At 41.7% G+C, this 144179-nt stretch overlaps 4 protein-coding genes across 7 annotated transcripts; 2 read left to right on the plus strand and 2 right to left on the minus strand.

Annotated features, from left to right (window-relative positions):
* Nucleotides 1-10792: 10792 nt before the first annotated feature.
* Nucleotides 10793-40774, minus strand: lmo4a (LIM domain only 4a). The gene is made up of 5 exons (XM_070988358.1): nt 40467-40774; nt 30147-30394; nt 20235-20331; nt 19948-20106; nt 10793-15331 (listed from the first exon to the last, which is right to left on the minus strand). Exons 2-5 carry the CDS (start codon nt 30386-30388, stop codon nt 15323-15325), a joined length of 507 nt encoding a protein of 168 aa, XP_070844459.1. The 5' UTR covers nt 30389-30394; nt 40467-40774; the 3' UTR covers nt 10793-15322.
* ndor1 (NADPH dependent diflavin oxidoreductase 1) lies at nt 18402-85344 on the plus strand. Of its 3 annotated transcripts, none has more exons than XM_070988355.1 (15): nt 18402-18416; nt 72893-73067; nt 73249-73326; nt 74334-74431; nt 74521-74619; nt 77149-77250; nt 77343-77546; nt 78204-78331; nt 79362-79573; nt 79952-80059; nt 80232-80346; nt 81746-81889; nt 81983-82101; nt 82759-82853; nt 83933-85344. In XM_070988355.1, the coding sequence occupies exons 2-15, from the start codon at nt 72933-72935 to the stop codon at nt 84075-84077; spliced, it is 1782 nt and encodes a 593-aa protein (XP_070844456.1). In that variant the 5' UTR covers nt 18402-18416; nt 72893-72932; the 3' UTR covers nt 84078-85344. The 3 variants fall into 3 exon arrangements, with proteins under 3 accessions (XP_070844456.1, XP_070844454.1, XP_070844455.1); XM_070988353.1 differs by lacking the exon at nt 18402-18416 and adding an exon at nt 72149-72258 and having other exon boundaries at nt 72875-73067; XM_070988354.1 differs by lacking the exon at nt 18402-18416 and adding an exon at nt 72154-72258.
* Nucleotides 43268-70485, plus strand: lrsam1 (leucine rich repeat and sterile alpha motif containing 1). The gene is made up of 25 exons (XM_070988934.1): nt 43268-43588; nt 46302-46624; nt 47117-47173; nt 48173-48217; nt 48495-48572; nt 48817-48885; nt 48979-49063; nt 49570-49691; nt 49784-49874; nt 50838-50947; nt 51085-51114; nt 52371-52493; nt 57040-57179; nt 57333-57377; nt 58322-58392; nt 58735-58834; nt 61124-61211; nt 61322-61396; nt 64064-64144; nt 64452-64547; nt 64822-64920; nt 65001-65132; nt 66189-66255; nt 66453-66655; nt 68635-70485. Exons 2-25 carry the CDS (start codon nt 46553-46555, stop codon nt 68755-68757), a joined length of 2202 nt encoding a protein of 733 aa, XP_070845035.1. The 5' UTR covers nt 43268-43588; nt 46302-46552; the 3' UTR covers nt 68758-70485.
* Nucleotides 85345-86486: 1142 nt separating the features above from the next.
* On the minus strand, nt 86487-90849 carry ntmt1 (N-terminal Xaa-Pro-Lys N-methyltransferase 1). Of its 2 annotated transcripts, XM_070989835.1 has the most exons (4): nt 90741-90849; nt 88430-88589; nt 87699-87951; nt 86487-87589 (listed from the first exon to the last, which is right to left on the minus strand). In XM_070989835.1, exons 2-4 carry the CDS (start codon nt 88586-88588, stop codon nt 87333-87335), a joined length of 669 nt encoding a protein of 222 aa, XP_070845936.1. In that variant the 5' UTR covers nt 88589; nt 90741-90849; the 3' UTR covers nt 86487-87332. The 2 variants fall into 2 exon arrangements, with proteins under 2 accessions (XP_070845936.1, XP_070845935.1); XM_070989834.1 differs by lacking the exon at nt 90741-90849 and having other exon boundaries at nt 88430-88680.
* Nucleotides 90850-144179: the final 53330 nt, after the last annotated feature.

Genomic DNA, 144179 nt, shown 5'->3' on the forward strand with positions numbered 1-144179 from the left:
CTTTCTTACCCAGACCCAAATATTCACTATGCCTCTCACCTCTATTGTTACTCATTTATGTATTTGTTGTTCTTGTTGGCCGAGTGATGAGGCTGAACCATACCGTAAATGTGCTGTTACACCAAATCGATGAGCTTAAGAGACTAAAAAGTCCCACAGAGTGGCAAAAAGTGACCACTTCCACTTCCACAAGTGGTTTTCTTTACAGTCATGAAAAGTATTAATTAATGTGGACTTCAGTTTTTTTTTCTCTCTTTAAACAAATGCATTGATTTCCTCTTGGTGATCAAAGAAAGTCATGTTCCAAAATGACGGCAAATAAGCAAAATGCTTGCAAAACACTGATCACTGTGATTTGAAGTGCCCCTCCTGTATGCCTGTAAGTTTTCTTGAGGTGAAACAGGGCACAGGTCTGTGTCAGTGATTAAAGTACAGCATGTGCCAGTGGAATTCCATATGTGTAGCTTTTTGTGTGTGAGCCACTGCGTGAGCCGAGTGCCGTGTTGCAAATTGCATCTGTTCCTAATTACAGAGTGCTAATGAAAGCCTGTACTCCTGGTGGGCCTACTGAGGACTAGGCTGGCATCTCGCCTGTGCCACTCAGAGAAGGGAAGAGAGTGATGACACACACAGTCATAAACAAAATGAAATGCAAACAGTACATACTGAAGACTGATACAGACTGTGGTGACGGGCAGCAGCTGATCGTGGGATCATGGAAAGACTCTGCACACTGCAGTCCTCTGGTTGTCATTGCACAGCTTGACTTCATCATCCCAGGCTGCTGGCATGTCTCCATTAAAACTCCAAAATAGATTAGTCTTTAGAGTGAGGCTGACACAGCCATACAGATTTCAGGCTGTGTAGAATTTTTTTTACACTACCTCTATATTAAAAGCGAGCCCCCAAGGCTTTTATTTTGAAGCACATAGTGGAATTTATTCCCCATTAATTGCAACAACTGATAACTCTTGATTCCATTTTAAACCCTTTTCTAGATTGAAATTTATGATGTTTTTTGAGGGCACATTGCAAGGTAAAAGCAGCAGACATGTAAAAGTCTTCATTGCTGCTTTGTGAGGGTGTATCATAATGCTAACATGTTCTCAATGACAATGAATGAATTAACGCTGATGTTTAACAGGTAAACATACCATGTTCACCATCGCTTTGGTCAGGGGTTCTTTAACGTTTTACTCAAAAGTCTGCCTCCTGTTTTTCTTCAAGGTCAGAGGTCTGGAATGATTGGCAATAACAACATATTTAATCAATTAATTACATCTCCTGTGATTGGACAAGCATGAAACTGAGACAGGCAAGGCTAAGACAGATCCAGTCCACATTTATTTCTGACTCAGACATATTCCTACAGCTACATTTACTTACATTTACTGAGAAAAGGAGACACATTGTGCATCTGTGATTTAGGAGCTGATAGCAAATTCTCTTCTGTCTGTATATCTGTGAACTCTGCAGCAACAACACACAGCACTCTGTCCAGCAGTTAACGTCACCATAACAACGACGTAAAGGATACCGAAATAAGTCACATTAAACCACATCACATCATCTGGGGACAGGACCACTGTGAACGAGTTCCAGCTACACTGAAGATTCAACATCACCAACATCAATCAATAGAAAATTTATTTCAAAATAGAAAATGTTACAGACTTTCAAATCAACAATATAATTTATTTAGGCCTAATTACCCTATTATTGTTTAATAATTTCACTTTCTGACAAAATGAATTTCTAATTAATTTTAATTATACAATTACATTTAGTCATATTTATTTATATAATTTCTATAATATCATTTCATTTCTATTAACCTATATTAGTGTGAACAGACTCCAAAAAACAGAAATTCCATAATGATAACTAGATACTTAACTAGAAAATGCTCTCCACCAAAGAGGCAGCTCAATACAAAACCCACAGTTCAACTACCAAGAAATTTTGTCTTATCTCAGTTTGACTCTCAATACAACAGTTGGCCAACAAAAGTAAACCTGAGTGACGACAAGCTTAGTGATTCAACAACTCGGGTTACTTCCTGTCGTCCGGTCAGTGTGCTGCTGCCAGCCTGGGACCCATGTCATTTGATGGTGGGTCCACGAAGTAGAGAGGATGGAGTTGGAGACTAATCAGATTCTGTAGAACAGGTGAACAATGAATTACTGACTTTTTGGCTCAATGATAATAATAATAATACATTTTATTTAAAAGCGCCTTTCTAGACACTCAAGGACACTTTACAAAGATAAAACAAGTACAGTGAAACAACAACTAGAGCTATACACAGATAAGAGCTAAAAATTGTCAGTGCAATCAGAGAGAGTATGCTTTCTTGAACAGGTGGGTTTTGAGTCTGGATTTGAAGTGAGGAAGAGAGTCGATGTTACAGATGTCCGGTGGCAAAGAGTTCCAGAGTTGGGGAGCAGAGCAGCTGAAAGCTCGGGGGGGGCTGACAAAGTGGATGTGGAGGGATGATGGAGAGGTGGATGAATGTAAACACGTATTTCACTTTGCATTGTACTCATTTTCTGTCTTGCATATGTCTTCAACAAAGAAAATAATAAACATTCACATCTTTTACATGAGACCTGGGACCTGAGTAAAGACGACCTAAGTAAAATTATTGACTGATTGTCAGTCTTTATTTTCACATATCCTAAAAGAAAGGAGTTGGGATCTAGCAGATATTAAAGATATTCTGATGACAATCACAACATCAGTGGTGGAAAGTTTCTCAACATGAACAATATACCAACTACCCTGAGTGCCTCCATGTTTAGTTATGTTTTCGTTGGGTTAAGTGGAAGACATTTTGGTGTCAGCTCGGAGTGATTCAGGATTGATGTATGGCTAAACTTTAGGGGTATGAATCTTAGATTTCTTTTGATGGTGTGCTAATCTTATCTGAGTTGAGTCTTGATTCAATAAATAGAAAAGGGGCATTGCTTTCAGCCTCTTACTCCATGTGCTCCAAACCATTCATTTATGTTTTTTGTCCACTGAAATGCAATATGAACATGAGCTTAATGAGGTCACTGTCTGACAGAGAGAAAGGGAGAGGTGTGTGTGAGAGTACGTAGCTTTATGTATTAAAGAAATAATGGCAGAATTTTCAGCCATTTAGTTATTTGAACTGTTAATACATTTATTTATCTATTTGAACAATCCTAGATTAATGTTTAGCCTTCTCTGCTCGCTTGCTGTAGCTTTCACACACTCAATCTCAACATGTGGTTCGGTTACAGTTGATTCAGTGCTGTGTGTGGATCTGCTTTTTTGTGGTCTATTAACATAGCAAAGGGAAACCATAATGCTATCAATAACATACAGAAATCCATGTGGAATCTGTAGATGGGTTCAGTCACAGAAAAATGGTGATTCCCTGCATCTCAAATCCTCCAGCAACACACAAAGTACACGTGCAAGTATATGAATGATGTTATGTCTAAACTCGTTGCTAAAAGGGAATTATGGAAGCATTTTAACATTTGTCTTACCACAGATGAAGTAAACATAAACTGGTAAGAATGATGCACAGTAAGGTGGAAACAGATCAGCACATCAGTGATTCACTACTGCAAAATTTCAGCTTTTGTTGAAGCAGAAATGACTCTATTCATTGTCTGCCTATTTTTCTCTTCCTTCCTATTATTACAGAATTGTGAGCACTATCTAGAAGGTTTGCTTTGCTTTAGAGGTGGGGTGTAAAACTCAAGCAGGGACCCTCAATGTTGCTAATTCATTTACAGATTTAATTAGATGGATGGAGCCCTTGCCGTTATTAAAACAGAGAGGGAGAGAATGTTGCCAGCACTACAGGACTTTTTAATTACAACTCCACATCCCCGCTTGCTGACGTCTGGGGAACCAGTTAATTAAAATCCTCATTATTTTACTTTTAATTAGTTCCCCCCTCTTTTGTTTCCTTGTGCCATATGGCAATGTTCCGTGGTCAAATCAACTTAATTGAGCTAATTAAGTTGATCAGTTTAATTATTCAAAGTATTCTGATTGGATGAAATTACCGTACTACCCCATCCCCCTCTTCTCACAAAAAAAGCCCTGCTTCAGACTCCTCCAGTTCACAGCATATCCATGTCATATCATTGTAACTGATCGGTGGTGTGGCTCTAATCTTTTATCAAATCATCAGCAATATCAACACCATTTTCAAACCAGAACCAAAGCTCATGAAATCCAGCACCTTCCATTATGTTTTGAACTTCAGAATGGGAGGGCGTGAAGGCAACTTTAATAGTAATATTAGGCCCATTTCAGGAACCCGACCACCCAATTGCAGATCTCATGTCTGAGGACATCAAGTCTGACAGCCAATGGGATGGTCCTCAGAAGTGAGATGCATCACTATATTTAAAAATGTTAACATACTTTTTCCTCATAGGACTTTATATACCATAATGTTGGTAGTCAGGTAACAGCTATGAGCCAATCCTGATGTGTTTATAGAAATGTCCGGCAAAATTAGCTTAAAAATCACAACATTAAACAGGTGAAGTGCATGTGATGTCAGCTTGGGAAACTATATTTGTTAGTCCAGGACAATAAAACCATGTAAAATTGCACGGTTAAAGCAGATTTCTTACACAGAAGTGTCAGTACTGTTACCTTCTAATTCTGGAGCGGAAAGAAGTTAAAAGCACAGCAAAAGTAAACCTAGTTGCCTTTATACTTCTGTGGCAGGTATTTCATTGCAGTCAGTGGTAAATACAATACATGCAGTAGACCAATGAAAGCTCACTGCAGGATGTAAACAGACATAATATGGAGTTTACATGGATGTAGCATCGTGTGTTACGTGGATCATGGGTCTTTCTCAGAACTGTCAGCTTTGGCGCCATTGAACCTTCCTAAATTTACCACTATATTGGATGTTTGAGGGCCACCTTTGTGTAACTTGTAAACTTTAATTAGAACTTCAAAAGTGTGACTTATCATTGACACAGCTGCACAGCTATAACAAAGAAAAGAGGAAGCTCAATTCAAACAACAACCTCAGGTCCTATTTATTCGTATTTATCAGTGAATCATTTGTTGACACCTTTGATATTTAACATCACAAGCTGATTCATGAACACAACTTGCATCACTGATAAAGTGTCTGCAAACAACTGCAGACTGCTGGAGACTGTAAAGGCAGAAATGACTCTAATAAAGGTACCATCACTTTACAATATTTACATCATCAAGGACAACAGCCAACTCACTGCTGTCATCTGGAAGATACTACCAGAACATTAACACACGTACCAGCTGCTTTAAAGTCTTATATCCCCCCACTGGCTGTCAGGCTGATTAATACCATACCATACTAACAGCATTCCCTGCCAGAACCAGGAGAGGCACCGGAACAGGAGCCAGGCAATGGAACCAGGCTCAGCAGCCTCACAGTGAGCACGGCCACAGCAGGACCAAACGCAGCCTCCGAGACAACAGTCACCAGTTTAATGACAAGAAAAATAGCACTGTGGTGGTTTTCTAGCCGTGTTTGGTTCTTGGCACTCTGGGGCTGGTCCTGCTGTAACCCTTGCTCAGGCCTCTGGAGGTGAGCACTGGCTGACCATGACCTCCCTCTTGCTCCTTTTATGCCGCGTCTCCCCTGTTCCCACCTTAACCTGTCGTGTCTTCATTGTCCCTGGACTGACAGTCCTGGTCATAGGTGCTGTAAATCACCTCAGTTCATTCCCCTCTACCTCCTGAAAAAGTAGCTGGAAAGCATATTACAATAGCAACTTGCAACTTTGAGTTGTCACATCATTATTGCAGCGTAACTGCATATTAAATATGGTGATTTTAATATTCCTTACTTTTGTCTTCTGCTTTGATGTTTGAAGATGCAACATAAAAGGTAGCTAGTGTAGGCTAAATGTGGCAATGAACTGTTATTAAATAGGCACAATAAATAGAACACTGAAATGAGAAATGTAGCATCATTGGCCCTTCCTTCCCACTTTGGGAACCATGGGTCTGCAGCCATGCTAGCTGCTATGTGAGGCTGGACTTCAGGAGTGCTTTGAGTTAAATGCTAATGTTAGCATGCTGACATGCTCACAGTGACAATGGTAGCATGCTGATGTTTAGGAAGTACAATGTTTACCATGGTCACCAACTGAGTATATGGTGTTAGCATGCTAAAATGTGGTATTTAGCACTATACAAAAAGTAATTAAAGCACAGATTAGGTTGGTGTGAATCTGTTTTGCAGGTATTTAGTCATAAACCAAAATTTCTCTCCAGATTTGACCTGATGATGGTGCTCGATAGAGGAGTCAGGTGATTTTTCACTCAAAGCTAAATTTAATGGCAATCCATCCAACAGTTGTTGAGACATTGCAGTCTGGACCATGGAGGTGGACCAGCTGATCAACCAAAGGACAGGCACCGTTATCCCTGGATCCATGCTGCTAGTGTTACTAAAAATACAATTTAGTTGGATGAATGTGACATCTCTCACTGCTGAGCTATATTCACCAACAGAACTGCTGCTGACTGCAGGTTTGCATTCATTACACCAGTCGAAACTCTGTGTACACAAGATGTAGAAAAGGCTCAGGAGGACAGCAGTTTTCACTGATGGAGGAAACAGCACATCTGGCACCAACACTCTCGCCACTCTTTCCTAATGCTCAGTCACACACACAGTCTGTCTGCAGCCTTGAGTACAGTGTGAAGTTGCAGGCACAAAAAGTGTTAGAGGGCAGGTCTTAAGAATAAAGTTGCCACTGAGTGAGTATCTTAAAATGCTCTATCACATCAAGCATTCCTATGTTGATTGGTCTTGTCTACCATCAGATCAATTGGATCAATGGTCTTCCACCCTATTTTCATGTCATGTATTACTTTATCATTACATTTTACCAGTGTGCGAGTTTGCTTGCAAGCATAATTTGTTTTGTAGCCCAAGGCCTCTTTAACCCCTTTAAGAAAAGCACGCACAGTATTATTGTCTTGATTTATCCCTTTATGCATGTATCCTCATCACCTCATGGTGAAGCAGGGGATACTGAATGTAAGACCATAGATCATAACAAAGAGAATGAATGAATAAATGAATGAACAAACGATGTCCTCAGAAACTCATTACCACACTGTACACTTTGTGAAACTGCCTCAGTGCCAGTAACTAACGGGAAATTCCATGAGGTCAGTCTGAATCACCTGAAAAGTGCTCCTGGGATTTTTGGGAAATGTGTGTTAAAGGCATACAGTTAACCAAAGAGGCCATTCAAAAAGCTGTGCCACATCACACTGTTAACTGTCTGTAGTGTGCCCGGATTTCTAACATCTGAGGTGTGAAAGAGGCGTGATGGAGTTTCAGTTACAACTTTTTTTGGATTTTGTACATTCAGACATCTATTAAATCACAATGTGATGTATGAAATAAATGTGACATTTAGCTAAAGGATCTGGTGAGGTTTGAGTCTATGGGCCAGATCTGGGCTGAGCTTTAAGCTTGTGCCACAGTCCACTGAAAGGAAACTATGTTCACTTCAAAATACTTCACAAATCTGTTGATGGTGGAGCAGCAGCTTATTTGCTTTGTAACTGAATGTCTTTCACTCAGATCCACAATGTGCACCATGTCCAACACTGCATCTCAAAGAAAACTTCAGGCCTGGCTGCAGCCCTCATGGACAGCCCTCCATCTCACAGAAAATATAACAATCTGGATTGATTCTTTGAATTTCTTTAACCAATCAGACTCACTGGTTCTCTTCCACATTACAGCATGTGTGCAGTTGATAATAGTACTAATAAAATGTCTTTTTACATTTTTAGTGGTGTTGTTCATGTTTTGATGAGGAAGTGACCATAACCATTATCACAAATACTGACATCATGCAATCGAGTAGGGCCACTGCTCAAGTGAAACAATCAGAAAATCTGATTTAGTTGAAATATTCCAGAACATTAATGATATAATAATATGTAATATTACAAGATATATTTAATATTTCTATAGAGAGTCATGGTATTTTGATACTTTTGTTTCAATAATCAGTCATAGTAAAAAGGTGAAAGCTGTCTTTCAGTTTTTTTTTTTATCATATCAAGACTTTGTTCTCATAAAGATGATGACTTTAGTGTTACAAATATGACTTTTATTTGTAAAATCACAACTTTACTTCTTATCTTAATCATCATTAAATATTTAGCGTTTTTGCTCCAAAGAGAGAAACAGTGTCTTCCTGTGGCTCTAACACCCAGTTGTGCATAGCCTGTTGAGTTAGTAGTAGCCCACATTCATTGAGTCAGACTGGCGGTCTGATATTTACACAGATGTAACCAATTTCAGAATTTCCATATTTCTGTGGATTGTTTCCATCTGTTTTTAAATGTCATACATGTCTTATCCCTGTGTGCCCATTTAAAACAAGCTCTACATACATGTGAAAACAGCCATACCTTAACCTGAAGAAAGGGAGAGCAACTGAAGCTGGAGCTGGGGTCATTGTCTGATTGTTGGTCTGGGCGGTGGTGTGGACTCATAACACCACTGCACTTTATAAAAAAGGACAGAGCAGACTCTACCTGCTCAGGAGGCTGAGGTCTTTTGGGGTGCAGGGGGCACTCCTGAAGACCTTCTATGACTCTGTTGTGGCCTCTGCCTTGTTCTATGGTGTAGTCTGCTGGGGGAGCAGCATCACAGCAGCTGACAGGAAGAGGCTGGACAAACTCATCAAGAAGGCCAGCTCTGTCCTGGGATGTCCTCTGGAACAGGTGGAGGAGGTGGGGGAAAGGAGGATGACAGCCAAGCTGTCCTCCATGACAGACAATGACTTCCACCCCCTCCAACACACACTCACTGCACTGAGGAGCTCCATCAGTGACAGGGCAATAATCTGTGCAATATTTCAGTGCATAAAAGCCTGTATTCTGTGCAATATTTTTTTCTGTAAACTGTGCAATATTTTAGGTTTGTAAATACTATTCCCGGTACACCCTTTTGTATATACTTTGTGTTAACTGCATGCACTTTGTCTTTTAATATTCTATTCTGTTATTGATGCTGCTGTGAAATTCGGAATTTCCCCTCGAGGGACGAATAAAGGAATATTGAATTGAATTGAATTGAATTGGTCACACATCTTTATATATTCATCACATTCATGTACAGTTCAAAAATACTTCATTGGTATTACTTTTAGAGCAGAACTTGATTCTCTAGTAGTGGAGTAATACAGGCAGCTTTGTTGATTTCACACAGTTGTGACAAAGGCAGTTTGAAATGCTCAGTGTTGATAGGAAATCAATTATTTGCTGCATGTCTGTGATCATGACAAGCATAAGACAGATTCATTAACGCATGCAAATGACTTTAAGTGCAATTATCTCCAAATCTTGATAAGCAAAGAGGGGGGTCTCCCAATCTCCCTCCATGGTGTTTCATGTTTCAATGCGACATTCAAACCAATCAAGCCTCATCTGCATATCATTAATTAGCCTGATGAATTCAAGAACCAATTAGCAAGACTGCAAAAACACAAGATGAGGAGAATGAAAGTTTTCAGAGGGTATGACTTACAACTGGCCTCATACGTACATACATAGACAACACCACACATGAAGCATGTTTCACGTACTGCATATGTCAATATGTGTGAGCACATCAAGTTTATGTTTGGAATTATAATTCTGTTTATCTCAGTCTGCTTCAGTTACACTAAGATATAATTTCAGTTTTCCAGATTGTCTTCTCATCATTTTATGGATACAAATTAATGACTGATTCATTTGACCAAAGGGTCCTATAAGTATGAAGACATAGTCATAGTTTGGATAAATCTATCATTTGAATGATGAACAATAGATGCTGTACACTTGCTAAACTGGATGAGCTGCAGGGAGAAATGCACTTGGATAAAGTTAACGCTCTTCAGTGGAGTCTGGATTGCCAACAAGGAGCTTTTACTAGACCACATTCTGACAGAGGCAGTGTCATGCAGTTTTGTGATGAGTGAGCTAATAACTAAGAAGCTGAAGGACAATTTGTGAAAAGTGCCTTTCTGCTGCTTTGGAGATGCTAACACCGGATCAAGTAAAATTGTTCCAAAGTGTGTGTTTGATTTGGTCTTCATGGTGGACATTAACTAGTACCTCTCAGAGCTGAACCTCAAGCTCCAGCCAGCTTCTCAGCTCTCTGCTTTCAAATGTCAAATCACTTGAAGTGACATTAAAGTTGTGGCAAGTGCACCTGGAAAGATGTAACACTGTGTATTTCCCTACTGAGCGAGAACAAAAGCTGCTATGACATCTGAATATGCTGATGAGTGTGAAAACTCCTTCAGGCATTTGGTGAGAGGTTTCAGGACATGAAAAGTAAATAGAAGGAACTGAACATATTCACATGTGCCTATCTACAACACAAAGGCAACAATGAGCTCAAGGCTAGGTACAAAAATCTTCCTTTGCACCTTTGAACTGTACTTTCCCATTCTAAGGACACATGCACTAAAGTTTGCATCTGTTTGAGACAACCTGCTATTGTGAGCAGTTCTTTTCAAAACTGACTCTTGCAAAGACTCAGTTTCACTCAAGACTGACTGACCCCTGGAAGACCAGCTGTGAGTAGCTTCATGATCATCACTATCATCTGACATGATGTATGTGTTCAATAATTTAATATGGCCCTCAAAGGATGTGTAAAAATTGAAACAGGACTTGATAAGAAAAATGTCCCTCACCCCTGTACTAGAAGTAAGTGGGATATGTGTGAATTGAGCCTTTAATTGAGTTGAACACAAAGTGAAAGTGTTTGCAAAGTGTATTTTATTCATTATTTACTCCACAATCTGGTAGCGATCTGAAGCAAGAGAACAAAACAAAAGCATTAAAGTCGATTCAGAGGAAACTTGGTGGGACTCAGGTTCAGAGTCATGACTGAAAAACCAGAGGAATGTGTTCACTCGGCATCATTATGAAAGAGCACGCTGAAACACTACCATTAAAAGCCCCATTGTTACTCTGAATGTGAAGCTAATTGGTCTAACCCTGTGAGAAGAGCTGCTGGGTTCTCCAGGCCCGTTAATTTGAAGAGTCACAGCTGGCTACTCATGTGTGCCTCTACCCGTCCTGCGTGCTTCATTTCAGCCTTTAATTCTGCTCTGCAGAAAGCCACACCAACAATATGGAAAAAGAGTGATCCTAAAATTAGCGTGAAGGCTTTCCATGCCAAATGTACATATAAAAAAGCTCATTTAAAGACACATTTCATGCCAAAAGGCAATCATGACAAACCAGATTAGAGACCTTGGAAAGATCAGAGACAAGCGGACATGTTAAAATGTCAAGTTAAATGTTTTGAATTGAATGGACAGAGAATGGAAGAATATGAATCTTTCTGGTTGTAAACAATGCACATTCTGACTTGTATTTTGCTTTCCCCTCAGACAGCTATGGAGTGCACTAACTGCTGGCTGCCTGGTGCCCACAGGAAAAAGCTCCCTCTCTTTTAATTAGACCAGCTCACCAGATTAGGCCTCATTAGGCTGAAACACTGGAGTGCAGCTAAAGCCCATGCAGGCCTCCAGCGCATCCCACTTTAATTGCTTCTGTAATGGTCTCAGCTCAGGCCTTTGAAATCCCACTCCTGTGGGTAATCAGCCATGTTTTCTGAGAACTGCAAGCATTTCTTGCTTTTTACTCAGTCTGCAGTGGCAAACTGTAATTCATTACTACACGCTTACTGTATCTTAAGTCAAATCATCCTCAACACAATCACACACTCATCACATGTGAGACACAGCTGAATGGCAAAATTATTATTAGTTCTTCTGAGAGGACTTATTCTCCTTCCATACACAGTTTAGAGAGATAGAAATGTAAGACTTGACTGAAAAAACAGCACATACTGCTACACAGAAAACAAGATTAATACACTGTAGCACACAACATAACAGGTATTAGCACACTTTCCAAATCTTCATTCACTCATTCATAAACTATGAACACAGCTGTTTACAATGTAAAAACTTGCGCTGTATTAAACATTTAGAATGTACAGTACACATCACTGCTGCTAAATTGCTTGTAGAATAATCTTTCCAAACACAATTACAAACAATGTATGGACCCTAAAAGTATTCATGATGTCTGAACTACCATCAACAGCTGAAGAATAGAAGGTACATCATGATGAAGCATTAAGAAGAGCCATTCATATGGCAGGATAACATTGATCTTCTTGGCCCTGTCGCATTGTAGTTGCATTCCTACCAAAGTCAGCAATCACTGTGTGTATCTCCGTCATTGTGTAGAAATGTTTACAAATGCAGATTGGCTTAGTCACTGGAATCACAGGCTTTTAGGGGAATACTATATAAAACAATTAAATACAAAGAAGAACCCCCACATTTGCAAAATCTAAAAACGGTTCCATTTTATCAAACAGATATTTAGAAACAATAAAGTCTGACTTATATACTGTAGATTGTAAGTATCATCACTGCATTAAAGGACTGTGCTGGTGGTTTTGCCCGCAATAGCACATTAACTAACAAGACTAAAAACTTTTCCCCTAACCCTAGGAGAGATAACCCTAGGTTCAAAGTTTGTTTTTGATACTGAACAGTTGTAGTTAAGTTGATGTAAATATGGATGTGGCTGCCATGCCAACATGCTCACAATGGTCATGTCTTATTTTCTTAGCTCTGGCCATCACCTCCATTGGTTGTGATAAAATTATACTCATCTCAATCATCCTCATCATACCCTAGGTCTCAGAAAGCAGTTATATCTGCAGTCAGATAATCAGATCAGGTTCTAAACAAGCTAAAAGTTATTCAAATGATCTAGAACAGTTTGGCTAAAAATGTAACCACTGGCATTTATTTTCTCTTAAAAGTTTGGCTGAGCTGGAGATTTGTTTACAGCCTGTCTGTCATCTGACAGCTCACATTTCCTGTCTTGCTGGACCTATTTTTAGCGATGTCACTGTGTCGTGAGATCAGGCAGTTACTTTAGTGAGTACAATGGGGTGGGTAGTAACGCATTTCAAGTCATGCATGAGTAAAAAAAACAGTTGTTCTAAAGGAGCAACCTGTACCTGTTTTTTTAACCTGCACTTCTACTTTTTCTAACCTCCACAAGCAAAATGTGTGATACATACTGTAGACGAAAATGTAGTTTGTTGGCTAGCTAACATTAGCCATGTTAATTTTTCATGTGTAACATTAATCTTTGAGGTTATGATAATGACACTGACTTGCAGCTGGTGGTCTGTTGGGCTTTAAATTGCTGTGCTTCACAGAGAAGTTACCCGGTGTAGCTGCTTTGACAACTTCAACATTAATGTGTAACTTGTACTGAGTAATTTATTAACCAGTTTTTTTTTTGTTTTTTTTTGTTTTTTTTCACCTTTACTTGAGTAGGTTTCTTAAATGGCAATTTTCACTTTTACCTGACTTTAAGTTTTCAGTATTCTACCAACCACTGGTTAGTACAACTGATAGAGCCTATGGCCAAAGCTACAAAAATGAAAGGTTGTAATAAACCATACTTTTAATATGCTCTTTAATATGCTAATGTTAAGCAATTAATGTCTACCATGTTCACCATTTTAGTTTGAGTTACGCAGACTCACATTTGCTGACATGCTACTGACTGCAGTACTAAGGCAAAGTACAGCTGAGGCTGATGGGCCATTAGTTTTGTAAGTATTTGGTTATGAACCAAAGTGAATTTAACATTTACGTATGGAATGTTCATGTTGATTTGAAATGAAAGATACCAAATTATTGATATGGATGAATTATCTACTGCATGCAAGTTTCATCTTACTCGGTTGAGCTTCTTACTGTTCTGAAGTAAAGTGAAAAACCTAATGCTGTCTAAATGCCATGAAAAAAAAACAAAAAACATTGAGATGGGTGTAATTACCTGTTGCCTACTGTGGGGTTAGAGCTCATGTGGTAGATTCTGCATAATGTACATTTCCACAGCATGAATTCCATATCAAAACAGAACCATGCTATGCTAACCACTCTGGGACGGCTGTGGCTCAGGAGGTAGAGATGTCGTCCAATTATCAAAGGGTCAGTGGTTTGATCTCTGGCCTTGGCAGTCACGTCACGTCAGCAAGATACTGCGCCCCAAATTGCTCCGGATGCTGTCCCACTGGTGTGCAAGTGTGTATTAATGGATAATGCTTGTAATGTGCAGGTAGCCTAGCCATCGTATAAAAGCGTGTGTGAAAGGGTGAATGCAGACTTGTGCTGTAAAAGCGCTTTGAGTGGTCATCTACTGGAAAAACACTATATAAATACACTCCATTTACTCTGCACTCTAGGTCTCTCTTTGTTTGTTTGGGGAATAAGGAAAATGGATTACTACTGAATTTATCCAGGACATGCAAAGATGGAGGAAGTGCTGAGTTTATATTAACTGGGGACAGGGAAATTAGAAATAAGGGCCTGTCTCTGATAAAGGCATCTCATTGAGGTAAATTAAAAACCCCACGACTACTTGAGAATTTATGGTGCACAATGTATGGCGTTTGTAGTTAATGGGCTAAAACAGAAGAAAAAAAACATGGTATGATCCTTTATTACTGCAATGTAGCCTGAGATATCAGTTTTATACAAAACTTGGGAGAATTCAAGCAATATCTGCCTATGGTAGGAATGCTACCACCAGAGGGTGAATATCACCCCCCCCCAACACACTGGTTAACATACCAGACACTAACATGATGAATATTTCATAGAGAATCACACACAGAAATAGTATAAGTATCAATATAGATATTTTCTTGTTCAGCTGTCTCTCGAAATCTGGAAGGAAACATCCAGCTGATGCAGCAGATATCATGACTCAGGAGATCCATACATTTTTCTTTAAACCACACACAATGTGTGGTCAGTGTAATTTTGGAAACATATTTAATCTCCTGCAGGAATCACATTGCTGTCAGTGTCCCCACCTTCAATACCCACTGTAACTCGCTGGCTGGGTAAAGGTAGGAGATGATTCCACTGGAATCACACAAATGGGATAATTTCATGACAGTTTTCCATTTCCCCCATCAGCCATGCCAATTCTTATGAGAAATATTGCCATAGTTAATAACAGACAACAGTCTACTGTATATATAAATTCCAACCATCCTCAGCATCCTCAACCCTCCAACAGACCACTGGATATGTAGCACTAATGACGAGTGACAGTCCATCAAAAAGAGGGCGGTCAACCATTGGCAGGATTTACAGATAGAGGAGCAGGGTGAAGAGCAGACAGAGGAGAAAGGTGGAGGAGAAGGCACACATTTGGTTTTCCATCTTCTTCCTCAGCAGACCTGTAAACAATGGAGAGAAGAGGTTGTAAATGTTACTAAGATATTTGTATTTTTTGGCTAAATAGTACATACCACAATATTGATGTAGGATTCCAGTGAATAATTTTCAGTGGGAAACCTGCTGTCTTCACAATTTTTACAGAGAAAAAAACAAAACCAATACCAGTGAACTTGCACTTAAAACATGGATGTTGCTGCAAAGAAGCTACAAATTGTCAAATGTGGATGCTTCTCACATATCTTCAAACAGGCAGCAAAGAAGATCTATATAATCACCACAGTGCCAATGTGGGTACCCAAGCTCAGTGTCACCAATTCAATGTCTGACCAAATGTGAAATATGGTCACAATCTCCCCCCTCTGTTATGGTATTATGAGTTATGATATTGAATAATGGCCAGAAAAGTGTTTTTGCACATTATGTCAGAGAGAGGTTGACCTTTGGAATATAAACTGTCATCACTTAATTTTATCATATGCAACATTTGTATGAAATGTTGTCCTAATTAGTGTAAGAATTCTTGAGTTGAGCCAAAAATGTATTGTGTGGTTATGGTCAAAAATCTGTTTTGTGAGGTGACTGACTTTTGCCTTTCTATCTATGCATGGATAGATGGACAATCTGAAATCATAATGCTTCAGCCATAGCTGTTGTTGGGGGGAGGCATAAAAGCAAAGGGGAAAACAAGAAAATTTAAAATAAAGTTTTTACACTTTTACATGCGTAGGTAGAAACGTTTGTGAATTGATTTGAAAAACAACAAAATGTAGTGGAAAATAAAATTTGATGGACATGCAGCATCTGACTTAAACTGCATGCTGAAGAGATAAAAAAAATAGCAGCAGATGAAAACATCAGATTTGTGTGAAGTGATGAAGAGTCTTCACATCTTCTTCAGTCTATTGCTCCTGACCTCCTTCTTTTCTGCACCAACTCATCAATACGTCTTTAACAACTGCTTGCTTTCCAAACTCTTAAGGCAGCAAAAGTGAACCCTCTTTAAAATAAACCCACAATCACACAAAGAATTACAGACCTGTCTCTCTTCTGAAGGTTCTTTCCAAAGCACTTGAGCATGCTGTCTTTACCCAACTCTCTTCATATCTCCACCACAACAACCTTTTTGACTCTCACCAGTCTGGACTCAAGGCAGGCCTCTCGGTGGAAACTGCCCTCTAAAGAGGAACTGAAGACTGCTACAGCTGCCTCCCTCTCCTCTGCCATCGTCCTGCTGAACCTTTTGCAGCCTTTGGCACAGTAAACCAACGGATCCTCCCTCCACCCTCCAAGAACTGGGAATCTCAGGCTCTGCATTCTTCCTATTCACATCCTACCTCAAGGACTACGCTTACAGGTTAACTTAAGGAGGCAATTTATGAACCTTGCAAATTTGGACACTTCCTCTTTTCTCTGTACAGCAAATCACTGGGCTCTGTTATTCACTCACATTGATTTTCCTATGACAGTTATGCAGATGACACACAACTAATTTGGTCTTTTCTGCAGTCTGACACCCAGGTGGCAGGATGAATCTGTGTGCCCGGCTCTCTTGTTTCTCCACTGAGAACTCTGTGGTGTCAGTGGCTTGGACGGCCAGGAATCTGGTTGTGACACTGGATAACCAGCTGTCCTTCGCTGCCAACATCACTGTGGCAACCCACACCTACAGATTCATGTTCCACAGCATCAGGAGGATGCATCTGTTCCTCACTAAGATGGTGACTCAGGTTTTGGTCCATGTTCTTATTATTTCAAGTTTAGACTACTGCAACTTCCTTCTGGCTGGTCTGCCTACATGTGCCATCTGACTAGTCTGACTGGTCTTCAACCTACCGAAGTTTCCACACTTCACCGCTCGTCAATAACTGAATCTGATTCAACTAAGTGGTACTTGCCTACCATGCTGTGAATGTCTCAGGCCTATGTTAAATCCAGGACATGGTTAAACCATACAGTACACCCCAGCTTCCAATATGTCACTATGAGGGGGCCTAGGTGCTGTTCAACAAAATCACAATTGTTTGCGTTCCTGGCTCAGGACAGCAGAAACCCACTTCTTGCAGTGTAGACAGAAAACTCTCAATTTAGACTGCATCTTGGCCCGTGAGAATAAATACATTTAAATAAAATAAATAATGAAACAAATATAACTTGATCAATTTTTAGTATTCGCGTGATTCTTGCAATTTTGGGATTGTATCTCCATGGCTGAATGCTCTTATTGCAGCTCAGTTTTGACTGCAGTGTTAGCTAAAAAATGCTATAACATATGAAACAAACAGAAATGTCATATTTCTATCATAATCTCAGTGTGCCCTATTCATAAGATTCACATAATAGTAGTATATAGAAATGTGCATTAATTCACATTTTCTTTTGCAGATTTGTAGGAAATGCAGTGCAAATGTGATGACTGTGGTCTCGAGCTACTGTGTTTTTTCTCCTTTTTTTTGTTGTCAATGTCTGATACTGTGTTTTCTTTTTCCACTCCCACTCAGCAGGTTGGAGCGGGAGAGAGGCAGGCCGATCTACTCGGGGAGCATCCTCATGAGTCACACCTGCACCTCATCAGCTAATCTACTAGGCTTCTTAAGCCACCGCATGCTCCACTCCTGTGCTGATTCTCTTGGAATCTAGTAGTGCGCGGCTCGCCTAGTAGATTGCTCGTCTCTCGTCTCGCTCCTCCTGTGTGTTTGTTCACTGATCGCTGGTTTAGTCACTGTGAGGTTTTTCAGAGTTGCCCTTGGTTTTTGTATATTTGTAGATTGCATCCCAGTTTCCTGGTGAGTCTTGGGTTTTCTTTATTTTGCTACTTTTGTTCATCACGAAGTTTTGATCAGTTTTGTTGTTGCCTTTTCCCCCCTCAGTGGTGATTTTCAGTTTGTTTTGCTTGAAAGCATTTTCCCTGGCTCAGGTGATTTTTGTTTGTACTTTGATTAATAAATCTTGTTTGTTTTTTCATCTCTGCAACTGGGTCCTGGCCTTCCTTTGCTACCTACCTTGACAGCAAATTTGGGCTGATTTAATCAAAATGTCCAGTCCACCACAGTTCTATGAATTCTGACCGACTGACAAAGACAGTATGTATGATTTCCACCTTTTCTAGTGGTCAAGAAAAATTGAACAAACTCTTTATTTTGGACAAGAACTGACCTGTGCTTTTATTGCCTTGGTAGGGGGTGTGTTGAGATTAGCCTGAATTAACAGTGGGGACATACAGGAGGCGGAGGCGAAGTGATGTGATTGGTAAATTCTCAAGAGAGTAGTACCTTGGCTGTTTCTCTCTAAAAATATAAAGCTTTTTATTTGATTCTGCATAGATAAGCAAGGTGTCACTTCTTCCTCAACAATGAAGTTAAGAGCTTTGTGCCACAGTGCACTCTGTATGAACACTGATTAACATGGGCAGTGAAAGGAAGCGGGTGGTGCTTTGTGGCACTTCCACATCCTGTGTGTCCCTGGCATAAGTCTAATTTTTGAAAAAATTAAGTTATTAAGTTTGAACAAATGAGGACTAAAATGTAATGTGTTCAAATTAATTAATGCACAACCGTAGTCTAATCCTTAACTAATAATATGTTGTAGAGTTAATGTTTTGTTCATTTGTGGTACCTCATCTGCCTGATGAGAAACAAGAGGTGACTTCAGATTTGTTTCTGCGGTAATGTTACAGTGAGGCAGTTGCATTTTTAAAAAAGCAATCTGGCTCACCAAATCCACCGTTTTTCAGGTGTCAAAATGCCTCCAAACACGACTTCTTAGGTGGTGCAGTGTCATGATTATCTGTCCGCAAGCCTCTGTCCTTATTGCACCTTAGTTTCCAACACCTAAGATCTATGCTTTGACAGATGCTAGGGCTGACACTCACTTGAAAGATATAGAGAAATAAGAAGACTCTTTAATGTTACATACAACCACAGTCCAATGTAGTGAAATTTGTTCTTTGCATCACTGAGGAGTAGTGGGAAGCCACTGTGGCTTGGGTGAAGGCATTGACAGGAGAATTGACCTAATGTTTTGATGGTAGGGGAAACCAGAGGAAACTGACGCAAGCACAACGAGAGCATGCAAACTCCGCACTGGGCGGTGACAGTGCTCACCACTGGGCCACCGAGCGCTGTACAAACTCTTCTGGCCTGTCAGACCTTGAGTGCTGAACAACATTTAAGTTAAAATACAACAATCTTTTTTCTTTGATTAATATTTTATGGATTAATTTGAGTGTCTAATGGACTGTTTTATATCAAATTATTAGATCTATGTTTTGTAAACCTTGAAAATGTAAATCCCAAGATATGGATGCACTCATTGATGTAATGCTGACTTGATTTATCTTACTAATTTACTCATTAGTTAATGACAGTTTTTCTGATTTGTAATATTTCCTTGTAATATGTCTGAGGTTCAGTGCATTAATATATACAACATGTATTCACCCTGTGTATAGAAAAAATCATCCATTCATTATCTGTGACTGAAGTGTTCAATAAGCAACAAGCACCATCTTCAGTTTTTTTCCCCTCATGTCCTTCTTAACTTCCTCCAAGTAGCCAAATTTGCTGAAGTGCCACGCTATGCCCTGTAGCATTATGATCAGTATCACATGGCCTCTCACCTTCTGGTCAGACATCATGCTGCTGGCCTGCAGTGGAGTTGGATGTCCACTGAGGAGACCTGCTCCCGGCCGGTCATGTTCACAGAAGATGGTCCCATTGATGTAGTGAAATCGGTCGCCAGGAACCAGGCGGTTCCTGCAGGTCGCACAGGTAAAGCACTAGGGGAAAAAAGAGAGCAACAAAGGCAACTGTAATTATTATGAAGTTAATATCAAGATGAGCTCACTGATAACAGCATGACGATGTGGCAATGTGAGTGCTGTGGCAATTAAATAATCACACTCACCTTAAGGTGGTAAACGTTGCCTTGTGCTCGCATCACCATCTCACTAGCAGGTATAGACTGTCCACATGCACTGCAGGCTCCACTGTGTCCAAACAGCCTGTAAATGAATCCATGGGGGCAAGTCTGTTATAAACATAACATGGCCTCACAACTCCAAATGTACAACTTTGGTGTCTAATGTTTTTGACAGGTACTAAACATTTCAAGACCATCTGACTCATTTTGTGTGAGGATGTCACCACTATCACCCTCATCAAATCCCCAAACTCCAATGGAAACAATGTCCTCAGCCATATTTTTGTGAAACTTCGACTGGAACGTGCTGAGTATATGGATAGACAGCAGAGTAGTGGAATGTGTGGCAGAAGGGAACACTTTAAACCATTGAGATCTATTGTGACTGACAGGGATTCAAACAGATCTGCTGTTCTTTCTAAAGGAGCAAATTACAAAATTATACAGCCATCTGTCGAGCCTGGAAAGTAAGTAGTTCATCAAAAGATAGAATTTAGGTGGTGTTAAATTGCTAATTTAGATTTGGAAAACTGTTCCTGGAACCAGACACCCATTTGTTACTTTATAAAATGACTCTTTATTCAAACAAGTAACCAAACTGCATTTTTTTTCCAGAACTCTGTGATCTTGATGAGACACAGGTTTGGCTACCTCATATTAACCTAGCTGACTTTCCCACAGTAGCATCTGGTCTTCTTGGTAAATATAGTTGCTTTTGTCAACGAAAATTATGACTAAATACTGTCGTCAACGAACCTTTATCACATGACGAAAACGAGAGGAGACGCAACGTAAATGCTGGTCATGTGACGATAACTACAATTACATACATAATGCAATATCGTTGACGAATAAAAACGAGACTAAATGTGGTTTACAAAATAAAAACTCTGCTAAAATGTTTCTTCATTTTCGTTGACTAAAATGAAACGAGACGAAATGTTCTAACATTATTTCGTTTGTTTAGTTGCGTCGTTTTTAGTATTTTGCAGTATTTATGTTTCCTGTGTCTCACTTCAGGGGCTGCATCAGGTCGCACTGCGCAGTCGCAGGCGACGTCACGGCATTAGTTCCCACTCGCGGCGTTATTTAGAAGATGCAGCTGCGGTAGGTTAACGTTAACGACAGACAGCTGACACAGAGAACCGGACCGATGGCCGGCCAGCCGGCTCTGGTTGGTAAAATAAATATGTTGTGAATTCAAATCAGAGCGTCTTCGTGTGTGGAATGGATGTATTCTTGAGTCTATAAGGTAACAATATAATAATAAGACAACCTTGTTTGAATTGTGAAATGAGTTTGACTAAAAGAAAATTTTGGTTTCGTCTATACTACTAGATACTATATTGACTGGGTTAAACAGAACTGCATTACTAAAAAGAGACTACAATTTTCATTGACTAAAACTAGACTAAAATGTCATCAGTTTTCATCAACTAAAACTAGACGAAAATAGTCACCAATAATTCTGACTGAAATAAGACTAAAATGCTCTGACTTTTAGTCGACTGAAACTTGACTAGACTAAAAAGAGTATGAACGTGACTAAAATTAATAAAAACTAAAATGACAGCTTGACACAAAGACTAGACTAAGACTAAAATTAAAACAGGCTCCCAAAAACAACACTATTGGTACACCAGGGTTAAGATGTGTCAGTACTTACCACATGGTAAGTTAGACAAAGACACTATCCCTAATTGGCTAAAGAACATAATAAAAAGGCCATGCAAGGGTTTAATATCCAATGATATTAAGAAAAAATAAGATAATCCATTATTAACCCCACAGAGTGGAAATCTGCAGTTTTACAGCAGCAAAGGGGACAGACACAATAGCAAGAAGTATCAGAAAAAAAGCAAGAAATAATAAATAAGTAAACAATATAATAAGTAAAGCAGAGTAAACACACAGTTCAGACCAGACTTTGATCCAAGAAAGACCAAGAAACAGATGTGGCATTAGTGCGGGTGTTATGCTAATGTAACAGGTCCATGTAACAGGTCCAGGAAGTACATAGTCTGAGTGTAGTATGAAGATAGCAGCTTTATGATTCGTTACTGTGATTATTGCTGTTAGGTTAACTCAAGCAGCAACCACTGGGGCTGAAAAATGAAGCACCAAAAGCTGCAGTTCCTCAAATGGCGACTTCGGGTTGGCTCCAAAAGTGAGTCAATCCCCATGGACCACTTTTTTAAAAACACTAAACTTTACAGCAGAAACAAATACACTTACAGCTTTGAACAAAAAAAATGGTTGAGACCTCTGCCGCTACTTTCTCCATCCATGACAACTGTACAGGGTGCACATTTTTATGTAACTCATTTATTTAGATTATACTGAGGCCAGATGTAAGATGTCAAGGTCAGGCGATTTCTTCAGCAGGACTGCTCACCACGTTCTCTCATGACCTGACAGCGACAGTTGGTGGAGATAATGCAGCTCTACTGCATCTGTTGTTCTCATTTGGAACCTTGAATGCTCCATTTTGAAAAAGTTAATTTTACTGTTTTGAGTCTTTTGTTTTTAAACTCAAGTCTTGTCTCATGCGAAGTAGCTGTTTTTGTATGCAAGTTCCATATTAAAGAAAATAATTCAAAGTGCTGAAGCACAGTTCAGCATGGTTATTTAAACCTCTTAATTCATTTACAGAACAATTAGTATACCATGATATACAGCGTTACTGTGATATAAAATTACATATACTTTAATAGAAGATTCTGGCCAGTCATTATTCAAGTGTGCAACACTGAAATGACCACAGACCCTGCTGAGCCTCATCGTCCTGTAATAATAGTTAAATCTCATTAGACATATCTGCCGAAACGGAAATGTCCAGCCATTCAAAATACCTGTCCCTGACCACAGAATAAGTACATTCAGCTATAATGTGTTACAGTATTTTTATCACTATTGGACAAATTTACAAATCGGCGAAGGAATTCACAGCCATGTTGACAATACAATAGCTGTTAGGCAAACGGAGCAGGCATGAATGCTTCAATCTTGCCTTTAATCATCATGACAGTGGAAAAGGAATGCTCACACAGGCAGTGAAGGCATCAAAGGGAAAATTTCATTGCACAAATATTAGGCATAACCTTCAGTGCCTTTTGATGTGCTGTAAGAACCTGACATATGGTCAGCTTTTACTTCGTGGCCCAATTCATCTATGTTCCATTTCTATGGCACAAGGCACACACGCAGCTGGCAATGTTGTGAGAGCTCTATGTCTACCTGTGCATCAGCCTTTCTAACTTGCATCATGTCCTGAACTACTGTTCAGGAGAGTTCAAGATGGAGGAGAGGAGATCCATTTTTTGGTATGCATATTTACTGCTGCCAAATGTGAAGACATTCCCTCAAGCTGTTCCCGAGATATCATGTTCACAAGAATGGGACACAGGTTGCAGTCACTTTGAACTTTGACCACCAAAATCTAATCAGTTCATCCTTGAGCCTAAGTGGAAGTTTGTGCTAAATTCCTAAAGAAATTCCCTCAAGGTGTTCCTGAGAATGGGACATATGTATAGATGGATGGACAGAAATTATGCATCCGGCTGGGCTGTCATCAGCAGAGAGACACAAACAGTCTTTTTGATGTTGAAAGACATCAACAACTGGAAAACTATTAGGCTGTAAGAGTGCCCTAATCATTATATTTTGGAGTGCTTTGAGGGCCAATACAAAAATTCATTTCAAAACTAAAGCTAAAGGATGGATCGATACCGACTTCAAACTGAGAACCTACAAGTTGCCTGTTGAATTTAGTGTTATTAAGAGACAGTCAAGAGAACTGTGTGAACATTAAGCCTCATTTGAAGCCAATTAAATAACCAGAGTAATAGGTTGGGTGTGGGAAACCGTTTTTTCATGTTGCCTTTTGTGTTCTCTTGCATAGCCAGGCTGAATGTTATCTCCACACTTCATACTGCTACACAAGATCAGCTGGTTTTATTGTCACAGTTAAGTGTGAGGCCTGCGTGTTTGTTGCTGCTGTAGGTAAATGTACTTGATAGACATGCCCCACAGTACACTGATTATTGTTTGTCTATATTATACTTTGAGTTTTTCCGCCAAATAAATGCTGTTGACAAGCCTAATCCTACCTAACTCTAAGAATGAATCACATTACTCCTACTAATTAACCTATATTTTGAGGCAGTTTACTCATTCCAAAACACATGCAGACCTATACATCATTCTATTTGGAGCTAATAAACAGATCTGGGTTTTTTTTTAGATATCTTTCTTAATAGAGTGACAGGTATAACCATGTTTTGACTGGAGTATCCTTTTTGTTTTTGTAATGCCGTTATACAATGTCATCAACATAAAAAACATCCACATATCTTAAAAATAGATATATAAATTGTAGGTCATTCCCACTGTCTTGCTGGGTTAAATGTGGTGCAGCTACATTTACTGAGTGTTGTGAAAGCCTGTCATAGTTCATGTCTAAGGGATTTGTCAGTTACCTTCACTGCTGTATGCTATGGTTAATGTGCTGCCATAGAAATCTCAGCCATGTGGATTTGTGGCACTTTGAGGTTGTGGGCATTATTTACAGGCCTTCAAATTTTATTTGAATCTAACAGAAACACCCCCAACATTCTGGCATCTGAACCTTAGTCAGAAAAGTCAAAATAAAAATTAAAAAAAAACTGGTGATGTTTAACTCTTAAGACATTTGGTGCATTTTCTGATACGCAGCACATCAATTCTGAATCAAAACTCCTGAAGCTTTTAGCAATGTTCCCAAACAAAAGCACATTTAACAAACATTGATACACATAAAAACCTCTCCGAAGAAGTCAACTCTGTGCACTTTGAATGTGGCAGCACACAGCAGCAGTCAGTGCTCCTCCATCAGAGGCTGCAGGCATGTCAGCACCTGAACTGCAGAAGTTTTAATAGGAAGCCTCTGTCATCATTACAGCCTCTTGTGAAACTGATGCCCTGTGACATTTACTTGACTAGTTTGGGAGCTCTCTCTCCCCTCTTTCAATGACTGCACAGAGTAATGAATTTTTTATCTTAATCCAAACAGTGATTTAATGAACACGCATGAGAGGATTCCTGTTCTCCTTAATTAACCCCCCCACCCCCACCCCCCAAACACACAGACACACACCTCTACAGGCTCAGTTACAGCTCATCCTGCTTTACTGCCATGAAGAGTGAGAATCTGAGGACCTGACCTGAACCATGTCTTAGGTCAGCAACTAACTTAGACAGAATACACACGTGTAATGGGTTTTCATCATGCCATACAGTGCTACATTGTTGTCCAGGAAGCAGCTGTGTTGGCCACTGAGGTGGTCTCAGAATTAGAGGGACCAACTGACTTCCACTGTAAGCCATTTTATGTTAATTTACAAGTGCATTGCTGCCAAAAAAACTCAATAAATGCCAAGTGGCAGCTCAACAGTAGTAAGTCCTAGCCTGACACAACTAACACACACATGCAGAAAAAAACTGCCACAATAAACAATTACATCTTATTCAAAATACAAAGGTCTACTAAAGCAGCAATCCACACTACCCTTTGATGATAATTGAGCAAATGAAAGTAAGAGCAGTTGAACAGGAAATTGAGAATAAACCCTGATTCAGAAGTGAGCCGGCCATTCAACGTACACAGTGTAGCAGAGAGTTCAGCTAATTTAAATCAGAGGTTTTCTAGCTGGTTTGGGGCTGGATAAGGAACACCTGTCAGGCCTCTGTGTGCGCTTAAAGCAAGTTGGAAGCAGTGGATCAGTAAAAACTTCAGTCCAGTTTTTTGCTTTACAACCATACTTCAAACATGTTTGCAGCTCATTTTTGATTGTGTGGATTTATACTTTGTGGCTGTAATTTATTTCTATAACAGTGCCTACAATGATGTGTGATGGCATCAAATCTTTAAGTTATTATGGCCAAAGAATTCAAATATATAAACTATTTATCCTGAAATACTGAATTTCAGTAAAATGACACCATTATCTTTGTCTTGGACTATCAAAGTGTACAGTGAACCATATCCAACGGTGAACTATAAACAAACTGCCAACAGTTAAAAAGATTTTTGAAAGTGCACATTACTTAATGGCCATGAACTGGGGCACAGATATACTGGGCCTGCGGTAGCCACCAACATCGCACACCCCTCTGAACATTACCCCTGCCCTACTATGCACAAAAAGTACAGGTATCATTCATGATGCTTTTTTAATGGATAAAGAAGGCATGTAACAGGTTGGTCTAGGACCCAAGTGCAGTACTACCAGAACACAGAAGTCACAAGAGTACAGAGTACCATCATTCCACACTGATTTTGAGTCCATTGACAAGTGAGATTTTGTCGCACTTTTTTGTATGATTTTTTTTCCCCCATCGTTTCTAGTTAGGCTATTCTTTTTACATTTTACATCGTTTTGTAATTTTTCATTAATTTACATTAGAAGTTCAGCTCAATAGCTACCAGGTCATGTGACCAAAGGACTCAAAATCAGTGTGGGATTATGGCACTCCACTGGCTGCATGAGATACACCTCTTGGTTTTACATTTTACACCTTTTATAATTTTTTATTAATTTTTCATATGGAAATATTAGCATTTTAGCTCAATAGCTCCCAGGTCATTTGACCAATTGACTCAAAATCAGTGTGGGATGATAGTACTCCACTGGCTGCATGAGATACACCTCTTGGTTTTACATTTTAAATCTCCAAATAATTCTTATTAATTTTTTACATGGAGTGCCTTAGGAGCGAATGTCTGTCGAATATCCAACTTAAAACTAACTTCACTGCGGTGGGCGGCTCCTGGTTTATCAATGAACAACACTGATTGATTATAGCCAATAAGTTTAACAGTACTACACGCTAACATGTCCTTGTTTGTTTGCAGTCGCCTCTCCCTCAGCGCTCGTGCTCTCACTACACTATGGTGCAGCAACTTAAGTACTGGTGTTAAATGATCGTCTTTTTGCCTGTCACTCGTAAAGTCCAGGGATATGAGCCAGGCAGAGAGCACACGTCGAGGAGATTATTCTCAGTGTGTTTTCTTTTCAATCAATAAATTTACCGTCGCGTCTACAACTCACGTGCGTAATGAAGTCTTTATTGTTTGCATTTACAGTTGCGAAGTGCCTCATTCTTATTTATGTCATACGACATACAGTATAAGCACATGAGTTTACATCTAGCCTACTGTTCTGAGATTCAGAATATGCCTTTATTACTCTAAATATATATAAATAAATAGAATAATAAATAAGGAACTATAGGTGAAAAACTCTGGGAACCCCTGAAAGTTTAATCTTTATTTACTCATTATGCTGTTTTATGTAAAAATTTAATCTGAAAAGTAACTACTAAGGCTATCAAATGTAGTGAGCCAAGGTTCCTGCCACCATCTTTATTGGTTTGCTCTTAATCATTAAGGGAAAGGGAAAGGAATCATTAATCATCACTTTTTATTTTAAAATAATTACACTTAAAGGCATTTCAATTAAGATTTTGTGTTTGTGTTATCTTACAAAAACTTAAGATCTTTTTTTTTTTTTTCAGTGTACACAAAACAAACAAACAGTATACTGTATTCATTCTAGTCCCAGGTGTGTTAATCTAAATTTTAACACCAAAATTTTCATTTTTACTGCAAACGAATATCGGTTCTAAATATCGGCTATCAGTTTGGCTTGATTATTAATAATCGGTATTGGCCCCCAAAAATCCATATCGGTCGATCTCTATTATGCGGGCAAGTTTTGTGGTGAGTGAGCTAATAGCTAAGAATCTGAAACCTCATTCAGAAGGAGAATTTGTGGAGTGCCTTGTTGCTGCTGTGCTATCACTGGATAAAGTAAAACTGTTCCAAAGTGTCGGTGTGATTTGGTCTTCATGGTGGACATGAACCTCAAGCTCCAGCCAGCTTCTCAGCTCTCTGCTTTCACATGTGAAAACTGAAAGTAAAATTAAAGCTGTGGCAGTTCTTACTTTACGCCATATTTCCCAAAACAGGGGAAATTACCATCTAAAACTGAAGGGGAAGTTTCACAGAGACCACTTTATCCAACACAGAGGAGCAGCAAATGATTAAATGATTGAACTAAAGTGTCCACGCTTCCATCCTTTAAAACAATATTGCTGTCAACCACCATAGAGAAACTGACAGCTGTAGCCTTATTTATGAAACAAACGCACCTCATATGGCAGAAAGGCTGAGACTCCAATGGAAAGCAAATGTCAAAAATAAAATACATGTGGTGACTGACACATAAATCCTTATGGCCAACATATTCAATGTCTATGCCATGTGTAAAAACAAAGTCCAGAGTGTGCGCATCCATGTGTGTAGAGCCAGTTACATGTTGCTTAGAATCAAAGGATTGAGATTGGGAAATTCAGAGGCAATATTACATGTAATGTCATCATTATGAAGATTACAGTTTCCAACCTTTAGGAACTAGTCCAGCTTTATAATAAATGACAAAACATTCTGTGAAGTCTGATAAAAAGGAGACGACTGGGCCCAGTCATTGCTAAATTAAAGGGAAATAGATAGAGTTAGGTAGAAATTGTTGGCTCTTCTGTTGCCATCAGTATGTTTGAAATGGTAAAATTGGTATATCACCACACCTCTAGTGTGTGCTTGCAGAAGGACAACCAAAGAGCTGACAAAAAAACAGGAAAAATCATTTTGATTTACGTGTGCAAAGACAAAGTCAATAAGTGCATCACTGAATATGATGTTCATATGAATTCTCAAGAACATTCAAATGAGTTAAATACCATAATGAAGTGTCCATAACAAAACTGAGCTGGCCCTCTGGCTCCTCTGATCACATGAGTTTGAAGCTCAACCTCAGGCTGGTCACAAATACAACACGAACCCACATCTACAACCTACATTACGACCTGTACTGTGGAGGAACGCAGCAGCATTTTGACATGCACCTGAATAAACATCTGTATTGCTAATCATTTAACTTGTGGGCTAAATGTGACATTTCTCCAAACACAGACCTCTCATGACTATGCAGTGCATCTTGTTGCAGATGGTGGTGTAATCTGAGTGTACAGTATGAGCTTTATTTCATGAGAGGTCCTGAAAAGCCACTGTATTATTACTGGCCTGATATACAAAGTCTGCTGTGTCTTAGCTCCTCCTCAGCAGGCCTCAAGCTGTGGCTTTCCACATCCAGCCCTGTGTTTGCCCCAGAGACGTGGAAACCCACAAAATGCCCATCTGTGTTACACCAATCCACCTCATAGACACTAAATGGCACACTGTCTACAAACACAAAACACAGGCACAAGCTGGCATGCTTGTGTTTACCATGACCATCTTTAACATGAGCTTCATTGTTTGCATTCACTTTGGAATCATTCTCAGTATGATGAATCTCTCACCCTTACGTCTTCTCTTTGAGCTGCTTTTGATTTTAATGAAACGTAAGCGTTCTGTGTGATGAACAGTTATCCATGCATGTATTTCAGACCTTTGGTACGTCAGTATGACAATTTCATTGCCATAATCAGTGATGTTTATCATGAATGTATTCGCTGTCTTCAATATTTGAGAAAACAAATTCAAATCAGTGTTACATTTAATTCAGAAAAGTGAATGAATTGATTGTTTTGATTAGGAAGCTGACAGAAAATAAATCAACAAATAATTTGCTAAATGATTCAGCTAAAATGGCCTCGCAGTACCTTGTTCCATCTTCTCAATTGTGAGGATTTACTGCTTTTGTTTGTCTTATGGGACAGTAAACTGAATATCTTTGCGTTTTGGACTGTTGGCTGGAGAAAACAAGCAATTAGAAGACGTCAGCTTGGACGTGATGGATGTGATGGACATGCTCCATCATTTCATAGGCCCTGTCTATAAAGATGACAGGGGCTCACCTGATGTAGTCGTTCTTGCAGAGGATCATGCCTCCTTTACTGTAGCAGGTGCTGCTGTACTCCCCCAGCTGAGCGTGGCAGCAGGAGCACTTGAGGCATCGTGTGTGCCAGTACCGCTCCATGGAGAAGAGCAGGAAGCGGTCTGCGATTCGACCGCCACATCCGGCACATGACCTGCCCGCTGCCCCCCCACCGCCACCCATCACTGCCACTGTGGGTGCCTCCACCCTGCTGTTCACCATAGCAACCTGAACACAGGACAAGAGGTAGAGGAGAGAGGATAAACAATTAAGGCAGGACAGTGGAAAAGTAAAGAAAATCATTTAGTGGGAACACTTACGAAGGGTCTCGTCTCAAAACTAACAGTGGGAGGTGAAGGACAGTGAGCGAGGCGGGACTTTTTTTCTTATCTCTGATACTCTCAGCAAACTCTACTATTCAACAGGACTGATTCTTCAGCTGAGCTATGAGCATGAGCCACACTCTTCATCTTTCTGTGTGGAAAAAATGATGCTTTCACATGACACATAATGAACAAAGGCATAAAAACATAAGTCTTAAACATAAGAAAAAACATAAAGGAGTTCAGTATGATGCAGCTGCTCTACAGGTACACTGGAAACATATTTCTCATCATTGTAGGTCACATGTATTGAAGAAACAAAAAGTAAAGTTGAGTATCATTATTAGATGACACATTTAAACACTGAGGTCACCCACCTCATCAGCCTGAAGACTCCAAGTGGAATCAAATTTTACAGATTCAGGTATAGCCCTAATAAATGAATTAAGCCCACAATGAATTCAAACTTCATCTTATTCTCCATATATCACTCCGATGCTGTACAGTTACTCTACTAGGAATGTAAAGAGAGGTATAAGAGACAGGAGGAACACAGCCCTGTACTCCCAAATGTGGCTCTTGGCACCAGATCAGATCGATTGGTTTTGGAAATTCCTGGTGAAAACTTGGGGCTATTTACTTGTGGGGTTATGGGAATGTGAGACCCCAACAGGAAGCACGCACGCACGCACGCACGCACGCACGCACGCACGCACGCACGCACACACACACACACACACACACACACACACTTCCATCAGAGAGTGCTGTTTTACACCAAACAAACAAGTTGAAAATTCTGTCCTAACTCCTATTTTAACTTGATAATACTTCCCAAGAGGACGCTCTTTGAAGCTGTGCAGCATTTAGCCCTTCACCAAATGTTATGTCTGCTCTATGACAGGACGCAGAGGCCCACACTCCCTGGAAATGTAGCTGATTTGATTCAGCTGCACGGTTATTCATCTTCTCTCTCAAACGTCATGGAAACAAAATCCAAACATTGTAAAATGGTTTCAAAGTACATGCTCATGAATACAGTTACTGTATCTGTTGGGGGACACAGTGTTACTCATGCCGTCAGGCAGTGTTCACTGTATTCCTGCTTTCTTCATTTTCCCACTTCAAACCTGAACTGATTTCATGCATAGCTGTGAATAATATTGCTTTTGAATCACACAGAGCACAATCATGGCAGTGTGTGCTGCTCAGCAATGAGTCAGCAACACTGCCTCTTCAGCCGCTTCCATGATTTATAATTAGCGCCAACAACAACATAAAATAATTGCAGGGCTAGATTTCATTTTCCAAATGAGCAACAGCAGCACAATTTGTCCTTGAGAGCATCTAATTTCAGCAAGGGCAAGTTTAGCTTTACGACTCGCCTTCTCACAAGATTATTTGAGATTGCAGCAGCTGGTCGTCTGTAGTAAAGCAGCCTGCCCTTAGTACCTTCATTCTGTCGGGCAGACACCTGGCTCTAATCAGCCACAGGAACATCGTGTAAAGAAAACCAAGTCAGCCTCATGCACCGCGACCAAACCTTCCTATTAGTGACGGCTTTTTCATGAATGAGCTGATCTTTTGAATGTTCTGAAAAAGTGAGTCTAGCTATACAATTCACAAATTAAACATTCAAATTAAACCACTTAAATCCTGATGTTCCCTTCATTGGCCTTAAATTTTTAATTAAGTAATTATTTCAAATGACTTTTTAGAGGCTGAAATCACTTTAAGGTGTTCCTAATATTCTGCCCCTTACCAACTTTTACAGTGCATATATCAAGTCGACAAAAACTAAAGGTCCTGATTTTGATCATATTGGAACATGTTTTCTTGGAACATGAGACATCTGGTTATTCATATCACGTGTATCCAAGTCTCTGGTCCATCGCTGCCCATATGTTTCATATATGGTGTATAAATTTAGGGCAGTTACCTCAGCAGTTAAAGATGAACGCAGTTTAGTTGATTTACTGGAGAATTTACTCCTAAACTTGACCTGCTTTATCTTATGTTCAGCAGTGATGGAGGACAGGAGTGACTGAAATACCCTGTGCTCTACTGGTGTCAGACTTTCACTTTTAGTTCACTTTATTGATTAAAATCCATTCAACAATTTATTGAAAGATTTAAAAAATCCATTTATCATCACATTTTTGTTTTCTTGACTACTTACTTACGTATCACAGTACATATTATCAGAGTACTACAGCCATTTGGGTTTCTAAAACCAGGAAGAGGACTTGATCTGCTTGTAGGAAATGAGTTGATTCAGTAACGTTTAGTGAACTCTGTGTTCAAATAAACCTGTGCGATCATGTCAGAATGTTAGAATTACTCTCAGCGTAGGAACTGATCTGTTTTTCAGAAAGTTACTCAAAAAGAAGCACGTCGTCTTGGCAAGCTATTCCATCATTTTATATGATGATATGAAAGAATAGAAAAGGAGAGCACTGGCATCACAACAGTACTCATTATCAGCACATTCCCTGAGCTGATCAAAATCAGTCCAGGAGAGAGAGCGTTAAATCAGTACAACCCTGATGGACTGAGAGGGAAGAGAACTTAGCTTTATGTATCAGTGACAGACAGCTGGACTTCCACTTATTCTGTCTTTTGGCACTACTAAACAATTCTAAATGCACTGACAAGATGCTGGAACAAGTCCACCTAAACTGCACTGGGTCTGCATGTGTGAGGCCATGCAGGTTTGCAATGTGAAAAGGAAGGAACTGTGACACAAGGCCTTCCTGGGGATCACAACTAAAGCCTTTAGGAGGGCAGCTCAGACATTAGTAACAGAAACTGGCCACAGCCAACACTTCACAGACGAAGTGATCTCAATAGGAATGAACAAGCAGACACAAAGGAACTTTCGCCATGCTTACCACAAACCTTCAAATCTACAACTGCCATTAATTTTGCTTTATCATACGAGTCCATGGCTGGTAAAACATGAATGACTCTTCAGCATCTGTGCTAGAATAATCACTCAGTTTACTTTAAGGAATAGTTCAGTATTTTTAGAAATCTGATCCTCTCATCTAACTCTCAGCAAGAAAGCAATAAGTATATTTCCAAAAAGATCTAACTACTCCTTTAACTGATAGGTGCACTGTATTTATGAATAGTACACACAGTCTACAAACAGAGCGGGCTGAGAAGCTGGTGCAGGGAGCTCCTATCTGAAATGTTACTGTGACAGTTACTGCCAGCGTTCATAAACACACAACCAAAGAGACTGTCCCTAAATACATACTAACACTATAGCTTTATATCTTTATATAATTACATACATGATGTGAGAGATCACATCAGTCTGTATGTTAAGATTCACTTAACACTATACTAGTGTCAGAGCACTTGACTGTTGCAACTCGAGGACTGAATTTATCTGACTGAACTGATTCATATGGCTGAAGTCATCACAAAGCTCAACCTCTGACTTTACTCGGCCATCAGCAGTGTGACAACTGAATTGTAAGCAATAAATGGGACTGGTTAACTACATTTATGCTGTCTTATGTCACCCTGTGCCTCAATAGACTTGCTGTTTTTCCCATTTATTTCATGTCTTCAGTGCCAGATTCCTTTGGGCAGCACAACACCAGCCGTGAAATCAATTAGCAGGCTGAGTCTGCACAATACAACAGCTCCAACCCCTGTGAAATAGACCGAGAGCAATTTCTAGATGGATCAAACAGCTCATGCACCAACGTGATGACTTCTTCTACCTTGCAGATCGTCTCTCCTTTCCTCATGCCCTTGGACTTATCACTAGCATCTCTGTAAATACAAACACTTCCTCTGGATGTTGCAGCTGGTAGAAGCCGTCTGGCTGTGCCATGCTTACACATATAATGAGATGTTAAAGGAAGATACAGCAGTCAAGGTTCAACAAAAGAGTAGAAGAAGCCTTGGTTAATGAATCCTTAAATCCATCAAGAGTAACAGTGAAACCTCAAACATTTCCTTAATCTTGGTACATGTTAAATATTCTTGGCCACATGTGGAACTAAAGGCAGAGCAGCAGCCAATGTAATCATCACGCTAACACCTGTGTTAATTCAAGAGGTTTTGATCTGCCAAATAGCTCTCTAATACAATTTTTATCTAATTAAAATGCAAATCCTGCATTCACGTTGTCTCTTTAACTGCACAGGATGGAAAAAATGCAGAAATAAATCTTCGTATAGATGCATGTTAGGCCCTTTGTTCATCATTACTTATGTCTGCATGTGCAGCATTGTTCCCTCTGTGCTGGAATCGAGCAGCTGTTTGATGCTAATGATTGTACTTATGCTCCAGCGTGGAACAAAGCTAATTCATCCTCTCTGCAAACATAAAAACAAAACCTCCATATATGGACTGTGGTTAAAAAGAGAAACAAACTCATTCTCTGTGAGCCGAGCTTTAACGTAGCCTCAGTGAGCAACACTTCACTGATGTAAGGTGAGATTTTAATCCTGATAATCATCTGTTTTCAGTGGTAAAATGTTCTACAAGCAAACAGACCTTTCTCACAAAGGCATTTTGACAGTGACAGTAAGGAAATCACAGGTTTGCATAATGAAATGAATGATGTCTGAATTCTATTTAGCTACTTCATCGGGGTCCTGGTACGTCTCATGGCGACTCTCTGTCACACCGTCACGACCCACAGCGACAATAGAACACCTTTTCTTACGATAACAAGTCAAAATGTCTGCTGTCAGAAATAAGTATTCTCAAACTTTACTTTCACTCAGTAATTTAGCCTTCCCTCTTCTAGAATACAGCTGTCTGCAGACTTTTTGACAAAAATGTTGAATTTTCAGAGTAAAACTGATGTTCTGTTGTGACTAAAGTGTTGCACGTACGTAAGGTTCATCAGGTACTTGTACAATGCAGATTAGAGAAGTTGGGATGCTGCGTAAAACATAAATAAAACAGAATATGATAACTTGTAAATCCTTTTTGACATATACTGAAGTGAAAACAGCACAAAGACAGTATATTTAATGTTCGACCTCATCAGCTTCATTGATTTTTGTAAATATTTGCCTATTCTGAATTTGATGTAGCCACAACAGACTGGGAAAGTTGTGAAATGCTCCAAAAACACCTGTTTGGATCATCCCACAGGTAAACAGGGTCATTGGTAACAGGTGACAGTATTGTGATTGGGTATGAAAGGAGCATCATGGAAAGGCTCAGTCGCTCAAGGACGGAGCGAGCTTCACCACTTTGTGAACACATGATCAGAAAACCCTTGTTGGTAAACACAGTTTGCAAATGACAGCATTCAGTTTTTACTCATGTTGTACACAGCATCCCAACTTTTACTGGACTTGAGTATTTCCACATGTCCATCTACTCCACTGTCAAATACAGCTCTCCCTTATTGGCGATACATAATGCACTTCAAATCAACCAGCTGCAACTTTAAAATGCTACTTACACATTAAGACATCAGCAATAATAAATCAATAATAACAAATAAAATAACAAAACATTATGAAAGGGGCATTGTTCTGACACTTTGAGATTCTGCTGATAATACAGACTGCTGTCTTTGTTTACTTTCTTTCATGAGACCAAATGTTCGTCTCATGACCCTTTGTGATGGGGCAGCATCCAACATTTATTTTCCAAAGCTCACTTCCTTTCAGCAGTAATTGGTTGGGGCAGTGCAGGTGAGAACATGAGCAGGATTTGAACTTCTCTTTCAAACTCTCTTTTTCATTCTTCACTCAGCTACTTCTGTCGCTTCTTGTCTGAAAAAACAAGTTCAACGCTATGAAGGCCTTGTGCAGTTCAGCCCACCTTTGACGGCAGCCATTCAGGACACTTTTGCTCTTACGCAAAAGTGGTCAAAGTCAACTTCTACTCTGCTGCACTAAAATATCAGTTTTGATAGTCTAGGATCAAGTCTAGGATTTAAGCAACAAATATTGATGGCAAAGTAAAATCTGGATAAATGAATAAGACCCATTTTATTCAGTTAGGATGGAATAAACAGTTCTGTGACTTCCTGTACAGAGTGGAGATGAAAACTGATCTGACCGTAGCTTTAAGTCCCTCACACATATCCAGCAATTTGACATTTTCTAATCCCCACTGTTCTGTCTTATATTAGATATGATATAGATTATATTTGTAACCTCCCCAAGCAAAACAAAGGCCAGTGAATAAGCAACTACTTGTGTTCTGGTAATAAACTGACTGATGAAGCGGTCCATAAAAACAGAAGCTAATGAGGAGAAACAGTTCCACTGCAGTCTGGACACACTGATGAACTGCATGCAGGTTCAGGCTGACAGAGCCAATAATGGCTCATTTTCCTCAAAACGAATACATTGTCCCTCCCATACTGTAAGCTCTCACACTGGAGTATCTATTGTAATGCATTCGTGGACTCCATGACAACAATAACAATGTTAATTGGTATAAAGATGCAAAGGTTTAAAAGTATAATATGTTATCTCTTTCCATTAACAAGCCTTAGTCTGGAAAAAGGCTTATTGGATTAGAGGTTGTGGCGTGCCACGGCACTGTGTAACTCCGCTTCTCTCCACTTTTTGTGTGAGTGATCCTGTAGAATTGCTCTATTTAATAATTGATTGTGCTGAGTAAATAATTACGCTCTAGGCATGCAGGGGTTTGCATCCATTTTCCAGGATGATGAGTGAATTTTATATATGTATTTAGATTAGGACTAAAAAGCTTAATTGATCAGTCCACAAAAAATTTATGTGCCACAATTTTGACAATAATTTTAAGTTATTTATCAAGTTAAATGGCCAAACATTCTCTGATTACAGTCAAATGTGAGGATTTGCTCATTTTTATTATATCTGTATAAACAAAATATCTTCTAGTTTTGGACTGCTGGTCAGACAAGTCAAGCATTTTCATTCATTTTCACCTTTTTCTCACCATAACTGGTTGGTGTCTTCAGATGGACACAGAGGATCAAAAGAAAGTATGTGTTAAAATGTGTTCTAAGTCCCCACTGATCACTCTTACCAGTCATCAGACACTGCTCCACTATGTTTCCCTCATATTTAGGATGGAATTTACACAAGATTTGGTGACAATTTACAGCATGATTTACAGCCCATTACATGATGTAAACACGATGGAGAACTTATTAGGCCAGTCCTTTCCTTCATTTCTACGCACAACACAAACACACACTTAACGTTATTGTCATTCAGTAAACAACGAGCGTACGCTGAACGAACCTGTGGTGTTAACAGTGGTGCAGAAATGCTCACTTAGAGTTCAGTAGTCTGATGACCTGAGGGAAAAAAGCTGTTACAGAACCTGGTGGTCCTGCACTGAATGCTGCAGAACCTCTTTCCAGAGGCCAGCAGGAAGAACAGACCACACACACACACACACACACACACACACACACACACACACACACACACACACACACACACACACACACACACACACACACACACACACACACACACACACACACACACACACACACACACACACACACACACACACACACACACACACACACACACAGTGGTCATCTGAGCTATAATTAATAAATAACCTCAGCTCTAACGAGTCTGAGGAAAGCTACTAAGTAAGCATGATGGAAGGCTCAGCGACGCCGCAGTCTCCAGTACTACCGAGAGTAATGGTCGGACTGGGGCAGATTCAGTTTCCTTCTCTTGAGAAAGACACAGTGTTTCATTAAAACTGCTTTCTTTTTAATTAACACCAAGGGCAGGAGCTCCTGTTGCAGTGTTCTCTTGCAGAAGCCTGCTACAGTTGCAAAGGATTTATAGATATGTCCTTTCAGTGAGGTAGACTCAGGCATGCAAGCTGCATGAACAGGAAAAGTTCTTCACACCTTCAAAAGCAACAACGGAAATCTACATGAACAGAGTCAAAATAAAAAGAGAGGAACAACTTATTTCACTATATTCTCATTTAAATTTCCTTCTCCTAGCCTTCTGCTACGACTACTACTACTACTACTAATAATAATAATAAGAATAATAACAACAATGCAGGAGTCACACATACGATGCAGTGTCCCTGCCAGCAGCAGTCGTACTGTGAACCCTATACTGTAGGTTGTTTGCAGTCAAATTCAGATAGAGGGCCGGAAGTGAAAACTGCTATGGATGAGATGAAGAAAAGTTCTTACTGGGCTAGTTTAGATGAAATTATGAGAGAAAAGTATGAACAGAAAATCAGAACATATGTTGGACGTGACCCTTATAAGAGGAGCGATTTTTCAACTAAACTGAAGGTTTTGCTGCTACTGAGGCAGCAGATGTAACAACTACCTGCTCATTCATGTTCTAAATTATGCTCTAGGCTTTAGCCTACTATCTGCTGGTTAACCAAAATATTATACAAAATATAAAATACATTCATTCCAGTAATACTGTATAATCAAGCTTTGTTTGAGAGCCTGCAGTCCTTTGGTTCGGTGCAGTCGTGCTGGCCACATGCGGGCTGCCCACATAATGGGAGAATACACTGCAAGGAGAGGGTTATCATTTTACTGAATTCCTAAGCAATGGGATGTTAGCAAATTATCTGCCCATTTGATGGAAGAGTGTGCTGCTGAATGCAGAGCATGTTTCCAATTAATTAAATGCACATACTTTAAACAAAACACACCATAAGACGGAGTACTGTTGAGTTCACATTTCGTGCCAGCAGCTGCCAATGATAACCGTGCTGTCCTGACAGTCTTGTGGTCTTCATCATTAAAGTCACCTGTTAAAATCCAGCTTGGCGCAGAGGCAAATACATCTCCTGTTTCCACCCATCTGTTGTAAATACTTGTGGTTTTAAAGTTGACATTCCATATCCTGTGCTGCTTAGCAAATTCCAAACTGAAATTCCCAATGTTCCGTGACAAATATAAAGTTGATTGAAGTTGAATTTCTTTTATTATTGTTTGTTTCTGGTAAAACTGTTTGTGCAGTCTGAGAAAACTATCACCTTACTGTATGACTGAGACCTTGCTTTGTGCTGAACTGTGCATCCTGACACTCTAATATTATTATGTGTGTTACAACTGTTTGTGTGGTACAAATGATGTCAGTGTCCAATGTCCTATAATCGTGTTTTTGGTATGTTATGTGTACATCCAGAGCTTTAATGTTATGTAACAGGCCTTCAAAGAAAGTTCTGTTATTGTTAATGGAGCCTTAATATATTTTCCCATTCCAGGTACAAACGATCATATATTTTTGGAATATATGATCATGTTTTTCAAATCCTCAATGAGATTTCTTTTGTGACTCCACATACTAGTACTACTACAAATAATAATAATAATAATAATAATAATAATAATAATAATAATAATAATAATAATAATAATAATACTTTTCTGCCACAGCCGCTCAAATTGCGGTGAGCTGTAAGCTAGAAACACTCTTCCCAATAAGTCGGCCAGATGGTGGCGCTGTAATTAAGGCACAAATGATGAATTTTGGAAAGGCCATGCCCCTCACACCATAAGTCAGACTGACTTGAAATTCGACGAAGAAACCCATTTCAATACGCTTTACGAAAACAAACAAAAAAAAAGCCTCTTGGACCAAAAAGTCTGCCATAATGGATTTTCCACCATTTTTATTTTCAAAGACAGTAAAATGAACAGAGCTCGTAGGATTTCACGTACCAACACTATCGGTGTAGCGCATCGTAGCGTTGCTGCTGTTTGAATCAGAGCAAAATAGCCTAAACAAATGACTAACCTTAAAGCTGAAACGCAGACCTGAAGAGGGGCGCTGCAGGGTGGCGGCATTTCCCGACTTCCTAATGAGTTCGCTCAAAGTACAAATTGGCCGTAATATCATGTAAAACTATGGGCGTCAGTGTCCGCGGAGCAGCTAACGGCATGAAATGTAAATGTCCGACTTTCCAAACATATATAAGAAGTGGAAAAGACTAGAAGACGGCGATCTGTGTGTTTGAGTGACATGTGTTCAGCTCACCTTACTGCTGCGGACTCGGACGTCGTTGATGAAGGCTTCTCTCGCCTTTACTTTACGCACAATAACGTGCCCGATGAAACTTCTCAGGGGCTTTAAACTCCACCCGCCGGTTCGTCTGTGTGCTCAAAACCTCAGCCGTGTTAGCAAACTCCTCTTTTCCCATTTACCAAGCTTTCTGGCTGTGGACGGACACCAATCGCTGACTGGCAGCCAATCACTTGTGTGAGCGGTCCTTGAACGTCTCCGGGCGTCCTTCCTGTACGCGCTGTGCTCCTGCGACCGCAGAGCAGACGCTTCCTCAGTCATTTAAACGCGCTTCTAACTCCGTCCTCCTCTGACGGAGGGGAGGTGTGGCTCCTGGCTCATGTCTGGACTGAGGGCTGCTGCTCTTCAGAGGGAAGTGTTCAAATAAGATGTTCAAAATAAGACCCCATCATCCTCCTGCAGCACCAGCAGTGATTTGTTTCTCTGCTGTTAGAGCTGCAAAGAACTCTAATCATTACAGTCTATGTAGCTACTGCTCTGCACTGTGCACTGCGTGATTCATGCAATATCTAGTGCAATATTAATTTTTTTTACATTCCTGTCTCTTGTAACAAGTCTATGCATTTACATGTTTTTCTTTTATCCACTACTACATATTGTTTAAACAATGTGCAGTACTGAAAAACACTCTATTTTCTTGTATAGAGTGTAAATGTACAGAGTTTTTTTTTTTGTTGTTGTTTGTTTGTTTTAATTTTGTATTTTATTCCTTTCAATGTCTTTTTATGCTTCTGATACTACTGGTGCTGCCTGTAACACCCAAATTTCCCCTATGGAGGATCAATAATAGTGCTATCTTATCACCAGCGGTGGAAGCTGTGACAAAGAAAATGCACATGCTAGAAAAGCTCAATAAACATTCAGAAATACAAATCACTGGTGGTGGAAGAAGTATTCAGGTGCTTTTAGCAACAGGAGCAATACAACAGTTCTATTTGGGAAAAAGTATATGAATATTACCAGCGAAACTACAAAAAAGTAAACAATACACATTATGCTGAGTGGCCCCTTTCTGTTACAATAAGGTCAGAGAAGATAATAAAAGATTGTGTATATATATATATATATATATATGTGTGTGTGTGTGTGTGTGTGTGTGTGTGTGTGTGTGTGTGTGTGTTATGTGCACAAAATAATCATTTGTGTACAAGGTGAACATGTGCAATAAGATATAATAATTTTCGTTGGGGAAGAAGTCACAGCTTTCTTCTTTTTAGAACATGGCGACCTCACATAAGTCCCATGCACATCCCCAACCTCAGCAAATCTAGTCAGCCTCGTAACTGAAAACACCTGTGTGGTTGCATCATATTTTAGTTCATTATATGTTTTGTATATGAAATCAAAGGTAGTAATTACTCAAAAAAAGTAGTGAATATATTTACATCTGAAATGAAGTGAATTAGAAGTTTGAAGTAGCATGAAATGGCAGTACTAAAGAATAGTACACATTCCCCATGTGCAGTAAGTAAGTACTCCCCACCAACATATAGTAAATATAAAGCCACCATGACATTGGAACTCAAGACCATCCTTAGAATGGTCTTGAGTTCAACTTCAGTTCACTGCAAGTATAAATGGGAACGCTTGTGTGATGCCATGATGTCTAGATTAAAGTTCAAATTTACGACAAGCTGTCTGTTGATAAACCTCTGCCTTGCCTCTGAGGATACACTAGTGTTTTCAGGGTTGCAGTGCTGTGAGACTTTCCTAACCAAAGGAGGCTCATGGGAAAATTATTCTAACCACAATGTCTGTTTCATGTCAATGCTTTTATTTATTTATTCATTAATTTATTTTGCAGTCCACTCTGTGTGCCTCTTGTGGTCTGACTAAGTCTGAACTACAGTCATACATCACACCTGCAGAGGTCTGTAATAAGCACAGCAGAGTTTTTACTGTCTGGAATAGTGCAGCTCAGGGATCTGGAGTCTCAGAGGTTTTTTAATAGTCTTATTAACCACAATAGGCTTATATGAGAAGACACAGGGGAATCAGTGTGTTTACTCTGTGGGCAGGAATAATAAAGGTGAAAATGAGTGGGTTATTTGCTCCATCTACAAACAGCTGAGGTGGCTATTAAACATTAAGATTTGATGTGCCTTAATATCACATCCAAACACATTTGCCTGTATTAGTTCACTTAGCTATAAAAGGTGGAGGTTACTCACTTTAATTCTTAATTTAACTCACTGGAGCCTAGTTAGTTTGGAGGAAAAAAAATCTTATCCTGAACGCTGCAATTCCAAATGTGTAGAGGCTGACCTCTGGTGGACAAACTGCTAACATGCAAGGTTGACGGTCAAAATAACAAAAACAAACAAAAAACACCGATGACGCATTTACTATAATGCAGCTGATGTGGTCTCAACTCCAAAAAAGTATTCTTGGCCACCCTGTACCAGGTGGTTCATGTGCCTGTGGCCAGTTATCTGGGGTATCCACAGTGAACGCAGCCTCCCCATTCATCACAACCAGTATCAAATCGCATAATCTTTTCCAGAAAACATCGTTTATATTTGTAAAGTAGAATCCATGGAAGCAATAAAATAAAGCGTTAAGCCTTTTTTTTAAGACAACAATATGTGTACTGTATATGTAACTATGTACAGTTTCACTTACAGCATAAGTTCAATGTTAAACTGACACCTTTAAGTGGTGATACTACACACTCCTTCCTACAGAGGGCGATGTGCATTTTATGGATCTTTACAATCTGCTGACTAAGAGAAGAAGAGAAGATGAAGTTATTTATTATGATTTCATTAAGCAGCTTTCACATGAGGAGAGGAATCAGCTGGACAGGGCCCATACAATTAAAACCATATTAACGCTATTTATCAATAAACACATAAATATCTCTGTATTCATCTTATTGCCATGCACTACGAAAGTACCAAGAATATACTTTAGATTTCCGTCATGATTTTGACGACTGACTCTGCCAATGACGAACTAGCGTCAAATGTTAACGTTCAACGTTAGCAAACATCGGAAGTCCCCCTTTAATTTTTTCAGCTAACATTCACGTGACCCAGGAGAGTGACGAGACGTGGAAACATATCAACACACGTCGCGTGAGTATGAAACCTAGTGTTAGTTAAACTAAACACCGTCTTCTTACAGTTTGTGGATTATTGTTTACATGCTGTTTTTGTTGGCTCTAATCTAGTCAGAGTATCAAGGTGTGGGGAAGCTAACGTTATCAACATTAATGGTGAAAGTGCAAGCTAGGCGTGAGGGAGCTAACCAGCTACGTACTGCGATGTAATCACATTATTAGTATATGTGTCTTCACAGCGGTCATTATGTGGCGCAGAGTGCCCCTAGGTTGATCACAGTCAAGCAATATTTGTGCTAGTTACGCCCCACAACCATGTAACGCTAACGTTAGGTACATTACGTCACTTACAGCAAATTTGCCCACAGAGCCCATCTCACTTAGACAGCTAGATACTGACATAAAATGCACTTAGCGTAAAGTATCTTTAACAAATGGAGTAGAATAGTTCGGTCTCTCAAGAGACGTTGTTAGCTACAAATGTCACTGAAAATGTGATAAATCTAAAGTATAACTTAAAAGATGAAAGAAGGAGTACCTGAATTGTGTTTAAGAAAACTAACGTCAAATAATATATGACGTTAGGAAATATTATTTCCTTCTTCTCTTAACCTGTCGAAAAGAAAAGAAAGCCTTTCCATTATCGTGATGTTGTCCGCCCCCTTGCCTCCATACTTCCTGGTCCTGGGTGTGTTACTGTTCATCTTTATTCCATTTTACTCACTCTAATTTTCTAAATCCACATGGACTGATTGTCTGCTGCCGGATGCCATCTCTGGTAGTAGTGAGACATAAAATCTAGGTGCCCAGATAGGACAAAGGAATGGGTCATGAGCACGGTAGACTAACTGCAGTTTGAACGTGGTAGGCACACATTGGGAGTCATGGTTGTTTCTGCTTTTCACTGTCAAGTTAATTTCTTGCAGAATCAACACTATCACTATCTATCGGTCGATATCGATAATTATTTTTATTTTTTATGACCTATTTAAACTAAGGACTAGGAGAAAAATACATTCAATTTAAACATTTTTATTTTAACTTTAACCTTCCTCTGATTTTAATCCCCTCAGCTATCAAGGCAGAAAGGAAATGTCAACACAACCATGGAAAACACTCAAATAATAAATGTAAATGAAAGAGTAAAAATGTAAACAGAGAGAAACCTGAGAACTTTTTTTCTGCAGGTTTAGTGCAGAAAGTTCACAAGCTGATTCACCTTCTGTGAATAAAATGTTTTCAGATATGTGCAGTGTTTTGGAAACATAGCAGAAACTGAGGTAGACTTGACATCTGTAACATACAAACAAACAAACAAACATGATAGACAGCACAGTAACACTGACTGAACTATAAAACCAGCCTAGACATATGAACATCTTTAGTCACTCCTCTCACTCTAAACATACATGAACTATTCAATTATATTTTTATTGCAAGTGTGTTTTTAAAAAAAAAAAAAAAAAAAAGTACGTGTAAGAGATGTTTATAACCTGGCTTCTCCACAGTGCTCAGTGAAGCATGTCTTTAGCTATATGATATGCTGCTGCCTCTGTTACCTTTTCGTGCCTTTTAGATGATTTGTCATCAGGCACTGAAGCAGATACCTCTGCATGGTGGTCTGCTGCTTGTGCGGTGGTGCTGCGGTTGGCGGACGTTGGCGAATACGGCTGCGCTCCAAAGAGTGAACGCGGCTAAGGTGGTTAAACAAGTTTGTGGTATTATCGGTCTTAGTGGGGACGAAAGTGTTGCATAAGTTACAGACCACATTGGTCTGACTACAGTCCGACTGATAAAATCCAAAAAACTCCATACTAGTGAGCTGACTTTTCCTGTTTTATAGACAATTTCTTTGCTCGCTGCAGCGCTCACTTTCTATTTCTCATCTCACTCCTCGCGGAGCAACAAACACGAGACAACGAGATGGCGCAACCGAACTTATTGAACATGTTATATGATTGGCGTGTTAGCATGTCTCTCTCACTGATTAGCGATTACTCCCTACGTTGCTCAGTTACCTGAGAGCGAGTGTCTTTGTTCATGCAACCAACCTCGCTTCGCAACTTCAGGTTTCTTCCCACGAAGAAAAAAAAAAAATCGAATGTTTTATCGAACGCATTTTTTATTGATATTGATGACGTGTCTATCGTGAGACATATCGCTATCGTTTTATCGGCCCAGCCCTAATTTCTATTACCGCTTTTTTCAGCCAGGCAGGTTGAAACATACTGAAATGTCAATCAAACGAGAGCTCAGATCAGAAAGCAGGGAGCTTACTGAAGGATGAAAGAGTGAACAACACAGTTTGCCTTTGGAAAGCCATGCAGATCCCTGCATCTTCTCATCATCAGTTTAGTTAGTGTCACTAACTACAGTGTATGGCATTTGTTGTGTGAAATAGCCCCTCTGCTGTTTTTCCTGCATGTTAATATTTGCATTCAGCTGTTTTGGAGGCGATGGAAATGGATTTTTAGAATTTCGTTTTTATACCACATTTATGATTGAGTTATGATTTATGATTGAACATGTAACTGCAAAAAACTGCACACCAAAAAATTCACTGTAACAGTGTTTTAAGGTAATATGTTGCTCTGAGTCTGATTGATTAAATCAGCTTTAGCCTGCATAATTTCCAAATTTAATTGTAGTTATGAGTCGTCATATTGCATTTTGGCGGTTTTGTGCGTCGTCTGATTAGTCCTTAATGTTACAATTCTCTTAACTTTCAGTGTCATCAGTGTTTTCCAAACGGTCCATTGGTTGTCTGGAGCAGCTCTCATTGAAGTGAAGAGGGCAGTAAAGAAGTCCAGCATAGAGAGAGAGAGAGAAAGAGAGAGAGAGAGAGAGAGAGAGAGAGGAAAGAGAGAGAGAGAAAGAGAGAGAGAGAGAGAGAGAGAAAGAGAGAGAGAAAGAGAGAGAGAGAGAGAGAGAGAGAGAAAGAGAAAGAGAAAGAGAAAGAGAGAGAGAGGCAGGACTCAGAATGCCTCTGTTCTTCAGAAAGAGGAAACCCAGTGAGGACTCACAGAAGAGACTGGAACATCAGCTGTGCCGGGTAAGAAGAGTGTGTTTATGTCACAGAGTTCATCAGCTAACTGCAGTCACCAGCTCACAGCTTTAGAAGACCCTGATGCTGGTCTGAGGGTTGCATCAACAACCTGCATGATATGCATGATAATGCTCGAGCAACCTGCAACCATTACATAAGATAAGATGAGATAAGATAAGATAAGATAAGATAAGATAAGATAAGATAAGATAAGATAAGATATACCTTTATTAGTCCCAAAGTGGGGAAATTTCAGGTATTACAGCAGCAAAAGTGGATAGCAAACATAGAGGGCATCAGTAAAAAGGACATTAAATATCAAACTAAACAATATAAACAAGGAATAATGAAATCTGAACAAACAGTACTGATATTGCACATTGATATGAATATGAACCATCAGTACTGAGAAGTTTATTTGTTAACATAATGTGCTATTGCTGTCTAAAAGAAGGAATATGTTTTCTATCCAAATAACTGCTGTTCCTTGTTCTTCAGTCTAAGGAGGTAGGTGCCGATGATATCCTGGACATCTCAGCCTGTGAGCTCTCAGAGGTGAGTATATTACTGTTGACAGGAGTGAGACAAGCTTCACTGATGACTTGTCGTGATAGTGTCTTGTCAACCTTTTGAAAGCCACTGTGCTATTAACTTAAAGGACAAGTTCAATATTTGGGGATTTTATTTTTAGCCCTTTTCCATTTTCCCATCTCTGTCTTTCTTAGAGGGAGATAAGTGGATGGATATTAATCTCATGTCTGTGTTAAGTACGGAGTTAGAATCATGATGTGGTTAGCCTAGCCTAGCATGAAGACTGGAAGAAGAGGGAAATGGCTACTCTGGCTCTGTACAAACTACAGAATTACTCACGTTTAGGATTAATGTCAGCTGTAAATCAGAACTTAACAGTTATTTATTAAGATCCTACGATTTGCTTCTACCCCTGTGTGTGTGCTGTGAGTGCATGGGAACACCTGAAGGTAACCTGTATGTAATCGAGCTTCTCATGTCTGGAATATTACAGTTGGATAATAAGATTGTTGTTCACCTGTCTGTAGCTAACTGTACAGCCAGTGCCGCTCAGACTGCTACAGAAAATTCATACAGCAGCTGTGCAAGAAACAGGTTACTAAACACGTGTTTGTGTTTTCACAGCAGACATTTTGAATTGTCATTGTAGAAAAGCACGGGTGTTACAAATAGCATTAATGATGCTCAGTTCCATTTAGGTGTCCCAGTAAGTCATGACAATATGACAGTGAGTCTGCATGAACAGTACCAGGACCCTAAACTGATGCAACTAAATGGAATTCAGCCATCTTTCATTCAGTTAGCCATTCTTACTTGCTTTCGCTCTGTTATACTGTCAGACTGAAAGCGACTTGGTTCACGCTCTTGTGTATAGATGCTGACTTGCAGGTTTGAACAGTTGTTTAACCTCCATTTAATGCATTATAGTTCCACCTTCAGAAGCAGCTCTTTGTATCAATATTGTATTAATTAGTGTGTGTCAAGTTCTGAAGACGATGACATGTATGTTGTGTTCTGCCACAGGTTCCCCCAAGTGCCTTTTCCATTTGCAAGGTGCTACAGAAGAAGGTAAGAATGCAAAATGGAGATAAAGAGTTTCAGGAACATACCTTTTTACCTTATATCTGCTTATTTCTGCTCCGTGTTTAAATGTATAGGCAGGTGCAGGCATCCAGGTTCTTTAAGATAAAGTAATTACCTAATTTCTATTATATTTATGTATTAAATACTTTCCAACCAATGCTTATAGAACTCTCCTGTGTCAGTATGTGTGTGTGTGCGGGCGTGCGTCTGCCCTTGGTTGAACAGTCAGCGGTCAGACATGTCCTCTGTTGCTCTCCTCCAGGTCCTTATCCTCCATAACAATGAGCTGCGGTCATTGCTTCCCAGAGGAAGTGACATCAGCACTCTTGCCTCTTTAAAGGTAACATTAACTTAATACAAGCACCATAGGAAGTCTGAGTGGCTGTTAAAACATACAATACAATGATATATGATTTGGCCGTTTTGAACATTTGTGAAGATGATGGTGGCAAGTTTGCTCTTGGTTTCAGTTCTCTTTCCACTGCTAATATCCAACCCAACTGTTAGATTTGCTGTTTTAGCAAAATTTACTACTTCATCTCTAACAAAGGAAAGACTGTGATTGAGTCTGTCTACTGCCAAAGGTTTTGGATCTGCATGAGAACAAGCTCACCTTCCTCCCAGAGGACATTGGGAAGCTGGCGTCACTGCAGGTAAAGCCAGTCTAATCTTGAATCCTGTTACACAGGAAATGAATGAATGAATGCTGCTCACCATCCATGAGTGTCCATTTTGTGTCTCGTCAGATTCTGAATATGGAGAAGAACCGTTTAAAGACCCTGCCAGAGTCCATCGGGGATCTGAGGCTCCTGCAGACACTCAATTTGAAGGGTATGACTCTAACAGCTTTGTGCTTACTCCCATCAGTGAGAGGACATGTACAAGTCAAATTGTGACATTGTGGAGTTCACTAGATTTCACCACTTGTGCACAGGGTGTTGAATTGAAGTTACTCTTTTTTTCTCCTCGACAGCAGAATTAGCTTGGACTAAAAAGTGTGAAAGAAAACCAGTAGAGGAATTTGGGACAGGGATTTTATTTATTTATTTTTTCATGAAAGTCTTATGAATATTTTGGTGTTGCACTGAGATTTTGTGTTTGTGTTGTTCTTGTTGGATTGAGTTTGCCAGGTTTTGCATGCAGGTTTTAAATTATTAAAATTTTTGAAAGAAAAAGAAAAACTACGAACAAAACCAAACCAAACCTAACTGACTGATCTTAAATGCCAAGAGGGAGACTTGGCTGGAACCATTAAATCAATAATAAAATACAGACAGTCAAGCTGGCTCAAAATGACAATGCTTACGTTTCTCCCCTGTCGTTTTGTATCTGTGTAGGTAACTGTCTCAGTGAGCTGCCTGCGTCTGTTGGTTCTTTGAGCAGCCTGCGCACCCTGGACCTGAGTGACAACAACATCGTCCAGCTACCCAAAACTCTGGCCTACATCCGCACACTTGAGGTGTGTGTCTTGGGATTCAAACTTAAAGGAATACAGAAAACCCTTTGATATGATTTTATGCAAACCCTGTGTGTGTATGTGTGCTGTGACAGAGCTTTACACTTGATGCTGCCATGATGTCCTTCCCACCTGTGTCTGTGTGTACAGAGGGCACAGAGAGCATCCAGCGCTTCCTATGCTCTGGTGAGGGTTTGCTTTATGGTACACACTGCTTATGCACAAACACACACAAACACACACAATGAGCATATGCCAAACAAACGTGTGGTGTTAACAGTGGTGCAGAAATGCTCACTTAGAGTTCAGTAGTCTGATGACCTGAGGGAAAAAAGCTGTTACAGAACCTGGTGGTCCTGCACTGAATGCTGCAGAACCTCTCTCCAGAGGCCAGCAGGGAGAACAGACCATGGTGGGGGTGTGAGGATGTACATAGCCATAACCCTTGCCCTTACCTTAACTTAAACTTAAACTTAACCTTAACCTTACCCTAACCTAAACCCAAGTCTTCATCCAAAAATGTAATAATTTCCATCATACACCCACAAATTCTCCACATTGTCAACAAAATGGAATCAGCTTTTTCAGATTGAGTGTAAATGGACTGTATTTGTATCACACTCTTCTAGTCTAAAGACCCCTCAAAACACTTTTACAACTCAAGTTTGCATTCACCCATTCGCACACACATTCGTACTGCCTTAACAAGTGTTATCCACTCACACACTGATGGCACAGCATCTGGGGCAGTTTCAGTATCTTGCCCAAGGATACTTCGGCATGTAGACTGCTGAGGCCAGGATTGAACCACCAACCTTCTGGTGGCTGAGCCACAGCGGCCTTGTATCCAACAAAGATTAGGTTTTGATAGTGCTGTGGTGACAGTGAAGTTCTGTAGCACAACTAGCACAACACTAAAGGTGCATCAAGTCGAGGCTTCTAACAGGTTCCAAACTTTGTCCAACAGACGTTGCCTTGATCGATGGTGATTTAAGACTTGGTTAATCCCTGCTGGTGCAACTCATCAGGAGTTCTGAAATGTTATTACTACAGAGGGGCATGCAGTCCTTCAGTGGAAATGAAGGTTAAAAGGTGGAATGTGTCACTGCATTAGACTATATAAAAGAATATTGTTGGATTGGTTTTCAGAGCTTGGAGAGGAGTACTGCCCGCCATCCCAGTATCTCCTGCCGGTGCTGGAGAGTGACTGTGGCGGTCAGAACTCTGACTGTTTGGATGGATTGGAGGAGGCCTGGCAGGTACAGTAGGTGACACACTAACACACACAACCCTGTACAGGAGTAGAATGCCTGTAGTGCTGTTTATTTATTAATTGCTGCTTACACTGGATTAACTGGATGTCTCATTCAGTCTTTCCTCACACTTTCTGTTGCAGAACAAATTCAGTGACTACGAGAGGAGAAAGGTGAGCGACACGATCACTGTCAGATTCAGCCTGGCTCTAAAGGCTCACACATTTCATTTTCACATAGCCACAGGTTTTAATTAGTCTCCTGCACATCATCAGCTTTGGTCATGGCCCACCCTGTAGACTTCAGGGACAGCTTAGTATAGTGCCCTTTCTTCAGCACTGTCTCTTTGGGGAATAGGTTTTGCAGTACCTTATTTTATTTGTTATTATTTTTATTTTTAAACTTACAGTTCATAGAGAAACAGACAGTCTGAGGCCTAAGTCAGCTCTTAGTGTAGAACAAAGTCACTGAAACAGCTACATCGTAAGAGTTGCATCAGCACCATGGACAGCACTACACATCAAACAAACAAGACTATGATGGCAAGTATCTCAGGAACCATTTTATTCTACTCTCTCACATATCTTTATCTACATTTATTCATACTGGCAAACATACACTGAAAAAGACCACCTACAAGCTGGAAGACATTTCAGGAAACTGCCTACCTACTTACTAAATTTCAGTGGCTTAGACTGGGACTAATAAAACTGCAGCAGGCATTTCTCAGATGAATGGAATCTTCTCAGTAAACTGTCTTTCCACTGTTTTGTTATTTCTTGATCAGGTCCTTCTCAAACGCAAGTTAAATGAAATGAGCTTTCCGGGGATGTGACATGCTTCTGTGGTGCACAGTGAACACAATTGAAAAAAATCCTTCTCACAGCCATTTAAACTGTAAACTTAAAATTCAGTGATGTATGAGCCCTCAACTTAAGCCAGGGTCTCTTTTGGTATCGTGCACTGGCAAAATTGTGTTTCTTCCCTGAGAAGAGCCGAACTGGAAAACTATCCAAGAGGATCTATTTGGGTTCATTGACCTCAAAGTCATCTGGAATTTAAGTCATCCCCTTAATTCTCCAAGATGAGGCTTGGGTCAAGGGCTGTTAACAGATGCAGAGCTGTTAGCTGCTGGTGGCAAAAGCCACAAATAGTAATTGATGCTAATTTTAGTTGCTGTCCTAAAGGTGGCTTTTCATTGAAGATTCTAATTGTGTTTGTCAGTCCATCACATTAATGGTTGCCTTAGCATAATGTTGTTGAGCTCAGTCATACCTTTAAAAGCATTTTACAGCTTTCCCATTAAGGATACATTCATATTCACTGCTCAGAGGTTAGTGACACTGTGTGAATGTGGAGATGTGGTGTGAAACTACACATAGTGTGGTACGAGTATGAAGATGCTCTGACTTGTCCCTCTGTCCTTCAGGAGCAGAAGCAGCAGCAGAAGCTGGCCTTTGAGCGGCACCTGGTGGAGAAGCAAAATGAGCAGACCCAGCTCATACTCTTGAACGCCTCACGCAAGGAAAACATGCTCAACTCAGTCCGACAGGTACACAACATGTTCACTCACACCAGTGTTGGACAGATGCACATCTTTATCAACTCTTTGATGGAGCTGTGTCTTCGTATGTCGTCATCTCAACAACTCCCAACTCACTGTTGTGGTTTTGAAACTCAACTGTGAACTGTGTTGTCTTTCAAGATATCAACAGTGAGCTGAGGGGGCATTTGGGGATTTGGTGGCATATGTGGCCCTTTAACAAAATTAGAAATTGAGCATTAAGACCTTACACAGTTAATTGATTGATGTGGCTATAGTACATCTTTTCACTGTATTTTATTGTACAGTTTTCATGCTAGATTGATCTAATCTTACCTAATGTGATTGTTTTGTATGTGAAATATAAATGTTCATTTGAAGTTAGCCTAGCACAACATTCTGGCTTCAAATTGCTTATTTTTCTGTCAAGCGGTAAAAAAAAAGACTCAATGTTGAATATACAGACAGGTGACAAATTAAAGGTTAACCTTGTTATTCATGACACTGGTGGCTGTTAAGTGAACTGCAGTCAGCTCATGCTCACACTCCGTGGGCTCGAGGGAACATCCTCCGGGCTACCAGCTAAAACAGTTACTGACATACTCGAGACTGAATCCTGAAATGAACAATGAATGCTGGAAAATAAATTCCAATCATATTTAGAATAACTTAACTCTCTTTAATATTCTATACTTTATTTGGATCATTGGCTCCATGATACTAACTGGCTTGCTTTTTGCAAATTACTTTATCTGCAAACATTATGAAGCAACCACTGCCAGCTCCATGCAGCATAGCTAAGTTACACCTAGCTTGGCTTAGGTTACACTTAGCTAGTTGGCTGCATGGAAAGCAGTCATTAGTTATACACCTTTGCTTTGTACTTTTCCATAATTTATTGTTGGCTTAAGTCAACTTGGTACCATTTGCCATAATATTTAAGTGCCAATGGGGGAACTGTTGTATATCTGTGTGATTTAGACCTGCTCTGCTGTGTCCTGAATCAACTTTTGTGGGGATTTGGCGGTATCTAAATAAAACTGAAATGAAAATTGAATAAATATAATGGGTCATAATAGCTGGTGAAGGCTAACTAGCTAACATTTTCAGTTCAATTCAGTTCAGTTTTATTTTGATAAAACCAAATCACAACAGAAGTTGTCTCATGGCACTTTCCATGTAGAGCTGGTACAGACCATATTCTACATCCACTTATAATATTTTGCTAGCAGTAATGTTATTAAGCACGCTAAGGTAAGCTAGCTAGCTGTAACTACACTGCACTACATGGATCTGGCATTGGTTGTTTGTCAATGTTAGCTAATTAAGTAATTTGCAGTAGAAAAGGGAACCAATTTACCAGCCAATTTACATATTTTACCTATAGAGGAAAAACCAGAATAAATGAGTGGAGAAACATAACAAATTCAGATGCCTCCACATGGGTGCGCTGCGTGGTATAATTAAGCAGTTAACGTCTGGTCATGCTCTGTGGCATGTATACAAATGCTGAGCAGCCCCAGTTGTTTCTAATTTTGTATCAAGATGACAAGAGGTGGCTAAGTGACATTGAAAGAGGGTTCGACTGCGCACAGATGATGCCCATGATGCTTGTGCATTAGTGTGACGTGTAAGGAAAAACGGAAGAGCAGCTCTTCAACCATCAGGTGACTGAGAATGACAACACAGGAGGTAATCAGGCTGTGTCAGCAAGAACAGTCAATAACATAGACATTTTCTAGTTACATTACACAGATTAATACACATGTTAGAGTTCAGTGGTGCAGAGACCATATGGACTGGCTGACAGTTGTGGAAAAAAGGGATATGGTCAGATGAGTCATCCTTGACTATAGAGAATGTGAAGATACATCACACTGTGTTGCTTTCTGGGATGAGAACACCATCTTGTGAGGAACAGGCTTTATAACATGTGCCTGCTGTGGTGCTAGCTGTTTACCTTGTGCTTTGATTGACTGAAACATTGGTTAAACTGGTTAACTTTGATGGAGGAAGGAAGGTTCCCTTCTGGGAGGAACGGAATGCCAAGCAACCGTTTTTGGACAAAGTAAGCACAATAAACAATGTAGATGCATATTTGGCAGTCCAAGACTCCATTACAGACCGAGATGCACTCCCTCCAATCAGATCCCAGTCATTGTTAACTATCCCATTTTTGGACTGGTCCCTGAAAACTCATGAACAGTTTTGTTGCGGCTAGGTGCAAGATCTGCAAATTCACAGGCTGGGCTAGCTGCGAGAGCACAGTCATACTTGCAAAGGTAAGGTGACACTCCTCTTTTTGGCCCAGTTAGTAGACCAAACAAAATGCAAAATTTCCAAATTATTCAGGTCTGGGGTTATTTTATTGAGTCATTGACTGTAGTTTTGAGCTTTTGGTATGTCACAACACTAGTTACACAGAGCAGATCTTCTATGTAATCACTTTGTTCTTCAATAATTGATTGAACACATTTTTTTGTTATCATTATAACTTTGGTTACTGATCAGTCTTTCCAACTACGTAAGCAAGTTACTGTACGAGATCAGTAAATCCTTCAGTTATGTTCCCGTGGTAAAGAGCGGGATAAAGTCTATTACAGGCAGGTTGCTGCCTCATTTTGATGTCACTGGTCTGACGAATGTGTAGTCAGGATAACACACAGGGGCAGAGGCTACAGTGCTCAGAGGCTACTGTCAGTTGCTTCTTTTTATCAGAATTAATTGCTTGACTATTGTTTTAGATTGTCTGGTGATTCATACCGTACAGTCCACCCCCACATCCTGGTAATTACTGTAAAGTATATATTATTGAATACTACATGCACATGCTAACACATTGCGTCTGTCACTTTAGCTCCTCACAACAAATACTTCCCACTTCACTGGGCTCTGTGGGTCACTTCTCACAAGTATGGCTGTAAAAACAAACATAAAACAGAGTATGTGTAGAGAGTTTAGGCATGAGTACTAATCTAACATTATGTGACAGAGACATTTAAATACTGTTATCAGAATGTATCTGAGAAAAACCACAGCAGGGTCAGCATAAACAAAATGATGTCAGTTATCCAAAATTTAAGTTGAAGTGATGTCAGCTGAACATTTGCTATTCCCAGCAAGTAGTAAATGCATGTGTGGCATACAGCCAGAAATGGTAGGCCTGCTCTGCCCCTACAGTGAGGGGTTGTTCTGAGTGATCATCTTTATCCTTTGATGAAACATGTCTATGCAGATGGGAGTGGTCTCCTCCAGGATGACAGTGCCTCAATCCATAGGGCACGAGGGCTCACTGAACAGTTTGCAGAGTATGAAAATGATCATATGCTATAGCTTTCATTACCACAAGATCTCAACCCAATTGAACACCTTTAGGAGATTTTGGACTGACAGCGCTCTCCACCACGTTGTTGAAATACCAAATGAGAAGAATGGTGTTCCGTTCCTCCAGCAGAATTCCAGAGAGTAGTAGAGTCAATGCCTGGTGCCACATTGTATCACAGCACCTTACTAGGTGGACACTATATGTTGTTTTTCCTTTAGTTTGTCACCTGTCTGTACAGATCGAGTCAATTTTATTTACATTGTCCAAAATCAAAGATTTGCCTCAAAGGGCTTTACAAACAGTACAACATATGACAGCCTTTATTTTTAGGCCCTCGATTCAGTCATCAAATCCAACTTGGAAGTTCATGCTGAAGATGTAGATCACAAATATATAGTTGATTTTTAAAAGAGACTAAATAACCTCCAGCTTTAGCAAATGTTACTCAACATGTGGAGTGCTTGTTGGGAACTTCTCTTTGACTGTTGAAAGTTGGATTGGATGCAATGGTTTAATATACATTTGCACTATAGTGAGTATTTGCAGCAGCAGGAGGGACTATGTGGCATTGAGTCAAAATAATCTATAGTGTCTGTCTGTCTGTCTGTCTGTTCATGGTAATGAAGGAACATGTCTCCCAGTGCTGCCGTGTGTTTTACTGATATGTTTTAATAGTTTTTGGACAACACTGGAGCTTTATGGCACAGAGAATAAGATATATTTGGCTGTGATACACACTCTCAATACTTGTTAGTAGGATACATTCATCATTGGTTTTAATTTTTCATGGAATATGTTTCCAGAATATCACCAGACCTGTCCTTTGAACAGTCAAATGACAGCTGAACTACTTGTTTCAGCACTTGTACATTGCTGTTATAATGTGCCTGGGGGACTGTTTTAAGTGTAGTGCTGCCTTTCATGGAATGTTTATTTGCATTGGTTAGAGCTCTCTGCCTTTACAGTCTGCGTGTGTGTATGAGCAGCCTTTATGTCACTGATTTCAGTCCATCTGAGTCCCATGTGGATGATATTCTGATTGACCAACCAAGTGTATGGTAGAATGACATTCTGAGTAACTTCATTTCTGGTGGCTGAAATTTTGCAACCCAGAGATGTCAGTACAGCTTGGGAGTTTGTTCTTTTTTCTTTGTGTTTTGAAACCTTTTCCTCTGTTTGTCTTACGTTGATTTCAGCTACATTCATGTGTATAAACTGTCTGATGTTTAGGAGCAGGAGCGCCTGGAGCAGGGGGTCAGCCAGCAGCAGAGGGCTCAGGAGGCTGAGAGGCTGCTGGTGCTGGAGAAAGTCCGACAAGCTGAAAACAACATCAGCAGTCGCATCGGCAATATGCTGATGGATAAAAACAGGTAGAACCAGTAGGAACTGGCAATGTAGCGTACCGCTTGTTTTGTCATGAAGCGTCGGTGTGTGTTGATCTGTCACATTATGGATGTTTTATGCATAAAGTGTCCACAGATGAGTCTCTGTTAACTACAGTATATTTATTTCAATCTCTTCAGGCAGAAAAAAAGTGCAGAGTTTCTTCAAGCCATGGAGGAAGATCGGTGAGTGGACAGACGACTGGTCCATAGCATCCAGATCTGTTACAGCCAAGAGTTATGAGGCACTCCAGCACATGGAAGCACTCACCTAATTGTCCACTTACCAGACTGAGCCTATTTATAGAGCACTTTCCAAGTAAGATGCACAGTGCTTTCCAAGGGAAGGCAAATAAGAACACAATGACAAGCCATAGGCGGTCTTCAGAACTTGTAAAACTATACAACATAGAGAGTAAAACTCTGGCACAGCATATAGCGTGGAAAAGAAATTCAAAAAATGAATTATGTATTAAGAAAATCCATTCTGTAAAATTGAGCGCTTTGAAAAAGTGGTGTTGGTTGGTGATTATACTGTGGCTTAACTCAACACCCCAACCGTGCCACAGCTTTAGGTGTAACATCATTATTTAACGTTATGTCAAAGTGTCCTTCTAGAAATATCTCATTCTAGTTTCATCTAGTTTCAGAGTCCTAACATTTAGTTCAACTGAAGCTAATATGATCCTCTACAGCTAAAGATCTAGTATCTCAAGATGTAACACTAGAATCTGGAAGAGCTAAAAGACCAAAACAGTATTGAGTAAGTGAATTTTCTATTGGATGGATTGGCATGAAATCTGATTTAGACATTCGTATCTTCTACAGCATGAATTATACTAACTTACGCTGTCGTTTAATTTGTATGTTATGTTGATATGTTCAAATGCTACACTTAACTGTGTTAAAAACATTTGTTGTCTGTACTTCAGTGTCATTCACACAATTTATAGATTAATTACAAAAATGCATTTATTAGATTAGAATTAATATAAACTGAATTTATATTCCAATTTACACATTATTCCTGATCATATGTTTGCATTTTACCAGAATTTTTTGCTGTCTGGCCCTGTGCTGACTGTACTCTGCTTACAGGCCATGACTATAAAAATGTTGTTCCTCTTCAGGATCCGTATGGAACATTTGGCTGCCATCACACAGGAAGAAGCCAATTCACTGAGGAAGAAGGAGGTGGCAGGTAAGCACTTTGGCTGATACATAGTGTTCCGTTTGTAGCGTCATGGCTGGAGTGCCCCTGTTTTTCATAAACCATTAATTGAGATTTGACTTCATTTTGTCATTGTACATTTAATAAAACCCGGCAAAACACTGATTTAAATATGTCAAAGTATTTCAATCAATTTACTTATAAACGAAACAGAAGAAATCTTAGCGTAAACCTTAAGGGGAATTGTTTTATCAGTGTAAAGGTTTCTCCCCCCTTTTCCATTATTGTTCAAAAAGTGTTTTGAGCAGTTTGCCATTCATTCCTTCACAACACATTTTTTTCCTCTCCTCCCTCTCCCTGTGTGTGTTTTAGCGGCCATGCAGAAGATGCTGTCAGATAGCTGTGCTATGAGCCTCCTGCAGGAGGCCAGTGACTTTCGCAGACGGAGCCTGGTGTCCGAGGCCTACAGAAGGTTCAGCATGCACACACACAAATACACCAGACTCCAGATCTGAGCAGATGGTTGCTAACATTGCAAACTGGTGTACTGTGCCTTGCAAAAGTATTTACCCCCCTTGGCTTTTTACCTATTTTGTTACATTACAACCAGTCCTTTAAATGTTTTTTAATCTGAATTTTATGTTATGGATCTGCACAAAATAGTCTAAGTTGGTGAAGTGAAATGAGGAAAAAAATATATATATGTAAGAAAAGATTTTTAAAAAATAAAAAAATGAAAATTGGTATGAGGCTGCACGGTGGAGCAGCAGGTAGTGCGCGTGCCTCACAGCAAGAAGGTTGCCGGTTCGATCCCCGGGTCAGGCGGGGCCTTTCTGTGTGAAGTTTGCATGTTCTTCCCGTGCATGCGTGGGTTCTCTCCGGGTACTCCGGCTTCCTCCCACAGACCAAAAACATGCTCCGTAGGTGTGAGTGTGAGTGTGAATGGTTGTTTGTCCTTACATGTGGCCCTGCAATCGGCTGGCGACCGGTTCAGGGTGTACCCCGCCTCTCGCCCATTGTAGCTGGGATAGGCTCCAGCCCCCCGCAACCCCGAAAGGGATAGGCGGTATAGATAATGGATGGATGGATGGAAAATTGGTATGTGCATATATATTCACCCCCTTTGCTAGGATGCCCCTAAAAAGTTCAGGTGCAACCAGTTACCTTCAGAAGTCACATAATTAGTGAAATGAAGTGCACCCATGTGTAATCTAAGTGTCACATGATGTGTCAGTGTAAACACACCTTTTCTGAAAGGCCCAGAGGCTGCAACACCACTAAGCAAGAGACATCACACCATGAAGACCAAGGCGCTCTCCAAACAAGTCAGGGACAAAGTTGTTGAGAAGTACAAGTCAGAGTTGGTTTATTAAAAAACATCCAAATCTTTGATGACTACCGGGGCACCATCAAATCTATCACCTTCAAACGGAAAGAACATGCCACCACAACAAACCTGCCAAGAGAGGGCTGTCCACCAAAACTCACAGACCAGGCAAGGAGGGCATTAATCAGAGAGGCAGCACAGACCAAAGGTAACCCTGAAGGAGCTGCAGAGTTCCACAGCAGAGAGTGGAGTTATCTGTGCATAGCACCACAATAAGCTGTACACTCCATAGAACTGGGCTTTATGGAAGACTGGCCAGAAAAAAGCCATTACTTAGTGTTAAAAATAAGGAGGCATGTTTTGAGTTTGCCAAAAGGCATGTGGGCGACTCCCCAAATGTATTGAGGGAGGTGCTCTGGTCAGATGAGACTAAAATTGAACTTTTCAGCCACCAAGGAAAACACTATGTGTGCCGCAAACCCAACACATCCAGTCACCCCAAGAACACCACCCCCACAGTGAAACATGGTGGTGGCAGCATCATGCTGTGGAGATGTTTTCAGCAGCAGGGGCTGGGGAACTGGTCCGAGTCAAGGGAAAGATGGATGGTGCTAAATACAGGGATGTTCTTGAGCAAAACCTGTTTCAGGCTGCCTGTGATTTGAGACTGGGATGGAGGTTCACCTTCCAGCAGGACAATGACCCGAAGCATACTGCTAAAGCAGGGGTGGGCAAACTGTTCCACAAAGGGCCGCTGTGGCTGCAGGTCCTCCTTTCAACCAAGCAGCAGCACACCAGACTTGACTCATTCAATCAACTGATCTCACTCTTCAGGCAGCTGATTGGTCAAACTGTGAGCTCTTGATTGGTTGGAAAGAAAACCTGCAGCCACAGCGGCCCTTTGTGGAACAGTTTGCCCACCCCTGTGCTAAAGCAACACTCGAGTGGTTTAAGGGGAAACATTTAAATGTGTTGGAATGGCCTAGTCAAAGTCCAGACCTCAGTCCAATTGAGAGTCTGTGGTCAGACTTGAAGATTGCTGTTCACAAGCAATAACCATCCAACGTGAAGGAGCTGGAGCAGTTTTGCCTTGAGGAATGGGCAAAATCCCTGTGGCACGATGTGGCTAGAGACTTATCCAAAGCGACTTGCAGCTGTAATAGTTGTGCATGCTAAACTTTTCTGTCATTTTGCCCTTTTTGTTGTTTGCTTCACAATAAAAAAATCACATCTTCAAAGTTGCAGGCATGTTCTGTAAATGAAACGATTCAAACCCTCAAACAATCCATTTTAATTCCAGGTTGTGAGGCAACAAACATGAAAATGCCAAGGGGGTGAATACTTTTGCAAGCCACTGTAGATCTAACAAATCAAAGCTTTAAGAAACATGTTGTAAACTTGGCATGCCATTTTTCTTCCCTTGTCTTATGACAGTATGGAGAGTTTGGACAGGAAGTTTGATAAGATGCTGTCCCTTCAAGTTTTGGACAAATCTAAAGCCATTGCTCACATCTTACAGGAGGTATGTGGTGCCTGTGTAAAGCTTGGAGGAGAAATGTAACTCAGTATGACTCAAAGTCAATCACAGCTTTTCAACAGCCATGTGAGCTGTCCTCTGATTGTTCTCTGCAGGAAGAGATGCAGAAAGCAGCGTTCCAGGCCCTGCAGCTGCAGAAAGATGCTGTACACGGTTATATCCGCAACCAGGTGTGTGTGTGTGTGTGTGTGTGTGTGTGTGTGTGTGTGTGTGTGTGTGTGTGTGTGTGTGTGTGTGTGTGTGTGTGTGTGTGTGTGTGTGTGTGTGTGTGTGTGTGTGTGTGTGTGTGTGTGTGTGTGTGTGTGTGTGTGTGAGTGTGAGACAGAAGGTGTCGTCACATGAAAAGCGGTGCAGTAGAGGATGTAGTTCCATGTTTTTGTTCAGTCCAAGGCTCAACAAGCTCTCATAGTTTACAAGTATCCCTGTTTAGCATTTTGTTGTTTGTTCAAATATTTTTTTAGATTATACTCTGTTTTTCAAAAAACAAAATCATGCTTAAATTATCTGGAGGTGTGGCTCAAGCTAAAGTAGCGTTCCTGGAAGATTACAAAGAGAAGTTAGTTAGTTAAAATAAAATCGAGCATCACCAGAGCCATACTCATCTCTTATTGCTCTTCACAGGGATAAATTGTGCCTTTCATTCCTCAGTTTAATCTGCTTTTTAACAGGCCTCATTATGGCTGACCAGAGGCCCTAAAAGTGGAAGCTAGTTAGTGCAGCTTGCTAATATCAGCACTGGTTCTCACTGGACTACCTTCAAGCATGTTGTTTCAAGACGTGCCCGGTCATTGACAGCTCCTGCAAAGAGCTGTTTGTCTTGCTTTGGAAAAGGTGTGGTCTAGCTAGTGTTAGCTGTGTCTCTGTCATTGGTCTAGTTGTGGTGATGGTAAATGATCAGATTGTCAGAACACACAGAGTCAAGTCGTCCTGTGAACTCCGCAGTTCATCTGTTACCCGATGATTTCAATCATCACACAGACCAGCGCACAGGGAGCTGAAATCACACAGGAAGGAAGAGCTAACATTTCCCCTTCAGCCTGTTAACCTGCTTTTAGGCTGTTGATTTTAAAGTGAAATAAGTAACTGTTTTTATTAGAAATTGGTTGTCATCCTTTTCGTAATAATGTTGGTATACCAAAAAACTAGCGACAGTGGCAAACCTTTGGGCACCCCGGTCCAAACTTCTGTTACTCTGAATAGTTTAGTGTAGAAGATGGACTGATCTCCACAAGTCATAAAGTGAAAGATGAAACATTCTCTTTTTTTTTAAGTAAGATACGTTTATTATTTTTGTTTTGTACCATTTTAGAGGTAAAAAAAAAAGGAAAAGCACTATCCAAACATTTGGGCACCCCAAGAGATTTGAACTCTCAGATAACTTTAACTAAGATCTCTGACCGTAATTAGCTTGATAGGGCTGTGGCTTGATCACAGTCATCATTTGGAGGTCAGCTGATGTCAATTTCAAAGCTTTCTAATTCCTGTGACTCCTCAAACTTTGTCCCAACAATCAACAGCCACGGTCTCCGCTGAACTGCTGCCTAGCACTGTGAAAATTCAAATAATGGACTCTCACAAAGCATGAGAAGGCCATAAGAAGACAGCGAAGCATTTTCATATAGCTGTTTATGCCGTCTGTAATGTAATTAAGAAATGGCAATTAACAGGAACAGTGGAGGTCAAGTTGAGGTCTGGAAGACCAAGGAAAACTTACAAGAGAACTGCTTATAGGATTACAAAAGACCTTCAGGAAGATTTAGCAGACTATGGATGGAAACTGGAACTTGACTGATTGGCAGAGACACACAGCTGTGAGGCGATAATTCTATTTTTCAGTTTCATCATTGTACACAGAGCAACAGGATAACAGCATGGCATTCTGTACATGTTTATGGAGTCTTTACTTGAAGTGACCAAACTGAAAAACTAACTGATGGAAAGAGGTCATGGATACCGAAAGCAGCGCCACGCTGAGCTACACAACACTGGTACCACCTCCTGTACTCTTCAGTATGATTGACTGTTCAGCTGACAGCGATCAGGCAGGAGAGGCACTCCATGGTGCACTAGGATACTACTCTGAACGCTGACTGGATGGGTACTTTTCATTTCTCTGACTGACTGACATGTTCACATCACAGGTGATGAATAAGAACATTAAAATGGTCTTTCGGATAAAACATGAGTCATGTAGGCTGGTATAGCAGTTACTGCTACCAGGTGAAGTTACAGTATGTGGTTGTACCACTGCACACCGCCTGCCCTGCATCAGGCATGCAAAGTTTGCTGAGTTTGAGTTGGTAGAGACCAAAAACAGAGCTAAATAACATAAACACAACTTCAAATGAATGATAGTGCTGCTCTGTGTCTGCTGGATGTTTAGATAAGTAACTGTTAAACCTATCAACTTAAAAGGTGATATATGTCAGTGTTGTGTACAGATTGTTTTGCTGCCCCCAAGTGGCCAAAGAATTCTGTTAATGTAGGTGTAAGAACATCACTTAAGTTTTTTATTTGGAGATGGTGGTTAGAAACTTGCTTTTATCGCTGGCAGTCAGGAAAGATAAAATTATGCTGATAGAGCTGAAAGTAAATACTCTGGACACTGTGCATTATTGCCATTTTCCCCATTTTGTTTTTTTTCACCTGTAGCCCACTAATAGCTAATTCATTTTTACTCATCCTCATTAAGTAAATTATTCTGACTTGTTGGAAACCCTGTGTACCGTTACTCACAGACAGAAAATCATTTCACCAATGATTTCATCCTGACTTTGCATTAAACAGCATGTCCCTTCTCCCTGCTCGCTTCATGTTTGCTTCTCCACTGTCCCCAGATCAAGCTCATAGAGAGTGAATTAAAGCAGCTGACTAAACTGGAGATTAAAAGACGCAATCTGGATGCTGAGAACCTGCAGGTGGGTGTCACCGCCTTCTTTCTTTGCCTTCCCACATTGACTTGCTTTTTTTCTTCTTCCTGTTGATCATGATATTATTTCTTTTGGCTACTGTCATGTCATTTCTCCATGTCAGCACTTTATAACTGTTCTCACTGAGATTCAAGAAAATAATCAGAAGAAAGGGGATATTAAACATGATTACTACTGAGTGGTAACAACAGTCATACATTAATCATGTGAGAGCCTTTTGAAAGTTTTTGCTGGTGAGTGTGTATTGTCACTCTACTTCAGGAGATGGTGTACGTCTGTATATGTGTGTGTGCAGGAAGTTCTGGTGGATCAGCGCACGGCACTCAGTGATTTGTTGCAGCAGCTGCTGAAGCAGAGAGACCAGAGAGAGAAAGAGCTGCAGCAGGTTCTGGTGAGGAAAAGTGTCTTGAGCCAGGCCTCTATTGGCACCACGTCTCCTCTCTTATATACAATGACTCATGCTTTCCCCTCTTACATGTGATCAAAATGTTGCTGTTCTGGAGGCAGTGATTGCTCACCTTTGCCCTCTGTCCAGTCATTTACACACACACAAACACACACACACACACACACACACACACACACACACACACACACACACACACACACACACACACACACACACACACACACACACACACACTCTCACACTTTGTGTTTTCCAGGCGGAGATGGAGCTGAAGTCTGAGTCCAACCAGCGGAACTACTGGATGATCCAGTACCAGAGACTGTTGGATGCCAAGCCCTTGTCACTGCGCATGCAGGTACAGAAAAGAGCAGGGAGGACACAAAGAAACATCTGGAAAGCAAATTGTGCTGTTCTTACACTGCAGTTGTGTTGCAGGAAGCAGGCCTGGAGAAAGAGTTAGTCAACCTGTTGTGCAAACTGTCAGCTCAGCACTACCTGCCCATCCTAGCTCATCATCGAGTGACATCAGAGGCCCTTCATCACATGAGCTCTTCTGACCTCAAGAAGGTCTGTCTGCAACATGATTACTAACCTATATCTATCCGCTGCCACTTTGACATTGAACATCTTTGATGACCTACTGCACTATGACAGCCAGTTTAAACGTCAGCTGTCTCACCACACCTGTACAGAAGTCGCTGCACCGGTACCATTGACTTGCAGCCTGGAGAACTGCATACCCTCCATTATAATCAAAATAATAATAATAATAATAAATTTTATTTGTAATGCACCCTATATCCAGGCAAACTCAAGGTGCTACAGTGTAAAATTTAGCAAGTTTAAGATCAATAGCACGAAAACGGATGCATGGGCACTTATTCATGATGAGGTGTCAAAATCCAGAGATACATTTTCTCCTGTCCATCATGACATTGTTTAAACTTAGCCTGTAAGTCAGACTGAGTTGCCATTTTATGTTCAGTTCAATTAGTCTGACATTGTGTGCATGTTGGCCCTTTTCTGTTTTGTTATGTTGATTATCAGTCAGTAACAGTGACACATGTATCCTGAAACCACAATGAGCGAGCCTCTCTTTCCAATCCAAAATAATTTCCAAGAAATTTTAAAAACAGCTATATTTAACACTATCATACCAATGGATCAAATGACTACTTGAATTTGAAAGGGGTCACTTGTAGTGATGAACCCACGGAGAATTTTCCTCATTCTCTGCAGTTCCTTTCAGTTCTACGGAGCTTCAGAGCATCTTTCAGCTTTACCATTTTGGCTCACTCTCACTGCTTCCAGCGCCACTGAAGCAGCTAAAGAGTTTGACATTTTTCTCAGGAGTGGGTAGTGACCAATAACAGAGCTAAAAGAAGAGTGCATTCATCAGGTGGACACTAACCTGACTCCAAATGAATTCTAGTGTTGCTCTGTATTTTCTGGATGTGTAAATGGGAAACTGATCAATGACATGTTTGCCCTGTCAGCTGAGAAGGTGATGTCATTGCTCTGTTTACAGCTTGTTGTGCTGCCCCATGTGGCCAATAATGTAATGCAGGTTTAACTGCTAATGATTGTGCAGAATAATCAGCATTATTCATTTCTTTTTTTCAGCTTGGCATTACTGAAGTGGGAATCCAGAAAGCTCTTCTGAACTGGGCTCGTGAACACCGCCCTGAAGGTATATTACACGCATCTTACATTTCTACATATATTCCACAGTTAAGCTCTATGTACTTCAACAAATTGCACGTTTTGCAATCTGGATCCTGATGTGATGTGTCAAAGCAAAAAAAAAAAAAAGAGCATTGAAACTCGTTGGAAGGCAGTGAAAAACCAACCTGTTTGCTGTCCACTGATTTTCTCCTCTTCTACCAGGAGCTTGTAAGGCTGTCCAGCAGGATGAGGAGGCAGAAGTTATCCCCACAGCTCCATCTCTGTCCTCCTCTCCACTGCTTCCCAACACCTCCACCTTCCAGATCAGCCCACCTCTCACTCCAGGGACACCTGTCACCCCTTCAGCCCCCAGCCCTGTGGAGGGACCAGGGAGCTCAGAGTGTGTGGTCTGCATGGAGACTGGGGTAAGAAAAACCATCATCAGAACAAGAAAATAATATCTTTAGTCTGAGTAATAATTAATACTGCACTAGTTGTTTCATACTGTTATATTACTATTGGTATTAAGCTAGTTAGCCAGACATGCTAACAGTCGTAACTCACTTTAGTACTGTGAGAGACTGAGGCCAAGATTATGTGTGAGGTGGGACAGGAGCATGCTGCCATTCTTGACAATGCTTGTGGTTCCACCAGAAGCACCACAGCGCGTTTCAGAAGCGACTCATAAGAGAAAACACCTGCAGCGTCTCTGCTATATATTTGGGCTGGAGCCCAGCTGTCTTGCAAGGTCACGTCAATGTTTGTTTTGCCGTTTTTAAAATCATGTGATTAAATATATTACAACAGGGTTATTTTACTATTTTATCTTAGATTTTATACTGTTACTGTGGCATAGAATGAAATATACTGTGATAGAAAACGTAGGTCACATCGCCCTCCCCTCGTGTCTGATTACAGTTTGCCTTAAGTATCTGAGTAAAACCTGAACTCAGAGAGGTAATACAAATGCAGCAGCAGTCAAAAGTTTTCATGACTTTTATTGAAGATGATTTACTTAGATTTATATACACATGTATTCATCGATTTATGATATTATTTATTTTATATATAGTTTCATCCATCAAAAGGAGTCTGCCCTTTGATTGGTCGTTGAACTTGACTCTATTGCTAATTCAAGATGGCAGCATCCGGTGTGGATCTCAAGAGAACTTGCTACACTGGTAGATATGTTGGTTGTAGTTGAACAGACGGTGGCAAATGCCAAATGTATTTGGCATGTATTCACAGTCCTTTCAGAAATAGCACAGAAACATAGGCTGCAGAGTGACAGGGTGGAGCAGTAGTGCTGGTTGTCATAGCCGTTCCTCTTTTAATTTCCTGGCTGGCATAATTGAAAATTACATGCTGAAAATCCAAAGATGTTTGTGGTGTTTGAGCGTACCATTAATAGATGAATGGAGCAGAGCAGCATCAGGTCAGGGCTGAGTGGCTGACCTGGGCAATGTTCCTGCATGAACAGCCTGAGTGTCAGAGGCTTGGAGAACGTGCTCTGTTCTTATGCCAGATCTTGACTCCGTCGTGCAACAGTTCATTCCATTCTTTGACCGCAAGGGAATACACATGAACAGCAATGACACTGAGGAATGAAATCCTCTCCCTTAAAAAAAACAACAAAGCAGTGAGAAATGTGCCATCATAATTCGCTTTATGGGCAGAGAGCAGAAAACAGTGCTGCTTAGGCAGGGGGAAAGCTGACAGGCACCACATCTATGTCAGTGAACACCTGACCAAGAAAAATGCACACATTGTGAAATTGCATGTTTCCAGAGGAAACAGAAGAGGATCTAGCCGGCGTGGAAGTAAATTGCAGTGTGTTCATTAAAGTAAATGGCTCTCCAGAGGAGGCAAAAGTGCTGGTCATGACTATTTTACTTTGTTTACACAAAGTAAAATATGTTTGTAATATCTTTGTTTTTTTTTCTTATGTCCAGACTTTGGACTGTTGCTGTATTTTTAGATTCAGTGTGACTTTCATTTTTTCATCTTTTTGCCTTCTTTCAGTTTTCTTCAGTATCAAAGTAAAACTTCTCATTCATAGTAAATGTCTGAAATCTCCATTTACAGCTAACCATAGAGTAAGCTAATGAGTGTCCATTATATAGGGAGTGGTGAATGAATGAACAAGAGAGTGATTTCATACACAGAAGCAGACTCCATGGCAACATTGTACCTCCTGTTTGCTTCCTCCAGTGTTGCATTTGTCTCAGGTTTGTCTGAGGGGAGCCCACAGTGTCAGACTCTGGAGCCCCTGTGTTAGAGAAAACACAGTGTTCATCCTTACACTTTTGCTTTTGTGTTTTTAATTCATGAAATGTTAAACTTTAGCACACATGTACACACTTGTCTGGATGACTGAATGTATCTTGTCTTTCTGTTTCCCCAGTCCGAGGTAGTCTTCCTGCCCTGTGGTCATGTATGCTGTTGTCAAGTCTGCAGCGACGCTCTGCAGAACTGCCCTCTTTGTCGTAGCATCATATCCCAGCGCATACGCCTCTACTACAGCTAGAGCCAACTGCAACACTGTGCTACAGTAGTCCCTCTCCAGCTGCAGCTCTCTTTATGTATGCATGATGAAAAGGGGCTGTGAGCTATGTATGGAAAAGCTTTTACCTGAGTTTTCAAATAGCTGAGCCACTTTCCTGTATTAACCATGCAGTACTATGTGTTGTATATGCAGAAACAAGTTTGAATAGAACTATTTTTAATGGTGTTGTGTTTTTGGTTGTCACTGCTGTCCAAGCATGTAGTAATTTGTTCCTTTTAAATTCTAGAATTTTTAATATACACATTAAGAGCGGATCACACCATTCACTGGTTGAAAACAGACTGTTCTTTGCCTTATTATACCTTCTCAATTGATGGGTGCCTTTTTCTGGAACTGTCTTTGTTTTTGTTTTAACATTACTTTGTTGTTGTCAACCAAAGTAACACCTGTCAAACATCTGTATAAGTTAACTAATACATTATCTATTGATTGTTACTGCTTTTTGTTGTCTTTGCTGGTTGCCATTGTAACACTAATGCAACCTCATGTTGTTGCTCTTCAATCCATTACACAACTTGTCTTGTCCTCACTGAGTCCTCCAGGTCCCTCTGTTCCTGTTGGAATCATTTATCTAGTGTTCTGTTACTAGAACAATAATAGTATATCATGCTATTGTACTTGACCCCAGGTTTTCTGTGGGGTAGTCTGAAACCCAAAAATATGTAGAAATATGCATCATGTAAGCATATTTGAAATAATGAAGAGCTAAATTTTTATGTCAAGTTTAAGTTGCGAGCACTACTCGTCATGTAAAACTGTTGTACATTTTCTTTGGCTCTAGAGAGAAAATCACTCTGATTGTGTCATCAGGGTTATCTCAGCTCGAGCTTGGAGGCAGTAGATTTCAATAGAAATCCAGCATTACAAAGTGGGAGCATGGAAACTGAAAGATAAGGAAGGGTATTTACCTGACTGGCAGGATCTAATGAAGGATGCTATTGAGCTGCATTGTGGGAAATGTAGGATCCAGTGTTCTTGGAGCTTGACCCATATTAAAGACTGAAAGTCAGGATTGCTCAGCCTCTGCTGCTTAATTTAGTTTATTCTTATGTCTCATCCATTCTACCTGTATAAAAGTGCAATACTAAATTGGTGAATTGCTCCTTTAAACCAGATTCCAACAGATAATACAGCAGGATCCACCTTTTGACCTTGTCGTGCCAGTTTTTTTTCCAAACAAAGTTACAATAAATCAAATGTCCACAATCCATTTGCGGTACAGTCAAGCTGGGCCTTTTATGGGCTCCTGGAGGTCTGTGGTCCCTGGCCAGTTGTATGCTTACTTAGGTGGTAATCAAGCCTTGTACCTTATTTTAGTTTCTTTTCCACTTGTCCCTGGCATATCTTTTAATTCCACTCTTATTTGTCGTACTGTATATGTTGCACATGTATGAACTACCAACACATCACCTGTCTGTAGCCATCACTAACACTATTGTACTCTTTCAAGTGCTCTTAACTTTGACTTCTCAGCATGTTTCAGGAAATAAATGTAGTGTGTAAGAGATTCCACCTCTATATAAAGGAGACATTTCATGTCAACAGACACTGTGGTATAAAGTAAATGTGTGTCATTTTCCTGCTCTCACCCTGTGGTCAATGTAGCTTTGTGTTGCTGAGGAGATGCACTGCTCTGCAAGCAGCAACAACTGAAAATGAACTGAAATACAGTTTACAGGCAGAGCGTTACTGTGTCTCCTGTCATACTTGCTGTTGGTCTTGTAACCAGCCTATTTGGATGCAGCTGGTTCATTTACCGCTGAAAGTTCTGAATAGGAATACATATTACATACATAAGTGTAACATTTGTAGGACTGTTGGTGACAGCATACTGTCGTAATGACATCTTTTCTAATAATAGTAGAAATATGTAATAAAAACACTCATGGAAGAAGTGTTTAGATCCTAAAGTAAAAGCAGCAATATTACAATGTAAAGTATTCTATTACAAGTGAAAGTCAAACATTCTAAATCCTCAGTAGAAGTACAGAAGTGTTATCAGAAAACAGCACTACAGTATATTTTAAAGTATAAAAAGTACTGGAAGATATATATATATATATATATATACACATTATTATAAACAGCATGACATTATTAGATTGTTAACCCTGATGCATTTTTTACTCTTGTTGCTGGTTTTGGTGGAGCTAGTTTACAATATTTACTCTATGACAGGCAGTTTGGTAAAGTGGTTTGAGTCGTAGGGTCCCAAGATAAATATGAGGAGTCACAAACATTCACACTCACACCTAGGGGCAATTTTACCGCCACCAATTAACCTAATGAGCATGTTTTTGGTCTGTGGGAGGAAGCGCATGCACGGGAAGAACATGCAAGCGCCAGAAAGGCCTGACCCGGGAATTGAACCAGCGACCTTGTTGCTGTGAGGCACGCACACTACCTGCTGTGCCACCGTGCAGCCCCACAGCCAGATATATTATAGGTAATTTGATCAATTTGTAGTACACTCAAGACTGTCCTGCAACAGTGCAGCCATGGGAATGACTGCCAAGAAATCAATTCATCTTAATGCATTTCATGTTTCGTTCATGTGTTCATTCATATAAATAAAATCTATATTTTTGTTTAGTATATTATGGGTATGTAACATGACAATACAGTGGAATCTAATATTACTTGTCAAATGTTTATAAATAAATAATTTTGTCACAATTTCAATAACTGATAATGACAGGGGAACAATTGTTTTCAAACTGTTGCAGTGTTTTAACAAGGTAAGGGGCAGTGGATGTGCTTGTGAACATGAAGAGGACAGTGGATTTGATTGTGCAACTTAAGGACTTTATACACTTTTATTCAGAAACAAAATATGGGCTGGGTCCAAGCACATCCCCCTTTCATGCAAAGCATTAAAAACGCCTCAGCATGGATGAGGTGTTGTACCCCACTTCTTTAGCACACTTCACCTTGGATTAAAAGAAAAGACCGTGAAAAATACAGTGCATTGCATAACAAACATAAAACACATGTAATAATGTTACTGAAAGTGTACTTATTTTATTGGGAGAGATCAGATCAAAATGTTCTCACACGGGGAAAGCTTTCTCTTTCTCACAGGCTCCATCAGAAAAAGCAGCAGTCTAACAAAATGCTCTATGTCACACACAAACCAACAAATCGCCGACACTAAACCACTGAGTGTGAGCGGATCCGTTGCGGTATACTGTATGTTCAGAAATCGCGCCGACACTCGAACCAATTCCTGAACCAGCGAGGCTTCGAACGTCATCAGTGACGTCACTCGCCCGAAACGACACGAGCGCATCGATTCACTAAACACTTCCGGGATTTCTCGACACGCTCCGAAGCGTCAGCACGGTACGACCCATCACTACCGTAAAGTGTGACGCGTATGTTTTGCAGTGAGGAGATGTTTCCTCTGGAGTTATTTGTCCATTTTGTTAGCTTTGAAGGTTATTGTTGACAAAGACAGCAGCGGCAAGTAGCTTTCCTTCCTTTGTATTTGGCGATATGTGTGATTTATAGAGAAAACTGAAAAGGAACAAAAATATTTGACCATATTTTCTAACCGGTTAACCATTCCTGCTAGCAGGAGCTAGCCATGGTCATGTAGTTAGAACAGAGTTGTGATGTAATTGACTACTGTCAATTTTATTGTCTAGACACTTTTATTGTCTGCCTGAAGAAAAACATTTTGATGAAGTTAAAGCGATTGCTGCGTAAAAGACGGACACGTCACAAAGAAATAATAAAGTACTATGCTTATATTGAGCATATTAAAAATAGATTGATAACACCTGATTCACTTAACAGCACACTACACTGTCTGAAGTGACCACATGCAGAGAAACATCCATTCCAATAACATGATGAACGTATTACAACAGTTTTTTTTGTCAACTGTTATAATTGATTAGTGAAGCCTTGGTGCTGTAGTACTGCATCACTACATGCACACCAGAACTCTTGTCAGTATTCTTTCAATTGTTAGAAGTGAATCCCTCTTCAAACTTTATGTGTTATGCTTCATTTGTGTATTATTTATTTTTCACGAGTCCACCACAATTTAAACAGAGCATTTTGTGACTTTCAGTTCAATTCAAACCTTTAGAGTGACTGGAGTGGACTGCTGACTGCTTCTCTCAGTCATAATGTCAAAGCCCAGCCTTCGTGTCCTGTATGGGAGCCAGACTGGTTCGGCCCAGGACACGGCCCAGAGAATAGCGAGGCAGGCGAGGAGGAAGCAGCTGCAGGTCCAGGTGCTGCCCCTGGATGCTTACACAGTGGTGAGTAGTATACCAAGGACGGGGGATTATTATGGCTCCGACCATTTCTCGTTGCATCACCAGGTTTGGGGATTGAACTCAGTTACCTGCAGCCTTTACCCGTCTCCACACTTGTTTGGGTTTTTTTTAAAGCCTCCATGGAAGCATTGTGCCCTAATGTGTATTTCCTCTCATCAAACAGACCAACTTGATCTCAGAGTCTCTAGTTGTTTTTGTGTGCTCCACCACTGGCCAAGGGGACCCTCCAGATAATATGAAGGTAATGAAAACAACAACAAAAAGACATGGTAAGAGGAACAGGAGTTAAATGTTGAGGCAACCTTTTGAACCTGTTACTTTGCTGGTGTGGAAATCATATGTGCTTTGTGTCTTGTGATGTTACATCCGTGATTGCTGAAACAAGCTGTTTTTTATACAGTGGCTGACAAGGGCAAACGCGCCGCAAACAGCAAAACGCTGCAAACACAGGAATGATGCAAAGCCATAAACACACAAACACATAAAACAAATGCAACAGAAAAACGCTGCAAGAGAAAAATGCTGCAATCACAGAAACGAAGCAGAAGCAAAAACTTACAAACACACAAAACAAATACGAAAGAAAAACGCTGCAAATATCAAAACACACACAACTCCAAAACAACTGCAAGAGACAAACGCTGCAGATTCACTCCACACAACGGAAGTGCACCAGGCCACTAGGGGGACTCGACCTGAGGGATGGGCCGGTCCTGTAGGACCAGACCATAGAGATATAAAGAGTAGACTCAGCATCGACCGCTACTGCCTATCGGCGCTGACGAGCCATTGGGCTGTCATCTTGGACCAGTCACCCGCTCCACTCAGTGCTGTCTGGCAGGCGCAAAGAAGTGTCAGCGCATTTAATCCATCGTAACTCTCTGAATACTAAACTGATTTTCACGTGTGTTTTTTTGCTGCAAACGTCACACATGTAGCTATGATACAGGACAAATGGTTTGGGTGTATTTTGATATTCATTTGGGATTAACAGTAATAGAATATTCTGATGTAGCCAAGACTGTAAACACACACACACACACACACACACACACACACACACACACACACACACACACAGTGTGTGGAACTCTGAATCTCAGGAACTCTGAATCTGAATCTGAAGACTGAGATCAGTTAATGAAATGAGTCAAGTCTGGTGTGCTGCTGCCCTTTGTGGAATAGTTTTGACATGTGCCGTAAATGAATAAATGTTCACTTGCATGTTTCTGTGTACTTTCTTCAAAGAACTTCTGGAGGTTTGTCTTTAAGAAGTCTTTGCCTGTTGGTTCCTTGAGTCGACTGGACTGTGCCATTCTGGGCCTTGGGGACTCCTCCTATCCAAAGTCAGTGTTTTTCAGGTTTACAGTTCTCACAGTACACGATCTGAGTGACTCGCAGTCTTAATAAAAGCATCCACCACTTTCACCCGTAGGTTCAATTATGTGGCAAAGAAGCTTCATAGGCGCCTTCTGCAGCTGGGTGCCAGCATGCTGTTGCCTGTCGGGCTGGCAGATGACCAGCATGACCTGGGGTAAGAAACACTATGTCTGAAGGAGCTGGTGAATCAGGGGTTACCTCATTAACTGGGGAGGAAAAATAAAGAATTAAGAATGCAGAATGTTTTTTTATTCTAGGTATTTTATCATGTGTTTCTGCAGCATTTGAATGGAATTGTACACATCAGACAGAAGTTTACACACATTTTGTCTGCAGTTGTACCTGTTCACTGTGTTTTTCATGCATTTTGGTAAAAGTTAATATACAGTAATACATGAAAGAGAATGCTTATAATAATAATAATAATCCTAATATCATACAATATTGATACAAGTGATACCAGTTTTAAGGGAAAGACAGACCGTTCATAAAACAGGTGAGTTGCAGGAAATGACTGATATTTCTTTGTGTTACCTCTCTATCTCAAAATTACAGTGCATATTTCAGTACGTTCAGAACGTTATGCGTAGTTTGGCCGTGGCTCATGTCAGAACTGAGAGAGTGTTGTTAAAAAAAAAAGTATTTTGCTTTCACACTTCATGGAGGTGAGATCCATTCTGATTCTTGGATCAAGTCCTTTCCTATGCAGATTTTAAGCCATTTATTATGTTAGTTTTTCACAAGTTAACCAAATTTAGCTCATAATACAGAAACAGAAAAAGTGCCTTATTCGTTTGTTTATTGGGTACAGTAGTCCTGAACACTTTGCAGTGAATATGTGTTTAATTCTTGTGGTCGTGGCCTATTTGACATAATCTGCCATAACACCTAAATGCATTGTGCAGTGGCGGCCTGAATCAGCTCAGGGTGAGCCTGTCAGATGATGCATTTGGCACACAGATGTTACTTAGATCCAGATGAAAAAATTCCCATTGTAAATTCAGCACAATATATGTTTCACAGCAACAATGTCCTTTTAGATGATGAAGGACCTTTAGTGGGACACATCCTTGCAACAAGTGGTGAGTTGCATTAAATGCAGCTTTACAGAAATTTGAAAAAGTTTACTGGTTATTCTGTTTTGCACTATTTATTTATTCTGCTGTTTACATTCTGTTTATCTATTCACTCTCTATTGCACTCATTATTATTTAGCTCTTGTTGTTTTCTTTAGTTATATAGACTATATTTTTAATTTCCATCTCTGCTGTAATCCGGAAGCCAAGTAACGACATTTCGTTGCCAAAATCTCACTGCTGTGTTTTTTTGTGCAATGACAATAAAGGAAGTCTAAGTCTAAGTCTATTTCTAAATTGGCGGCACGGTGGGAGCAGCAGGTAGTGTGCATGCCTCACAGCAAGAAGGTTGCCGGTTCGATCCCTGGGTCGGGCGGGGCCTTTCTGTGTGAAGCTTGCATGTTCTTCCCGTGCATGCGTGGGTTCTCTCCGGGTACTCCGGCTTCCTCCCACAGACCAAAACATGCTCATTAGGTTAATTGATGACTCTAAATTGTCCGTAGGTGTGAGTGTGAGTGTGAATGGTTGTTTGTCTCTATATGTTGCCCTGCGATCGACTGGCGACCGGTTCAGGGTGTACCCCGCCTCCCATTGTAGCTGGGATAGGCTCCAGCCCCCCCGCAACCCCCGAAAGGGATAGTTGGGTATAGAAAATGGATGGATGGATGGATGGACACACAAATTGAAAGACATGGGCAAAATGAGTGAATTAAAACTTAAATTAGTACTTGAAAGTGAGACCAGCAGCGTGGGTAGTCTGACTCCTTAACAATCTGTTTATTGATTTTTCCACATTAAAAAAAACAATGGTTCACAGGTTTAGTGTAACAACAAGACTCAACCCCCCCACCCCGACCCCTGGCACCTACCCCATCTAGACATAGAGAAAGCAGAAGATGGGAAGTTACATAACAAAAAAAATCTAAAATAAAAAAATGAATAAATAAATAACCAAATAAAAGCAAAGATAAATGAATAATTAAGCACAGTAGTAAGTAAGTTGATAGAAAACTAAAATAAAATAGGAAAAGAAACACAGAAACAAGTAAACACCTCATGCGTAGTTACATTGTTGTTATTCTCATTTCAGTCCAAAGAGATCTGGCAATTTGTGCTGTTAACTTAACAAAAAAGAGTTCCAAGTCCAATCAAATGAAGCCGTCTTACCAGACAGGGTCTGTCTGATTTTCTCCAGCTTGAGAAAATAAAGCACCTCTTTAACCCAGTGCGTATAGGTGGGTGGGACTATGGATTTCCTTTTTTAACAGGAGAGAGAATATGGAAGAGGCCCACACACCAAACAGAGCAGTCACCCAGGGATGATATCTTTCCCAATTACCTTGGATAATGTAACAAAAATATCCGTCCAAAATCTATTCAGTGAGGGGCAGCTCCAAAACATGTGTATGTAACTTGCTGTGGTCTGATGGCATCGGTCACACAAAGAAGCCACTGTATCGTGAGCTCGATGCAGGATCCGGCATTGCATGAAACTGTGTCTGGCAGGATGATTTCAGTGTTGACAGGGTTGGAGTGGTCATGTCTCAACAGTAAGTGTTCCCAGCTGCTGGGATGTGTTTGCTCACCTCAAAATCTGTCTGAACTAGGTCAGATGCTGTGATTGACCCATGGCTCACATCATTTTGGGAGAAAGTGTTTGCTCTGTACCCATCTTTAGCTGATGTGATTCCACTGAGGGACAATGAACCGTGAGTATCTGCTTGATTGGACGCAGTGTCTCAGTGTTTGGGTTTTGTGTTAAATCCTAGTTGGAATATTTTTTGCTTGTTTCTTGTGGCAGACTCCCTCCAACATACACTTTCCACTTCCTGGATAATGTTAACGAGATGACAGACGACAGGAGGAGGATCCCTACAGAGCGAACTGCCCCCTCCCAGTCCTGTCCCTTTCCTTCCAGACTCGTGTCTAACAAGAGAGTAACGGACATGTTACACTTTCAGGACGTGAGGCACATTGAGTTTGATATCACTGGATCCAACATTGAGTGAGTAGAGTTGAGCCACTTCAAGATGTGCACCCCTTTAACATGTCAGTCTCTTGCTGGTATCAGTCTTATTAGGTTGACCTGTAACATTTCTCTAACACTTTGAACACAACACAAGCGTGAAGTGAATGGCGTCATATTAAAGTGATGCAGCAGCACAAGGTTAAACATGCTGAGAGAGATGTGCATCTTGTACTGCCTTGGAAGATCACTGTGATAAATATATTATCTCAATATCCATCTGCACAAAGTTGGTGAGATTCTTCTCATATCAGATCAGTCACTGAGAAGCAGGAGTTAGTGGCCCTCACCCTCAGTAATTAAGACTTCAACAGCAAAAAAGGTGTCAGAAAACACCAGCACTTATCGTCCTTGCTGTCATAACGTTTAAGAGAGTGGAAGTGAGAGCTCAGTGGGCCATGCTTGATTAGGAAATACTGCAAATAAGAGACATCATTTTATTTTGAAAGGATTTTGTCTGAGCGAAGGAACACTGTTCAATACTGTGATTGATTGTGGGACATACTTAACTCTGAATGTTGTCTCAAAGTGGTCGTGTACGTCTATTTATGTACGTATTTTCTTCTTCTTTTAATGTAAGATAAAAGTGGTGGGCCTTCTTGAACTTGATCCATTAGTTGTGGTTTTGCTGTGTAGATTTGCTGCTGGTGACGTGGTGATGATGTATCCCTGTAATGCACCTGAGGATGTTCAGCAGTTCTGTCAGCTGCTGAGATTAGATCCAGAGGCCAGGTTCACTCTCAGGGCCACAGACAACACTGCAGGTATGTGTGTGTGTGTGTGTGTGTGTGTGTGTGTGTGTGTGTGTGTGTGTGTGTGTGTGTGTGTGTGTGTGTGTGTGTGTGTGTGTGTGTGTGTGTGTGTGTGTGTGTGTGAGACCTGGTATTTATCACGTTGTGGGGACAAAAATCTGTTTACACAGTCACATTGTGGGGGCTCACCTGCCTTATGGGGACAAAATGCAGGTCCCCTTAATGTAAATCATTAAATTTCAGGGTTTAGGGTTAGGAATAGGCAAATAGTGGTTATGGTTAGGGTAAGGCTCCAGGAAATGAATGTAAGTCTATGTAATGTCCCCACAAGTGATAAAAACACAACGTGCGTGCGTGCGCGCGTGCGTTTGTGTGTGTGAGACTTGTGTGACTATTGGTTCATAGTAAAGAAATAAATGAACAAGTTTGACTGTAGATTTAAGAGTATGTTCCAGATTCAGAAGTGATAAAGTAATAGATTACTTTCAGTTAATAACCTGCTCTGTCATGAGTACCTCTGTAACCCTCTTGTGACAGTCATGAGCCTTCATCAAATGAAGCTCCAATATTCAGTATGAAATAAAGACTATGAAGTAATTCAACTTCAAATGTATGAATGAACTTTTAAAATGATTTAAGGAATTATTAAAACTCAACCTTACCATTATCATTATTTCAGAATGCACATTTCAAACTTTTTTCATGTGACATTTATTTCATGTCTTGTATATAACTCTTTTATAAGGTCACATTTTAGGTCATAATTTGACTTTTCATGACATTGGAATGAATCCCTGCCTCTTAGCCGCTCACATGTTGCCCAGCAAGCTGGCAGATATATATTAGCCTTTCTTTAGAGAACAAGTTCAACAACAGCCACGAGTCCAATATTCACTCTCCTTTTAGCTCTGTTTTTGGTCTCCACCAACTCCTTGATCCACTGTTGGTATGAATATACCAATTGGTGCAGCTGTAAAGCAGAATTATCTCACCTAAACAGATGGTGAAATGATCTCTTTGAATTGAACCTCCATCTTCTCAGTCCCAGCCAGGCTTCCTCAGCCCTGCACTGTGCGCTACCTGGTGGAGAGCTACCTGGATATTTCCGCTGTGCCTCGTCGCTCCTTCTTTGAGCTGCTGTCTACCTTTGCCACCAATGAGCTGGAGCAGGAGAAGCTGGTTGAGTTCAGCTCAGTGGCAGGCCAAGATGAGCTGCACAGCTACTGCAACCGGCCCAGACGCACAGCACTGGAGGTGACGGCTCAGGGTCAGAGTCAGAGTCAGAGCTGGGCTGTGAGCTGGGAGTTTAGTCATGTCGAGGAGAAATATTACACTCTGCCCTCCAATAATTCCAAATGAAACTTTGATTTCACTTTTTAATTATTTTAAAGCCACTGTTTGTTGGATTCCATGTGATTAGAACATCTTTTAGATCATTGTAATTGCAGATTTCTTTTTTTTTTTTGTGGAAAACAACAATCTTGCTGAAAATCGGCACAGTCAAAGCATTCCTTTTATTTGTTATTGCTGTCTGCCTCTGTGTTCTTGTGGTTGTTGGTTGTTATTACACATCGCAGCTTTAGGCTCTCCTTTGACCTGCTTTTTGAGTGTGTTGTGCTCTTGCTGCTGTAGGTCTTGGCAGATTTCCCCCATACTACAGCAGAACTCAAAGCAGACTATCTCCTGGATCTGTTCCCTGAGATCCAGCCTCGCTCATTCTCCATCGCCTCGTCTCTCCAGGTAGCTCATCATTCATGACAGCTATTTAACTGCTATGACACAGGATGTTGTGTTCAATGTGTGGATGATTTAAGCTAAGCTGTAAGTGTTATTCAGTGAGTAGGAAAGACAGGTACAATAGAACTCACAGTGAAATCTTGATTTATTCTAGAAAAGACTTCTCTCCACACAGGCTCACCCACACAGGCTTCAGATTCTGGTCGCTGTGGTTCGTTACAAAACCAAGCTGTTCAAACCACGAAGAGGCCTCTGCTCCACTTGGTTAGCCTCCCTGGACCCCGTACAAGGTCTGTTACCACACATTACATTACACATTACAACTTATATCACAGCCGCAGAGATGACTTAATTTTAATTGGCTTGAGGTTGTGAGTTCATTCCAGAAATCCATACATTGTTTTCCGTTGTATGCCTCCATGTCAGTGACAGCCATGCATGGAGACATTATGTTTTCAGGTCGTTTGTCCATCCCTCATCTGACACAAGTCATAATGCTTTGAGCTGAATGAGTTTGGAGTTTAAATGTGACACTGAAATGAACTAAAATAAAATATGGGACTACAAAACAGCAGCTAATCATGACCAAAGAAACACAATCTCTAATGCAGCTGAGGGTACTCCACAAGTAAGTGCTCCCTGTGCTTCTCACTTACTTGCTCCTTTGTAGTTCTCAGGTCACTCAAACACCACCAACAACTCTCAAGAAGTATTTCAAAGATTTCCTTGTATGATTCAATCTATGTTGATGTGATATCTAATCTTGATTGTTTGACTTTCCAAAACAACACAAAACGAGTTTTCTTATGACAGAAGAACATGAAAAACTTGAAAAGTGAAAGAAACTACAAAGTCAGAATTAATAAGCCGCAGGTGAACACCATGTGACTCCATGCCTCAGAACAAAGAGTCTGTAGCATAGCCAGGTACAGACAGTAGAGCAGGTATAGGGGGAGTGTCTCCACACACTTCATTCAGATTCAGACCTTAACCCTCCTGTTGTCTTTGTTTTCTTTCAGTTACAATTACAGCCCAATCGTTCAGTTGGCTCCAACAAATACTGCTCTCACTGACTAATAATACCAATTGCCTCATTTTGCAGTTGTGTTTTTGTTTGTTGAAAATTAAGCTCCTGTCAGTGATACTCAACACTTCCTGTAGATGTTTCATATTAAAAGCCTATCAGGAAAGGCAGTGATTTTACCCTTTTGTCCAAAGGAAGGCCTTTGATGTGAAAAATGCATGCAGGAAGTCTAGGGTGTCATTGTTGATAACTACAAAAAAGCAAGTGCAACTGTCAGTGAGTGAGAACAGTACTTTTTTAAAAAAGAGAAAGCCAGAGCAGCAAGGTGGTGACATTACTGCTGAGATATACATTACAGTGACAAGACAACTGGTACACATGGAGATAAATAGAAAACAGCTTCAGCGAGATCAGAAGATGGAGAAATGTCGCTAAGATATCATTAAGTATGTTCACAGAAATGAATGAATGTTAATGTTGGAATGGACTATTTTACTGTAAATAAAAGCTTGGTGTCAAATATTTGAGAATGTGTGAATGTCCTACAGTTCAAACCCAAGCACATAACTTAGGGAATAAGTGCTTCCTAATGCAAAACATGCTGATTAGCTGTTACGTGACGAAGGTAATTTAAAACCATGTAACTGTACTACATGGCATTGCAGGAGACGTGTACGTGCCCTTGTGGGTGAAGAAGGGAACTCTGAAGTTCCCTGAAGAAGACACCCCTGTGATAATGGTTGGACCTGGGACAGGAGTGGCTCCCTTCAGGTCGGCCTTACAGGAGAGGATTGTTCAGGGAAAAACTGGTGAGAGCTTGACCTCTCTGACTTTGTCTCTCGCTTTGCATCATTTCACACCTCTGACATGACACACCTCTTCTTTGTCCTGCTGCCGTGTAGCCAATGTCCTGTTCTTCGGCTGTCGCTCCGAGTCCAAAGACTTCTACTTCAGTTCAGAGTGGGAGGAGATGATGAAGGCTGGACACCTGACCCTCTTCACTGCCTTCTCACGTGACCAGGTCAGACACACACAAACACACACACACACACACACACACACACACGCACACACACACACACACACACACAGTACCCGCGAACCATCACAGGAAAGGGCAGAAACTCATACTGTGTACTACTACATGAACTTAAAAGCAACAAAAGAAATACCAAAGTAGTACAAATGATGTGATTATGGATTCTGTTTATTCTAATAGCCTAAGTTTGTTTTGTAGAAAAATAAAAGAGTCCTGGTTAAAATAGGTGCACTTTACATATTGCTTTCAGCCCTTTCATCCCCCCATCAGCGTCCATTGACGTCCGCTCACTTGTCTTCCACAGTGTGTTTTTATATTACCACTGGGGGGCATCAAAGTGAGCCATTATCAAACTCCACACACCTCCACAGCCATTTCATTACCAGTTAGAGGTCTCCAGGTGTAAAATTGACTGTATGTTTCTGTCTGGTGTGTGTGTGTGTGTGTGTGTGTGTGTGTGTGTGTGTGTGTGTGTGTGTGTGTGTGTGTGTGTGCGCGCGTGCATGTACATATTAGTGTGTGTGTCTGTGTGTGTGTGCAAATGGTTCCAGGTGGAACCTCAGCCCCTTTTCAAAGCCTTTTTTTAAGAATGTACTCTTTGTGGCTAATCAAATTAAATGGAATGTTTTTGTACTTCAGGAGGAAAAGGTGTATGTGCAGCACCGTGTGAGGGAGAACGCCGCGCTCCTGTGGGACCTGATTACAAATAAAAATGCTTGCTTTTACATTGCTGGGTGAGTGAAAGGCACCAAAACTAAACATCTGGGTATTTAGGACAGGCTCACAATTTTTCAAGTCTAAAACAGCAGTTGAGTGCCCATATGAGCATGGAAACAGGTTCTGCTTGCTGTAATCATTCATCCTGATCATACTTGACATTTAGAAAATCCCTCCTGAAGAGTTTCCAATAGAAGCGCTATAAGACAGAATCCACAGTCATCATTCCAAAATCCACCTGAAGCTAATCCAAGGCTACAGCAGTCTGACTTAGACAAATCTTTTTAGACAAGTCTTTGGAAGATGATTCTTAAGGGACACTAGGTTTGGTTGACACAGCATGATGAAGCCTTATTTTATTTTCTAAACCTTTTCAGTGGGAAATTTAGATTGATGCTTCCCTCTACACTGTTGTTGTTCAGCTGACTTTGAGTTGAATCCAGGCCCTCTGATTTGATGACGCTGGCTCACTTGAGTGCAATTTTCTCAAACAGCTGGTCACTGTAGTTTTTAACAAATATTGCTCATACAGGAGGAAATAGTGCATTTGTTGGGGACTATTTTCACCTGTGGATTAATACACATTAGTGAGTGTTTGGGCAACAGGACAGTGTGTGTATGTGTGGGATTGAGTTCAAATGAAATACAATGTATGTGATTGTTATAATTAAGGAACAACAGTGTGGGTCACTGATGTGAGCGCTATGCCTCAGAGGAAGAAGATACATATAGGGAAGGATACATGTATTGTTGATTTGGGTCCATAGGTGAGATTTGTTGACAATAAGGAAAATCTAGAATATCACCAGACTTCTCCTAAAATGTACTGATGCTTACTAACATTTGTTCTCTCATGTCTCTTGATAACCACCTTCTTGAGACCACTTGTCCAGACTCACTGAAGCTGGAGAACCCAAAGAGTGCCTTTGTCATATGGACCCCATAATCCTCAGCAGGGTTGTGGGCCATAATTAAACCTAGCACGTGTTTCATGCTGGCATGTAGCTGAAGGACTCTGTTTGCTGTCTTAAAGGGCCAGCACGAGCAGCTTGTGGCTGTGAACACACAGTGTTGACCTTTTTTCTCTTCTGTACAGAAATGCTAAACAGATGCCAGCCAGTGTGTGCGACGCTCTGAAAGAAGTGTTCCAGCAAGAGGGGGGTGTGTCTGCCGAGGACGCCGAGCAGATGCTGGCAGCCATGGAGAGATCAGGCCGATTCCAGAGTGAGACTTGGTCCTGATCGCTGACTTCAGCCCGCCACTCCTCAGAGTTCATATTAAGCTTCTGCTGCCATGTTGACTGTGTGATACAATCGCTGCTGTAGAATCAATGTAGATTCATCCATCAGCAAACATCAGCATACACAGGCATGGAAGTTCATTCTTGACCAAAATAAACAAACCTCAAAGGTCCACTTACTAGTTTTCTGGAGTTTTCACCCACATCTTACAGTCTTTATTCAGTGAAGTAAGCAGGCTCAGTGGTCACATGACTGGAGTTCCATACTGTGGTTAACATCACAGCCTGTCATGCAGCTTTCAGACCCACTTTAGCCAGGCTTGAAAAAATGCAGATAGCTATGGCAGTGCAACGTCATTCAGCGAGGTATTATTGGTAATTACTTTGCAAGATGAATGCAGTATTTCTGTTTCTCGATAGATAAAAAAGTTGCTGCCTTGATAACTTTGTGATAATGCTGATTGATTATGCTGTGCAGTGTTTTGGCATCTGATTAGCCTTAAAATACATTCATCTGTCACTCCAACTAGACTTCCCAGACTATTTCATGTCTCACTGGTACCTGAAACAACACACCCCCAGCTGTGATGCTGGGCTGTTTTCAGTATTGTGTATTCTTATGCCTCCATTCCAGCTGTAGCTGTGGCCAGAGGCGTTTTCTGGTTGTCCATCCCATAACACAATATCTCAGGAAAGCCTTTCGCTAATTTCTTCAAATTTGACACAAACGTCCACTTGGACTCAAGGATGACCGGATTAGAATTTGATGGTCATGGGTCAAAGGTCAATGTGACCTCACACAACACAGTTTTGACCTACACTCAAGAATTCACACACTTATTAGAACAAACTGTTAATTATATATTATGTCCAAAAGGTCAAAGGTCAACTTCACTGTGACATTGTAATGTTCTACAAAAACACTTTTGTGGCCATTGGTGGTCATAGGTATCAGCAGGTTCTGTCTCTGTGGTGAGCTCCAGCACCTGTGCCTATCAGCACTAAATGAGACAGTAATAGACTTGAAATGGTGCCTACCAGTGAGAGAGGCAGGAAACTATCTATCATATATATTATGCGCTCTATTACTTGTTTACCGGGTAGCCAACATTATAATCAGCTGTAGACAAATTGTGCTGAAGTTGCATGTAGGACATAAACAGCTGAGCAGGGACAGTATGGGTGTCACATCCATGTATTTCCCTTACTTATACAGTAAACATCATTTAATGACTGATTCACTAAACAATAAATGAGCCATTGTTTCTTCATTGCCTCCACCTTCCAATAAGGCACTCGGTGCTAGATGGTGATGCCACCATAGATTATAGCTCTCTGTTGAAGAATGAGTCAGATTCATCAGCCAGCAGTTGGTGGATGGGTGGAGACGGTTAAGGGAGGACCTCTCATCCAATGGCAGAGACCATCTCTGAACAGTGTTACTATTTCCTCTATACAACACCTGTTACCACATCGCCAGGTGATGAGTGAACCTTTGTGCTAGGATTAGTTTGTTACGTACACATAGTGGTGTTCACTATACGTAACAATTTTAACTATTAACTACTATTAAAAGTACTTGAGTGGATGAATCCTAACTTCATTGATTGATTGATTCATCAATTAGTTAAAATACATACATGAAGTAGGTGTTTACATGCCTTTAATGTCTGATCTCTGAGAAATATCTCAGTGATATCAAAGTAAAATAACATTACTACTCCAGGACTTTTGCAGAGTTTCCCTGAAGCCTCTCCTGTGTTTTCTTGGCGGTGTGTTTAGTTACTGTTGCTCCAGCCTGAGATCGTGAGCACTCTGGAAAAGGTTTTCACTCAGGATTGCTTTCTATTTTTCTGCATCCATCTTTCATTATGACTTGTCTCCCAGTCCCTGCACAGAAGAATATCCCTGCAGCATCATGCTGCCACACGGTGCTGGACTGTAGGGATGGGATTAATGAGTGTGGATTGGTTAAAAAAAAATGAATTAAATCCATTTTATGATGTGTCTGAAAATGTGGAAAGAGTCTGAAAACTTTCCATATGAATGGCATTAATCTGTAACTGGATAAACAGTGAAGTGCTCATTCAAAGGCTAGACTGAATGCTGAAACAGATTTCTCTTGATATCATAAATACAAACAAACAAATTTAGTCTTTGTTATCAGAATTGCATAAAGATTCCAACTATCTGATCCAAACTGATCTTGACTGATCTGACTGATCACAGCGTGAAGTGGGTGTGTGTGTTGAATCGCTGGTTGTCTATGAAAAGAAGCATCACTCTGTAACATCTTTATATGACCATGACTTAAGCTTATCAACTTAATATTTTGGAACCAGCACCTGCAGTATTTGGATAAAGTAACTTGTGAAAAATAAGGTGGGCTGAATTCAGCAGGCTTCAGCAGTTATTCCAATATGTCAGACGCATTTAATCAACATTCATGGAAATATTTTCAGATCAGACTCAGGGTGGGGTCCCAGAAAACTTGATTGGGACACCCCGAATTAAAACAAGTAAAACACCACCACAAAGTCTCTCTTACCATATTGATCAGACATTACCTGAAAACATTTTTAATAGGCTGTAAAACATCAAACTCTCCATGAAACAACTCTAAACAATATGAGGAATGTGTCTGCTTAAGAACAGACAGCTTGAAAAAGCTCCACAGCTGACACACTGTCAGTACACACCAGAACCAGAATGTGACACAGCTGACTGGCCACTGAGGTAAGTGTATGGTCAGATTAGCCCTCTCTTCAGTGAAACCGACCCACACTCAGCTCCAACACAGGATGTGATGTCACAGTTCCAACACTGGGTAATAAATAGATATTGAGCAAGGTATTATAGTCTGTAAGACCTCCATTTTCAAATGCAGTTCATCAGAGTTGCTACTGGCTGACTGTGAGTATCCATACAGCCAAAGTTGAACAAAGATGAACTTTGACCTGTGGTCCCGCTGTAGATCACACTGACACAGGAAACACAGACTAGAATTTGACTATCTTGAATGGGACACCAAGCAAATATTCATAAGACAGATGTGTAATGTGGCTGTACCTTGAGGCATGCTAGCCCAAAAAGATGCTGCTGCTTGGAGTTAGCAACACACAAACACATCACACTGCAGATCATTTCCAATAGATAATGAGAGGGTTGCTGACTTGGAAAACATCATTTCCACATTAGAAATACTTTGTATACAAGGCCCACCTTCTCCTTATCCCATGGAGGAGGGAGCAGTCCTTTATCTGAGAGCCAGTGTGTGGACTTGGTAGATCTCTTTTGGGAAGTTCATTTGTTGCTCCTCACAGACGATGCGGAGGCCTGCTTTGCTCACCAGATTGTGAACTATTTCCAGGTCACGGCACACGCTGCTGTCTACTTCATCGGGGACCACGCCCTCATACGACACATTGTCCTTGATCACGATGAGGCCGTTGGGCCGCAGGGCTTTCTGGCAGCGTTGCAGGAACTCCACTAGGTGGGAGTCTGTAAGGTGGCCTGAAAAAAGAGCAGGAAAGATGATCAATGAGGAGTCAAATCATTGTTGTTAATCAAAGTATGACATTCAACCATTGCTCACTGGTGGCAACCATTGAGATAGACTTACCAATGACCCATTGGATCCAGATGACATCATAGCGTCCTCTCTCTGGTACAAAGTCCTGCAGGCCGTTGCAGATGTACTTCCCCACTCTCTTGCCCTCCTCTCCCAGGTACGTCTTTGCTTTGTCCAGGAACTCCTGTGTCACGTCCACAAGGTCCACGGTGTTGAACAGAGGGAGCAGTAAACGTTTGGTGATCCTCCCGATGCCTGCACCACAGTCCAGAGCACAGCCCGTGCCCGTCTTCCCCTCCCCTTCCTTAAATGGCACACAACATCACAGGTGAGTAAAAGCTGCGACACAATGTCAGAAGTAGACAAAGTCACAAGCATTAGTGTTCGCGATGGAGTTTCGAGTAAAGTCCCAAGTCAAGCGTCCCTGTGACATAATAACAATCATTTGTAATTTCTGAGTTTAATATTTTGTATATTGTTGTCATCTTTTGTTTGGAATATGAGGAACTGATTTGTGGCACAGTTTTCTTACACTGGAGGATATCATGTCTTTCCAAGTCAAAAGGCTAAAGTCCAAGTTCAGTCACAGGTCAATGGTGTTAAAGTCATACATGAGTTACAAGTCTTTAAATATGCATCAGTTCTTAAGTCATCAGATTTATGACTCCAGTGACACCGACCCAATACACACATACTGTGTGTTTAAATGTAGCCATTATTTCCCTTCAAAATGGTTAAACAAATGTGTTATCGCTGACTGACATCTTAAAAGAGTTTCTTACACCGAGGAACTTCTGCAGGAAAGCCTTGGATCCGTTAATATCAATGCTGGAGATGCTGCCATAGCCTCCCAGCATGCCATCCACTGTGGGGGGAACCTCCTTCCAGTAATCCTCTGCATTGGAGTAGAAGCTGGCCTCATCTTCTGCCATATCACCCATCCTGTCAGAACCCACACATAACATGGTTCACTCAATGTACAAGTCAAGTACAAGCCAATCAAAATGTTTGTTAGAGCTGATCATACAAGGAGATTGATGATGGATGCTCCTTTTTAAGGATACTATATTCCAGTTCATCCCATAGGACTGATATTGGGATACTATATGGGTACCAAATCCTAAACATCATTTCACAAGAATGTTCTTGAACCATTAGTGAGAGCATTATACCCACAGAAGAAGTGTTTGTACAAACACTGCTCGATAGCACTGCTTGTGGTCAGAAACACTCACACCTTTAAGTGTTGTTGGATTTAAAAAGAGTGGTGATAATTTCATTTGGAAGTAGGCCATAACTTAACAAAACAAAAAGCTAATTAATTGAACAGGTTTTGATTTGCACCAAACTGGCCACTTGTCATGTATCCACTGACTGACTTCCATCTGTCAGTTTCTGCAGCCTTCGTCCTCTTCTCTGTCCACGGGTGATATAAGGCTGCAATCACCCAGATAGCAATGATCACAGTTTGTTTTCTGAGCATCAAGTTAATGATCTTTTTCACTATTCCTATAGTATTTATTAGTATCCTCTAGCTGAAGTTCCACATTGCCTGATATTTCCACATATTTGCTTTGGTTTATACTATGGTGCATGTTTTGGTTTTATTTTTTTTATCTTTGAGAAAAAATTTCCATATGCTCATAGGTCTAATACACAAATAATGTCTGAATGGCATTATTGAGACAGATGGCCGCCCACCCAGAGCCTGGTTCTGCCTGAGGTTTCTGTTAAAAGGAAGTTTTTCCTCGCCAATGTTGCCAAGTGCTCGTTCATGAGGGAATTGTTGGGTCTCTGTAAAGAGTTTGGTCTGTACCAGCTCTATATGGAAAGTGTCCTGAGACAACTTCTGTTGTGATTTGGTGCTATATAAATAAAACTGAACTGAAATGGATTGAATGTTCAAATCATAGCAACAATGAAGCCAGTGAGTAATATGTAATATGCTGCAATGTATCATAACCTTATACTTATATATACTGACTGGTCTTTTTTCCTTCTTTGTTTTGTCTGTCCTCACAAACCGCTTTGTCACTGCATTTTTGACACTTGGTTGAGTTTTGACTGGGACAGACAAAGACATTTTGCCACTGTTGATGAGTAAAACTGACTCTGGAAGTTATTTTATTATTCCAGTTGCTAAGAGTTCATGTGTTTTACATTTACGAAATGTGCAGTGTGTCTTTGCCTATTACTAAGAATACCTGTCCACATTTCAAACATACGTTCCAAATTGCAAATGTACTTCAGTACTGACTGTCTGTAGTTTCTCAGCTACTTGTTGTTTGATGTACGCTGTCATCAGCCTGTTTTGTAAGCTGTATTCAGCTCTGTAATGAAGAGGTATTCATTCATATTCAGCTCTGCAGAGGTTTAAATGGACAGGGGGTCTATCACCTGCTCGCCATGTAAGAGGGACACATTCAGACAGGCACTCCAGCAGCAGCCAAATGTGGCTACACTTGGCAACAGTTCAGCTGTCAGCACCCATCTTGTGACCGGGGCAGAGGGGACACATTCCCCCTGAATACCATTTTAAAGATGCCATACTAATTCATCAGTGGACACACAGGTAATGACTGTCAACATGATTTGGAAATCTGTATATAAAACATACAAGTGATGGACTTTTCAACACGACCTATAATTATCATGAAATAACATAAATGCACGTGTCCTGAAGTGAGACCATAGACTGTCGACATGACCCCTCTGTGAGCACAGAAGCTATTAAATTTTATTTTTTATTGTGCACACAGTTAAATACAAGTTAAAACACACTGATAGTAATATCTTAGCTGTAGCTGCTACCAGAACTCAGAACAGGAAGACAACCTCATGACCACTTGCATATGGGAAGTTAAAGTGGGTGTAAATACGGCGAAACTTTTAAAATACAAGACATATAACTATGTAAATTATGTGCGTTATCTAAACGAACTAATAAGGCCTGGCACGTGCCAAGCTTTGATGTTGTAACTTAGTTTTAGCCAACCAGCTAACGTCTGTTAGCCACCGCCAGCCTGTCGGTAAAAAGCGAACTCTGGTATTTATTAAATACATTTGATTAAATATAAAAAACCCCCCACTAACCTCGTCTTAATTCACGCCACTCTTCACCCGCTCTCAATCCCGGTCCCTATGTCAGTGTTTCGGTTTTCTATTTGGGGCCATCTCTGCACATGAACCACGTCATTTCCTTATTTGGTTCCCGGGTAGAGAAGTGACACCAGCGCCCCCAATGCCTGACTTCACTCATGCCCTCTTACTCACTGATCATAACATACGGCAAAACATCAAGGAATGCATAAGTCTCAAGACATGCATTTTAATACATTTAAAGATAAATATCTAAATAAAGAAAGCATGTAGTAAATTAGTGGAGAAAAACTAAAAACAAAACTTCAAATGAAGAGAAATAAATTAACTTTACACTCCAAACTATTATACTTCATAAATAGTGAAAGTTGAATTTACCAATTACTAAAATGCTGTTTCAACAGTTTGTATATTAAACTTTTTAGTTTTCTTTTTTTTGTGAACAATTTTTTTATGAGTTCATGTAGACAGACAAAAAAAAGGTGTACACATATGGATACATGTATCAGTAACAATAACACTGATTTTGTTCAATATAATAATTAAACTTAAATTAATTCATATTGTATAATGTGCACAGAGGTACCTAGCATACAAACCGTATGCAAACATGTCTATCCATGTATACCCCAACTTAAATTCATATGCACATAGCTGCACCTGTACCTGAGTACATAAACAACATAAACAATTAAATCCACATGCTTATACACATTACATGATCATATGTCACATGTGCGTATGTGCACATACACGCATGCATGGGCACATGCACATCCAAATAAGACAAATTGTGACTTTATAATCCTTTATATAATCTCCCTTCATTTCCCTCCCTAGTGAGTGATCCCCCTCCCCCCCAGTTTACCCCTCCCTTCTTCCGGCAAGTGCTTTCACAGTTAGAAGAGCTTCTGACCAGGACCTTATGGTCTTCCCCTTAGCACCATGAGACCGTGCAACAGAAAGCTCTAAAGTCAAAATATCTAACAACAGGTACCACCAATGGTTTAAAGACAGTGTGTGTGGTGGCTTCCACCGTACTACCAGGATTTTCTTCGCTGCAGTTAGGCCAGAAAGCCAAATTCTTTTTTCATGAACAGACATAGGGACCCGAGCATTATCATTTAACAAACATAGTAGAGGGCAACATGGAATTTCTTTGTTAAGAATTTCTGATAGAGATTCAGTGACCTGGGACCAAAAAGACTGTACCTTGGAGCATTCCCAAAACATATGTATAAAGGTGCCAATGTAACCTTGTGAACAAAATTGGCATAGGGGAGATGGTGCTAACTTGATCTGGTATCTAATTATTGGTGTTAAATAAGTTCTATGTACAAATCTTAGGTGAATAGTTTGGTGATTGGGATTTTTTGAAGCTAATTTAACATTATTCCATACAGTTTCCCAAGATATTTCAGAAGAAATAGAGCTAAAATGATTTTGCCAAGTGGTTTGAATTGTCATTGGTTTATAAAAGCTTTGCATTATTTGGGAATACAACACTGATACGGTTCCCTTGGTTTTATTTGTTTTGTACAATTGATTTGTAAGGTCACATTTAGGAAGTTCAGAGTCCCATGGAACCCCGTATGCCTTCAACGCAGAGCGGAGCTGCAGGTATATAAAAAAAGAAAAACCTGGTAGGTTGTACTGCTGCTGAAGTTCCTGGAATGTACAGAGACCATTAGTATTGAACAGCTGTCCAAGTAAATGAATTCCATTGTTTGACCATATTGGATAAGCCAATGTCCGTCCACCAAGTAGCAGATTATAGTTATGAAATATTGGAGTGTGATGGTGCCACTTTGTTTCAAGATTAGTATGTTTAGTCACCAGCTTCCACGTTATTAAGACATTTGCAATAATAGGACCAAAACGTAATTTAGCTTGTTTGAGGGGGACTCCTGCATAAATTAGATCCTGTAATCTGTGCGGATGGACTAAATTTTCTTCCAAAGAGCGCCAGGATGTAGAATTTGTAGAGTCCAGACAAGATTGTACAGTTCGCAATACGAAAGACCAGTAATAAACTTTAAAATTAGGGACCCCCCACCCTCCAGCTGTTTTATGTCTCTGGAGGGTTGTAAGTTTAATCCTTGGTCTTTTGCTATTCCAAATGAAACTAGTAACTTAGCTATGTGATTTATCCCAGTATCCCACTTGTGGATTCAGAGAAAGCATAGAACTTAGAAAATTAATTTGAGGTAATACCAACATTTTTATAATGGAAATCCTAGCATCAAAAGATATTGGCCTCAATGCCCACTTCCCCAGATCTGTTTTAATCTTATTTAAAACTGTATTGTAATTATTATTCGCTGTAGTCTCTAGTGTTGGGAAAATGTCAATTCCTAAATATTTAAACTGATTTACAATTGGGATCCTAAGCTGGGTCAAGTCATCACCAGAGCTACATAAAGGTAAAAAAGCAGATTTCTACCAATTTATTTTGTACCCTGAGATACAACTGAAGTCTGAAAATAATTTAAGGATATGGGGAAGTGACTGTGAGACTTTATTAATAAGGAGGAGCACATCATCAGCATAAAGTGATATGTGATGAATTGTGGAATTTATTGTAATAGGTAAAATACTAGTAGACTGGCATACTTTTTGAGCAAGGGGCTCTAGAGATAAGACAAACAATAGAGGAGACAGCGGGCATCCTTGACGGGAACCTCTAAGAATTTGGAAATGTGGTGAACAGGCATTTCCTGATATCACCATCGCTCCTGGGTTTGCATAAAGAACTTTAATATAACTAATAAATTGTTCACCTAGACCTAAGTGCCCTAAAAGGGTCCAGAGGTATTCCCATTCAAGTCTATCAAATGCTTTTTCAGCATCAAGACTTAAAATTCCGCAAGAAGTAAGAGAATCTAAAGAATCTGGAGTTAAATGTAAAATATGTAATAATCTTCTCAAATTGTCTGAACTATAGCGGCCTTTCACAAAGCCTGTTTGGTCACAGTGAATAAGTTTTGCAAGGTATTTATTGAGGCGGCATGCAAGCACTTTATCTTCATATCTACATTAATTAGTGATATTGGACGATAACTAGTACAACACAATGGATCTTTGTCCTTTTTTTTGTCTTTTTTTCTTATTTTCTCAAACTTTTTAGTTTTCTGAGGTATTACTAATGAAAATAAGAGACTTTTGCATTTTTAAGTTTCGTATTTGTAAAGTTAACAATTTGTCTGTCATAAAAGTTGTTTTACACAAAATTCTGCTGTCATATATGTGTGAGTCTGTGAAATTGGGTTCGGGTTACGATTGTTTTTATATGAGTATGAGTCTAAAAGCTGTGAGTGCAAAGTCTTGAGAATACAACTCATTTTTCTACGACTACGAAGTCTTCACTGTGAATACAAATTCAAGTTTACGGGTATGACTCGAAAAGTGCTGAAATGACGTCACTGAGGTCACAGTCAAGTCGCAGGGGAAAGTAATCGATCCACAGTTCCTCCAACTGCGCATGCACATGCCCCAGACGCAAACATGCAAGGCAACGCTGCCAGCCCCGGGGTGCTTTTTATTCGGTAAATTGGTCTCCTCCACTCGCTTCCTCTCCTCGCGTCTTAGCTCCGCCCAGCGAGGACATGAAAGAGGGATGCGAGGAAGAGATGGGAGACCAATTGTCAAGCAGGTAGCAAGATGGTGGCCTGAGCCGGGGTACGTGAGGACACCAGACACCAAACCTACAAAAAAAGTAATAAAAGGAACTTTTATTTCGCCTATATTCCACTCGCTGTCCATCAAACTCTATTTCAATGCTTTCACGCAATCAACGAGTGAGTATGACTTCAAGGGGTGGCACAAAGAGACCGAACTCCTCACAACAACGTGGGGCATTTGCACACTTGGTTGCCGCAGGGGACCATGATTATACTCAGACTGCATGTGGTTCGAACAATATTGAAGAGGGCTTTCCCCCGCTGCCTGTTACACCATCCAAATCTCGACCAAGAAGAAAGCTTGTGAAACTGAACTGAATCCCGCTATGTTGGCGCAGTTTGAAATGCTGAAGACACTTATCAACAACAGAGCTGACGCCATTAAAAGCAGAATGACTCTCCTGGAGAACAAACTCGAACGTGTGTCTGCGGACCTGAAGGCTGTTACTACGAAAGTGGCTACTTTGGAACAGAGAGTCACTCAAGTGGAGCAACCTGTCGCGACCATGCAAAGGAGAATGGATGAAACGGAAACTCGCATGAGAAGACAAAATCTGTCAGGGCAGACCGAGAACCACCATCCTGCACTTCATATCCCGGGAGAGCAGAGACGCTGTTTGGAAGGCAGAGAGGATGTGCCCCTACCTGCAGCAACATGGCCTGCGATTTAAGGTGGAAAATTTGGAAAAAAGGAATTATGAAATGTCCTCGATAAATAAATTAAACATAAATGATACTGTTTGTGAAGATGGTAAAATGATTGCAGAATATGTTGCCGATTTTTACATAAAGTTAAAATCCAAGGATATTCTGGATGAAAATAAAATGGATTTATATTGTCAAAATATAGAACATAATATAAAAACAATTGATGAAGAACTTAAAAATGAGTGTGACCGAAAAATCAACATTTGTGATGTACAAAAATCTATTGACTCTCTCAAGGATAACTAGTCTCCAGGTAATGATGGCCTGACAGGTGAATTTTATAAATACTTCAAAGAATCTCTTGCTCCATTTTTACTTCAAGTCTTTGAGGAAGCCATAACAAAAGGCCATCTACCACCAACATTACAACAAGGTCTTATTAAATTAATACCCAAACCAAAAAAAGCTAAACTGAATATTGACAATTGGAGGCCGATTACCTTGTTAAATAATGATGCCAAAATATTTGCTTCAATCTTTGCAAAGAGACTCAAGACGGGACTGGCAGAAATTATTGATGAAGAGCAGTCAGAATTTATGCCAGGCCGCTGTATCATTAATAACGTAAGGTTGATTTTGGATCTGCTGGACTATAATGAATACATTGCTGAGGACAGTCTTGTTTTATTTGTAGATTTTTATAAAGCATTTGATACAGTCAATCATGAATTCATGCTAAAAACACTTAAAACCTTTAGATTTGGAGATCGATTTATTAGAGTAATTCAAACACTGTATAATGGTTGCAATAGTTCTGTTAAATTGGCACATGGAACATGAAGGGAAGGAAGGGGGAAAAAAATGAAAAAAAAAAGAAGAGACGTGAGGACAGAGGAGACGAAACTCCGAAATGAAAAATCCTCGCTCCACAGCGTCAGTCCGAAGCGACGTCAATTACTGATGACGTTTACCTGCTTCCGCCATGATTCAAACGTGTGCCACATACCATAGGGTGCTTTTCATTACATAAATTGGTCTCCTCGTCTCCTCCACTCGCTTCCTCTCCTCGCGTCTTAGCTCCGCCCAGCGAGGACATGAAAGAGGGATGCGAGGAAGGGACGTGAGGACGGAGGAAACGAAACTCCGAAATGAAAAATCCTCGCTCCACAGCGTCAGTCCGAAGCGACGTCAATTACTGATGACGTTTGCACAGCTGTAAAAGCTGTAAAACGTGATATCATGGTCAGATCTGCAGTCATACTGTTCTACTCCTGATTGCTATTGATGAGGTTTCAATTATATGCCGTTAGAGGCATAACAGAGGACGAGTGTGTGGTAGATTAAACCAACAGCCTTGTAGCCTGCTTTAAAATAAATATATACCAAGAATTTTCATTAATTTCTTGGTGACAGATACAATTGTTAAAAGGACACAGTTGAAACAAGAATCAAGATTACATTTGTGAAGACCTGCTCCCGCCATGATTCAAACGTGTGCCACATACGACACGCCCCTTAAATAATAAAAGACTTCCGCGTAGGCTACACCGGTGTATCCTCACTCTGATCTCCTTCAGAAGCCTCCTCTCTCCTCGCTCCTCGTCTCCTTCAGGTGCATTTAAGCAATTGGAAGATCCTTCATCATGGCGGAGGGGAAACGACTTCCGGGACGACGAAGGAGAGAGGAGACGAGGAGGCACAATTAAATGTAATGAAAAGCACCCATAGACATTCACGTAGACGCCTCATTGACGCGCGGCCGCCATCTTGGATGGGTCTCCCATGTGTCCCCAGTGCATTTATTTCTACGGAGGAAGGTGTATGTCCACCTACTATAATCATCACAACTCCTCTAATTTTTACCCGATTTTCACACGGTTTGGTTTGTTACAAACGTCAGAGATGTAGTTATGATACAGGACGCGGTCACACATTAAAAACAAATTTCTTTGTTAAAGAGCATAATACAGACATATGGTATGGCATATTAATAAATGTATAAATTAATTAATTTTAGATTTTAATAAAGAAACAGTTTGATTGTTCATTTGTTCATGGCCCTTCTGTACACACCAATAACACAAGAATTTCTTCATTTTTGTTTTTGTGCGCTGAGTTTATTTAATGTAAAGTTAAGCACAGGCACATGCATGCATGCGCGCGCACACAACACACGCACAAAAACCAGACATCTCGCATAACCTGTTGACATGCGTCTTAAACTTTGAGTAAGTTTTTATACTCATTTGTGTTGGAATAAAACTTCACCAAAACAAACTGTCAAAATGAGGAAGGTTTTTTCTTTTTGGCCAACTCATCATGTGTGCCGGTCCACAGTCCACTGCTTTCAAACACACACACACACACACACACACACACACACACACACACACACACACACACACACACACACACACACACACACACACACGTTGTGTTTATATCACTTGTAGGGACATTACATAGACTTAACCTAACCATAACCACTATTTGCCTGTTCCTAACCCTATACCTAATCTAACCTTACCTAACCCGTAACCCTATCCTCAGTCTGCACCCTAAAATTTAATGATTTACATTAAGGGGACCTGCATTTTGTCCCCATAAGAGAGGTCAGTCCCCACAATGTCACTGTGTAAACAGAATTTTGTCCCCACAATATGATAAATACCTGGTCACACACACACACACACACACACACACACACACACACACACACACACACACACACACACACACACACACACCCCGTTTGGCCTGACGTGTCTAAATTTAAACAACTGTTCACAGCTTTAGGATGACAAAGATTCCATAATAGCCTGCACTGAAACTGCTGATGTTTGTGATATACACTGATTTTAACACATACATACATACAAAGCTCCCATATAGATTTTTTCCTTCTTTCTTTTTTTTTAAGGCCTGGAAAAATAAGGTTTAAAAGTCCAGGTCATTCCAGCATCATACACTACCCTGTTAAGCTTGTAAGTGGGGCTAAATAAAATAAAATAAAATAAATAAATAAAATAGGGGCATTGTTGCCCTCTTTACGTTGACTTCGATTGGCTCTGGTGCTAGCGGAGACCCACCCAATATGGTGGCGACGCTGGATTAAGGCCCATTTATACTCTCCGTAAATAACGGAAACGGACGCTTTCGTCCGTATCCGGAGGCTGTTTCATCCGTCAGTTTGTTCATCGGCTCTGAGCTTAGCCATCCGGATCTCTCCGGACAAAACCACTCGAAACCACCGGAAGTCGTGGGGCCAGTGTAGAGTCAAAATGAGCAAAATTAGTCAAACTAAAAACCGACAAAGAAGAGAATTTAAAAATTTAAATTTAAAAATGGCGGGTAATTTGGAGGAGAGGATCTGCGAGTTGGTGAGGGGCTATGTACATTTGTACGACTCAACAGTCCCGGGTCACCGTGATAAACAGCGCTGAAGAAACAGCTGGGAAGAAATAGCAGCAGTTGTGGGACTCCTGGTCAAGACCGTTATGAATAAATGGACCCTTGCCCGTGATCGCACAACAAGGCAGCGGCAAAGAGGAGTGAGGATGCTGCTGGGGGACCCGAACATCCTATCCTCCAGCGTCTAGCCTGGCTGAAGGTGCACGTGAGGCACCGAAACACGGCATCCAATTATGAGGTAAGTGTATTTTTTTTTTGTGCTTTGTAAAACCATCAGTGTTAATGAATGGGGTATATGCCAGACCAATTGATGACACATATACTGACGGTAATGCTACACAATCACGTGACTTATCTTCATACTTGTGAATGTAGCTTGTAACATAAAGTTGGAATCCCTTGCCTTTTTACTTGAGGACGCCCTTGATGATGTTTGAAGAAAACAACTATCTATCTATCTATCTATCTATCTATCTATCTATCTATCTATCTATCTATCTATCTATCTATCTATCTATCTATCTATCTATCTATCTATCTATCTATCCATCCATCCATCCATCCATCCATCCATCCATCCATCTAATAATAATAATTTTACAGACTCAAGATCAAGCTGGGGAAGAGCTGGAGGGAGAGGAAGAGATGGAGGAGGAGGACGACGATGAGGGTGTTTCCCCACCTGCAGGGCCTGTGTCCACATCAGCACTAATTGGTGTGGGAAGTACCCCCTCTCAGGGTCCCCACCCAGGACCTTCAAGGAGGAGGAGGAAAAATTCCCTTGATGATGTGGATGCTGCATTGCTGGCAAGGCTGGAGGAGTTGCGACATCAGGAGCAACACAATAAAAATGTGTTCAGCACCTTCACTGCCTATCTGAACACCGTGCTTCAAGAGCTTCCTCAAGCTGAAGCAAAGAAGCTGATGAAGGAGATCCAGCAGTTAATGTTAAATTATCAGTAAGATGTACTGATGATGTACTGATGAATTACTTTTGTTGTTTCAATTGTTGTTAAATGTTTTTTATTACTGTTTTGTTTCACTGTTTTTGCCACTGTTGCACTTAAGTGCTGAAAATAAATTGGCACTTTAATGACATTTTTTGTCGTTGAACTGATTAGTTATGAAAACAATAGGCTATTTTATTATAACAAAAGACCAGATATGATTAACACGCAGTAACTTGAAGCATTTTACTGTAAGCAAAAAAGATGAAAGAAGTTATTGAGTTGAATGGGTTTTATTGACATTACTGAATGTAAAAGATACAAAGCCTATAATAATAATGATAATAATAACACCATAATATACTACTACTACTACTACTACTACTACTACTACTACTACTAATAATAATAATTAGAATAATTATACTATAATGATAATAAAAGTAGTAATAATAATAATAATAATAATAACAATAATAGTCCCATGAAGAATAAAATACACATATAAAACATATACAACAAGTTAGAAAAATAAAAAGGGGACTTTAGATGCAGAATACAGCCATTGAGCTAGTTTAAAAGTGTGCCACGTCTGACATGCCTGTCTTGCCAATCAATCCTCCCTTTGTCTGTGTTAGGCTGGTTAGCCAATAACTAACTGGACCCAGTAATGCAGACCCGGAGACAGGACTTAAATGAATTAAGAAAAAAATTTATTAACAAAACGAGAACACAAAACACACTCACCGAGCGAATGGAAACAAACAAAAGACGCACTCAAACGGAGTGGAAAAGCGATAAACAAAAGGCGCACTCAAACTGAGTGGAGGAAAACTCAAGGAGCTCCGACGAAGCGGGTATGAGGCACGCGTGGAAGCGGCAGGAGACACTGAAAGAAAAAACACAGCGCACAATAAGTGGCTGGAATGTAGACGGAAGAACACAAAACACTTTCTCTGAGAATGAGATGGAACAAGAGACGTAGTACTTACAACCAGTAGACCGAACACACTCATGGGAGGACGAGAGAATAATCCGGCGACTGGGAGAAGACTGTCAGCACTTTAAATACTCCAAACAATGAGGGCATGTGCTCCAGGTGAGCACCTGGAGGCGGAGCCAGCTGCAGGTACAGGGATGCCCAGCCGCGGGAACAGGAGTGACAGACAGACACACGCATAGGGGAAAAAGGGAGAGGAGACACAAGCGGAGAGACAGGAAGCTAGGATCATAACAGTACCCCCCCCCTCAAATGGTCGCCTCTTGGCGGCCTAGCAGTGTCTACGATGGAAGTCATCAATGAGGGTGTGGTCAAGAATGAAGGATTGAGGCACCCAGGAGCGCTCTTCCGGCCCGTACCCCTCCCAATCGACCAGGTATTGGAATCCCCTGCCCCGTCTTCTGACGTCCACCAGGCGTCTCACGGTAAAGACTGGACCCCCATCAATGATTTGGGGCGGAGGGGGGGGATCAGAAGGAGGACACAGAGGGCTGGAGGAGACCGGTTTAAGCTGCGAGACGTGGAAGGTAGGATGAATCCTCATCGTCTCCGGGAGTTTGAGTGTGACAGCCTGGGGGTTAATGATCTTGGTGATGGGGAAGGGTCCGATGTACCTAGGTGACATTTTGCGAGAGTCTGTTTTAAGTGGAATGTTTCTTGTGGACAACCAGACTGACTGACCTGTCTTGTACTCCGGTGCCGGGGATCTGTGTCGGTCTGCCGCTCGCTGTTTCACGCCCTGGTTACGTTCCAGGGCCCTGGTAGCCGTCTGCCAAAACCCCCTGATCCTTTTGACATGGTCGGCTACGGAAGGAACAGAGATTTCAGCCTCCTGTGCAGGAAACAGAAGGGGTTGGTAGCCTAGGGAGGCTGAATCCCATTTCACCCCTTGGCCCTCCCCCTTGGCCCTACCCCTCCGTTTTGCACGTTCACGTGGAGGGGTAGGGGTGTCCCAATTCCCATTATGACGGAGGGGTAGGGGGAAGTGGTAAGGCTATGTACCCCTCCAAATGGAGATTTTTCCGAGGCACACTCCAAACGGAGGGGTACGACAGATTTCTCAGAATGCCTCACAAGACCGGTATTTTCTCCATGAATGAAGTTTTAAAATGTACGAAAACCACTTTATTGTCTATTTTAATGTTGTTTCAATGTGCAGTGGTCATTTTCCTCGTAAAAAAACCCCGAAAAAAATCGATAGTAGTCGAGGCTTCAGTTACGTGGTTACCGTTGCCAGGCTGAATGCCACTAGCGGTGCTCTGTGGGCAGCCCTGATGATAATCTACAGTGATAACGTTATCAATAATAACTTCGGCAACCTCGCTGCTGGTATTCAGTTACATTGATAGCATTGTGGGATACAACATGCAGGAATGTCATACACAAATCGAATGTGACGGTAGCATTAGCTTGTCGCATCTGCCTACGTAAGAGGCAGCGGCGACTACTGATGACGTACGCGATTGTCGAAGGGGTGTCCCAATTCGGAGGGGTTGACTTTCGGCCCTACCCCTTGGCACTCCGTTTCAAGGGGCAAGGGACAAGGGGTAGGGCTAGAAAAGAGAAATGGGATTCACCCGGAGGCTTCGAACGGGGATAGGCCACTGGCAGATGAAGTGAGGGAGTTGTGGGAATACTCCACCCAGGGAAGGAAACGGCTCCAGTCCGCAGGGTTGTCAGCGCAGATGCACCGAAGCGCTGTCTCCAGGTCCTGGTTCGCCCTCTCCGTCTGCCCGTTGGACTCGGGATGGAACCCAGAGGTGAGACTAACCTTGGCGCCCAGGGCCTTGGCGAAAGCCTTCCACACCTGCGAGGAGAATTGGGGCCCGCAGTCCGACACGATGTCCACAGGTATCCCGTGCAGCCGGACCACGTGGGTGACCAGTAGCTCAGCAGTCTCTAGGGCAGAGGGAAGCTTGAGGAGGGCAATGAAATGTGTGGCTTTAGAAAACCGGTCCACAATAGTGAGAATAGTGGTGTTACCTTTGGAGGGAGGTAGTCCAGTAACAAAATCTAAAGCGATGTGTGACCAGGGTCTGCTGGGGACAGGGAGGGGGAGAAGAAGTCCAGCTGGAGCCTTGTGGGAGGCCTTACCTGTGTCTGCTTCCAGAGTGGGCCACCAGAAGTAGTGACGCATCAGGGAGATGGTGCGATTAGCTCCGGGATGACAGGCCAGCCGATGAGCATGAGTCCATTGTAACACCTGCGAACGAACGGTAGGAGGGACAAAGAGCTTATTGCGTGGCCCGTTACCTGGGTCAGGATGAAGACGCTGAGCCTCCCTGACTGCCCCCTCAATCTCCCAGGAAAGAGCGGCGATGATGCGGTCATTGGGAGGATGCTTTCTGGCTCGGAGGTGGACTTGTCTGGAGAGGGCGTCAGGCTTGGTGTTGCGGGAACCCGGTCTGTAGGTGAGAGAAAAGTTAAAGCGGCTGAAGAAAAGCACCCAGCGGGTCTGCTGGGAGTTGAGGCACTTCCCCGCTTTGATGTAGGCAAGATTCTTATGGTCCGTCCAAACCACAAAGGGATGTTCAGCCCCCTCCAGCCAGTGTCTCCACTCCTCCAAGGCCAGTTTAACCGTTAACAGCTCCCGATTGCCCACATCGTAGTTCTGTTCAGCAGGGGAGAGATGACAAGAGAAAAAGGCACACAGGTGCAGCCGGTTGTCTGTCAGCATACTGCGACAGGACAGCCCCTACCCCGGTGTCGGAAGCATCGACCTCCACCACAAACGGTCTGGAGGGGTCGGGCTGGATGAGGACAGGAGTGGAGGTGAACAATGATTTGAGCTTACGGAAGGCCTTGTCAGCCTCCGCTGACCAGTCAAACTTCACCTTAAAAGAAGTCAACTTGGTCAGGGGGGTGGCTATATTACTATAATCCCTAACAAACCTCCGGTAGAAGTTGGTGAAGCCAAGAAAACGTTGCAACTCCTTCCGGGTCTCAGGGACAGGCCACTCTGCCACAGCTCTGGTCTTTTCTGGGTCGGCCCTCAGGTTGCCATCCTGTATGATAAAACCCAGAAAGGACACAGTAGTGGCATGGAATTCACACTTTTCGGCTTTAACAAAAAGCTTGTTCTCCAGTAACCTGGAGAGGACCTGCTGGACGTGGTTGACATGCTCTTCTGGGGACTGGGAAAAAATGAGGATGTCATCCAGGTAAACAAAGACAAATCTGTTCAGGAAGTCACGTAAAATGTCATTAATGAGGGCCTGGAAAATGGCCGGGGCATTGGTGAGCCCAAAAGGCATAACAAGATACTCGAAGTGGCCCAAGGGTGTGTTGAAGGCCGTCTTCCATTCGTCCCCCTCCCTGATGCGAACCAAGTGGTAGGCGTTGCGTAGGTCCAGTTTGGTGAAAACTTTGGCCTGCTGGAGGGAGTCAAATGCAGAGTTAATGAGAGGGATAGGATACTTGTTACGTACAGTGATTTCATTAAGTCCACGAAAGTCAATACAGGGTCTGAGGGACTTGTCTTTTTTCTCCACGAAGAAAAAAACCGCTCCAAGCGGAGAAGTGGAGGGTCTGATGATTCCTGCTGCCAAAGACTCCTGGATGTACTTCTCCATCGCTTCCCGTTCTTGTCGTGAGATGTTGTATAGACGACCAGCAGGCAGCGGAGTGCCAGGAAGCAGATCAATGGCACAGTCGTAAGGGCGGTGGGGTGGAAGAGACAGCGCCCGCTCCTTACTAAATACCTCCTGGAGGTGGTGATATGCGAAGACTCCTGGATGTACTTCTCCATCGCTTCCCGTTCTTGTCGTGAGATGTTGTATAGACGACCAGCAGGCAGCGGAGTGCCAGGAAGCAGATCAATGGCACAGTCGTAAGGGCGGTGGGGTGGAAGAGACAGCGCCCGCTCCTTACTAAATACCTCCTGGAGGTGGTGATATGCGAGGGAACGAGGGAGAGGTCCGGTGGTTCTGGCGGAGAGCAGGAAATCCCTTTCTCATTACCTGAGGGAGGAATGGCTGAGCGGAGACAATTGGCATGACAGAAAGAGCTCCAGCCCACAATTCTCCCCTGACTCCAATCAATGTGGGGATTGTGTTTTTGGAGCCAGGGGTGGCCAAGAACCAGTGGGGAGTGAGGCGAGTGCACAATTAGCGCTGAAAGCTCTTCGTGGTGATTCCCAGACACAGTTAATCGGACAGGAGTGGTGCGGTGAGTTACCTCAGCCATGATCCTACCATCCAGAGCATAGGCCTTGAGGGGCTCCTCCAATTCCTCCAGTTGACAGCCAAGGTCAGCCGCCATGTGCTCGTCGAGGAGATTCTCTTCGGCACCACAGTCTATCAGAGTCCGTAAAGGACGAAACACCTCTCCCACAACCAGCATGGCTTGAGCCTGGAGCGTCTTGGGGGAAACAGGGTTAGGAGAGACTGGGCTCGTCAGTATCCCCCGAGTTACTGACAAGCCTGGTCTTTTGGCCGTATAGGACAAGTAGAGAGAGCATGACCAGTACGTCCGCAATACACGCACTCACCCGCCCGAATCCTCCGTCGGCGTTCGGAAGAGGAGAGTCGGGTCCGACCGAGCTGCATGGGTTCCGTTCCGTCAGCGAGAGGAAGTGAAACGGCGGCGGACCGATCGGCTCCGGGCTCCGGAGAGGAAGGCGCTGTAGGCTGCCAGCGAGCCGAAGGAGGCACGGAGGATCTGGTGGAATGACGCCGAGACTGCTCTCTCCGCCGGTTGTCCAGCTGCACTGCCATATCCACCAGGGCGTGAAAGTCCGTGGGTTTCTCCTGTGTGGCGATCTCCTCCTGTAAAAACTCAGAAAGTCCATGTAAGAAAACTCCCTGGAGGGCAGCGTCATTCCACCCAGAGTCAGCGGCAATGGTAAGAAATTCGACTGCATAGTCGGCGGCCGCTTGACTGCCCTGAGTGAGTTTAAGCAGACGGCTGGAGGCATTGCCCGCATGGTCGGGATGGTCAAAGACTAGTCTCAGACGTTTCTCAAAATCAGAGAAAGTGAGAAGGCTAATGTCTACCGATGCGTTCAGTGCCTCTGCCCAAATCAACGCCCTGCCTGGCAGCAACCTGAAAGCGTAATGAACCTTAGACGCGTCAGACAAGAAAGCGCGAGGACGCTGACGAAAAATGATATTACATTGCAGTAGGAATCCCCGACACTTTTCCCGAGAGCCGTCAAAAGGTTCGGGATTAGTTGCCGGGGAATCAGCAAAAGCCAGTTCGGAAGCACTAGCAGAAGGCTGGGAAGGAGGCAAAACAAAAGAGGTAAGGTGAGCCATATGGCGAGACAAATCGGCTACCTGAGACGCCATGTGCTGAGTTGATTCAACTAAGGCCTGTAACAGTTCGTGCTGGCTGAGAAGTGCGCCCTGAACGGAAACCGCCTTACGAACTGGATCTGCTGGGTCCATATTTGGCCGGATTATTCTGTTAGGCTGGTTAGCCAATAACTAACTGGACCCAGTAATGCAGACCCGGAGACAGGACTTAAATGAATCAAGAAAAGAATTTATTAACAAAACGAGAACACAAAACACGCTCACCGAGCGGAATGGAAACAAACAAAAGACGCACTCAAACGGAGTGGAAAAACGATAAACAAAAGGCGCACTCAAACTGAGTGGAGGAAAACTCAAGGAGCTCCGACGAAGCGGGTATGAGGCACGCGTGGAAGCGGCAGGAGACACTGAAAGAAAAAACACAGCGCAAAATAAGTGGCTGGAATGTAGACGGAAGAACACAAAACACTTTCTCTGAAAATGAGATGGAACAAGAGATGTAGTACTTACAACCAGTAGACCGAACACACTCATGGGAGGACGAGAGAATAATCCGGCGACTGGGAGAAGCCTGTCAGCTCTTTAAATACTCCAAACAATGAGGGCATGTGCTCCAGGTGAGCACCTGGAGGCGGAGCCAGCTGCAGGTACAGGGATGCCCAGCCGCGGGAACAGGAGTGACAGACAGACACACACATAGGGGAAAAAGGGAGAGGAGACACAAGCGGAGAGACAGGAAGCTAGGATCATAACAGTCTGTTTGGAAATGTTCCTTAAAAATCTCCCTAACAACCATGCCATCCTGCGTGGCTCTTGCAGCTGTGATGCGGCGGGTGGGGAGGAGGTTGGTGTCTCCCTGAATCACCTGTCTCCATTCTCCAGGAGGTGTCGACCATTCTGGGTGGTATGTAGCGATGTTGTTCAGGGAGGGATTGGTCTCCTTTGGACAGGAAATTGTGTAAAGCCACACATGCCTTTGTGACATCCTCTGCTGTTTGAATTGAGCACTCCATCGCCCTTCCGAGGATCCGCCACCGGGCAGTAAGAATGCCAAAGGCGTTTTCGATTACTCTCCTGGCTCTCGAGTGCCGAAAATTGTAGACCTTTTCCTCCTGAGACAGTTGCTGAGATCCTTTAACAGAATATAATTAGACTATTAGAAATTATATTTACAGAGGATAAACCACGACACATGTTGCAACAATGTAGCTAGTCAGAGAGTTTGGGCTAAATTGGAAAAAAGTGCAAAGTTTAGGTTTTGATGTGTTGCATTGGGTAACAGGCAGGCTCCATTATAATTACATTTTAATTAATTAATGTCAAAAAGAATGAGAGGAAATTTATTAGAAAGGCTATTCCACTCACTTACCAGGGAATGGGCACATTAGATTTATCTTTTGTGGAAATGCTTCATCGGCCACAAAAACCGGAGGTGTGAGAACATCTGTCCCAGGCAGAGGAGCGTGTGGAGGCAAAGGGAGACGTCCCTAGATTAACTGCTCTCCAAACTTCGTTCTTGCAAAAACCCCAGCGTTACTCTCCTTGCCGAAGGCGCCGATATCAATGAAAGTGAAGCGATATTGTGCATCACAGGCAGCCATCAAAATAAAACTAAAAAAGTCTTTGTAGTTGAAAAAACTACAGCCGCTGTTTGCCAGGGCCTTCACGCGGACGTGTTTCCCGTCCAGGGCTCCAATGCAGTTGGGGTAATCCCATAACCTCCAGAAATCCCCACGGATGGCTTCCCATTGCTCTCCATGTGGGAACCTGATGTGGTCTTGTAAAACGACCCAGAGAGCCTGGCACACCTCCTTGATGATCTTGGACACCGTCGCAGTGCCCAACTTGTAACTTGCTGCCAGGGCTTGTTGGCTAATCCCAGCAGCCAGAAATCGGAGAGTGAGGGAGAGGCGCTCTGCCTCACATACGGGAGCTCTATGTGATCCAGCATGAGCAATTTGTGGTGTTAACCGGTGAAGCAACTGGTCGAAAGTTGCGGCGGACATCTGAAAGTAGGAGAAATGCCTTTCTTCATCCATTTCCCGCATGGGCAACATGAGTGAGAAAAATTCACATTTACATATCATGTCTTCATTCAGTGGCCTTACATGCCACCGCCTCGCAGACCTCTGATTTTTTTCTTTTTTTCCTATTTCTCAGTACTGTTATTATAATAACCTCCTCTACTGACACCATTACTGATGCTGGTATATGCTAACAGAAGCGTTGACAAGGCAACGGCTGCCATGACAACGGCTCTGTAATTTATGACTCGACATTGCCCCCTAGAGGACACACTGACAAAACGTTGAAAACGGACGGAGGTATGAAGGCCCCCTACGGAGGCAACGTGTGGGACGGACAGACGGATTTCGTCCGGATCCGGAGGGTATAAATGGGCCTTAACCCGGGAAAAAACACGTACGGAGACAAAAATTTAACAGACGACAGACGACACAACAGAAACATAACCGACAGATGACGGAAACATAACAGACAGACGACAGACGACAATGGAGCCAGAGGCTCGTTTATCTCTTGCTGGGAAAGTGCCGTTCGGAGGTAACATTAACCGGCTATTTTAACCCATATTAATGTTCATACATAGCTACCATAGTTCGTGGTAATTAATATACCCGTTAATAAACGATACCGTTTAGTGACAATCGCTTGCCATATGTAGCACCTGAAAAAAATATTTTTTACATATACAGTGCATTCCCTATTGTTGACAGGTAACATTTCATTCATTAATAGGCATTTATTTCTAGTTTTTTTGTTTAAGTAATCATAATTACTTTTGCCAGCAGGGGGCAGAGTTAAACAGTGAGTGGTGAATAACTACTAGTCAAGTAGCAGAAGAAGCGGGAGTTTTTCGGTTGTTAGACGGAGCCACGTTTTGGTCGGAGAAGTGGGTGTGCCCGGTGCTCTTGACTTGCATGTTTTATTCTGTCCTGCTGGTGAAGAATAAATAGTGAACTCTTTCTACACCTCGTCGTTGTCATGTGAGTGGTGTAACATATAAACTATGGACTGACATATATGTCATTTAACCATGAGTCTTGATGCAGGGTTCTGTATGCTGTAATTTTAATGCTATGTTTTCAAGATCTGAAAAGTGCTTGAATTGAATAGTTAAATGTGTACGAACCCTGTAAATAACCCTGACTTAATTCAATAGCCTATTAAAATGTTGTGTTATTAAACATCAGAACCATATTGAGGAGCCAAAGTGTAATAGATGGAGAAATGAAGCATTATTGGTCTAAGCTTTAACATTCACTAGGGCTGGGTGATATGGCTGAAAACTCTATTGCGATATAAGTGTTTTATATCGAAAAATTATTGATATTTTTTGTGACCTATTTAAAATAAGGACCAGGAGAAAAATACATTCAATTTAAACATTTTTATTTTAAATTTAACCTTCCTCTGATTATAATCCCCTCAGCTATCAAGGCAGAAAGGAAAGGAAATGTCAACACAACCATGGAAAACACTCAAATAATAATTGTAAAAAAAAGTGTAAAAATGTAAACAGAGAGAAACCTGAGAACTTTTTTCCTGCAGGTTTAGTGCAGAAAGTTCACAAGCTGATTCACCTTCTGGTGAATAAAATGTTTTCAAATATGTGCAGTGTTTTGGAAACATAGCAGAAACTGAGGTAGACTTGACATCTGTAACATACAAACAAACAAACATGATAGACAGCACAGTAACACTGACTGAACTATAAAACCAGCCTAGACACATGAACATCTTTAGACACTCTTCTTACTCTAAACATACATGAACTATTCAATTATATTTTAATTGCAAGTGTGTTTAAGAAAAAAAAAGCACGTGTAAGAGATGTTTATAACCTGGCTTCTCCACAGTGCTCAGTGAAGCATGTCTTTAGCTATATGATATGCTGCTGCCTCTGTTACGTCTTCATGCCTTTTAGATGATTTGTCATCAGGCACTGAAGCAGATACCTCTGCATGTTGGTCTGCTGCTTGTGCGGTGGTGCTGCGGTTGGCAGACGTTGGCGAATACGGCTGCGCTCCAAAGAGTGAACGCGGCTAAGGTGGTTAAACAAGTCTGTGGTATTACCTGTCTTGGTGGGGACGAAAGTGTTGCATAAGTTACAGACCACATTGGTCTGACTACAGTCCGACTTGTAAAATCCAAAAAACTCCATACTGGCGAGCTGACTTTCCCTGTTCTAGCAACGATTTCTTCGCTCGCTGCAGTGCTCACTCTCTATTTCTCATCTCACTCCTCGCAGAGCAGCAAACACGTGACGACATGGCGCAACCGAACTTGATAATGTTACATGATTGGCGTGTTAGCGTGTCTCTCTCACTGATTAGCGATTACTCCCTACGTTGCTGTTACCTGAGAGCGAGTGTCTTTGTTCATGCAACCAACCTCGCTTCGCAACTTCAGGTTTCTTCCGACGAAGAAAAAAAAAATGTTGTTTTTTTTAATGTTTTTTTCTGTTTGATTACATTCTGTGTTGTTAGATTTAAATTGTTAATTAAAAATATTGTGTTCTAAATTAAAATCTTATAACCTCGTTACATTAACTATTCCATTTCTTATTTACAATATAAGTAGACTTTTGAACTACTTTTCAGTGACAACACAATTAGTTTATTTTTTCTGTGATGTTTACAGATATTTACAAAGATACAATATGAATATTTCTATTTACAAGTGGGCATTCTTAAAGTGTACAACTATTTACAAAAGAACAGCAGAAATGACTATTTACAGAGATTTGCAGATTTACAGAGAACATACATACAGTTGAGGCTGAGCAGGAGTCCCTGGTGGTCCTGCAAGATTATTGAAGCAAACAGTTTCCTGTTCTGATAACAGTGACCATCAGGTCCGCTTGGAGGCTTGATCCTCACATGGCAGCTGTTGATTGCTCCAGCAGCTTTTTGAAAAGCTCTGTGTCTTGCCAGCCCTGCAAACCCCTGAGTTACTGCTGCCAGGTCTTCTGTGGTCTTGGGGAGGTAGATGACCCTGTGGCAAATGGCCACCACCTCCTCAGTCACTCGATGGACAATGCGGTGAACAGTGGAGCAAGGCATCCCAAACACCCTTGCCACCACAACTGGAGGATGTCCCACTCGCCAGCCAGAAGAGACAGATCAAGGTCTCTATTGTGGCACCCCATCCATGTCGCCTTTCCTGGTGGAGAAGCTCCAGCAGCACTGCCAGGGACTCTCTGCTCAGCCTAAAATCTTGTCTGGTGTCATGATCATTGAAAAATGGCAGAACAGGAACACTGATGTTTATGCAGCAGTACATCGGCCTTGCCTGGATGGAGAAAGGAGGGTAAGAACAGGAGGATTAAACAAGAGCAACTGAATTTTAGTTGATACGACAACTCTAGTGAATGTTAAAGCTTAGACCAATAATGCTTCATTTCTCCATCTGTTACACTTTGGCTCCTCAATATGGTTCTGATGTTTAATACACAACATTTTAATAGGCTATTGAATTAAGTCAGGGTTATTTACAGGGTTCGTACACATTTAACTATTCAATTCAAGCACTTCTCAGATCTTGAAAACATAGCATTAAAATTACAGCATACAGAACCCTGCATAAATGACATATATGTCAGTCCATAGTTTATATGGCAAGCGTTTGTCACTAAATGGTATCGTTTATTAATGGGTAATGTATGAACATTAATATGGGTTAAAATAGCCGGTTAATGTTACCTCCCCACAGTGCTCTCTCAGCCGGAGATGAGCCACCGGTGTTGCAAAACCTCTGGCTCCACTGTCGTCTGTCGTATCTGTCTGTTATGTTTCCGTCGTCTGTCGGTTATGTTTCTGTTGTGTCGTTTGTCGTCTGTTAAATTTTTGTCTCCGAACGTGTCTTCTCCCGGGTTAGGAGGGAAGAAGTTATGACGTCGTGACACAATCAGGAAATGCTCCGAAGGCTCGACCGTCCCATTTACCGATAGTTGATGCGGCCGACGGAGGAGCCTCCGAGGCCGTGGCCTCCGTGGGCTGCGTCCTCCGTGGGCCGCGTAGGAAGGGTCCTCCGATGGATGCAGCCCCTGAATTGGGACACAGCCTATGTCTATGCCAGTAACAATAGCACTAAGATAGCTTCATCAGCATGTAAATATCTTTAACTTGCAAGCTAAAGCAATAAGTATGTGAGTCCAGGAAATGTATATTGTTTGAAATGGTTCGATTTTATGAAATCAATAATAGCTATGCACGTTATTATTGACATTACCTGTGAAGTCTCTCTGGCGCTGGCGGCGTTATCCGGCATGTTTGCGTCTGGGGCATGCGCAGTTGGAGGACTCGCCGATCGATTACTTCCCCCGGCGACTTGACTGTGACCTCAGTGACGTCATTTCAGCACTTTTCGCGTCGTACCCGTAAACTTGAATTCGTATTCACAGTGAAGACTTCGTAGTCGTAGAAAAATGAGTTGTATTCTCAAGACTTTGCACTCACAGCTTTTAGACTCATACTCATATAAAAACAATCGTAACCCGAACCCAATTTCACAGACTCACACATATATGACAGCAGAATTTTGTGTAAAACAACTTTAATGACAGACAATTTGTTAACTTTACAAATACGAAACTTTAATTATGGACATGTCTTTTTGACAGCTATCTTACACCATACAGTTGTATGATGGAGAACTGCAGTAAAGTAAAGATACCACAGGAGGGCAGTACAGTACAGCGTCATGAACAATCAGCTGTCTGTGATCCTGCCTTGGTTTGTAAACTCGTTGTCCGAGCAGTTCACTGTCAGTTCAAGTCTTGCTCTGCTTCTTACTCATTGGCATTGTGAAACTTGTATCTGCTGATATAGAACATACCACCACCTGACTACCATCATTATTTGCATACATGTGCATTCACCAAATAGTGCTTTATTCTTATTGATTAATCATATTTCATTAGTCCTAACTTGTGTCATTTTATTCCAGGAATAAAGCCTTCACTAACAAAGATAATAAAATCTCATCTGAAAATTGGACTTTGCATATTGTATCGATCCAGGCCTGAAGGGTTGAAAGGCTGGTGTGCATCAGAGCACCAGCTCCACTCCTGTATCCACAGACACATGCACATGGTCAGTGCTTGCCAAGTATAGATGCAGTTTTTCATAATAAAACAGAATAAATAGATCAATAAAAGTATGTGTGTCATTTTAAGTAAGGGCCTATCACTACGTTCACAAGTGTATGAACATGCTCTATATACTATATAATAGATTTACAAATTTTGATTCACTTTACTGAATACAATCATAACGTTTCCATGACGACTGGACACATTCCATCTGCTGATGAAGACCATGAGATGTGGCTGAAAGCTCCAGAAGAAGCTGGGGTTACATTTATTCTGTTTGGCAGATTCTGAAGTTTGGGCACGGGTGGCACGGTGGGCACAGCAGGTAGTGTGCGTGCCTCACCGCAAGAAGATCGCTGGTTTGATCCCCAGGTCGGGCGGGGGCCTTTCTGTGTGAAGTTTGCACGTTCTTCCCGTGCATGTGTGAGTTCTCTGTGCACTCCGGCTTCCTCCCACAGACCAAAAACATGCTCATTGGGTTAATTCATGACTTAGGTGTGAGTGTGAATGGTTATATGTCTTTGTATGTTGCCCTGCAATCGGCTGGTGACTGGTTCAGGGTGTACCCCGCCTCTCGCCCATTGTAGCTGGGATAGGCTCCAGCCCCCCCGCAACCCCGAAAGGGATGGTCGGGTACAGACAATGGATGGATGGATGGATGGAAGTTTGGGCACTTTTTTAAAGACACTGCTCAGTGTCTTTTCTTGTACGACCACTGGGGACAGAAAAAGCCAGAAAGTTTGAGAAATCTCAACAAGACTTGTCGCACAAATATTTAATTGTCTGTCTCAGGAAGTCACAAAAATTGGCAGATCCACTCCATCCTGAATCCACCATTGGGAAAATGTTTTCAGATGCTGTGAGATGATCCAACAAGCACTGTGTTGAAACATACTTTGTAGCATGAAGAACTCAGCAACAGACGTTGTCGTTTTTGCTGTATTTCATTACGCTCTTAACCAGTCAGGAACACAGAATATCAAGGACAAGCTGTCATGTGAACGTTAGTACCTCCCCTCCACCAGTGAGAGGAGCTCTAGTGCAAAAAGCTGGTGTTTCAGATGGTGTCACAAGTGATTCACAATACTGAGCTTAAGCACCCTGTGCTAAAGATTTGTTCATTCCTGTACTGAACACAAGTATGTTGCTTGTAAGAAAGGGGAATATCACAAAAAAAGTGTTAAAACTGTTTTAGGCTATATGAGAATAATGTGCATGTTTGTATGCGCGGTATATAAATTGCAAAGTCCTCCTGGGCTCATGACAGAAAGACAAACGCTACATGAAAATAAGATAGATAAAGATTAAAAATATAGTGTACAGAAAAGTAATAGGAAGCAAGATTCTTGTTCAGGTGGAAGAAGGATGTAATACAGACAAGAGATAATAGTGTCCCAAGCTCATACTACAAACTAATAATATGCAGTATTCTCTTGTAATTATCATGGTGTACTGTTTTTGCAGCACACACCTGTCTGGTATTAACTGGTAGTGGTAACAGAGAGAAAACTTTTCTTAAGATGTACTACTTTTTTTGTGTGATTTTCTGAGATCTTCTTGGAGTTGCATCATCTTCATTCACAACTAATGCTCATTTTTTCACAGCTGTGATTAGCTCCTCTCTGTCCTTTGTGCTTTGTGTTGTGGGACATCAACAGCACACTCAAGAATATAGTGAGTTATAGCAGAGTTATATACAGAGTTATATAGCAGAGTATGCATGCAGACATCTTTGAGTATACTTCAGTTTTTCACTTCTCCACTGTGAACACACATGCTTGGGTAACCATGGCAACAATACTGATGTTTCATAATATGTTACCAGCTAACTCACTGTTGAGTCTAACCTAACCATGGGTAAAACTGTGCACTTTTAAAATGGATGATGAATTGAAGACAGCCTGTTGTTTTTGGTGAGTAGCCTCGGTATGAGCTTACCTGATATTCTACTGTCATGGCAGGAAAATATCAGGTTGGATGTAAAATGTTAAAGACCCACCACAGATGACCCAGCTATGGAACAGACCTGTGAACAGTCTTGTGCAAGTTCATGCTTAACAAAAGCTAGCTCAGTTCACAAAATTGAAAATGAACTAGTTCACGTTCAGCTCACGTTTGAACTGGTTCAGACTGATTTCTTCAAAATTAAGCAGTCTTTCACAAAATGCTGTGAGTTTGACTTGGGTGGAGGAACTTTGCAGCTGTTGGTCAGGGAAGCTGGAAGTGTGCAATATTCATGCTTTTTTGTGTTAATTTGAATGGCCATGGTAATGTATATCTAATAGCAACTACACAGTAGAATCAGGATCAGAACCTAAATCAGAATCAGAATCAGTTTTATTAGCCAGGCATGTGTGCACATACAAGGAATTTGACTCTGGTTTAAACATTGCAATCAATGTACGTGCAATTAATCACAGTTTCTAATTATACAGCCCAGTGAGGCTACAGACAGTCAGTACAGACAGACAGTACAGACAGTTCATAGAGGAGCAGATTGAAGCTTAACAGAGACTCCAGTCTGCAGCGTAGTTCTGGCAGTGTGTTCACACTTTTTGGACTGTGGTGGCACGAATGTGGACTGACTTATACAGTGGCATCAAGTACTTACATGGTATCTCAGAGTTTCTTACATTTCTGTGTTTAAAATTGTTATTTAAACAGTCCTACCAAACACAACAGACTGGAACCATACAAATATAATATAGAGCTTCCATGCTTTATTCTTTAGGCCACATACAAAGGAAACAATGCACATTAAAAATACTCATCAAACAGTCGCTTCAAACTATGTTCCCATATCTCACCAAGGAGATCATACTTTAGGATAATGGGGTGGCACTTGTGGCAGCCAATCATATTTCAGGATGGCCAGATATTTCCCAGGACTGGCTGTATGCTTCAACTCAACATGTTTTAAATGTGTTGCTGATGTGGCTGACATTCAGATTTCAGCTTTTCCCCCATTATAACCTGTACTGGTTTGTTCATAAAACTCCTTCAAATATTCATACCTGCATGTGAATCATTTAGCTCTGTTTCTGGTTGCTGTCTTCAGCAGCTAAATGCTCCACCATGTTCACCAGCTAATCTCCCAGTTCGTCTGCCAGCCATTTGGGGCTAAGCAGGTAGTGTACCATTGTAAAAAGTCTTGACAGTTTTTACATCCTTTTTTCACTCTCTTCTCTTTTCCGGCTGTGGCCTGCTGCAACACAAATCGACACTATGAAAGGAGTGAGACTGAACTGAAACAATAAAGTTTTGTTTTTTTTTTGGGCTGCATGTGTTTTAAGAATTGCACTTTTTTGTGGCAAATTCTATTTGTGAAGCATAGAAGAAGAGACCATGTCCTCAGTTTGCTATATGATGTTACATATAAGTTATGTTTTCTCTGACAAAGGTTTCATTGCTGCAGCTGTCTTACAGTTCCATGTGGACTGGGCAGTGGCTGATGCACAGTTGCATTTGTGCATTTTGTTATAAATATTTCAGGGGGATAAACCCCCCCTCAACACCTCCATCCTGCACTCACTGCTGTGGTATGGACTGGAGGGACAGACAGAAAAGAAACTGACTTCAGTGCGCCATGATCTTAAAAAGCAACTGCTTCTGTGAAAGAATGGAATATAAATCACTCTTTTTTTTCCACTTGTCATGGCATTCTGACCTATGTCATGTGGACACACACACACACACACACACACACACACACACACACACACACACACACACACACACACACACACACACACACGCACACACGCACACACACACACACACACACACACACACACACACACACACACACAAATAAGGTAACAGATAACAAGGTCGCTCCAAATTGACAAAACACAAACTACATATCCAAATACACAGTTCTCATATTTGTGGGCTGAATGTTGAATAAAAAGAATATTCTCCCAGGGGCATGGACTTTCCAGGAGTGTGTCCAGATTTTCAAGGGAAAGTCTTCTCTTCTGGTCTCGAGTTATTGCACAGAAAGCTCCTTCCAGTCATCTCTCAGCTTCCTCGTGAAGTCTCGTTCAAAAGTCAGCTGTGTGAGCTGAGCCTTTCAAAAACAGAATTCCCATTCAGCTTGTAAAACATCACGTCACAGCGTTCTGAAATCTTTACAATGGATCTCCATTGAGCACAGTCATCACAAGACTTGCACTGATGACAGAGAAAACAAAGGCCAGCTTTTGCACAAGTGAGGGCACAGTGAATGAAGTTGGGGGAGCTGCCCCATGATGGAGCTGTCAGGGGAAGCTTGGATGCTAGGTGCTTGGTGGCAGGAAAACAGATGAGCACTGAGACAGACAGGTTGGTGATGATTGTGGGTCACAAGAAGTACAGGTTAGTCACAGGAAACACAAAGAGAATAAATCTCCTGAAAAATACACCACAATGTCCTGGAAGCATAACTACCAGGTACCACCAGGTAGATATACTGCAAGCTGATGAACTGATGAGAGGCAGGTGAGCAGACTGGGAGGGGTGATGAGCTGACTGCAGAGAGGTGTGTATGATGAGCAGAGCCGGGAGCCAGGAGACGAGGAAGAGAGACCACACCCACGCCAACACACACACAAACAAGACAAAGAGAAAGAGAGACAGACAAGGGAGCACTGTGAAATCCTCTGTGGATATGGACACGGCCAGAACAGAAAGACAGAGGCATTTACTCGGCAGGGATAGTCTAATGAAATGCGCTATCCAGTTGCATTATGGGATATGTGGGATCAACTGTTTTTGTAGCTTGACCCATACTAAAAGTCATCACCACGTGTGCAACACAGATCTTGACCATTCTTTTAAAAATCTTACTCTTCTGAGTGCCTCGACATTATGAAAGTGCAATACTAAAACACTGGAATACCCTTTTAATGTCCTTGTCATATTAGTTCCTCAGTTGTTTTCATGGTACATATTCATCAATAAATTAAAAGTGCAGACCAGTACAGCACGCACGGTGAGCTTTGGAGTGCCCACCCTTTTTAAATAATGGTGCTGGACCTCTTCTGGTGAAGCAACCATAATTTGCTGTAATTAACACTGGTTAGAGGCAGAGTAGACACTTCTCATACGTGAAGAATTAATTCACATCTTCACATCATCTCTTCAGCAGTGACCCTAATAGCTGGCGTAAGTTAGTTCAAGTCTGCAAACCATTAGCAGTGGACACAGAGACAGATGGAGGTGTGGTCCACCCATGAGGCCGCATGCGGGGAGACAGGCAGAGGGAAAAACAAAGACAAAGAGACAGTGAAAGATGCACAGAGAGACAGACAGAAATACGTGGCTATTCAAACTTTGGTGTTCTATCCCAGTCTTATTGGAAAACCGTCCACAGTGAACTCAGCAATGAAATTAGATATTGATTCTTCAATCTCCTCCCCACCCTTCCCCCTCTCTCTCTCCATGTCTCCATCTCAGCTCTGGGACTCCACATTTTCCCTTCTGGTGATTCCTTCTCTTTCATTTAGTCCACCTCTCTGTCTTCCTCTTTCTCTCTGTCACTCTTGGGGTTCTTCTCAAATGGGATTCTTGTCATTTATGCATCCCTTTTTCCATCACTTGCATCATCCTACTTATGACACGAAGAGAGCTAAAAAGATGAGATCTCAGAATGGAAGAAACAATGCAACACTCCAAAATGGGATATTTTGAGATTTCAGTTACAATTATGCCATACTCTCCGAACAGTTATCTCAGTAATTGCTTATTACAGAACATTACCGATGTAAACATTAAAAACATGATGTATTTTCAATATAAAGGTTCATTCTTTACCTTGAAAACACTAAAAAACAAAGACGCAATGTGGTGCTTTTAATTAAGGATGAATTACAAGTTGACAAGTTGTTATTTGTTTATTTAACTGTAGTGCTGCTGTCAGTGGTTGAGGTGATAGTTTAATTTAAGTTAATGTTAAGTTAGGCATCACAAAGAAAACTGGTTGTGGTTAGACAAAGTTCAGAAGAGGTAAACAGAAACATAAATCAACAGGGAAATAGATTTTGACATGACACTTCTAGCTAATATCTTGTCAGCTGTCTTACTGTCATGTGATTGAACTATTGCACCAGTAGTATTGGCTGTAGCTGCTCTAAGGAAACTGATTGGTCAGAAGTTGTATGTCCCACCCTTTCTCTTTTGTAGACTGTCAATGTCCTTCAAAAAGCCCTATGTACAAAACCTGACCATGTACTTAAACCATCAGAGGAGGGTATGGACCCACATACACACACACAGACACACACAAACATATGCATGTTTGGTCACTATCCCAGTACACATTGCATAGCCTAGGGGTCCTAAAATGCATTTGTCCAAGGGCCAAAATTTCTTTAGGCCTAATTAGCCTATTGTTTGATATATTCACTTTCCAACAGAAGAAATGACATTTTTATGAGCTCATATCAGCATGAACAGACTCCTCAACAACATGTAAAATCCATAATGATAAGTAGATCCTTTAACTAGAAAATGCTCTCAGACCTCCACCAAGGAGTGCTCAAAGCAAAACAAAACCCACAGTTCAACTACACTAAATGAATAAATCCCAGGAAGCAAATAACAACATTCAATTCGATATTCAATACAATAGTACTGGTATATAGGCCAACAAATATAGACCCAAGTTATGTCTCTTTCATCTAATACACAAGCTTAGAGATTCTCTGTGAGTATCCTGTCTGCAGAATAGGTGAACTGTAAATTAAGAAATTTTTGTTGGCAAGCTAATCTGCAGTCACTCTCAGGACAGAGCGGACCTCTTCCACTGTTGAGCAACATTAGATGGGTGTGTTTTCTGGATTCATTAATATTCTGCAGGACAGACGGAAAACTTTGGTGGGTCACACTGGACCCAGTGTGAACTGAAAATGTGGACGCTGGACGCAGTTTCACTTGATGTTCGACCCGGATGCTCACCAAGGTCTGGACCCTTTGAGAAACCCTTAACCTAATTGTAACCCTAATCCTAAAATAAGTCTTAACCCTCAAAAAGCTGTCTGTTCATGTGGGTTGGTATGCAGTCAGTTTAAATTCTCCACTAGGGTATATATGAAAAAACACAGTTTACAGCTTGTAAAAGTGAGCTTGCAACCTGCAACCCTGGAAGGCACAAACATGCAAAACTTCCTTTTCCACCATGTACATGTGAAAGTCTGAAGCATGCACACGGACACACACTTGCACGCACCAAACCAAACTTTCCATCAGACTGTTCACTTTGGTGACTCACTGACACACTACAGCATTATGTGTGTGTGTGTGTGTGTGTGTGTGTGTGTGTGTGTGTGTGTGTGTGTGTGTGTGTGTGTGTGTGTGTGTGTGTGTGTGTGTGTGTGTGTGTTAAGTTCCTGGAAGAGTCTGACCATGAACAGTCTGGCTGTCCATTACATGCTGGGATCATCCACCTGTAACCTTTTTTACAGCCTAATACTACGCGAACCTTTCAAATTTCATGGTAACAGGGGGTCCAAATAGTCTGCCAGGACTCTGATTACTGACTACATCAATTTTTATTTAGAAATTTAGCCCTTGGTTGCAGTAAGTCATACATTGCCTATATAAATCACCATGATATAACCAAGTTCTTTTGTCTTTTGAGTGTGGTTCAAAGAAAATGGTCAAAAATGCTATATTTGATTTTTCTAAATGAAAAGACTGTATGATTTGTCAAGACGCAAGGTTAATTTTTTTTTTTTTACATTACAAAAATAAGACATGGGGCTCTATTTTCGATTCTGCCGCTGGCGCGGCGCAGGCACAGCGCAAAGTCAAGTCCGCTTCGCCGATGGGGCGTGGCGGCGCAGACTTTGTGCACTGCGCTGCCGACACATCTCCTCTCCCTTCTCATCTCAGTCCCACCCAGTTGCGCAACTCAGAAGGAGGGAGGGGAGAAGGCGTGGAGTGGGTTTGAAACAGCCGAATCCAATCTTCACCAATCACACCAGCTCCTTGCCTCACCTTTAAGGCCGCTGGCCAGGCGCATGGCGAGTTTCGAGGATGACTGAGCCCGTGCAGGAAACTGTCTGACGCCCAAACTTCTCCCAGGAGGAGACTGACGTTCTGGTCCGGGAGGTCCAGGCTCACAGTGGCCATATCTACGGCCTCGTGAAATTTATTTCAATACTGTCCATCTGTTGAGTGTGGAAAGTTATTGATCGTCAGATGTTTTTACTCACTTAATGACAAAGCTGGCGGCGAGGCGCTCCCTCCTCTCCCGTGCGCTCTGCTGCTCTCCCAGTTGACATGGCACATGCAGTTCGGCCTCACTCCGTCTTAAGTCCCTTAATGTGTCCTCCGTGAGTTCATAGTGACATCCACGTCGTCCAGCCATGTTGTGTAAAACGCAACATGCCACGAAGAATGCAGTGACACTCTGACGGCTGTATGTTAATGAACCACCTGTCCAGTCCAGACATCTAAAACTCATTTTGAGAACCCCAAATGTGCGTTGTATGACTGACTGAGCACTGCTGAAAACACCGTTAAAACCACGCTGCCGTCTTGTTGAAGTTGTGATATATGGCGTCATCAACCACATTTTCAGTGGATAGCCGTTATCACCTAGCAGCTACCCATCCAGAGGGGTGTCCCCCTGAAAGACTGTAGGGATGCTAGAATTCGCCAGGATGAACGAGTCATGTGTCGACCCAGGGAAAGTGGCATACACGTTTGTCACCAGGCAATTTGAGTCACAGATCACCAGACATCCCTGTTTCACCTGCGTACATTCGGACAGATTGAGTGACCATTATGCGTGCCGAACGCGCTTTCGATGTGGTCAGATGAGATACTGATCAAAATATATAAATTTAGGTCTGACTGTATGTGCTGACTCGGATAGTTGCACTGAATCGTGGCTGTTGCTAATTATTGATTGCAGTGAAATGACTGTGAGGTATTGGTGACGTGAGCGCACAACTCCGCCGATTTGCCGGTTGCACCATGCGCTGCATGAAAATACCACTGCGCCAGGTGCGCAGCCTACGCCGCGCCGGCGGCGGTGTTGAAAATAGAACCCAAAGTGTCTATAGAGTCAAACAGTGTGATGGGACTGAGGGTGATAGGGAGGTCATAATAAATTGCGATAAGGGCCCAAAAAGGCTTGGTCTATCCATATTTTCTCAGAGTTTCCTGCTTTTTGTTGTAATACAATTCAGTGGCAATTTGAAAAATACATTGTGTATTAAATCTGTTGACAGTAATGGAAAAGTACTAACTGGCAACAAGCCAATGGAAAAGCACAAAACCCTTATGGAGGCTAGGGAGAAACAAGTTAAATCAAAATATGATTATTTCTGCACATACAGGTTCTTGTGTGCATGAAATGCACAAATAGTACAGTGCATGTATCACATATGTGTATTTGTAGTGTCGAAGGGCAACCTATCATTTTAAGAAAGGCAAACTAAAAACACAAGAAAGTGATAAAACCTTATTTCACAGACCATGGAGGAAAACATTATTTCCAAAAGTATCAAATGTGGCACGAAATCCACATTCTGACATGCATTCACCACTGATGTAATCATCTTGCACTTAGCAGCACGTCACATCACTTGTTGTCTTTTGATTTCAAGGAAAGTTAGAGAACAGAAATAGAACAATCTGCCAAAGCTTGCCAAAAAGAAAATAACAGTCAATGCTTTACTCCCCACCATTTCTTTCCTTTCTCTATCTCCCTCCGGCTCACCCTCACTCATCACCTCATCTATTTTCTTCCTTGTGTTGCCAGGCAACAGACAGGAAGAGCATCACTTGGAGACGTCAAAACCACAGGAAGAGCTTGCAGGAAGACACATCACACAGATGTTCCATGGAAGAACCACTGTTTATCCAAACAGTCAGAAAAACCTTTCTTACATTCTTCTCAGCACTTTCCCTTGGTGCAAACAGTCATAAGATCCTGGAAAGATGTCAAAGAATGCCAGAGCAATTGAACAACTTTTAGCAAATGTAACCAAAATGAGATTTTTTTTTTTTTTTTTTTTTTTTTTTTTAAATATATAATCCAGCACTTCTATTACATAAACATTGGTAACTAATCAATTCTTTATATCAGATATATTATTCATTGGAAAGACAGTGTGTTGAGGATATCCATATTGTGTGTTTCAGGATCACAGAATTCTGGGATTTCAACGTCCTCTTCCCTTTGATAAATTATGTTTTCAAGTCTAAGAAAAGGAGATGCTCAGGTTCAAATAAAATCCAAGTATAACTAAAAGAAAAATGGCAAAAAAGGCAAAAAAAAGAGAAAAGAAATAAATAAAAAAATCAGCTAATTTCATTGCCATATTTATATAAAATGTAATTAGTGGAAAGCTTAATTAAATTAAGATCGCATCGCAACAGTTTTTTTTTTTTTTGGCCAGTTGGGGACTCTGGATGATGATACACTGATATATCATCAACTTTTAAGTTGTTATGTTCTGCTGATATTGCCTATTCACACATCCAGAACACATAGAACATAATTTAGTCATGTGTGTGTCCATGTGATGACTGTAAATCCTCACTTTTAGCTCTGTTTTTGGTCAACTCCTGAGGGAAATACCTCTGTACTTGTTAAATTCTCCACTGTGTTCACCATCTAGTTTCTAACTTGCATACTTGTCTACAAAGACAGATTTTTGATGTTGGTAATTATGGAATGTATACCGAAAGGAAGGAGGAAGACGGATGGGAGGACTACATTTATTTCTGTTTATTAACTGGATAGGAGCAGAATATACAGTATATACTGTTCAGTCACATAATTGACTTGCCATAGTTGGCTCAGACACAGCATACTCTGGCATATCTATCACTAACTGGCATATTTTCACAGTAAAATGTATATAACAAGTACAGTAACATGGAAATAGGTGCCTGCATGGGAGAAGAATATACATTGATTAGGTATAACATTATGACCACTGACAGGTGAAGTGAATAACACTGATTATCTCTTCATCATGGCATCTGTTAGTGGGTGGGATGTCTTAGGCAGCAAGTGAACCTTTTGTCCACAAAGTTGATGTGTTAGAAGCAGGAAAATGGGCAAGTGTAAGGATTTGAGTGAGTTTGCAAGGGGCAAATTGTGATGGCTAGATGACTGGGTCAGAGCATCTCCAAAACTGCAGCTCTTGACCGGCGGAGTTGTGCGCTCACGTCATGTCAATACCTCACAGTCAGGTTTCCACAGTGTCTGGCATTTCACTGCGATCAATAATTAGCAACAGCCGCAATTCAATGCAACTATCTGAGTCAGCACATACAGTCAGAACTAAATTTATATATTTTGATCAGCATCTCATCTGACCACATCGCAAGTGCGTTCGCCACGCGTAATGGTCACTCAACCTGACCGAATGTACACAGGTGAAACAGGCCAAGCCTTTTTGGGCACTTATTGCAATTTATTATGACCTCCCTATCACCCTCAGTCCCATCACACTGTTTGACTCTATAGACACTTTGGGTTCTATTTTCAACACCGCCGCCGGCGCGGCGTAGGCTGCGCACCCGGCGCAGTGGTATTTTCATGCAGCGCATGGTGCAACCGGCAAATCGGCGGAGTTGTGCGCTCACGTCACCAATACCTCACAGTCATTTCACTGCAATCAATAATTAGCAACAGCCACGATTCAGTGCAACTATCCGAGTCAGCACATACAGTCAGACCTAAATTTATATATTTTGATCAGTATCTCATCTGACCACATCGAAAGTGCGTTCGGCACGCATAATGGTCACTCAATCTGTCCGAAAGTACGCAGGTGAAACAGGGATGTCTGGTGATCTGTGACTCAAATTGCCTGGTGACAAACGTGTATGCCACTTTCCCCGGGTCGGCACATGACTTGTTCATCCTGGCGAATTCTAGCATCCCTACAGTCTTTCAGGGGGACACCCCTCTGGATGGGTGGCTGCTAGGTGATAATGGCTATCCACTGAAAATGTGGTTGATGACGCCATATATCCCACCGTCAACAAGACAGCAGCGTGGTTTTAACGGTGTTTTCAGCAGTGCTCGGCCAGTCATCGAACGCACACTGCGATCAATAATCAAAAACAGCACATACAGTCAGACCTATATTTTGATCAGTATCTCATTTGACCACATCGCAAGCGCGTTCGGCACGCGTAATGGTCACTCACCCTGACTGAATGTACACAGGTGAAACAGGGATGCAAACTAATCAATTAACGTCGCTGTGCCAACCAGATCAGCCGTGGCATCCTACAGAGCATATATACTGCATCTATCTCAGAGCACTCGAGAGACAGAGAGAGACAGACACATGGAAAAAACGTAAGTGATGATCGTTGTCCGCTATTACCCGACACCTTATCGTGGTGGAGGAGTTTGAGCACCCGAATGATCCTAGAGGCTATGTTGTCTGGGGCTTAATGCCCCTGGTAGGGTCTCCCAAGGCAAACAGGTTCTAGGTGACGGGTCAGACTAGGAGCGGTTCAAAAGCTACCCTTATGAAAAAGACAAAATCAAGGAAGTGTACGTTGCCTGGACTGGCGTCACCAGGGCCCCACCCTGGAGCCAGGCCTGGGGTTGGGGCTCGCCGGTGAGCGCCTGGTGGCCGGGTCTTTGCCCACGGGACCCGGCCGGGCACAGCCTGAAGGAGCGACGTGGGCCTGCCTTCCCGTAGGCCCACCACCTGCAGGAAGGATCAGAAGGGGCCAGTGCTATGCGATATGGGTGGCAGTCGTGGGCAGGGGCCCCGACGACCCAAACCCTGGACAACGACTCTGGCTATGGGGACATGGAATGTCACCTCACTGTGGGGGAAAGAACCTGAGCTAGTGCGGGAGGTTGAACGGTACCAGCTAGAGATAGTCGGGCTCACCTCCACGCACAGTCTGGGCTCTGGAACCCAACTCCTTGAGAGAGGCTGGACTCTCTTCTACTCTGGAGTTACCTGCGGTGAGAGGCGGCGAGCTGGTGTGGGCTTGCTTATAGCCCCCCAGCTCAGCCACCATGTGTTGGAGTTCTCCCCGCTGAGTGAGAGGGTCCCTGCGCCTTCGGGTCGGGGATAGGCCTCTCACTGTTGTTTCGGCCTATGGGCCGAACAGCAGTGCAGAGTACCCAGCCTTCTTGGAGTCCCTGGGAGGGGTACTGGAAAGTGCTCCAACCGGGGACTCCATTGTTCTGCTGGGGGACTTCAATGCTCACGTGGGTAGCGACAGTGATACCTGGAGGGGTGTGATTGGGAGGAACGGCCTCCGCGATCTGAACCCGAGTGGTGTTCTGTTACTGGATTTCTGTGCTAGTCACAGTTTGGCAGCTCGGGCGGTTGTAGAAGCAAAAACTCGGGTCTAGGAGGAGTTCGGGGAGGCCATGGAGGAGGACTACCGGTCGGCCTCGAGGAAATTCTGGCAAACCATTCGGCACCTCAGGAAGGGCAAGCAGCTTTCTGTCAACACTGTTTACAGTGGAGATGGTGAGCTGTTGACCTCGACTGGGGATATTGTCGGGCGGTGGAAGGAATACTTCGAGGATCTCCTCAATCCCACTGTCATGCCTTCCGTAGAGGAAGCAGAGACTGGGGACTTGGAGGTTGATTCATCCATCACCGGGGCTGAAGTCACTGAGGTAGTTCGCAAGCTCCTCGGTGGCAAAGCACCGGGGGTGGATGAGATCTGCCCTGAGTACCTCAAGTCCCTGGATGTTGTAGGTTTGTCTTGGTTGACACGCCTCTGCAACATCGCGTGGCAGACGGGGACAGTGCCTCTGGACTGGCAGACTGGGGTGGTGGTCCCTCTTTTTAAAAAGGGGGACCGGAGGGTGTGTTCCAACTATCGGGGGATCACACTCCTCAGCCTCCCTGGGAAAGTCTATTCCAGGGTACTGGAGAGCAGAATCCGGCTGATAGTCGAACCTCGGATTCAGGAGGAACAATGCGGTTTTCGTCCTGGCTGTGGAACACTGGACCAGCTCTATACCCTCCACAGGGTGCTTGAGGGTTCATGGGAGTTTGCCCAAACAGTCCACATGTGTTTTGTGGACTTGGAGAAGGCATTCGACCGTGTCCCTCGCGTCATTCTGTGGGAGGTGCTCCGGGAGTATGGGGTTGGAGGCCCTCTATTGAGGGCTGTACATTCCCTGTACAACCGGAGCAGGAGCTTGGTCCGCATTGCAGGCAGTAAGTCGGACCGGTTCCCGGTGCATGTTGGACTCCGGCAGGGCTGCCCCTTGTCACCGGTTCTGTTCATCATTTTTATGGACAGAATTTCTAGGCGCAGCCAGGGGCTGTAGGGGGTTCGGTTCGGGAGCCGCCAGATTTCGCCTCTGCTTTTTGCAGATGATGTTGTCTTGTTGGCTCCCTCGAGCCAGGACCTTCAGCATGCACTGGGGCGGTTCGCAGCCGAGTGTGAAGCAGCTGGGATGAGAGTCAGCACCTCCAAGTCCGAGGCCATGGTTCTTGACCGGAAAAAGGTGGCTTGCTCCCTTCAGGTTGGGGGAGAGTTCCTGCCTCAAGTGGAGGAGTTTAAGTATCTTGGGATCCTGTTCACGAGTGAGGGAAGATTGACAGGTGGATCGGTGCAGCGGCTGCAGTAATGCGGTCGCTGTACCGGTCTGTCGTGGTGAAGAAGGAGCTGAGCCGAAATCTACGTTCCTACCCTCACGTTCCTACCCTCACCTATGGTCATGAACTTTGGGTCATGACCGAAAGAACGAGGTCCCGGATACAAGCGGCTGAAATGATTTTCCTCCACAGGGTGGCGGGGCACTCCCTTAGAGATAGGGTGAGGAGCTCTGTCACCTGGGAGGAGCTCAGAGTAGAGTCGCTGCTCCTCCACATCGAGAGGAGTCAGCTGAGGTGGCTCGGGCATCTTTATTGGATGCCCCTGGACGCCTCCCTAGGGAGGTGTTCCAGGCATGTCCCACCGGGAGGAGACCCCGGGGAAGACCCAGGACACGCTGGGGTGACTATGTCACTCGGCTGGCCTGGGAATGCCTCGGGATCCCCCCGGAAGAGCTGGGGGAAGTGTCTGGGGAGAGGGAAGTCTGGGCGTCCCTGCTCAGACTGCCCCCCCCCCCCCCCGACCCGGCCCCGGATAAGCGGGAGAAAATGGATGGATGGATGGATGGACCTCATATTTAGACATCAGAATCAGAATCAGAAATCCTTTATTTATTCCTGAGGGGAAATTGTTTTTGTTGCAGTGCTCCTTACAAGAATAGAATTAGAATAAATTAGAAAAGAAAGACAAGAGAGAGAACTATATATATATAAAGCAAATATATAAACAAAATATTTAGATTGAGAATATATTTATGGGTCAAAGATGAATAAGGATTTAAAAAATGAAAAAAAAAAAAAAAAAAAAAAAAATCAAATTGGCTAAAAATGCCCATTAAGTTACTTTCTATCTTTATTAGAGTGTTCTGTATACCACTCAACAAGAGGAAGTTGTTGTGAGAATACAATAAACATTTTTCAGTGAATCATGTGATTTCTCCCATGAAAAATGTCCCTCCTGGGTAACGTCAATGGATTTGAAAATAAATTAAAATGTCTATTATTGTTGCCATTCAAAAGTTTATAGATAACAACAGTTAGAGCCCAACAAATAATTACTGCTCAGAAAACAACATTTTCAGCAGAATTAATGTAATGCATTTGGACATTTATAGTGAAATTGCTTCATTCGTTCCTGTTTGTCACACTATAGTTAATGCCAAATAGAGAATTTTTTTTTTTTTTACCTTAGAAGTAAAAGGGTCGTTATTGTATCCTCAACTCAAAAAACACGATACTGTAATATAATATGAAATTTGGGTTAAATTATTTGACTGTGTCATTGTTACCCAGAATGACATGCTGTTAGCCAGGAATGACCATGATCAAGTATTTCATGAAAGGCTGTTTAAGGAACATAATTTTTAACAAACATATTGCAAAGAAACTGACAACTGTTAAAGATTTGAAGAGTTGATTTATTTTTAAAATTCTTAAATCTTTTCATCTTTTTCATGCAACAATGTAACTAGTGCAACACAGTAATGTAACTGGAAGGAAACAGGTTTGGTGGCAACACAAAAAATTCAAACTTTTTTTTTCAACAATGTCAGAGTTAAAGTCACTATGTGTGACCAAGTCATTTTCATTGTTAGAATATTAAACTGTTCAAAAACCTTGAGTTGATTTTTCTAAACACAAAGACGAGTAAAGACTTAAAATGCCATGGATTTGATTACACAATAAAATGAACTAAAAGCAACAAAACAAAGAGTTCAGTAACTGTAACTGAGTTGTTTTTTATAGTACATGTTTAGTGAACGTTATAGTAACTTTTCTTTTTTGCATCAGAAGGAGTCATCAGCTGTATAGGTGTTTTGGGCTTAGCTTTGAAATTAGATTTGTAGTAGCTACAAAACAAATGACATAATGGTTTGATCAATTACCTCGATGCCAATTGCTCCAGAAGAAATGTATCATGGTATAAGCTATCATATTGCTTAACTTACATATCTAGCCTTTTGCAAACAAGTGTAAACCTATTTTTTTAATCCTTTTTAACTGATCTGCAGAATCACTTTATTACTAAATCACAATACCTTGCTCTTTTTTTCTCGAGATACGCAGCCCTAGCTTGTGGGTCAGCATTCTTCCTGGCCCTGCCTGGATGCCTTTCTTTATTAGACGGCGGCATCTGCAAGAACAAAACTGACCCTTAAACATCAAAAGCTATACTCATTTTTGGGTAATAACTTGTCCTGTGTTGCTATCATTGTAAAAAGATGGCAAAAAATACCACAAAAGTTCAAAAATACACAATACTGCTTCTTTTATTTAATTAATCTGTTGCTGTTATTAATGATAATAAAAGTATAACAATACAACATCAAATCAATGCCTAAAAAGCTACAGATACCGATACAAATCTGAATTGATTAACATGTCCATTCTGGATAACAGAGGACATGTCCTGGGTAATGGAATATCTTTGTTATCCAGGGAGGACATATCGTTATCCAGGAAGGACAAAAAAACAATTTTTCCTTTATTATCAGGCACTAACTGGGTCTACTGTGTAAAATATTAGCTTAATCTTCAACACATCAATGTCATTTTTCACATGAAATAGGTAATTTTAAAATGTAAAAAAATTAGAAATGTTTTTTTAGCGTTATCCAGAAAGACACATCATGGTGGTACATCATGTACCACCGAGCGAAAAGGTCAAATTATCAACATTTTAAGAGAGACTTACTGACCTTCTGATATCTTTTGGGGGTCCTTCAGAATCTGTTGGCTGATGCAACACCCTGTCACATGACTATCCATATCCAATTATAGTCATGTATAGCCACTTTATGTCTGTTACCCAGGAAGGACATTTGAGAATCCAAAAATGGGGACAAAAGTATTTCTTGAATAAAAATGTAAATGAGCTTAGTGTTGTTACTGTATTTGTAGGTTTCATTACAAACATCAACACAATTATGCCCCAGTACATCATTTATGCTTGTATTAAGATTTTTGACATTTTTAGCATATTTTTGTGCTTAGATTTTTAGCCCAGACGTTATCCAGGAAGGACAGTTTTGTACTTTTGAACTAAATAGCTCCTTGAATTTTCATTTCTTATGCTAAATACTCATATGAGTAAGTAAAGTGGGGAAAGTTGAGTAACAAAATGTAGTGTTTTAAAATTTTTATATATTTTTAACATTATAAACATGCCTCGGGCACCAGAATTGACATGCCACGTCTTTGACCCATATATATATATATACACACACACCGCAAAATATAGAACAGAATATAACACAAAATATATATACTGAGAAAAAATAAATAAAGTATATACAAATGGGTGTGCAAAGTAATACAAACGGATGTCATGGGGCATGAGTGACGTCAGTCTCCTCCTGGGAGAAGTTTGGGTGTCGGACACTTTCCTGCGCGGGCTCAGTCATCCTTGAAACTTGCCATGCGTCTGGCCAGTGGAGTATTTAAAGGTGAGGCGAGGAGCTGCTGTGATTGGTGAAGATTTGACTCGGCTGTGTCAAACCCACTCCACGCCTTCTCCCCTCCCTCTTTCCGAGTTGCGCTGCTGGGTGGAACTGAGATGAGAAGGAGGAGGAGATGCGCCAGCGGCGCAGTGCACAAAAATACCAAAGTCTGCGCCGTCACGCCCCATCGTCGCAGCGGACCTGACTTTGCGCCGCGCCTGTGGTGCGCCTGCGGTGGAGTTGAAAGTAGAGCCCCTACTGTTGCTCAAGCTGCCAAAAAAGTTAATGCTGGTTCTGACAGAAAGGTGTCAGAATTCCCGGTCCATCGCATCGTTTTTTGCATATGGGGCTGCATAGCCGCAGACCAGTCAGGGTGCTGACCCATGCTGACCCCTGTCCACTGCCAAAACGCCAACAATGCGCACGTGAGCATCAGAACTGGACCACGGAGTAATGGAAGAAGGTGGCCTGGTCTGATGAATCACATTTTCTTTTACATCACGTGGATGGCCGGGTGGTTTAACTCAATCGTGTGCTCTACAGACTCTGTTACACAAGCTATGGCAACTGTGCTAGCACTTAGCCTTGTCCTGCTATCCTGTTTTATTTTGGGAAAAGGCTTATTATTATTGTTAGTTAGTAAAGTTAGTTAGTAAAGTTCCTAAGAAAATGAAATCTAAGACTAATCTCTTAAAATGGAAATTTGATTATTTTATTCTCCGCTCAACAATAAAGTAATGCCATTAATGTTTGCTTTGCAATAATAAGCAAGAAAATTGATCCCAGGGTTTATCATTTTTGAACATCTGGCTGCGTTCGTGCCTCCTGGACCCTGGTTGGGACCAAGTCAGAGAAGTCCAACAGAGGGCATATTACCTATCCTGACAAATGTCATTATATTCTCAGTGGAAAAGAGCAGTAGGTCAGCCAGTGTTCTGTAACTGCAAACCTCAGTCTTCGCTATTTCATCATAGGTGAGGACTGGCCACAGAATTTGTCAACTCCAATGAGATGCATACAAGGTAGTTTTGAGCAACAAAATTAGATTCTGCATGTCCCTTATCTCTACAACGGAATGTAAATGCTATTGCAAATTTAGCAATGATGCAATAATGAGAATAAGACACATTAGAAAATAGTTTTCCTCTAAAGTATCTGCATGTGTCTTCACATAGCATGCAGAGCAGGATTTGGTGGCGTGTTTGAGGTATGTGCACATACTAATGTGTTAACGCAGCTCAGTCTGCTCATCAGTGGCTGTGAGGTGTTTGCTGCTGCTAAGAAAATGTTCCACATGATTTATCTTTAGTCAGTAATGTGGCCCCTTTTCATGCAAGTAGAATCCATCCTTATCTCTCTGCAGTTCTCCTTTTCTCTGCTTTGCTTTTGATTCTGTTTTTCTTCCTCATGGCAAGCACAGCAGTGGTAGCATTTCCTTCTCCTCTGTGTCACCTCCACTCCCTCCCTCCCTCCCTCCCTCCCTCCCTCCCTCCCTGCCTCCCTTCTCTCCTGCTGCTTCCATCCTCCCTCCCTTTTCCACTGTGTGTTTGCAGATGAAACGGGCAGCCTGCCAGTTTTTCATATTTCTTGGCAGCAAAGTGGCTATCCAACTTCCTGGGGATGGGGAGTGGGGGGAGTTGGGCCTTGCAAAAGGTTACATTTGCACAATGTGTCTGTGAAAAAACAGCAAAGAGGAGGGAGGGAGGGAGGGAGTGATAGAAAGAAAGAAAGAAAGAAAGAAAGAAAGAAAGAAAGAAAGAAAGAAAGAAAGAAAGAAAGAAAGAGTGGAAAAGCTGGGCTGTATCAGCTAAACGACTCCACCATTCTGGGGTAATGGAAAAAGCCCTCTGGGGGAATATTCAGTATGCAAGAGTATCGAGTTGCATGCGGTCTTTACAATGATGTCTGTCCCTCTCTCTTTCTCTTTTTGTCTACCTTCTCTGGAATGTTCCCTCCCCTCCAACACACACACACACACACACACACACACACACACACACACACACACACACACACACACACACACACACACACACCTACCTCACCTTCTCTTCCTTTCTCTCTGTCTATGTGAAAGTGTTCAGTGAGGCGATAGCTTTGGGATGAGGGAGCTGGTTGAATCATCGCGGTTTGTCGGGTGTCTGTGAGCACTGGGTTGGGGGTTGGTGGTGGGGTTGTGTGTGATGCTGCTGCTGATTGTATACCAACAAATACCACAGAACAACTGTATGTTCTATCCTGCTGTGCTCTCAAGATTGACTGAATGTGGATGGATGTGAGACAGAAGCAGGGTTAAACAGTGAAGTGGAAAGACTGAGGAGAAGAAAATTCAGTCGTTTACCTACACTTCATTTCTCCATTCACATCTGTCTCTATGTTGAATGCTAAGGAGAAAGGCTTGACCATAAAACATACAGGAGTGCTGAGGGTAACTTCAATGATGTCACCGAAATGTCTTCAGGCTGACAAGGTAAAACTAATTAAGATTAACAATTTCAGACATACAACACCTCTACTGATAAAGTAGCTTTTCAGGATCAGTTTATTACAATTATTGTCATAGTTTGACCATTTTCCATCAGTAATATCACATTGTGCTATGGTTGCCACACATGCTGTATAATATAGGATTGCCCTATATTGATAAATAAAATGTACGGTCCCTTACTGAATCAATACAGAATTTGTCAAGACAATTTGTCCTGTATTTTTGTACACACCCTACACTTATGTATACAATGCATCTTCACATGCTTGGATTGATATAAAACATAATACAACCCAAACAGTTCAAAAGGGAATGACACCTAGAATTGTTAGGACCTGGCAGTTTGTCTCACCCTTGTGTTTCCTTGTCCCTTTTCCCAGTGTATTTTTGTCTGTCTGTTTTTCCCTTGGCTGTGCAGCTGGGTGTGTCCTGCACCTGGCCAGCTCTGCCTACCTGTGCACACCGGTTGCTCATCAGGCTCATCAGGCACAGTATTTAAGGAGAGAGCTCTCTCCCAGCTGTCGCCGGATTGTTCCAGTCTCCTTCTTTCTGAGATCCTTCCAGGCCTGTTTGAGATACAGTATTGTGAGTACTTTCTCTCTCCAGCTATCGCGAGTGTGTTAATGAGTTTTCTTTGTTCCATTCACTACAGGTGTGTTTCCTGTGTTTCAGTTGCCTGTCTGCCACTTCCACATGTGCCTTGCCTCAGACCTGTCATACGGAGCTCCCTTCTAACTCTGTTAGAGTGCGCTTTTCGTTGTTTGTTGTTTCTTCCACTCCTTTTGAGTGTGCTTTTGTTATTAATAAATTTGTGTTATTTTACCTGCCTTCTCTCTGGTCTGCATCATTGGGTCCTGTTCAAAGCCTTGGTGAAAACCTTGATGAAGAATGATGTCTATGGAGACTAACTAGCAAATTTTTTTTTGAGAGGATGGCTAGCTACATTGTACCATTCTCCCAGATATACAAGTTCACTGAGGTTGTAAGTGGTGGTCATTTCGTTAAACAAAAACTATGGCTAAATATGTTTGTCAACAACCTTTTTTTCCATGACTGAGATGAGACAATGACAAGACAGCACTGTCATTAATTGCTATTGTGAATACATGCAATATTGCTGAAGAAAATAGATTGGTCTAACGTGAACTTTAAAAAATGAAAACTTTGCCAAAATCTCTTGTTAATTTCATTGACGATAGAGAGGAGATTATATATATATATATATATATATATATATATAGAGAGAGAGAGAGAGAGAGAGAGAGAGAGAGAGAGAGAGAGAGAGAGAGAGAGAGAGAGATGACAGTTTTGTGTCCTCCACGCATGTAACTGTGTGTGTGTGTGTGTGTGTGTGTGTGTGTGTGTGTGTGTGTGAGAGAGAGAGAAACTTAACCATTAACCCATTTGGTGGACATTAATTAAGGCTAGGCTACCCCATCCTACATGAGGAGTTATGGGCTGAAGGCTAAAATGAGATTTATAATGCCTACAAATACTCTTACTAACACTTATCCTTCAAATTAAAGTTGACAATAGCAGAGGACTGAAATTGATACATAAAAATCATTAATTGGTGCATATGAATTCACCTGAATGCAGGAAGTAAAATGTCTGAACCTCAAAATCTCTTTGGAAAATTGGAAAATTTTAGCATGCTAGCATGCTAAACTAAGGCAGTGAACATATTGAATGGTGTTTCCCACTGTAATGGTACCTTGAAGGCATCAGCACATCTTGATACTTCAGGGGCAAGAGGTAGAGTAGAAAGACTAGGAGGAGAATGTTGTGTTTAAAATGTTTTGATTATGTGTGGAGCAAGTTATTAAAACCCACTGACTACTCCAAAATTTCTGAGTGTCATCCTCCTTGTTAAATGTCAAGCAGACATCACATTGTGTCAAAAGTAGCATGTTGAAGTTTAGTCCTCCGAAGGAGTCTAAGTTTGCCAGCCTGGGAGTATGGGCAGAGTGGACGCAGTGGACGCAAAGGACAGGACAGCCACCAAATGAAACAGTGAAACAAGTCTACTTGCTCATTTACGCCATGGGCAGCAAAGCTGAAAAGGTATCAAGCTCCTTCAAGTATGAAGTGAAAAATATTGATAAGAAACACTACAACAATTTTTGGAAGAAATTCGATCACTATTTCATTCCAAGACAGAACCTTAAACATGAAAGAGCAGGCTTTTATTAAAGGATCCAGCTACCAAGTGAAAACGGAGAGATACACATAAAGGGCACTCTTTTCAATTCCACCGCTGGCACGGCGCAGGCACAGCGCAAAGTCAGGCGCAACTACTTCCCCTTCCCATCTCAGTCCCACCCAGCGGCGCAACTTGGAATGAGAGAGGGGAGAAGGCGTAGAGTGGGTTTGACACAGCCGAGTCCAATCTTCACACACCAGCTCCTCGTCTCACCTTTAAAAATGCTGCTGGCGAGGCTCATGGCAAGTTTCGAGGATGCATGCAGGAAAGTGTCTGATGCCCAAACTTCTCCCAGGAGGAGACTGACATCACTCATATCTAAATATGAGGTTCTTAGATGGTAAATCCTCGGCCTCCTCCTCCTCCTCCTCCTCCTCCTCCTCCTCCTCCTCCTCCTCAAAGCAATGATGTACTCCATCTTTGTAGATAATGTTAAGCATTACAATAATAACATTTGTATTTGGAATGAAATGACGTGGGTAATACAATTTTCCGTGTGTCTGTCTCTCGAGTGCTCTGAGATAGATGCAGTATATATGCTCTGTAGGATGCCACGGCTGTTTCTGGTTGGCACAGCGATGTTAATTGATTAGTTTGCATCCCTGTTTCACCTGTGAACAGTGACCATTACGCGTGCCGAACGCGCTTGCGATGTGGTCAGATGAGATACTGATCAAAATCTATAAATTTAGGTCTGACTGTATGTGCTGACTCAGATAGTTGCATTGAATTGTGGCTGTTGCTAATTATTGATCGCAGTGAAATGCCAGACACTGTGGAAACCTGCCTGGGAGGTGTTGGTGACGTGAGCACACGACTCCGCCGGTTTACGAAAATCCACTTGCCCAGTGGTGTGCTGCTGGCGCACAGAGTTGACTAGATCTGGGGTGGCGAGCTTTCAGCGCACTTTTATGCCGCCGGCGTGGACCGACATGGACCGAAAATCCAAATCCGCCAGCTGATTATGCCGACACCTCCCCCTACTGCGCCGCAACGCCCATCCTGGCGTATCTCTGTGCGCCTCAGTTTACCAAAATACCAAGTGCGCTGTGCACCCTGCACCCTGCCAGTGGTGGGGACGAAAATAGAGCCCAAGGTGTATGAGCTATCAGAGAACCGTGAGCTTGATGACAAAAGGGATGAACACATGTGCAAAAGACAGGTGGGCATCAGAAATGAGGAGTTATCTCAGAGGTTCCAGCTCACTGTTGATTTGACGGTGCACAAGTTGTCCTGCAAGTGTGCTAATCTGAGGAGGTTGTCACACAAATTAGCCTTCAGTCTAACCCACCAGAGCTGCAGGAATCAAAGGTTAACATTAAGAGATGGTGAAGGGAGCAACACAGTAGACATCCTGGACAAAAATGTCCAGAACTGTTGTACTGTAGGTATGGAACCAAGCACTATGATAAAAAACAAATGCTCTGCTTTAAGAGTACATGTAAAAGGTGAGATAAGAAATGTTATCAGTGTCACACTAAAATCCTGGACAAAGTCACAGAGCTTGTGGGACTGTTTCAGTTTATGGAGTGACGTCAGTGAAGCTGCAAGTCTGGATAGATTGTTACTCTTGACATTGGAAATGCTTGGCAAACATTTAAGATAGATATAGGGGCAGATGTGACTGTCATAAGTGAAAAGACAAGTCCTGACACTCCCTAAAACCTATAGACTGGGCCCTGCAGACACACTTTTTGTTGGTCTAAGGGGCAAGCTCAGATGTATAGGCTGATTCAGGGCTAATATTGTCTACAGAGTCAAAGAATTTGCATTTCACATCATGTGATTTTAAGGATACAGCAGCAGTTTACTCAGTTGCTCAGAAGCAGGTAAAATTCATTCAGACCAGGTATGCTCAAATAGAGGATGAATGCTTGGCTAATGTTGGGACATGTGAACACTGAAAGAAATAAATGTTTGGACTTGACAGATTCAAATTGATCACTGGCCACAAGCCCCCTGTACCCTGAATGAACAGTAAAGCGCTTCATATTGTCCCAATAAGGTGCCATTGGCTGCTAAAGACATTCATGTGCTTTGGTGCAAAGACTGTGTGTACAACAGGAAAGACATTTGCAGTAACTGATGCTCTCTCCAATCCTTGTCCAATGCAAAGTTTCGGGGATGAAATAACGTGTGTCAACGTGGCTGCACTTATAGACTCAATCCTGAGCCACATCCAAGCTACACCACAGAGGATGCCAGACAATAGAGATCACACAGCCACAGATCCCCTGCTCCAAGTAGTGAAGAACCCAGTCAGGTTGGCCATCTTATGAAAAGGAAATACCTGAGACAGTCAGGTACTTCTTCAAGGTGAGAGGAAAGATGACAGACAGATGGTTTAGTGGTGGGGGGTAACCACATTATGATTTCCACCTCTATGAGAACAGGGATAGTAGAAAGGATTCAGGATGGTCACCAAGGGTTCGTTAAATTGCAGAGAGAGAGCCAAGGTGTGGTGGCCTAGAATTTCACACAGACATGAACGCACAAGCTGGAGCAGCTATTTACACACACATAAGGGACAACTAGTCTGTGAGCAAAACATCCCAGAGGCTAGACTTGTGAAGACATTCTTCCTTGAAAGTACAAAGGACAAAAAAAAGGAGATGTATTACTTGTTGTTAAGAAAAAAGACTGTTAAAAGGAATAAGGACAGCTGTGGCTCAGGAGATAGTGTGGGCTGTTCACTAATCAGAAAGTCGATGGTTTGACCAGTGTGCATGTCCAGACAAGTGTCCTTGGCGAGACACTGAACCCCAAGCGTGTGTGAATAGGTGAATGTGGCATGTGTTGTAAAGCACTTTGAGTGGTCAGTAGACTAGAAAAATGCTATATTAATGCATTTACACAAAAAGATTGCTTTCTGGTTAAGTGTTAAAGTGGTGTTATGAAAATATTGTAAGAGTATATCATGGAGATGGAGACCTGATTAATGGTATTTTCCACTGTAATGGTACCTTGAAGGTATCAACACATCTTGCGATACTTCAGGAAACAAGAGGTAGTGTAGAAAGACTAGGAGGAGAGTGATGTGTTTTCCATGTGTTGATAATGTGCCGGGTACATTATTAAATGTTGCCAAGTGTTCATTCTCCCTTTGTTAAATGTCAAACATTCCAGTAAACATTGTACCTGCGAAATATTATCTATTGCATTGTCATTGTGCATCTGTTAGCATGCTGATTAGCATTTAGCTCCAAGCACATCTATGTCTAAGTACAGCCCCACAGAGTTGAGACTCTTATTCGTGTTTTCATTTTGAGTAAGTCTGAAAATGTGCTACATGTGCACAATGAGCTAGCCACTGGTCTTGTAACAGTACGTATCTCTATTATCAGAGTATGCCGAGAAAAACAACAGCTCTTAATTTCTCTACAACACCAAGCCAACTACATGCAACCCTTTCAACCTAGGCTTGCAATATGATGAACATTTAATGCAGGTCTCAACAAGTATTTAACTGCTTTGAACTCCAATACTTAACTCCAATGTTAACTCACAAATATGTCATGGTTTGACATAAAAGAAATACACCATGAACACTATATGGTCTATGACGACTCTCATATCTGTTCAGCTCACTCCTCTATGTCAGTCTTCAATTCACTACAATGAACTTCCTTTTTGTGTGATTATACAGAGGTCGACCCAAAATCAAACTCTTCCAGGTCATTAATTCTTTCAGGTAAACTAGAACTGTCATTAAGCTTTTTGAGCATATTGAGAAAGTATATGCATTAACTGCAAATCATCTGAATTAGCCAACTGAATACAAGTTTTACATCTTATGTTACGATCCTACAGACCTGTCTGTTCCTAGCGTTTCTTTTTCTCTCTTGTTATTTGTTGTCTGTCTGTTTCCCTTGTCTGTCTAGCTGGGTTGGCCTCTACACCCAGCCAGCTCTGCCCACCTGATGTGTATGAGCCTGATTAAGGACGGGATAAAAAAAGAAGGCCCTCTCTTACCTGTTGCCGCATTGTCCTGCTGAATCCCTGGCAGTTTCTTTGGTTGTGCAGTGTGAGTACTCAGCCTTTAGTGCTCTCTCTGCTTGTACTTAATGTTAATGTTGGTCATTTCTTGGACTGCTACTCATTTTGTACTTTGTGTTTCAGTGCCTTCCTGCCTTGTCAGCGTTGTACTTTACCTCAAACCCATTTCATCGGAGCTCCTTTAGTTATTACTCCATTTTGAATACGTTTCAGGCCACCAGAAGCCAAACTCCCAGGCAGCCAGGGATTCAAAGTGGGCAGATGAGCTGAACAGCTACTTCTGCAGGTTTGAGGAAGCATCTGCCCCTCCCCCAGCTGTACAAGCCCTGTAGCAGCCCTCCTTTGATCTGCCAGCACTCTGCCCAAGTACCCCTCTGACCCCCCCCCCCTCACAGTATTCAGCTCACCGCCACCAATGGCACCCCCCATTGTTCCTCCCAGCCCCCCAGCCACTTCACAAGACACTCAGCCCCCCTGCTCCAGCTTGTCTCTCACACCTCTCCAGGTGAGAAATCAGCTGAGGAGGTTAAAGACCAGGAAGGCTGCAGGACCAGACGGCCTCAGTCCCAGACTCCTCAGATCCTGCTCTGATCAGCTGAGTGGGATCATTGGACATCTGTTCAACCTGAGTCTGAGGCTGGGAAGGGTGCCGCGACTCTGGAAGACATCCTGCGTGGTACCTGTGCCAAAGACCCCACATCCTAAGGACCCTAGCTGCTACAGGCCGGTGGCACTAACATCGCACCTCATGAAGGCCTTGGAGCGGCTGGTCCTTACCTAGCTGCGCCCCCTGGTGAGCTCGTCCATGGACCGGCTGCAGTTTGTGTACCAGCCTGGCATCGGAGTGGACGATGCCCTCATCTTCCTCCTCCATCGAGCCCTGTCTCACCTGGAGCTGCCGGGGAGCTCTGTTTGGTTCCTTTTCCTGGACCTCAGCAGTGCTTTAAACACCATCAGGCCAGCCATCCTGAGAAACAAGCTGGAGCTTTCAGGAGTAGACCAACACCTCACATGCTGGATAGTGGATTACCTCTCCAACCGCCCACAGTATGTGAGGACACAGGACTGTGGGTCAGGGACTGTCCTCTGCAGTGTGGGGGCCCCCCAGGGAACGGTGCTGGCACCGTTCCTCTTCACCCTTTATACAGCGGACTTTTCCCACCTGTCACCCACCTGCCACCTGCAGAAGTTCTCTGATGACTCTGCCATTGTCGGCCTCATAACAGATGGGGACGATAGGTCATACAGAGGACTCATTCAGGATTTTGTGGACTGGTGTCAGCAGAACCACCTGCTGATCAATGCGGATAAAACCAATGAGCTGGTTGTGGACTTCCGTCGGCGCCTGCACTCTCCCCCATCACCAGTGAACATCCAGGGAAGGGACATTGAGATGGTCACATCTTATAAGTACCTGGGTGTTCATCTGAACAACAAAATGGACTGGACTCACAAAACCACTGCACTTTATAAAAAAGGACAGAGCAGACTCTATCTGCTCAGGAGGCTGAGGTCTTTTGGGGTGCAGGGGGCACTCCTGAAGACCTTCTATGACTCTGTTGTGGCCTCTGCCTTGTTCTATGGTGTAGTCTGCTGGGGGAGCAGCATCACAGCAGCTGACAGGAAGAGGCTGGACAAACTCATCAAGAAGGCCAGCTCTGTCCTGGGATGCCCTCTGGAACAGGTGGAGGAGGTGGGGGAAAGGAGGATGACAGCCAAGCTGTCCTCCATGACAGACAATGACTCCCACCCCCTCCAACACACACTCACTGCACTGAGGAGCTCCATCAGTGCTACAGATGCTACATCCAAAGTGTGTGAAGGAGCAGTATCGCAGGTCTTTCCTTCCTGCAGCCATCAGACTTTACAATAGAAACTGCTCCAAGTAGGCGGTACAATAATCTGCTTAACATTCTGTGCAATAACTGAACTGAACAATTTTTTGGGAAACAATCTGTGCAATAACCTGGGCAATAATCTGTGCAATATTTCGGTACATAAAAGCCTGTAATCTGTGCAAAATTACTCTGTAAACTGTGCAATATTTTAGGACATAAAAGTCTGTAAATACTATTCCCAGTACACCCTTTTGTATATAATTTGTGTTAACTGCATGCACTTTGTCTTTTAATATTCTATTCTGTTATTGATGCTGCTGTGAAATTCGGAATTGAATTTGTTTGTTCTTTTTCCACTCCTTCCAAGTGTGGTTTTTGTAACATATTTTTTGTTGAAAAATTGTCAGTCTATATTCTTATACCGTCTCTGGTCTGCATCTTTGGGTCTTAACAAAAACCACAGGTGACAGCCTAACATTGTAATGGGTGTAGAGTGAACCCAAGTGCAGCACAAATGAACCAGGTAGTAGTATTAACAGTCTTTATTCAGCAGGTAAACGCAAGAACACAGTTAACCACAAGATGCATCAGAGTAGAGCAGGTGGGTATAGCAAGATTTGAAAACGGGTCTCCCGTATGGCAGGCAGGCAAGTTACCACAAGACCAACGTGGCAGGCAGGGAATGCAGAGGTGCTCGTTAGCAGGTAATTGTCTACAGTTCTCAAAAGGCTCAACACTGGCAATGGCAAGGCTGGCAATTGCTTTGTTCATGGATAATAGCTGCTAAGTCTGCCAGTACATCTTATGCTAAGTTAATTAGCAGAAGCTAGTAAATTTAGTGAACTCTGTTATGACTGACTGCTGCTATGACTGTGATTGTGACAGGCTGTGGCTATGGCTAGTGTCCATAAGACAGTTATAACAACAACAACAACAACAACAACAACAACAACAACAACAACAACGACATGGTGAATAACATCATTGAGATCACTTTTAGAGCAATTTGATGAATGATAGAAACACTGACAGTGAAACAAAATCCATCTGAATTTATAGGGTGTCATGGTCATTGAGGCAGATGACATAGTGGAAAGACTCATCATTGAAGTTAAAAAAAAAACAAAACACCTTTGATAAAATAAAAACAAAGAATGACACCTAGAATTCAACTGTGCCCACTCTGGGAATCAGTGGTAAGTGTTGTGTTATTATAAACTCATGTTGACTCATACGAAAGTATGAATAAAATTTGTCTTCAAAAGACTGCAATTCTCGTAACGGACTGTTGGATTCTCTTGGCTCCTCTTGTCTTTTTGTAAACTCATATCCCCTTCTTTTTGTTTCTCTGCACAACACACAGCAGTAATAGGTCATCAATATCCATTTTCCTAAGCTCCCAACACAGCTGGAGTGCACAGCATGTTCTTGGTGTTGTCTTGCTGTTTACAGAACATTATTGTTTATCAGTGTGGATGCTTATATCGTTATTGTTACTGTTATTGTTATCGCTCTTGTTGGGGAAGGCCTTTCAGGTATGGCTATAGCTTTCGGTGTTGCTCTTGCTGTATTATGACTATCGTGATAATGACTAAGGGTGTGACACATATGGATGTGACACCCACATTAATGTCTATAACACTAACCATATGCAAAGGTTGTACAGGTGCAGTGAGCTGACATTGTTGAATGGGCTGGGCATTGTGGTGAAGCTATTTCTGCCTTACTGGTGGTTACCCATCTATGACTGCAGGGTTCAAACCTTAGTAGGAACATCTGGCTTTACAACAATGTCTTGGCCAGTCTTACTACTTTATATGCTGTAAAGAGATGCAACAACAACCACAGCCAGAGCTACAACCATAACCGTACTGCCTTAGCAATAGCTGTAGTTATAATCATACCCAGAACAATAGCCACAGAAACAGCCCCCTTTCTCCAACCATAGTCTTAGCCATAGCCATAGATAGGCCAGGAATAGGCAGCCACAGCTGTGGTCAGAGCCAGTGTCTATACAAAAAAATGGATCAGACCAACTACAAAAGTTATTGTAAGAGAATGAAAAATGCATTCTTATCATGACTTTGTGGGGGCTCTATCTAAATGTTTTTTTTTAACTACTTGCATTCGCACTACTTGAAAAATGTAATTCTGTGATTGAGTCCAGGTCAGCAAGACTGTTGGAATGTAGGTAGACATAATGTCTGAACAAACCAAGGATTGTACTGTGTGGTTGACTCATGAAACAATCAAAGTTACATTGCCACAAGCTTTTAAAGAACACTTTTCAAACAATATCTGTGTAATTGACTGCACAGAAAGGCCAAAACCTGGACTCTAGAAGTGAATTATACAATCACTAATATGCCAACAATGTTGTGAAATAATCAGTGAAAATTTCTTCCCCTGGAATTATCAGGTTCATTGCAGATGCTTAGGGTGACAAATGCAGTGGCAGGTTCATTACACAGACCTCAGGGTTTCTGAACTATTTGTATGCTGGAGATGAGTGATGAACTGTAGTTTCATAGTTTGGGACTTACTGGAGGTGTGTAGGGTGAACTTAATCATACCAGTTCACGTCTACATTCATGTTGAATGGGCAATAAGGTGTCTGAAGGTGTACAAGATTCTTAAGCAGTACCAATTAACTTAACAAAAAACTGGGATGTTTAAGATCTGTGCTGGTCTAGTGAATTTAAGACATAATCTTATTTGAAGTGAAAAGTAAGAAGACTTTTTTATTTTACTTTTTTCCCGAAAACTGTAATGAGGTACAACTACACTTACAGTACCTCTGATGCAAAACACGAAACACGTGAATAATTAAGTATAGTTTTACCACCAAAAGAAAGTAGAAAAAGCTCCTGAAA

Source organism: Chaetodon trifascialis, chromosome 20 (genome assembly GCF_039877785.1).
Source record: "Chaetodon trifascialis isolate fChaTrf1 chromosome 20, fChaTrf1.hap1, whole genome shotgun sequence".
Classification (NCBI taxonomy): domain Eukaryota; kingdom Metazoa; phylum Chordata; class Actinopteri; order Chaetodontiformes; family Chaetodontidae; genus Chaetodon; species Chaetodon trifascialis.

Coding starts and splice junctions, on each gene's coding strand:
- lmo4a (XM_070988358.1), bottom strand. CDS start 30,388: ATGGTGAACAGCAGGGTGGAGGCACCCACAGTGGCAGTGATGGGTGGC. Junction 20,332..30,146: donor TGCAAGAACGACTACATCAG/GTGAGCCCCTGT, acceptor ATTCATTTACAG/GCTGTTTGGACACAGTGGAG. Junction 20,107..20,234: donor GCAACGTTTACCACCTTAAG/GTGAGTGTGATT, acceptor TTTTTCCCCTAG/TGCTTTACCTGTGCGACCTG.
- lrsam1 (XM_070988934.1), top strand. CDS start 46,553: ATGCCTCTGTTCTTCAGAAAGAGGAAACCCAGTGAGGACTCACAGAAG. Junction 57,180..57,332: donor ATGCTGATGGATAAAAACAG/GTAGAACCAGTA, acceptor CAATCTCTTCAG/GCAGAAAAAAAGTGCAGAGT. Junction 61,397..64,063: donor ACGGTTATATCCGCAACCAG/GTGTGTGTGTGT, acceptor CACTGTCCCCAG/ATCAAGCTCATAGAGAGTGA.
- ndor1 (XM_070988355.1), top strand. CDS start 72,933: ATGTCAAAGCCCAGCCTTCGTGTCCTGTATGGGAGCCAGACTGGTTCG. Junction 73,068..73,248: donor CCCTGGATGCTTACACAGTG/GTGAGTAGTATA, acceptor CTCATCAAACAG/ACCAACTTGATCTCAGAGTC. Junction 73,327..74,333: donor ACCCTCCAGATAATATGAAG/GTAATGAAAACA, acceptor CTTTCTTCAAAG/AACTTCTGGAGGTTTGTCTT.
- ntmt1 (XM_070989834.1), bottom strand. CDS start 88,612: ATGTTATGTGTGGGTTCTGACAGGATGGGTGATATGGCAGAAGATGAG. Junction 87,952..88,429: donor TCCTGCAGAAGTTCCTCGGT/GTAAGAAACTCT, acceptor GTGCCATTTAAG/GAAGGGGAGGGGAAGACGGG. Junction 87,590..87,698: donor CTGGATCCAATGGGTCATTG/GTAAGTCTATCT, acceptor CTCTTTTTTCAG/GCCACCTTACAGACTCCCAC.